At 44.5% G+C, this 117,559-nt stretch overlaps 1 long non-coding RNA gene across 2 annotated transcripts; it reads right to left on the bottom strand.

Annotated features, from left to right (window-relative positions):
* Positions 1 to 5,013: 5,013 nt before the first annotated feature.
* LOC146863587 (uncharacterized) lies at positions 5,014 to 51,234 on the bottom strand. Of its 2 annotated transcripts, none has more exons than XR_014969016.1 (3): positions 51,201 to 51,234; positions 6,026 to 6,463; positions 5,014 to 5,209 (listed from the first exon to the last, which is right to left on the bottom strand). It is a non-coding gene; the product is annotated as an uncharacterized LOC146863587 (long non-coding RNA). The 2 variants fall into 2 exon arrangements; XR_014969015.1 differs by lacking the exon at positions 51,201 to 51,234 and adding an exon at positions 27,811 to 28,200.
* Positions 51,235 to 117,559: the final 66,325 nt, after the last annotated feature.

The following is a 117,559-nucleotide window of genomic DNA, read 5'->3' as shown; positions in this document are numbered from 1 at the left end:
GGAGGTTTTGTGACCACCTTCTTTTGGTCACCCCCAGTGGTTGTCTTGGTCACCCTAGTCTTGACCCAGTGGTCTGCCTTCTTTCCCAATTCTTGGGGAGAAATTAGACCTAGGTCTACCAAATGCTGATGCAACTTTTCATTTGTGCAGTTACTCAAAATATGTTCCTTCATGAATAAATTGTACAATCCAGTAAAATCCTGCACACCATGTCCAGCTAACCAACCATCCAGTGTCTTCACTGAGAAATCTACAAAATCAATCCAGGACTGGGTCTGGGTTTTGTGAGCCCCCCTGAATCTAATTCTATACTCCTCAGTGGTGAATCCAAATCCCTCAATCAGAGCTTTCTTCATGAGGTCATAGGATCCTGCTTCTGGCCCAGAGAGAGTCAGAAGCCTGTCCCTGCAGTTACCAGAGAACAGTTCCCACAGGAGTGCCCCCCAGAGAGGTTTCTTTACTTTCCTGATATCACAAGCCCTCTCAAAGGCTGTGAACCATTTGGTGATATCATCACCTTCCTCAAATTTAGGGACAATCCCTTTGGGGATTTTAAGGTCAGAAGTTTCCTCCCTATCCTTGTTTTTATTATTGCTGCCACCATTGATGGGTGCTAAACCCATCTCTCTCCTTTCCTTTTCTAGAGCCAGGAGCCTGGACTCTAGATCTATTCTTTTGGCCAGCCTCACAAGGCTGTCCTCTTCACTGGGGGGTCCCCCAGTGTTGTCTCTGGGACCAGAGCCACCTGTGTGGTCTCTAGGTGCCCAGATGCTATGTCTTGAGTTGGAGGGTATGGGTGCCATCTCCTCCCTAGGGAATAGTATGGGGAGGTTGCTGTCCTCCTCCCCTGTTTCCCTTTCCTCATCTGACTGGCCATCACCATGTTCAGATGGGTGGTCTTTAGCATACTCAGCCAGGAGCTCCTGGAGCCCTTGTTTGGTTGGATGCTGACCCATTTGCAAATTTTTGAGTTTACATAAGGACCTCAATTCCTTGAAAGACAAGTGTAAGTAAGGTGTGAGGTCGAGCTCCTCCACCAGGTCCATGTTATTATTATCACTAATAGCTGGGTTTGTTTGAGACATTCTAACCTGACAGTTCTAACCCTCTACCCTGACTATAGTGACTTTTATTTTTCTAAAATTCTAATGGGACTTAAGCAAGGCCCTAGCAAGACTTTTAGTAATTTTGGAAAAACCAATCAGAATTCTAAAGGCAATTTTTAAGAGTTCTGTCGTGTGATCAGATGGTAACCAAGTAGTCCAACAAATGCAAGTTTGTATCCCACCGCTGATCCACCAATGTGAGAAAGTGGCTCTGTATATACTGTTCCCTAATAGGTACAGGGTGTACAGAGTCCACAGTCCCCCAGAGGCTGATAGAGGTCAAAGTTAGGTATGACCTTACTCTCAAAAGTGGTAGCTTGGTCGAGCAGTAAGGCAGTACCAGAGGACAGTGTAAAGCATTTATTGTACACACTCAGTCAGCAAATGGTTTCACACACTCAATAACTGAACTCTAGGCCAATGATTTGTATATATAAAATATATGCTTGTTTTATTTTTAGAACCACAAAGGGGGTAAAAATATACTTTCTCAGAATGAGAGGTTGAATATAAATACTTTTGTTTTAAGCAATAAATTTGTGTAAACAGTCACAGTTGGTTGCAATAAACAATCCTATTTCCTAAACATAACAATGCATTGAGCTCAATGGTAAATTCAGGTTATTTGTAATAAATTACTTTTCAGATTACTTTTGGAATTCCAGGTCTGGCTCCTAGAACCAGCCTGGGGTCAGTATTCAGAATCAAGTGATGAAAGTCGACTTAATAACTGTAATGATTTTTAAATAATATTTAGCTATTTCAAAAGTTAGCACTTCGAAAATATTTCACAGAAAACATTCAATGGATCTCTATGGCAAGAAATTCAAATTGCAGGTAGAGTACTTTATCGTTACTTTAGTAATCCAGGACTGGGTGCCTAGACCCAGGAATGGGGTCCTTATCAGGTAAGTAATTTCGTTTGCAGAAATGGTACGATTTTAAAAGAATATTTCAAATTTGCAAAAGTAGACACTTAGAAGAAATTTCACAGAAAAGCAGACAATGGTTTCCTATGGGAGAAAAATGAGTTAGAGGTAAGTATAGTTGTGAACACTTTTCAGAGTCAGGGCTGGGCACCAAGATCCAGCACTGGGAGCTCACCTAGGAGCAGGTGAGTAAATTCGTTTTTGTCACTTGGCTGATTTTTGGTGAATTTTTGCAGTTTTGAAAAGTTCACACTTAGAAGATTTTTGAAGAAAAAGCCAGTCAATGTTACCCTATGAGGAAAATGAAGTTAGCGGTTTAAGGGTAAGTACTCGACTGGTAGTGTTGAAATTCCGGGCATGGACTCAGGGGTCCCCCAGTGTCAGGTAGGTACAGTTGGTTCACCCTCAGCGGTTTCAGGACGGCCGGGTGCAGAGAGAGTTGGGCCCAATGTTATCCGATGAGAGATAGGGGGGCCTTGATTGGTGGCTGCTGTCTGGCAAGCAACGCGGCTGTGGGAGCTGGGCTCCTGGTCACTTACTCAGGGCAAGTGGGGAAGTAGGTTAGTGTAGAGAGGGCACTGCCAGGGCCACTCGGGCGGCTGGGTGCAGGGTGCTTTTGAGCCTTAGGGCGCTCAATGGAAATCAATGGGAATGTTCCGGTTTGGAAAGAGGCTGCAGGCTCGGGGACGAGGATGTTTCAGGTGCCACCACCACTTCGAGAGGTAAGTTGGGTAGTTGTAGGTTAGGTGGGTACCCCGGGATTGGGCACAGGGGGTCGCAGGGCGCCGGGTGCAGGGGTGCCTTTTGACGTCGGGAATCTTACCCTCTGGTTGATCGCGGCTGGGGTAGCACTTGGTTCTGAGGCTGCAGGCTTCTTCCGGGATGTCGAGGGGGGTCCTTGGGTGCCGGACTCTGGGTCACAGTCGCCGTGGGGTCGTCCTCTGGGTCTTTGTCCACTCCGGCACTGGCCAGGCTTGGCTGGTGCAGAGTGTGTTGGGTCCGCGGTCCCGGGCTGGTGCCAGGGATAGCAAGTAGGTTTCTTGAGTAGAGCCTCTACTCGTGGGAGTCCCAGGGGCTTAGAGCTAAAAGGTAGCCAGGTCCTCCGGGGTTGGTGAGGTTGCTGGCCACGAGGGATGGCGCGCTGGTGCAGGTTCGAGAGTCGACAGGCCGGTAGGGCTGGGGCCAAAGCAGTTGGTGTCTTCTTCTCTTTTTAGCAGCTGCAGGGCAGGTCTTTGTTCTTCTTGCTCTTCTTGTCGTTTTCTATCTGGAATCTCCGGAAGGAAGGTTCAGGGTGCCCCTAAATACTAGATTTAGGGGCGTTACAGGTAGGTGAAGGCCAGGGACCAATGGGTCCTTGTCCTGGGGTGGGTACACCCCCTATCCTGCCTCTCTCCTGTGGGAGGGGGGCAGTAGCCTAATCCTGATAGGGTAGGGCCTCCCATCTTCAAGATGGCGAGAGCCCGGAGATGTGCTTCACCTCGCCTCCCCCACCTGAGGGGTGGGGTGGGCAGGCTGGCACATCCCCTGTCCTTGTATGGGGTTTCCGGCCAAGCTTCCCGCCAGAGTGGGGGGTTGCAGTGGCCTGGGGAAACTCCAAATGGCGGCATGCCTTTGAAGCTTCCCTTTGCTCATCCTGGGGGAGGAGATTTCTCACCTCACCCAGGATGTGCATTGTTGCAGGCCCGGGAGAGCAGGGGCTCTCCCACCCAGGGGTCCAGCAACGTGTCTGCTGTGTGGCAGCCTGGGCAGCCTCAGAGCAGACGTGGATTGTAAGTTAGCTGTAAGGGGGCATCTTCTAAGATGCCCTCTGGGGTGCTTAGTACATTAAATCCTACACTGGCATCAGTGTGGGTTCAATGTGCTGAGAAGTTTGATACCAAACTTCCCAGGCTTCAGTGTTGCCAATATGGTGCTGTGGAGCTCGTGTTTGACAAGCTCTCAGCACCATGTATTCTTAAATGACAGCACTGCACTTACAGTGCCCAGGAACGGACCCGGGTACTGTAGGGGCACAGGGCTCCTGCTCCTGTGCCCACACCATAGGCGTAATGCACCCAGCTAGAGGGGTGGCTGACATATGCCTTGGCAGTGTAGGTGATGGGCATGGTACACAGTGATGTGTGCCATGTCGACTCTTTGTTTTGTCCTGCACCCAGACACTCAGCCTGCAAGGGCAGTGTGTGTGTAAGGGTACAGGGCCTCTGAGGGTGGCACAATGAGTGCTGCAGCCCTTAGAGGCCTTCCCTGTTCACAAGGCCCTGGGTACCTAGGGTACCATTTACTAGGGGCTGACATGTGGCTAGGGTTTGCCAATTTGGAGTTTGTGTGGTTTAAGGAAGGAACATAGGCCCTGGGCACCTGATTGGCAGGAACCCAGGGTACACTCAATCGAAGTACATTCAGCAATTTAGCAAAAAGTGGGGGCATACCATGCAAGAAAGATGGCACTTTCTCACAGTAGTATAGATGTTAAGTGATATAGAACGTGTTAGATATAAAGAGAGAGAGTGAGGTAGTGAGATTGATAGTGAGGTTTTTTTTTGAGGGAGATTGTGAAGTTGTGAGGAATTGAGATAGAGAGTGAGTTAGTAATAGAGTGATGTAGTGATGTTTTGAGAGAGAAATGTTATAAGATAGTGAGGTAGTGAGTTAGAGTGCATTATTGAGCTAATGCTATATATTGAGTGAGAGAGTGAGTTAGAGAGTGAGCGCTATATTTTTTGAGTGAGGAATTGAAAGTGAGAGTGTGAAGGAGCGAGATCGAAAGAAATACCGCGAGGTAGTGATATAGAGTGATCCTGAAGTTATGATGTAGTGACATGGATGCATCCATATATACATAGAGAGTTATCCATACATATATACAGACACCTAAAAACATACACAGACGGGCATACACTGAGCTACACACATATCGAGCCACACAGGTATACATTTTATAAACAAGTTTGCACTTACTTCTATATGTGTATTGTGAGTAGTATTTAACATTTTTTCATTATTGAATTCGTGGACGGTCAAGTGTGTCATTTTGACATAATTCCCAAGTCTGATTGGGAATTGCGTTGCATTTCTCCACAATGTTATTTTAACAGAGTCTGTTGTGTCAATAACTGTAATGGATTTTAATTTTGTTTCTTGTCCTGCGATAAAAATGTTTTTAGTTTCTTCTTCCTGTGAAATAAAGCAAAATATTACTATTAGTTTTTGTATATATAGTTTGAGTATAACAATCAGAGCGCGGTGCAGACAGAGCGCGGTGCAGACAGAGCGCGGTGCAGACAGAGCGCGGTGCAGACAGAGCGCGGTGCAGACAGAGCGCGGTGTAAAGAGTGTGGGGGAGAGACAATGTGTTGAAGCCAGTGTGGTGTATAGAGAGTGTGGGGAATAGAGATTTGTGCCGAAAGAGGGTGTTGCAGATAGTGTTTGAAGAGAGTGTGTTTAAGAGAGTTTTGTGATGGGCGTGTGGTTTATAGAGTCTGTTTGTAAGATTTGTTTTGAGAGCGGGTGTGGGGAAGAGAGCGGGTGTGGGGAAGAGAGCGGGTGTGGGGAAGAGAGCGGGTGTGGGGAAGAGAGCGGGTGTGGTGAGCAGAGCGGGTGTGGTGAGCAGAGCGGGTGTGGGGAAGAGAGCGGGTGTGGGGAAGAGAGCGGGTGTGGTGAGCAGAGCGGGTGTGGGGAAGAGAACGGGTGTGGGGAAGAGAACGGGTGTGGGGAAGAGAACGGGTGTGGGGAAGAGAGCGGGTGTGGGGAAGAGAGCAGGTTTGGGGAAGAGAGCAGGTTTGGGGAAGAGAGCAGGTTTGTGGAAGAGAGCAGGTTTGGGGAAGAGAGCGGGTGTGGGGTATAGTTTAGAAAGAGAGTGTTGTGCATAGAGAGTGTTGCCCCTTTTTTTTTTTTTTGCTAAGTGTGTGTTCCGAAGACTGTGCGAGTATAGAATATTTTAAGCAACATGTTTAATATTGCTTTTACTTAATATTGTACTTATAAACTTACCTCTGATATTGTCCCCGATATGGTCATTAATGTTCGTAACTTTGCTTCTCTGATTGTTTTAATCGGTGATATTGGTGGAGCTGGTGGCTCTAGTATGTTTTGCGCTTCTTGTAGGATTTCACTTGGAAGCGTTAAAGGTAGCATCCTCGAAATTTTGGTATGTTTCGTTAATAGAATAACATTGTTTTTGGCCAGGAAATTCCTTATAATAATTCCATTTCCTTGTTTTTTTTTATTGTAAAAATCGTCGTTATAGCATGTGGCTTTAATAGAACCACTTTCATCTGCTAGTGCTAGGTGGTACAAGATTTTGTTTTCTTGCTTTGCATTGCGGTAGTGTGTTTTTTGCGAACATGTTACAATATTTGCTCTTATAGCCTTCTGAAAAGGTTTGCTCTCCTGTTGTTTTCCCATCTTAATTTCTTGTATAGAAATCATCTGAAATGAGAATAAATTGTGAGTATACATTTCCGATTTAACTGTTGAAATTTTTACTGTATCACAAACTAATCTATTAAATTATAAAACATGCTTTTTAAATAGAGAGAGTTATTTAATAAGAGAGAGTGAAGTAGATACGAGAGTGAGGTAGTGAGAGAAATAGAGATTGAGGTATTGAAAGACTGATGTAGTGAGGGTGAGTAATGTTGTGAGGTCGTGAGATAGAAACAGAGAGTGATGTGAGGTAGTAAGAGAGTGAGTTATTAAAAGTGAGATTGTCATTTTTTTACTGCAATAGCGAGATTGAGATAGTGAGGTAGTGAGATATAGAGAGAGTGATGTAGTGTGTTAGAGAGAGTGGAGTTGTAAGGTTGCGAGATAGATAGTGTGTTAGAGAGTGAGTGATGTAGTTTACGTTTTAGAGAGTGACTTGTGATATAGTGAGGTAGTGAGAGTGCGGTAGTGAGATATAAATAGCTAGAGTGATGTTGTGAGATAGTGAGGTATTGAGTGAGAAAGTGAAGTTGTGAGATATTATATTAGAGAGTGCTGTAGTGAGAGAGTGAGGTATTTTAAGATATTGTGGTATTGAGTGATATAGTTAGTGATGTAGAGTTATTGTGATGCTGTGCTATATAGAGAGTTGAGCAATGAGGTAGAGAGTGAGGTAGAGATAGTGATTGAGCTAGTGAGAGAGAGTGAAGTAGTGTGAGAGAGAGAGTGAGGTAGTGAGAGAGTCAGGTAGTGAGAGAGATTTTTGGCGAGAGAGAGTGAGGTAGTGATAGAGAGAGAGCCAACTACACACGCATACAGACCCACACAGACAGAGCCACACAGATACACATAAAGTGTATCACTCAGACACACATACAGAGCAGCCCATAATGACACAGCCATACACACAGAGAGCTACCAACACACATACAGAGCTACAGACATACACATACAGAGCCACAGACTTACATACATACAGACTCACCTAACATACATAGTAAGGCAGCCACATCAAGATACTGAGCCGACAAGACGCACATATATACACAACATGCATTTTAAATTGCTACCCATAAGGCTTTGTGATCACTATAATATGACTCTAATATGCCATAGTTTGTTATGTGTACATTAGTGTAGATATGATCTAATGTAGATTTGTAGTCTGTTGTATATTGTGTTATTTTTTGTTGACATTGAAATTCGTTTAGCATATATTGTAATAGTAGTGCTGTGTTATGAGTTTCTTGTGTTAAATCTATGTTGAAGTCACCCATTATTATGTAGTTATAATCAGGGTAAAAGTTTAATATGCTACTTAAAACCGGGAAAAGTGTTTGTATATGTACATGTGGAGGCTTGTATAGCATTACAAATAAGTAGTTGCAATTGTTAAGATGTAGAGTAAAATGTAGAATATCAATTTCATGTTGTGTTTCATATATTGGCAGTAAGTTATTATTTTTTCGGTAGTAAATTGCTATTCCATGCTTAGTTTGGTGATGGTGGAATTTATCAAATATTAAAAGATGGTACTGTTCTATCAAGAAAGTATTGCTATCTGATGTTCTAGTTGTGTTTATTTCAGTGAAGCATAGAATATCAGCATTCATTATATTGGTGTCTGATTTCAGTGCTGTGTAATTTTTTTGCAGTGATCGTATATTATGTACAATGATATTACACATTTTGTTATAGGTACATAATTGAGGAACAGATATTTGCAATTGCATATCTGTTCTTAATCTGCACATTTCTTCATGTACTTTTGAATGTACAACAATTTTCTCATGCTGAAAGTTTTTAATATAGATGTTACCTAATGATCTGGCTCTGCTTAAAGCTACATAATGCATATGATGTATTTTGCTATTGTTAAAATGTATGTAAAGTGGTTCAATTGTTTCTCCTTGTGTTCTGTGTATAGTACGTGCAGATGATTGGCGTAGGGGAAATTGTTTGCGTATAATAGTGATAAATTTTTGTGTAAATTGAAAGTGCCGTGTTATAGCATGTATTGGTGTCCAATGAGGCAAAATGTTAGTTGTATACATGTGTTTATTTTCTAGCCTTGTACTTTTACCAACATTTTCTTTATCAAAATTAATCCAGACTACAGTAGGGCTGTTATTTATTGTTTCTACAAATTCAACTATACCTGTAGCACCATTTGTTAAACCATCATTTACATTAATATTGGAAGTTATATCATATCGTAATTTTAAGGCAATGTGTACTATAAATGGCAGTCCCATGGTTTTAATTGCATTTGTAGGTAACTGAGCTAGTATTTTCTTTTTCACTATTTCACTCAAGTCAGCTGCTACTGTATCTATGGCTGTTGCTGTGTAGACTGGATAGTTTATTATGTGTTGTAATAAAACTTTACTATTAATGTTATCAACCTCTTTGTTTGTTGGCATAATATAAGGTATAGTTTTGCTAATGGTTATTGGTGGTTCTAATTCTCGTGTTTGTATTTGTATTATATCTGCATCATTTTGTTTCCCTTCTCTTAATCTGTTTAGTAGTTCAGCAAATGGCAAGTCATTTAGCTGTCTCATAATTTTTGTTAACTCAAATAACTTAAAATTTTCTTGCCAGGGGAGGAGCCTAGCGCTTGACCAAGATGGCCGCGTGAGCTCAGAGCTCCGAGACCCTCGCGCCCTCCGTCGACTATCCTGTCTTTAATCCTGTCGGTATGCATGGCATCGTGTGGATGACCTGTCAGGGAGGCGATTGATGCTACCCGCGGTCGGCTCGCCCACCGGGAACCGGACTTATGCCTGGCGGAAGATTGCGGCCTATCTCCGGGGGATGCCAGGGGCTAGAGTTGGCAGGATGCCCGACTCCTAGTTGAACAACAACGGCCAGGCGAGGTGTGAACTGTCGGACGGAGGTCCCCGTCCTTTCACTTTCGCTTTCTCTCCCTTTGTCAGCCCTGCCCCTGGAGAGCTCTTGGTGGCTTTATTACCCTATGGACGCTCTGCAGGCTACTCTGGCGGCCCACTGCAGAACTGATCACTCCTGATTCCTTTCGTTGAGAGGGACCCGTCTTATCTGAACCGACCTGCCTGGAGTCAACCATGTCGGGCAAAGCAGAGGTGGATCGGCTGAAGGCTAAGTCTACCAGGCGGGGAGCCTATACCCAAGTCAATAGCATGGACCTCTATGCTCTGCAGAAGGGATCACCGAGTGGGTCGAGCCAGTCGCTGGATACCCAGAAGGCGGCCTCGCCTTTGGCCCCGGAGCTCTCACTACAGGATGTCATGGGCGCGCTCGAAGGGATGCAGACTTCGATTGGGAGACGGTTTGATGCCCTGGCGCATAAGGTGGACGCCATCTTGGTGGATGTCAACCTGATCCGTGCGGACTTGGGCAAAACGAATGAACGGGTTAAGAACCTGGACCTCAAGACCACGGGCCTCACCGATGATGTCACGGAACTGCAGACCGAGGTTCGTAAGCTGAGGACCGAGAGTGATCTTGCCGCCCGCCGGCTGGAGGACTTTGAGAGCCGGGCCAGGCGCAACAACGTGCGCGTCATCGGGGTCCCGGAGTCCTCGGATGAGGCTTCGGTTGACCTGCTTGTCGAGGACTTGGTGCTTAATCATCTGCAGCCTAAGGGTCTTGGAAAGTTATTTGCGGTTGAAAGGGCCCATAGAGTGCCGGGTGGGAGGCCTAAGGCGGGTGCCCCGCCGAGGCCGATCGTCGCCCGGCTCTTTCATTTTCGAGATCGGGACGCTATCCTGCAAGCATCGAGGGTGACGGGCCCGGTCCCCTTCCAGAACGCGTCGGTGAATTTCTATCCGGACTTCACCCAGCAGGTGCAGAGGCAGAGACAGGGCTTTCTGGGGGTGAAGAGGCGGCTCCGGGAGAGGGATCTGAAGTATGCCATGCTCTTCCCTGCCAGATTACGTGTGGTGCACGAAGATCGGACATTCTTCTTTGACTCTCCTGTTATGGCCGATGAATGGCTGGACGCTTTGCCCCGACGACGGACGGGGGCGGACACTGCCGAGGATGGAGACAGTGGCCGGGATGGGCAGGGCTGATTTTTCGGAGCCGGTCTGACTCGATTTGGCTATATTTGAAGACTTGAATAGAGTGCAGTAAATGCGGAGGGTTGCGGGAGGACGAGGGGTGCTCTTTTCCTCCCTTAGGGTACTTTTTGTAGATTTTGGGTTTTTGTAGGGCGACAGGCACACTGCAAGTTGGGGGGGCTTTGTAAGCTGCAGCAGGGGTGCAGGGTGGGGGGGGTTTCTGGGATTTTGGGTTTGTTGTTGGGGGGTTTATTTCTGCAAGGCATGGTGATTATTTCCAGGACTGTTCCATGGTGGCTCTTCGGGTGTGGGGTGGGCCTCTTTACGTTTGAGGATGGGGGGTAGGGGTTTAAGTGTTATAAGCTGGAATGTTAATGGTTTGGGGGATCACATTAAGCGTGGGATTGTTTTGCAATTCTTGAAACGGTCAATGCCGGATGTTGCCCTGCTGCAGGAGACGCATCTTATAGGTAATACGTGCTATGCTCTGAATAGGAAGGGTTATAAATTCATAGCACATTCGGGATTCTCTTCCGGGTCCAGGGGTGTGGGTATCCTAGTCAGAGCCTCGCTGCCATTTGAGGTGGACTCCACCATTGTTGATGATAGGGGGAGGTTTGTGGCGGTGGCGGGGCGGTGGGAAGGAAGAACTTTGGTTTTGGTTTCGGTTTATGTCCCGCCGGCCCTGCAGGCCTCCACGTTCACAGATCTGGGTAGGGCCTTGCTGGATCTCCCGGGGGGTATGCTTGTGGTGGGAGGTGATTTCAACGCTGTTGGCTCCGGTCTGCTGGATAGACACCCGCCCAGAGACACAGGGGGGGCTCAGAAGTGGCTTCCAGACTTCCTAGACACGCTTGGCCTGATAGACTGCTGGAGGCTCCGGCACCCCACACAGAGCCAATACACGTTCCACTCCGGGGCACATGGTAGCCTTTCCAGGATTGATTACCTACTCACTCTGGCTGCGCATGCCTCATTGGTCTCCGAGGCGAGGCACATGGCGCGTGGTATATCGGACCATTCGCCAGTATGGATTCGGCTGGATCTAGGTCGGGAGGGAGGAGGAAGGGTGGCCCCTATCAACCCGTGGTATTTCCGAGACCCCAAGATGCGCAGCGCGCTGGTAAAGAAAGTAGATAATTTCTTCAATGACAATCAGGGATCCGTGGACTCGGCAGTGTCGCTGTGGGAAGCATTTAAGACCGTGCTCCGAGGGGAAGCCCTCTCCCTTGTAGTAGCTGCCAAGCGGCGGAGAGATGGCGAGGTTCTGCAGGTTGAGGAGGAGATCGCGGCTCTGGAGGGAGCGCTAGAGGAGGAGGTTACAGAGGCCTCACTGCATGAGCTTTGCTTGAAGCAAACTGAGTATAAGGACCTGGTGACGAACGCCGCTAAGACCCTCAGTAGGGAACAGCAGGGCCGTTTGTATGATGTAGGTGACAAGGCAGGGAAGCTCCTGGCTTGGCTGGACAGAAAAGAACGGGTCAATAGAGTTGTGCCAGAGTTGACGGGAGAGAGGGGAGAGGCGATTGTGGAACCTGAGAGGATTGTAAAGTGTTTCTCGGACTATTTCTGTAGGGTTTATGCTTCAGTGTCGGACAGGCCGCCCGAGGACTCGTGTGACCTCCTCCGTGATATCGAGTTGCCCTGCCTCTCCGATATAGATAGGGACGATCTAGATGGTGACATAACGGTTGACGAGGTGGCGGGGGCCATCCGCGCGTTAAACTCGGGCAAGGCCTCGGGACCGAACGGCTTGCCGGTCGATCTGTACAAGCTGTTTCCGGATAGGGTCGCCCCTCACCTGCGCGCCATGTTTGTGGAGGCACGGGGGAGTGGGACCCTCCCGTTGGACCAGCGACTGGCGACGATTGTGGTTATACACAAAGAGGGCAAACCCCGAGATAAGTGCGCCTCATATAGGCCTATCTCACTCCTTAACGCAGAGCCGAAAATTCTGGCCAAAATCCTGGCGACCCGATTGATTAGGGTACTCGGTGACTTGGTCCACCCGGATCAATCCGGCTTCATCCCGCACCGAAACACAGCGTTAAATCTTCGGCGCCTCCATGGCGTAATCGCCAGGGCGGGCACGCTGCGTGAACCAGCTATTGTGGCGTCTCTCGACGCCACGATGGCCTTTGACACGGTGGAATGGGCATATTTGTGGGCCGTGCTGACCAAGTTCGGCTTTGGCCACGGTTTTGTGAGCTGGGTGAGGTTGCTGTATGAGGGGCCTCTTGCGAGTGTGGTGGTGAATGGTCGGGCGTCGACTCCGTTTCAGCTTGGGAGGGGTACTCGGCAGGGTTGTCCCTTGTCGCCTTTGTTGTTCGCCCTCGCCCTTGAGCCGCTGGCTGCGTGGATACGTTGGCACCCGGATATACGGGGCCTTAGATGGTCGCCTGAACACGAGGACCGTATTTCGCTCTATGCTGATGATATCCTGCTGTATCTTGCCTCACCCAAGAAATCACTTATAGTGGTCTGTGACGTACTCACATCATTTGGTAGGAACTCGGGTCTCGTTATCAACTGGAGTAAATCGTATTTGTATGTTTTTAGTGGCGAGGTACCACCGATCCCTAGAACATGCTCGATACAGGTCGCTCAGCAGGGCTTCGTGTACTTGGGGATCTTTATCTCCATGGACCCTGCTGTGCGATATGAGAAGAACCTGCTCCCCCCCCTGGCACGCCTGAGGCGGGATGTTGAAGGCTGGCGGAGGCTGCCGCTCTCCCTCGTTGGGCGTGCGGCCCTGTTCAAAATGATGTCTCTTCCCCGCTTCCTCTACGCACTGCAGAATACTTTGGACTGGGTACCGGCCAAATACTTTCGGGAGGTCGAAGGCCTCCAACGAACGTTGCTGTGGGATGGGCGGCCGCGAATAGCTATTGCAAAGTTGACGCTTCCATGGTACGACGGGGGCATTGCGCTCCCAGACATCCGACGGTACTATTGGGCCACCCAGCTGAGCGCGATTAATCATGGGTTGTATGGCCCTGCCCTCAGCCCTGGGTATGCCATGGACAGGTGGCTGCTGCGTGGTGGTAACTACTACAGGGCGTTGTACTCGCGGTCCCTAGACTCGTCCCTCACGGGGCCCACTGGTGTGGCAGTGCGTGTGTGGAAGATGGCAACTGACTCGCTGGGCTGGAAGGATAGGCTCACCCTCGCTACCCCGCTGTTTGAATCGGAGATGCTGGGAAGGCTTTGGCACACAAAAGGTTTTGATAAATGGGACCTGATCGGCATCTCCAGGGTGGGAGATGTGCTGAATAAGGGGAAGGTAAAGTCCTTTGAAGAGTTGCAGATGGAGTATGAGCTGGGGCCTTCCGAGTGTTTCCGATATATTCAGGTGCGTCACGCCCTCCGATCAGTCCTCGTAGAGGGTGAGAAGGTGCCTGAGTCCTCTCCTTTGGAGGACCGGGTCCTTGATGGCCATATGCCCGAAAGCACGATCTCGCTCATCTATAAGAAACTGATCAACGTCCGGGCGGACATGCTTCTGGGCCTGAGGGACCAGTGGACTAGGGATGGCCTCGAGTTGGATGATGAGGATTGGCAGTCTGCTGTTTCCTCTCCTAAGGAGGATGCGATCCCGTCGCGTCTGAGGCTGGTGCAGCTTCAAATACTGCATCGAGTGTATGTGACGGGGCCAAGGCTGGTTCACATGAGATTCTCGGAGGACGGCCTATGTAGGAGGGGATGTGGTATGGTGGGTACTTTCCTGCATATCATTTGGGAATGTGGTGTCATTACGGAATTCTGGAGGAGAGTCCATGCAGTGATGGGGGAGGTGACGGGCATTGCTATGCAGCCGGAAGCGCGGTGTTGCCTCCTGAATGTCTGGGGGCCCACTGACCACGATGCGGCACAGACCCAATGGGTGACTCTGGGCAACATGGTCGCTAAGAGAGATATCGCGCGGCTGTGGGGCTCCGCGGGGCCCCCCACATTGACCGCGTGGAAAGAAAATATGGACTGGAGTATGCTAAGGGAGAAGACGGTATATTGCGCTAGAGGCCGCCCCCGGAAGTGGCACGCCATCTGAGGGCGGTGGAATCAATACAGGGGGGGAATATGTGTTGCCCCGGATCTGGATCCTCCCGAGGAACAGCTTTCCTCCTGACCTTCTTTCCAGCTCAGTATGGTTAATGGACCCTTTTTTGGCCTCTGCTCTCCCCCCTTCTTCCTCTTTACACTGTACTGTAACTGGTAGATGAGTGGGGTCCGGCCTCCCCTGGGGGGCTTTCACCATGGGCTTTCAGTGCTCTTGCCTTGCTGGGGTTTGTTGTGTGTTTTGTGTTTACTTAAAATTGAACCTTTGCACTTCTCCTGTCACGCTACTGGGGACGCATCTCTGTTTCTATATATCGATGCTGCCGAACCTCCGGGTTGTCGGCTGAATAGCTGTGTCCTCACTTTTGAAAATAAAGGTTTTTAAAAAAAAAAAAAAAAAAATTCTTGCCATAGATTAGTACTTACTGGTCTGTATGAATGCCTGGGGTTTTCAAATACGTGTCAAAAACTGGTTTCAATTGATAAAAATCTCCAATTGCTAATATAGATATTCCACCAAAAGGGAGATTGGACATTTTTATTTCTTGCAATCTATTATGTATGAAATTAAATAAATTAGCCCCTACCATTGATATCTCATCAATTATTAGCAATTTAAGATGCATTAACTCGTTTTGTAGTGTACTCCTGCTCTCATGAGTTAGTGGTTTATGAGTTAGTGTTTGTGAAACTGGTATTTTAAACGTACTATGTAGTGTTTTACCATGAATATTATGTGCTGCTTTGCCTGTAGGAGCTGTAAGCAGTACATATATGTTGTCTGGATTTTCCCCTGCTCTAGTATTGTAGTATCGTAGTAATGTTTGGTAAAGCGCTGTAATAAGGAAACTTTTACCTACTCCTGCACCACCTGTACAAAATGTGTAGCAGGGTTCTTCTTTTGTTTTTATCCAATTTAAGTGATGATATATAAAGTTAAGTTGCTCATTTGTCAGATTTTGCATTATGTTGTCATACTGTTCATTTGGCATTAAATTATTGGTTAGTGCTTCTTCAATACTTGTACTTCTAATGCCTAAATCGAATGATAAGTCATATAGTAATTGTTCATTAACTGGAATTTGAGGATATATGTTGTCATCTGTATTTATATCTGTTTGGGGTAGAATCAATGGTTCAACTGTAATCTTTTCTGTCTCAATGTTTTTTAGTGTTTTATTATATCTATTATGGTGAAAGTCAACAGTGCTTTTAATTTCTAAATACCGTTCATAATATGTTTTTTTGTGGCCAATTATTAGATGTTCTACTCTCCATGGATAATAAAGCATTATCAATTCGTGATAGTAATTTTCAGAGTCATTTTCTTTGTTAAATCTACAATAGCGAATTATTTTAGGGTTTTTTCGTTTTATATAGTTATTTTCTATTATTTCTTCTTGTATATTAATTGTAAGTTCTTCCTCATCTGAGCTATAAAAGTTATTTTCTGCGAGAAAATTGTCATGGTCTGTTTCTTCTTTCCCCTTCTTTTTTTTTTTCTCATCATACCTAGATGCATAGTCAGCTAATGTACAGGTTTCTAAATTTTCTGGGCGTTTGCTGTACTTTACCATAATATTTTCAAATTGTATTTTATGAGAAGTATCGGGCAATAAATTAATAGTCTCTATATCTTTTAATAAGTATGTATGCTTTTCTGGTGGGCTTGTATTAATGAATACAAAAGAGCGAGAACTTTTCCGTAATGGAATTTGAAGTATAAGATAAGCTGCCTCTTGTGCACTTATTTCAGTACAGTTTAAGAATTTGTTACCTATATGCTTAAGTTGATCTTTTATGCTAGGATTGTGATATACTTCTTTTGCAGCTTGTGCAATTATTCTGCTCATCCCACGTTGAGATTTACTAATATATGAAACTATATATACAGCACATGCATATGCATCTAAGATGTATTGGATATCTATATTTGCTTGCCATGCTTGTAAAATTGTAGTATTGTAGTTATTTATAAAGCATTCAGCTGGTGTTCTTTTGAGAAAAATTGTTTTTTTCCCTATCATTGACTGTATACACAAAATATACTGTTTTAAATCTATTTGCATTGTAGTTAAGAACTCATCAAACGTATAACTTTGGAAGTCTTGTGTGTTCATAGTTAGATGTATTAGTTCAATTTGTTGAAGGAGTTCTTGATTAGTTTTGTCTAGTTCTAATTGTTCTAATATATAAGTTTCAGGCATGGGATATTTTGGGTATTGATATTTGCATGTTCTTTTATGCTTGATCCTGCAATTTTTTGTATGCCCATGCCTTTGGAGGGGTATGAAAGGCTCTATGTTTGGATCTTGTGTCTTTGCACATGTTATATACTTATTTATAAAAGTAATAACTTCACTGAGCTCAGAATTTTCATATTGTGGTGCATTCTCTATCCATATTATAGCATGTATATGTGGTGATCCCCGTTGTTGGAATTCTACTCTATAAAAGAAATCTAAAATTTTGCCAATTGGGTTACTTTCATGTAATAAAATACAATTAAATAGCTTTCTAACTTGAAAATCAAAATGCCTTGCACATGTAATTGGATTTTGTTGGATTAATGTGCATTTGGTTTCCCATGACATACTTGCAAATTCTTCTTTTGTACATTCTTTTTTTTTCTCAGTACGTAATAAAATATTGATTAAATGATACCATTTTGTTTCTGCAGCTGATAAAGTAAAAAAAAAAGTTGGTATTCCCAATTGTCTTATCATAGCAAATAGGTCTTTTTTGCATTGCTCCCAATATGGTGGTGAACTACGTATAGTTTTTAGTATTTTGTACCCCTCATTATATTGGAGAATACTGTTTAATTTTTCTTTTATGTCTTTTGCAGTTATAATCTTCCCATTATTAAAGTATTTTCGAAGTGAGATGTATATTTTGCTATGTATTTGTTTTATACGTAATTTAGCCAATTTAAAGAAAACATTTGTTATAGACTTTGCTACTCTTTGATCATGACTTCTTAATTCCCATTGACATATTGTGCTATAATGTATTGGTACATGCCTTTCTTTATTAGTTGGTCTTCGCTTTCCGCAAAATATTGTAGGGAAAGCTAAATATTCTGAATCTATATCTTCATATAGACCTCTTGGTGTGTTATGCTCTGCAGGTGCTAAATTTAGAATATTTATGTTTTCTGTAGTTATTGTTTCATTAGTTAGCATAGTATCTAAATTTCCTGTGCCAATGTTGTCTTCAGAATCTGATGTATTATTTGTATCTGAAGTGTCATTACAAGGTGGTATATTTGGCGCTGTATATTCCCAATCAGGATTAATGGTAACTCCATATTCTTTGAACATACTGCTATTAGTTGCTAGATATAGAGCTGCATGTTTTACTTTATTTGGGTGAACATTTTCAAAATGGGTATAAGATTTATAACTTAATTTTCTTTTCAATTTAATGGGAATGGTCATGTAATCGTTGATTTGCCTTGGTAAAACAGTAACAGTTCTCATAACATCAGCAGGTACATTAACTACTGCACCTGAGAGACATTTTTGGAATCCACGTGGTAGTGTTCTAATTTGTACAAAAGGGATTCTTGGTGCTACTAATCTTTCTTCTAAATTATGCAAGTGTAAGGCTGCAGGGATATCTGGAAATGACATTTTATTATAAATAGAACAAGGTGGTATTTTTGTTTTTTGTAATATAGCTATAACATGTTTTACATATGTCATCTGTTTGTAGTTCACTAATGTTACATGTTATGAAATTTTCGTTACATCTAATATTGTTTGTTTTTTGCAAATTTTGCTTATGCCACAATTGATTGCAAATAGTGCACGCATACTCTGGACCATAGGTTATTTGGTCCTGAAAGTCATTAATTATGCTGTTTGTTATTTGTAACCTTTGATTAATATCTGTGCTGTGTATTATTTGTTTTTGGTGTACGCTTTCTTTTTCTTGTATTTAGCTGAACTTCTATTGTACTACTTTTTACAGCATCATTATGTGTAAATGTGTCTGTTCCCACATTGGTATTGCTATTTTGTACAGTAGAATGTAAAGTTGTTTTTTTGTGGATGGTAACTGTGTCCAAACTTGCATCTTCTACTTCTATTGTACTACTTTGTACAGCATCATTATGTGTAAATGTGTCTGTTCCCACATTGGTATTGCTATTTTATACAGTAGAATGTAAAGTTGTTTTTTTGTGGATGGTAACTGTGTCCAAACTTGCATCTTCTACTTGTATGTTTGTTGTTGGCATATGGGTTAATGCAGTAGAAGCTATCTTTGTTTTATGAACATATAATTTTTTTTGAAACTTCATTCTACCTTTGCTGTGGTTTTTTTGCGTTGACTTAAGTGAAGCTGGCATAATTGTGTTTATTTTCACTGGTGTTAATTGTAAAGTAACAGTTTGTGAATGTGTTAGTATTTCTTTATCAACTACCTTTCTAATGTAATCTATCAGTCCATCAATAGTTTCAATCCGTATAGCAAAACATGTTCCATTTGGATGAGGTTTTGCATTTTTTTCTTGGCTATGCGAATGAAATGTAAAATATGCCTCAAGAGTTTTAAATACAGAAATTGCATAGTTTCCTATACCTATTAACCCACCAGTGTCATCATTAATAGTTGAAGCTATTGTTGTTAAAAATATGTCATTTGTAAGTAGTTCCTTTTCAGTTATTTTGCTTTGAAATCCTTTTTTAAGCTTTATAGAATATATTATGCTATTGTGACATATGTAATTTGGTAAATTATGTTGATCACAATCATCTGTATTTAGCGCGTGCATTTCTGTATTTAAAGCATCTGCAAGATCCATAATGGTACGCAAATCTAAAGTATTCCAAGTAGATGCTGGTTTACAGTAGTTATGGATAATAGCAAATACAGTATTTGTTAGAGTTTGTGGATTTGGTGATATGTTATTAATATTGATCTCTTCCGGCTGTTTTTGTGTTATATTGAAAGTATGTGTTTGTTGTGTCGCTTGTGTTAAAATATCAGCATTGATGTTGATATTGCCAGTGTTTGTTACTGTTTTTGGCAATATGCTATCGGGCATACTTTCTGGGACTAATAATGTATTACTTTCAGTAATACGGATATCTGTATGATGGCTATTATCTGTATATGTGTTTGTCTGTAAATTAGTTTTTGATGTATGTTGTTTGGAATGTATGTTTATACATGTGAGTGTTTTCTTAACGATATCTGCATATGTGTTTGCAGTAGTACTCTTCTGTGGTATACTATTACATTGTGGTATACTCATGTTACTGCTATTAGTTGTAGACAGTGTTTTAGGTGTTGTAGTAAGAGTAAAAAGTGTACCTGGATATGTTGTAGTACTAATCGTATTTAATGATGTTGATGGCTGTTCTAAATTTGGCAAAAGGCTGTTATGTATTGTAATGTTGTTTTTGGCTGTTTGTATACGTGTTTGAAATGCGTGTGTAAAAAAATTGCTACATGCCTCAGTTGAATGCACATAAATTTTTTTAAGCAGGGCTGTAGTCATATTTTTTTCATTAGTGAGTATGTGTTTTTGTAGCGATTCTTTTTTAATTGTACTTATATGTATAGGAGTTAATTCATATGCTACACAATTACGTTTGGGGGACTTAAGACTTTGTGCAAGTTTTGTAATGTAGTCTATAATTTCATAAAATGCCATTTGTATAGTAATACATGTGCCATTCGGGTGAGGCATTCCTGTGTTGTCGCGGCTATGTGAATCAAATACATAATATGTATTGTTATTATTTACAATGGATATAACATAAATATCCATGCAAAGTAAAACACCAGAATGCAAATCTAGTGCAGCTTTTAATACTGTTTGCATGTTTGGTGAAGATGGCTCAAAATGTGTCAATATGTCTCCATAAGAAGGTTCTTTAAGTTTAAGTGCATATATTAATGTATTGTGTTGTATAAAATTAGGCAAATCGTCAGGGTGCATAAGCTGGTGTTTATTAATCGAATGCATATCTTTATATAACGCATCACCTAAGTCCATAATGTAATGTAAATCTTCTACGGTCCATGTATTTGCAACTTTGCAATAGTTGTGTATAATTGCAAATGTGCTATTTGGCAAACATTGTCTGCCTCTTGAATTACCAGAAAATCGAACATTACCCTGATGATAATCAGCCTGCAGTACCCTTTTCATATTTATAATTACAGTAAGTTTGCTATAAAATTGTTGGACAAATACTGTAGTGTGCAGGTTAGAATTGCACACTATGTATTCCCTCGGTGTGTAGAAAAAGCAAATATTAATTAAATGGTTTTAATATGGTACCTTGATTAGGAATTATCAATCTATGCTGTAATGCTAAAATATGGGCCTGTGTTACGCTACAGTTTTTAAATGAGAATAAATGTACATTACATCTATGTATTTTGTCTTTGTTTATCTCTACTTCTATATTATATATCTTTCTCTATATATATAGATAGATATATCTACCTATCTGTATATATATATACACTGTTGTTACAAGTACTTAGCTAAACATAATAGTTATGTACTTTTACCTCGATGTTGTTAGGTCAAGGAGTTAGCAGCGTGCGATTTTGAGGGCAAGAATTGAAAATCTAGGAAAAAGGATAACAAACATTAATAAGTGTAAAATAATGCCATAAATTAAACTTTAGTCTTATTCAAAAAATTAAAAGTAGTAAATTAAAGTGTTTAATAGAGAAGGTGTATTGTTCAGCAAGTAGTAATATTGTCATACAGTATTAATATAGAATGTAAATAAGCATGTATTAAAGATTGTGTATTAGGGAGTATTAAAGTGTTGTGTGCATTAATGTGTAAAGACACTTTTTGTGAATACAGTGTAGTGTGTGTGTAAATAGTGTGTGTAGACGTTGTGTCTAAGCAGACTATGTGTGTTAAACAGTATGTGAATGTGTGTGTGTGTAACAAAATATGTTTAGCAATATGTACAAAGTAATTGTTTGTTAAGACTATTATAGTATTACTAGTAGAGTTATGCTGGATGTTAATATTCTGCTAATACAGAAATAGTAAGTTGTGAAAGTTATCTGAAATGGGGGGAATGTTCTTGGAGAATAATACTGTAGGAGTTCCATATTTGCTGTTAGTTGCATGCTTAATTTCCAATCACCAGGAAAGTTGCATTTTTTCGATAAAAGTTTTGTGGAATTGTAGAAGGTAAATAATAAAGTGAACGATAGTGAAGAAGATATAGTTTATATAGATATGTGATACAGAAAATGTGTAAGTGTATGTTAGAGTGCGTGTGTACTAGAATGTGTTTGTGTGTGTTCAAAAGTATATTAAGACTATGTGTTATATAAAGTAGGTGCTAAATAGTGTTCAGTAGTTAAAATGTTAGAGGCAGTAGTAATGTGTGTGTGTTGGAGAGTGAGTAGTAATGCGTGTAATAGGTAGTGTGTTTTTTAGAGAGCATGTATTAGAGAGTGTTTCTTATAGAGTATTTTTTAGACAGCATGTGTTAGAGAGCATGTTGCAGAGAGTGTATGTATAGAGTGCGTGTGTTGTAAAAGTGATTGGTAAAAAAGGATGACTGTCCAAACTGTCTCTAAAGTGTGTATGTAATGAATCTATCGTCAAAGTATGTATTAGGGAGTATATTTTGAATTATAAGGATGTATAATTAATGAGGTTATCGTTGTTACAGAAAATAAAAAATAGTAAAGAAATCTGCAATCTAAATTAAGAAATAGTGAAAAAGTTGCCAATGCCTCACCGAAGTGACCCAATAGGAGTTTGCAGATTGGTTCTCACCTGCACTCACTTTATCATCATTAGCTCTTGTCAACTAATAGTGCACCACGGTCTTTGCAGCATGCTCTCTGTACTATGCTTTTAGTATCACAATCTTTATGCCATGCTCTTTGCACCATGCTCTTTGCACCATACTCTCTGCACCATGCTCTCTGCACCATGCTCTCTGCACCATGCTCTCTGCACCATGCTCTCTGCACCATGCTCTCTGCAGTACGCTATCTGCACTACGCTCTGTGCACCATGCTCATAAGTGTGGTATAGAGAGAGTGTGATACAGAGAGTGTGATACAGAGAGTGTGATACAGATAGCGTCATACAGAGAGCGTCATACAGAGAGCGTAATACAGAGAGCGTAATACAGAGAGCGTAATACAGAGAGCGTAATACAGAGAGCGTAATACAGAGAGCGTAATACAGAGAGCGTACTACAGAGAACGTAATCCGTAGAGAGAAATAGAGATAGAGTCATATAGAGAGCATAATCCAGCGGGCTTCGTAGAGTAATACAGAAAGAGTAATATAGAGAGGGCAATACAGAGAGGGCAATACAGAGAGGGCAATACAGAGAGGACTAGGCGGAGAGGGCTAGGCGGAGAGGGCTAGGCGGAGAGGGCTAGGCGGAGAGGGCTAGGCGGAGAGGGCTAGGCGGAGAGGGCTAGGTGGAGAGGGCTACGTGGAGAGGGCTAGGCGGAGAGGGCTACGCAGAGAGGGCTACGCGGAGAGGGCTACGTGGAGAGGGCTACGTGGAGAGGGCTTCGTGGAGAGGGCTACGTGGAGAGGGCTACGTGGAGAGGGCTACGTGGAGAGGGCTACGTGGAGAGGGCCACGTGGAGAGGGTTAGGTGTAGATGGCTATCAAACATAGTTAAGTATGAACGTAGTGTGTTATATTAACAAAGTATAAAGATGTATAGTCCATGGTGTGGTTGTAGCAAATGGTGGTAATTCTTGTCCCTGTGTGTAAGCTAATTGTACTGTTATTAAAAGAGTAACAAAAAGCAATGGGAATGTACTAAAATGTAAAAAGGACTTCCCCTTGCTATGCACTAGCGTAAATCTTCTAAAAATGCCTTGCATATTTGTAAGCGAAATCAGGAACTGCCCAGCCTAGGCTGCCATTAATCTGCATTATGTATCAGTTATTATGTGAAAATTGCAAACGGACATATTATTGCAGTGGGTTGAGGGGGAAGGTGTGCTGTGCAATGAAATGGCACTAACATTAATGGCTAATGCACAATTGATCACTAAAATCTACGTAAGTTGCTAAAGTTTTAATGCAGCACATTTTAATTTTAAATTCTTCGTACTGTTCATGTTTTGTCTGTACGTATAACAATCTAGAAATATGTGTACGTAAAAAGCATTGCTCAAATCAAATGAATGTGTGAGAGGTGCACGCAAATAAACAACATTTTACAAATACAGCCTAGCCTGCCATTATTCTGCATTATGGCAGTGGGTGGAGAGGGGAGGTGCGGTGTACAATGACATGGCACTAACATTATTGGTGGGAAGTAATGTGTTAAGAGAGTTTGTGTGAAGACAGAGTGTAGTGTGTGTGCGTAGATAGTGTGTGTGTAGACGTTGTGTCTAATCAGACTATGTATGTTAAACAGTATGGGAAAGTGTGTGTAACCCAATAGGTTTAGCAATGTGTACAAATTAATTATTTGTTAAGACTATTATAGTATTACTAGTAGAGTTATGCTGGAAGTGACTATTTTGCTACTACAGCAATTGTAGTTTATAAAAGTGATCAGAAATGTTGGGAATGCTGAACTGAAACTATGAGTTTATAGAGTGTGTAGCCAGCATGTGTACAGAGAACATGTATTGAGCTTTTGCATGTGTAAAGAGTATGTATAGAGTGCATGTGTTGTAAAAGTGAATGTTAAAAGTGGATGACTGTCCAAACTGCATCTAAAGTGTGTATGTAAAGATTATGTAGTTCAAGTATGTATTATGGAGTATTATTAGAGTTATAAGGTTGTATAATTAATGAGTTAAGCCTTGGTAGAGCAAGTAAAAAGTAGTGTAGAAATTGGCAATGCAAAGTAAAAAGTAGTGCAGAAGTTGACAATGCCTCACGTAAGTGACCCAATAGGAGTTTGCAGATTGGTTCTCACCTGCACTCACTTTATCATGATTAGCTCTTGTCAACTAATAGTGCACCACGTTCTCTGCACCATGCTCTCTGTACTGTGGTCTTAGTATCACGATCTTTATGCCATGCTCTTTGCACTATGCTTTCAGCATCATGCTTTCTGCACCATGCTCTCTGCACCATGCTCTCTGCACCATGCTCTCTGCACCATGCTTTCTGAAGTACGGTATCTGCATTATGCTCTATGCAGTATGCTCACAAGTGTGGTACATAGTGTGGTACAGAGAGCGTCATACAGAGATCGTAATACAGAGCGTAATACAGGGAGCATAATACAGGGAGCGTAATATAGGGAGCGTAATACAGAGAGCGTAATACAGAGAGCGTAATACAGAGCGTAATACAGAGAGCGTAATACAGAGAGCGTACTACAGAGAGCGTACTACAGAGAGCATACTACAGAGAGCGTACTACAGAGAGCGTACTACAGAGAGCGTACTACAGAGAGCGTACTACAGAGAACGTACTACAGAGAACGTAATCCGTAGAGAGTAAGAGAGATAGAGGAATATAGAGAGCATAATCCAGCGAGCTTATTAGAGTAATACAGAAAGAGTAATACAGAAAGAGTAATATAGAGAGGGTAATACAGAGAGGGTAATACAGAGAGGGCAATACAGAGAGGGCTAGGCGGAGAGGGCTAGGCGGAGAGGGCTAGGCGGAGGGGGCTACGTGGAGAGGGCTACGTGGAGAGGGCTAGGCGGAGAGGGCTAGGCGGAGAGGGCTAGGCGGAGAGGGCTAGGCGGAGAGGGCTAGGCGGAGGGGGCTAGGCGGAGGGGGCTAGGCGGAGGAGGCTACGTGGAGAGGGCTACGTGGAGAGGGCTATCAAACATAGTTAAGTATGAACGTAGTGTGTCATATTAACAAACTGTAAAGATGTACTGAATGATTTGTAAATTAAACTTCTATAAAAAAGGTGTAAAATGAAGCGTTGTGAACGCACCAAAAAGTGCAAAAGTACACTGATATTGCTCTATTTACGCCTGAAACAATAGGCATACATGCTTTTCATTCCATTAGACTGTTATTCCTGTGAATCACGTTATACCGTATTTTCGCGGTAATGGCAACGGATCCAATACCACTGAAAACTTCAAGGCGGCATGCCTTTGAATCGATAATTGTTACATGCAGCATAATTAAAGTTATGTCAACGTACTGGCCCTGTTTAATAGTTACGTTTAAATGCGTCGAAAGCCGTGAACATAAGAAGTGCTGCGGCCCCCCCAAAAAAAACCTGATTTATCCGCTAAAGTTCCTATGCAGCGCAATCACAATTCAAACTCTTTGTACTGTTAACTATGTGTGTAAAGCGTACGGAAACAACATATTAAAATGACAGGCTAGGCTGCCATTACTCCGCATTATGGCAGTGGGTGGAGGGGCGAGGTGTGCTCTGCAATGAATTGGTGCTAACATTATTGGCGGCAGCACAATTAAAATATAAAGTCAACATAAGGCGCTGTAAATGTTAAGCAGCAAACAGTACATGTGAAAGTCTCCGTACTGTTTCTATTTGGTCTGTGCGTATAGTAACCTATAAGTCTGTGCACGTTAAAAGAGCTTCTCAAATAAAACTTTGCGAATAGTGCACAGTAATCAACATTTTACAAATCCCGCCTAGCCTGCCATTACTCTGCATTATGGAAGTGGGTGAAGGAGGGAAGTGTGCTGCACAAAGACATGTCACTAAGATTAATGGCAGCAAGTAAGTAGAAAATTAAGACTCTAAATTTTCGAGGCACTTTACAAAAAATGTTCACTGTATGGAAGCAAAAAAACACTAAGAAGGCATATTAGAGCTTGCCAAAACGTACATGCAACACTATATATAAAATCTTTTATCAAACTGTTAGATATGTGCATATTAAAAAGATGAAAAAAGTGCCCGTAAAAAAGTGAAAAAAAGCAATTTCTGAAGGTCTGATTATGAATTTTCGGATACAACGTCTAGGTACTGTCCGTTGTTAAAACTAACACATTTTCTATGAGTAGTGCACGCCAATAAACCACATATGTACTGAATGCTTTGTAAATTAAACTTCTAGAAAAAAGGTGTGTAATGAAGCGTTGTGAACACACCAAAAATTGCAAAAGTACACTGATATTGCTCTATTTACGCCTGAAACAATAGGCATACATGCTTTTCATTCCATTAGACTGCTATTCCTGTGAATCACGTTAGAACGTATTTTCGCGGTAATGGCAACGGACACAATCCCCCTGAAAACTTCAAGGCAGCATGCCTTAGAATCGATAATTGTTACATGCAGCACAATAAAAGTGATGTCAACGTACTGGCCCTGTGTAATAGTTACGTTTAAAAGCCTCGAAATCCGTGAACATAAGAAGTGCTGCGGCCCCCCCAAAAAACCTGATTTATCCGCTAAAGTTCCTATGCAGCGCAATTACAATTCAAACTCTTTGTACTGTTAACTATGTGTGTAAAGCGTACGGAAACAACATATTAAAATGACAGGCTAGGCTGCCATTACTCCGCATTATGGCAGTGTGTGGAGGGGCGAGGTGTGCTCTGCAATGAATTGGTGCTAACATTATTGGCGGCAGCACAATTAAAATATAAAGTCAACATAAGGCGCTCTAAATGTTAAGCAGCAAACAGTACACGTGAAAGTCTCCGTACTGTTTCTATTTGGTCTGTGCGTATAGTAACCTATAAGTCTGTGCACGTGAAAAGAGCTTCTCAAATAAAACTTTGCGAATAGTGCACAGTAATCAACATTTTACAAATTCCGCCTAGCCTGCCATTACTCTGCATTATGGAAGTGGGTGAAGGAGGGAAGTGTGCTGCACAAAGACATGTCACTAAGATTAATGGCGGCAAGTAAGTAGAAAATTAAGACTCTAAATTGTCGAGGCACTTTACAAAAAATGTTCACTGTATGGAAGCAAAAAAACACTAAGAAGGCATATTTGAACTTGCCAAAACGTACATGCGACACTATATATAAAATCTTTTATCAAACTGTTAGATATGTGCATATTAAAAAGATGAAAAAAGTGTCAGTAAAAAAGTGCTCCTAAGAATAACTTATTCTGTGTTGAAAATGAAAATAAAAGTACAACATATATACGCAATGGACTGCAAGTGAAACATGAGCGATAAATGTGTAGAAGGAAGGATTGTAAATGCGCAAAGTTTCCCAATACAGTTTTTTATTGCAAAATAATTATCTAAGTTTAAGAAAACAATGTAAGTACAGAAAGCACATAAAAAGCACAAAGTACTGAAAGCACGATAATGCAAGAGGCTCTTTAATTTTGCTCGGGATGAAGTCACTTACTTGTTTTCCAACGATCGTATCGGTCCGCTCTCTCGAAGTATACCTGCTGGTTTTTCTTCAAGAAATGTTTCTAACAGTTGCTTGGCTCCTTTAAATACTGTAAAAGAAAAAAAAACGCTGGTTACTTAATTAAATCACAGAAGAGAGACCACTTTGTAGTTTAAAAGAGCATGTAGGTGAGATGTTGTTAAGGATGTTGCTGTCTGGCAGTATGTAAATTGTAGATAGGAGTCTGTCCCGAACAATGAAAGGATAGTGGAGGTTGTGAATCGTTAGTGCTGATGTGCGAGTTGGGCCTATTTAGAATAACAAAGCATGGTGTTCGTCGTCTGCGAGCGAGATGGCTCCAAGTGGTCTGGCTCTAAAACAAAAAAAAAAAAAAAAGGTTAGTTAAAGAGAATCTTAAAAAAGTAAAAAAAACACACAATTTTACTTACCTTGAACCTTTTGCAGCACAAACATGACACGATATGGCCTATTTATACACATTAGATAAAAAGTATTTACAGCATGAAAATACACAAGATGTTTTACCTGACTTTAACAAACAACATCCGTTGAACCCAGGAAACACAAGATGGGCACGAGGCTGTAAGAGGTGACTAACGCCACACTATCTTAACACGAGCATGAGAAGTGCGGCCAAAGCAATGTAAAATGTTCACTAAGACGCGACCCCTAATCAAATGGCGAATACCAATAAAAAATGAAATAGGGCTACCTGTAACCGCAAACCCGTCCATCGACGACGGCCAAAGCTGCCCATCGAGGAACGAAGACGCCAAAGCACGGGGCACACCTTGAAAGTAAAGAAAAATACATATTAGTACAAAAATTGCAAATAAGTTACCTACAAACGCAAACCTGGCGATTCACGGCTGGCAAAGCACTCCATGCAGGAAGGAAGACGCCAAGACACGGGCCACAAGACGGTACCAACAAATACATGGCGGACACAAATGAAAGGCCAAATGGGTTACCTGGAAACGCAGAGCTGTCCATTGACGCCTGGCAAAGGTGTCCATGCCGGAACGAAAACGTCAAAATACGGCCCACAGCTACAAAGTTAAAAGAAATACAATTTAGTAAAACAATTCAAAACGCATAGAAAATAAAATAAGCAAATGCAGCACTTACTTCTATAGCTTCTGTGAGGATATCCCCAACGTCCGTGTACTTTCATTTAAATACGTGCCACACCCTGACGTATAAAAGGTAGCGAAAAGCACATTCGACAAAATTATAAAGAAATTGTTCAAATGTTACGGATATTTGTTTTGCAACCTCAAAATCAATTGTATGAGCCTTAAAAAAAATAATAAACGCAATGACACCACAAACATGAAAAGAATATTAATATAAAATCGCTGTCGCATAAGAGCCAGACAATCCGTACAATAATATGTGGCACTGCTATGTTTTCTGTAACTGCGAAATACTTCCTAAAAGCATGAAAATTAGAGCAACTTATAACAAACCACAAACTATATCTATTAGTATTTCTTCGAAAAAAACGAACTTACCTTGCAGCCAGGAAACACGAGATGATCACGAGGCTGTAAGAGATGACTAACGCAACACTATCTTAACACGGGCATGAGAAGTGCGGCCAAAGCAAGAGAATGTTCACAATAAGACGCAACCTTAAATCAAATAGCCCACACCAATAAATAAAAAATGAAATAGGGCTACCTGTAACCGCAAACCCGTCCATCGATGACGGCCAAAGCTGCCCATTGAGGAACGAAAACGCCAAAGCACGGGGCACACCTTGAAAGTAAAGCAAAGTCCAGATTAGTACAAAAATAGCAAATGAGTTACCTACAAACGCAAACCTGGCGATTCACGGCTGGCAAAGCACTCCATGCAGGAAGGAAGACGCCAAGACACGGGCCACAAGACGGTACCAACAAATACATGGCGGACACAAATGAAAGGCCAAATGGGTTACCTGGAAACGCAGAGCTGTCCATTGACGCCTGGCAAAGGTGTCCATGCCGGAACGAAAACGTCAAAATACGGCCCACAGCTACAAAGTTAAAAGAAATACAATTTAGTACAACAATTCAAAACGCATAGAAAATAAAATAAGCAAATGCAGCACTTACTTCTATAGCTTCTGTGAAGATATCCCCAACGTCCGTGTACTTTAATTTAAATACGTGCCACACCCTGACATATAAAAGGTAGCGAAAAGCACATTCGACAAAATTATAAAGAAATTGTTCAAATGTTACGGATATTTGTTTTGCAACCTCAAAATCAATTGTATGAGCCTTTAAAAAAATAATAAACGCAATTTCACCACCAACATGAAAACAATATTAATATAAAATCGCTTTCGCATAAGAGCCAGACAATCCGTACAATAATATGTGGCACTGCTATGTTTTCTGTTACTGCGAAATACTTCCTAAAAGCATGGAAATTATAGCAACTTATAACAAACCACAAACTATATCTATTAGTATTTCTTCGAAAAAAACGAACTTACCTTGCAGCCAGGAAACACGAGATGATCACGAGGCTGTAAGAGATGACTAACGCAACACTATCTTAACACGGGCATGAGAAGTGCGGCCAAAGCAAGACAATGTTCACAATAAGACGCGACCTTAAATCAAATAGCCCACACCAATAAATAAAAAATGAAATAGGGCTACCTGTAACCGCAAACCCGTCCATCGATGACGGCCAAAGCTGCCCATTGAGGAACGAAAACGCCAAAGCACGGGGCACACCTTGAAAGTAAAGCAAAGTCCAGATTAGTACAAAAATAGCAAATGAGTTACCTACAAACGCAAACCTGGCGATTCGCGGCTGGTAAAGCACTCCATGCAGGAAGGAAGACGCCAAGACACGGGCCACAAGACGGTACCAACAAATACATGGCGGACACAAATGAAAGGCCAAATGGGTTACCTGGAAACGCAGAGCTGTCCATTGACGCCTCGCAAAGGTGTCCATGCCGGAACGAAAACGTCAAAATACGGCCCACAGCTACAAAGTTAAAAGAAATACAATTTAGTAAAACAATTCAAAACGCATAGAAAATAAAATAAGCAAATCCAGCACTTACTTCTATAGCTTCTGTGAAGATATCCCCAACGTCCGTGTACTTTAATTTAAATACGTGCCACACCCTGACGTATAAAAGGTAGCGAAAAGCACATTCGACAAAATTATAAAGAAATTGTTCAAATGTTACGGATATTTGTTTTGCAACCTCAAAATCAATTGTATGAGCCTTTAAAAAAATAATAAACGCAATTTCACCACCAACATGAAAAGAATATTAATATAAAATCGCTTTCGCATAAGAGCCAGACAATCCGTACAATAATATGTGGCACTGCTATGTTTTCTGTTACTGCGAAATACTTCCTAAAAGCATGGAAATTATAGCAACTTATAACAAACCACAAACTATATCTATTAGTATTTCTTCGAAAAAAACGAACTTACCTTGCAGCCAGGAAACACGAGATGATCACGAGGCTGTAAGAGATGACTAACGCAACACTATCTTAACACGGGCATGAGAAGTGCGGCCAAAGCAAGACAATGTTCACAATAAGACGCGACCTTAAATCAAATAGCCCACACCAATAAATAAAAAATGAAATAGGGCTACCTGTAACCGCAAACCCGTCCATCGATGACGGCCAAAGCTGCCCATTGAGGAACGAAAACGCCAAAGCACGAGGCACACCTTGAAAGTAAAGCAAAGTCCAGATTAGTACAAAAATAGCAAATGAGTTACCTACAAACGCAAACCTGGCGATTCGCGGCTGGTAAAGCACTCCATGCAGGAAGGAAGACGCCAAGACACGGGCCACAAGACGGTACCAACAAATACATGGCGGACACAAATGAAAGGCCAAATGGGTTACCTGGAAACGCAGAGCTGTCCATTGACGCCTGGCAAAGGTGTCCATGCCGGAACGAAAACGTCAAAATACGGCCCACAGCTACAAAGTTAAAAGAAATACAATTTAGTAAAACAATTCAAAACGCATAGAAAATAAAATAAGCAAATGCAGCACTTACTTCTATAGCTTCTGTGAAGATATCCCCAACGTCCGTGTACTTTAATTTAAATACGTGCCACACCCTGACGTATAAAAGGTAGCGAAAAGCACATTCGACCAAATTATAAAGAAATTGTTCAAATGTTACGGATATTTGTTTTGCAACCTCAAAATCAATTGTATGAGCCTTTAAAAAAATAATAAACGCAATTTCACCACCAACATGAAAAGAATATTAATATAAAATCGCTTTCGCATAAGAGCCAGACAATCCGTACAATAATATGTGGCACTGCTATGTTTTCTGTTACTGCGAAATACTTCCTAAAAGCATGGAAATTATAGCAACTTATAACAAACCACAAACTATATCTATTAGTATTTCTTCGAAAAAAACGAACTTACCTTGCAGCCAGGAAACACGAGATGATCACGAGGCTGTAAGAGATGACTAACGCAACACTATCTTAACACGGGCATGAGAAGTGCGGCCAAAGCAAGACAATGTTCACAATAAGACGCGACCTTAAATCAAATAGCCCACACCAATAAATAAAAAATGAAATAGGGCTACCTGTAACCGCAAACCCGTCCATCGATGACGGCCAAAGCTGCCCATTGAGGAACGAAAACGCCAAAGCACGGGGCACACCTTGAAAGTAAAGAAAAGTCCAGATTAGTACAAAAATAGCAAATGAGTTACCTACAAACGCAAACCTGGCGATTCACGGCTGGCAAAGCACTCCATGCAGGAAGGAAGACGCCAAGACACGGGCCACAAGACGGTACCAACAAATACATGGCGGACACAAATGAAAGGCCAAATGGGTTACCTGGAAACGCAGAGCTGTCCATTGACGCCTGGCAAAGGTGTCCATGCCGGAACGAAAACGTCAAAATACGGCCCACAGCTACAAAGATAAAAGAAATACAATTTAGTAAAACAATTCAAAACGCATAGAAAATAAAATAAGCAAATGCAGCACTTACTTCTATAGCTTCTGTGAAGATATCCCCAACGTCCGTGTACTTTAATTTAAATACGTGCCACACCCTGACGTATAAAAGGTAGCGAAAAGCACATTCGACCAAATTATAAAGAAATTGTTCAAATGTTACGGATATTTGTTTTGCAACCTCAAAATCAATTGTATGAGCCTTAAAAAAAAAAATAAACGCAATGACACCACCAACATGAAAAGAATATTAATATAAAATCGCTTTCGCATAAGAGCCAGACAATCCGTACAATAATATGTGGCACTGCTATGTTTTCTGTTACTGCGAAATACTTCCTAAAAGCATGGAAATTATAGCAACTTATAACAAACCACAAACTATATCTATTAGTATTTCTTCGAAAAAAACGAACTTACCTTGCAGCCAGGAAACACGAGATGATCACGAGGCTGTAAGAGATGACTAACGCAACACTATCTTAAGACGGGCATGAGAAGTGCGGCCAAAGCAAGACAATGTTCACAATAAGACGCGACCTTAAATCAAATAGCCCACACCAATAAATAAAAAATGAAATAGGGCTACCTGTAACCGCAAACCTGTCCATCGATGACGGCCAAAGCTGCCCATTGAGGAACGAAAACGCCAAAGCACGGGGCACACCTTGAAAGTAAAGAAAAGTCCAGATTAGTACAAAAATAGCAAATGAGTTACCTACAAACGCAAACCTGGCGATTCACGGCTGGCAAAGCACTCCATGCAGGAAGGAAGACGCCAAGACACGGGCCACAAGACGGTACCAACAAATGCATGGCGGACACAAATGAAAGGCCAAATGGGTTACCTGGAAACGCAGAGCTGTCCATTGACGCCTGGCAAAGGTGTCCATGCCAGAACGAAAACGTCAAAATACGGCCCACAGCTACAAAGATAAAAGAAATACAATTTAGTAAAACAATTCAAAACGCATAGAAAATAAAATAAGCAAATGCAGCACTTACTTCTATAGCTTCTGTGAAGATATCCCCAACGTCCGTGTACTTTAATTTAAATACGTGCCACACCCTGACGTATAAAAGGTAGCGAAAAGCACATTCGACCAAATTATAAAGAAATTGTTCAAATGTTACGGATATTTGTTTTGCAACCTCAAAATCAATTGTATGAGCCTTTAAAAAAATAATAAACGCAATTTCACCACCAACATGAAAAGAATATTAATATAAAATCGCTTTCGCATAAGAGCCAGACAATCCGTACAATAATATGTGGCACTGCTATGTTTTCTGTTACTGCGAAATACTTCCTAAAAGCATGGAAATTATAGCAACTTATAACAAACCACAAACTATATCTATTAGTATTTCTTCGAAAAAAACGAACTTACCTTGCAGCCAGGAAACACGAGATGATCACGAGGCTGTAAGAGATGACTAACGCAACACTATCTTAACACGGGCATGAGAAGTGCGGCCAAAGCAAGACAATGTTCACAATAAGACGCGACCTTAAATCAAATAGCCCACACCAATAAATAAAAAATGAAATAGGGCTACCTGTAACCGCAAACCCGTCCATCGATGACGGCCAAAGCTGCCCATTGAGGAACGAAAACGCCAAAGCACGGGGCACACCTTCAAAGTAAAGAAAAGTCCAGATTAGTACAAAAATTGCAAATAAGTTACCTACAAACGCAAACCTGGCGATTCACGGCTGGCAAAGCACTCCATGCAGGAAGGAAGACGCCAAGACACGGGCCACAAGACGGTACCAACAAATACATGGCGGACACAAATGAAAGGCCAAATGGGTTACCTGGAAACGCAGAGCTGTCCATTGACGCCTGGCAAAGGTGTCCATGCCGGAACGAAAACGTCAAAATACGGCCAACAGCTACAAAGATAAAAGAAATACAATTTAGTAAAACAATTCAAAACGCATAGAAAATAAAATAAGCAAATGCAGCACTTACTTCTATAGCTTCTGTGAGGATATCCCCAACGTCCGTGTACTTTAATTTAAATACGTGCCACACCCTGACGTATAAAAGGTAGCGAAAAGCACATTCGACAAAATTATAAACAAATTGTTCAAATGTTACGGATATTTTTTTTGCAACCTCAAAATCAATTGTATGAGCCTTAAAAAAAAATATAAACGCAATGACACCACAAACATGAAAAGAATAATAATATAAAATCGCTTTCGCATAAGAGCCAGACAATCCGTACAATAATATGTGGCACTGCTATGTTTTCTGTAACTGCGAAATACTTCCTAAAAGCATGGAAATTATAGCAACTTATAACAAACCACAAACTATATCTATTAGTATTTTTTCGTAAAAAACAAACTTACCTTGCAGCCAGTAAACACGAGATGATCACGAGGCTGTAAGAGATGACTAACGCAACACTATCTTAACACGGGCATGAGAAGTGCGGCCAAAGCAAGACAATGTTCACAATAAGACGCGACCTTAAATCAAATAGCCCACACCAATAAATAAAAAATGAAATAGGGCTACCTGTAACCGCAAACCCGTCCATCGATGACGGCCAAAGCTGCCCATTGAGGAACGAAAACGCCAAAGCACGGGGCACACCTTGAAAGTAAAGCAAAGTCCAGATTAGTACAAAAATAGCAAATGAGTTACCTACAAACGCAAACCTGGCGATTCGCGGCTGGTAAAGCACTCCATGCAGGAAGGAAGACGCCAAGACACGGGCCACAAGACGGTACCAACAAATACATGGCGGACACAAATGAAAGGCCAAATGGGTTACCTGGAAACGCAGAGCTGTCCATTGACGCCTGGCAAAGGTGTCCATGCCGGAACGAAAACGTCAAAATACGGCCCACAGCTACAAAGATAAAAGAAATACAATTTAGTAAAACAATTCAAAACGCATAGAAAATAAAATAAGCAAATGCAGCACTTACTTCTATAGCTTCTGTGAAGATATCCCCAACGTCCGTGTACTTTAATTTAAATACGTGCCACACCCTGACGTATAAAAGGTAGCGAAAAGCACATTCGACCAAATTATAAAGAAATTGTTCAAATGTTACGGATATTTGTTTTGCAACCTCAAAATCAATTGTATGAGCCTTTAAAAAAATAATAAACGCAATTTCACCACCAACATGAAAAGAATATTAATATAAAATCGCTTTCGCATAAGAGCCAGACAATCCGTACAATAATATGTGGCACTGCTATGTTTTCTGTTACTGCGAAATACTTCCTAAAAGCATGGAAATTATAGCAACTTATAACAAACCACAAACTATATCTATTAGTATTTCTTCGAAAAAAACGAACTTACCTTGCAGCCAGGAAACACGAGATGATCACGAGGCTGTAAGAGATGACTAACGCAACACTATCTTAACACGGGCATGAGAAGTGCGGCCAAAGCAAGACAATGTTCACAATAAGACGCGACCTTAAATCAAATAGCCCACACCAATAAATAAAAAATGAAATAGGGCTACCTGTAACCGCAAACCCGTCCATCGATGACGGCCAAAGCTGCCCATTGAGGAACGAAAACGCCAAAGCACGGGGCACACCTTGAAAGTAAAGAAAAGTCCAGATTAGTACAAAAATAGCAAATGAGTTACCTACAAACGCAAACCTGGCGATTCACGGCTGGCAAAGCACTCCATGCAGGAAGGAAGACGCCAAGACACGGGCCACAAGACGGTACCAACAAATACATGGCGGACACAAATGAAAGGCCAAATGGGTTACCTGGAAACGCAGAGCTGTCCATTGACGCCTGGCAAAGGTGTCCATGCCGGAACGAAAACGTCAAAATACGGCCCACAGCTACAAAGATAAAAGAAATACAATTTAGTAAAACAATTCAAAACGCATAGAAAATAAAATAAGCAAATGCAGCACTTACTTCTATAGCTTCTGTGAAGATATCCCCAACGTCCGTGTACTTTAATTTAAATACGTGCCACACCCTGACGTATAAAAGGTAGCGAAAAGCACATTCGACCAAATTATAAAGAAATTGTTCAAATGTTACGGATATTTGTTTTGCAACCTCAAAATCAATTGTATGAGCCTTTAAAAAAATAATAAACGCAATTTCACCACCAACATGAAAAGAATATTAATATAAAATCGCTTTCGCATAAGAGCCAGACAATCCGTACAATAATATGTGGCACTGCTATGTTTTCTGTTACTGCGAAATACTTCCTAAAAGCATGGAAATTATAGCAACTTATAACAAACCACAAACTATATCTATTAGTATTTCTTCGAAAAAAACGAACTTACCTTGCAGCCAGGAAACACGAGATGATCACGAGGCTGTAAGAGATGACTAACGCAACACTATCTTAACACGGGCATGAGAAGTGCGGCCAAAGCAAGACAATGTTCACAATAAGACGCGACCTTAAATCAAATAGCCCACACCAATAAATAAAAAATGAAATAGGGCTACCTGTAACCGCAAACCCGTCCATCGATGACGGACAAAGCTGCCCATTGAGGAACGAAAACGCCAAAGCACGGGGCACACCTTGATCGTAAAGAAAAGTCCAGATTAGTACAAAAATAGCAAATGAGTTACCTACAAACGCAAACCTGGCGATTCACGGCTGGCAAAGCACTCCATGCAGGAAGGAAGACGCCAAGACACGGGCCACAAGACGGTACCAACAAATACATGGCGGACACAAATGAAAGGCCAAATGGGTTACCTGGAAACGCAGAGCTGTCCATTGACGCCTGGCAAAGGTGTCTATGCCGGAACGAAAACGTCAAAATACGGCCCACAGCTACAAAGATAAAAGAAATACAATTTAGTAAAACAATTCAAAACGCATAGAAAATAAAATAAGCAAATGCAGCACTTACTTCTATAGCTTCTGTGAAGATATCCCCAACGTCCGTGTACTTTAATTTAAATACGTGCCACACCCTGACGTATAAAAGGTAGCGAAAAGCACATTCGACCAAATTATAAAGAAATTGTTCAAATGTTACGGATATTTGTTTTGCAACCTCAAAATCAATTGTATGAGCCTTTAAAAAAATAATAAACGCAATTTCACCACCAACATGAAAAGAATATTAATATAAAATCGCTTTCGCATAAGAGCCAGACAATCCGTACAATAATATGTGGCACTGCTATGTTTTCTGTTACTGCGAAATACTTCCTAAAAGCATGGAAATTATAGCAACTTATAACAAACCACAAACTATATCTATTAGTATTTTTTCGTAAAAAACAAACTTACCTTGCAGCCAGTAAACACGAGATGATCACGAGGCTGTAAGAGATGACTAACGCAACACTATCTTAACACGGGCATGAGAAGTGCGGCCAAAGCAAGACAATGTTCACAATAAGACGCGACCTTAAATCAAATAGCCCACACCAATAAATAAAAAATGAAATAGGGCTACCTGTAACCGCAAACCCGTCCATCGATGACGGCCAAAGCTGCCCATTGAGGAACGAAAACGCCAAAGCACGGGGCACACCTTGAAAGTAAAGCAAAGTCCAGATTAGTACAAAAATAGCAAATGAGTTACCTACAAACGCAAACCTGGCGATTCGCGGCTGGTAAAGCACTCCATGCAGGAAGGAAGACGCCAAGACACGGGCCACAAGACGGTACCAACAAATACATGGCGGACACAAATGAAAGGCCAAATGGGTTACCTGGAAACGCAGAGCTGTCCATTGACGCCTGGCAAAGGTGTCCATGCCGGAACGAAAACGTCAAAATACGGCCCACAGCTACAAAGATAAAAGAAATACAATTTAGTAAAACAATTCAAAACGCATAGAAAATAAAATAAGCAAATGCAGCACTTACTTCTATAGCTTCTGTGAAGATATCCCCAACGTCCGTGTACTTTAATTTAAATACGTGCCACGCCCTGACGTATAAAAGGTAGCGAAAAGCACATTCGACCAAATTATAAAGAAATTGTTCAAATGTTACGGATATTTGTTTTGCAACCTCAAAATCAATTGTATGAGCCTTTAAAAAAATAATAAACGCAATTTCACCACCAACATGAAAAGAATATTAATATAAAATCGCTTTCGCATAAGAGCCAGACAATCCGTACAATAATATGTGGCACTGCTATGTTTTCTGTTACTGCGAAATACTTCCTAAAAGCATGGAAATTATAGCAACTTATAACAAACCACAAACTATATCTATTAGTATTTCTTCGAAAAAAACGAACTTACCTTGCAGCCAGGAAACACGAGATGATCACGAGGCTGTAAGAGATGACTAACGCAACACTATCTTAACACGGGCATGAGAAGTGCGGCCAAAGCAAGACAATGTTCACAATAAGACGCGACCTTAAATCAAATAGCCCACACCAATAAATAAAAAATGAAATAGGGCTACCTCTAACCGCAAACCCGTCCATCGATGACGGCCAAAGCTGCCCATTGAGGAACGAAAACGCCAAAGCACGGGGCACACCTTGAAAGTAAAGAAAAGTCCAGATTAGTACAAAAATAGCAAATGAGTTACCTACAAACGCAAACCTGGCGATTCACGGCTGGCAAAGCACTCCATGCAGGAAGGAAGACGCCAAGACACGGGCCACAAGACGGTACCAACAAATACATGGCGGACACAAATGAAAGGCCAAATGGGTTACCTGGAAACGCAGAGCTGTCCATTGACGCCTGGCAAAGGTGTCCATGCCGGAACGAAAACGTCAAAATACGGCCCACAGCTACAAAGATAAAAGAAATACAATTTAGTAAAACAATTCAAAACGCATAGAAAATAAAATAAGCAAATGCAGCACTTACTTCTATAGCTTCTGTGAAGATATCCCCAACGTCCGTGTACTTTAATTTAAATACGTGCCACACCCTGACGTATAAAAGGTAGCGAAAAGCACATTCGACCAAATTATAAAGAAATTGTTCAAATGTTACGGATATTTGTTTTGCAACCTCAAAATCAATTGTATGAGCCTTTAAAAAAATAATAAACGCAATTTCACCACCAACATGAAAAGAATATTAATATAAAATCGCTTTCGCATAAGAGCCAGACAATCCGTACAATAATATGTGGCACTGCTATGTTTTCTGTTACTGCGAAATACTTCCTAAAAGCATGGAAATTATAGCAACTTATAACAAACCACAAACTATATCTATTAGTATTTCTTCGAAAAAAACGAACTTACCTTGCAGCCAGGAAACACGAGATGATCACGAGGCTGTAAGAGATGACTAACGCAACACTATCTTAACACGGGCATGAGAAGTGCGGCCAAAGCAAGACAATGTTCACAATAAGACGCGACCTTAAATCAAATAGCCCACACCAATAAATAAAAAATGAAATAGGGCTACCTGTAACCGCAAACCCGTCCATCGATGACGGACAAAGCTGCCCATTGAGGAACGAAAACGCCAAAGCACGGGGCACACCTTGATCGTAAAGAAAAGTCCAGATTAGTACAAAAATAGCAAATGAGTTACCTACAAACGCAAACCTGGCGATTCACGGCTGGCAAAGCACTCCATGCAGGAAGGAAGACGCCAAGACACGGGCCACAAGACGGTACCAACAAATACATGGCGGACACAAATGAAAGGCCAAATGGGTTACCTGGAAACGCAGAGCTGTCCATTGACGCCTGGCAAAGGTGTCTATGCCGGAACGAAAACGTCAAAATACGGCCCACAGCTACAAAGATAAAAGAAATACAATTTAGTAAAACAATTCAAAACGCATAGAAAATAAAATAAGCAAATGCAGCACTTACTTCTATAGCTTCTGTGAAGATATCCCCAACGTCCGTGTACTTTAATTTAAATACGTGCCACACCCTGACGTATAAAAGGTAGCAAAAAGCACATTCGACCAAATTATAAAGAAATTGTTCAAATGTTACGGATATTTGTTTTGCAACCTCAAAATCAATTGTATGAGCCTTAAAAAAAAAAATAAACGCAATGACACCACCAACATGAAAAGAATATTAATATAAAATCGCTTTCGCATAAGAGCCAGACAATCCGTACAATAATATGTGGCACTGCTATGTTTTCTGTTACTGCGAAATACTTCCTAAAAGCATGGAAATTATAGCAACTTATAACAAACCACAAACTATATCTATTAGTATTTCTTCGAAAAAAACGAACTTACCTTGCAGCCAGGAAACACGAGATGATCACGAGGCTGTAAGAGATGACTAACGCAACACTATCTTAACACGGGCATGAGAAGTGCGGCCAAAGCAAGACAATGTTCACAATAAGACGCGACCTTAAATCAAATAGCCCACACCAATAAATAAAAAATGAAATAGGGCTACCTGTAACCGCAAACCCGTCCATCGATGACGGCCAAAGCTGCCCATTGAGGAACGAAAACGCCAAAGCACGGGGCACACCTTGAAAGTAAAGAAAAGTCCAGATTAGTACAAAAATAGCAAATGAGTTACCTACAAACGCAAACCTGGCGATTCACGGCTGGCAAAGCACTCCATGCAGGAAGGAAGACGCCAAGACACGGGCCACAAGACGGTACCAACAAATACATGGCGGACACAAATGAAAGGCCAAATGTGTTACCTGGAAACGCAGAGCTGTCCATTGACGCCTGGCAAAGGTGTCCATGCCGGAACGAAAACGTCAAAATACGGCCCACAGCTACAAAGATAAAAGAAATACAATTTAGTAAAACAATTCAAAACGCATAGAAAATAAAATAAGCAAATGCAGCACTTACTTCTATAGCTTCTGTGAAGATATCCCCAACGTCCGTGTACTTTAATTTAAATACGTGCCACACCCTGACGTATAAAAGGTAGCGAAAAGCACATTCGACCAAATTATAAAGAAATTGTTCAAATGTTACGGATATTTGTTTTGCAACCTCAAAATCAATTGTATGAGCCTTTAAAAAAATAATAAACGCAATTTCACCACCAACATGAAAAGAATATTAATATAAAATCGCTTTCGCATAAGAGCCAGACAATCCGTACAATAATATGTGGCACTGCTATGTTTTCTGTTACTGCAAAATACTTCCTAAAAGCATGGAAATTATAGCAACTTATAACAAACCACAAACTATATCTATTAGTATTTCTTCGAAAAAAACGAACTTACCTTGCAGCCAGGAAACACGAGATGATCACGAGGCTGTAAGAGATGACTAACGCAACACTATCTTAACACGGGCATGAGAAGTGCGGCCAAAGCAAGACAATGTTCACAATAAGACGCGACCTTAAATCAAATAGCCCACACCAATAAATAAAAAATGAAATAGGGCTACCTGTAACCGCAAACCCGTCCATCGATGACGGCCAAAGCTGCCCATTGAGGAACGAAAACGCCAAAGCACGGGGCACACCTTCAAAGTAAAGAAAAGTCCAGATTAGTACAAAAATTGCAAATAAGTTACCTACAAACGCAAACCTGGCGATTCACGGCTGGCAAAGCACTCCATGCAGGAAGGAAGACGCCAAGACACGGGCCACAAGACGGTACCAACAAATACATGGCGGACACAAATGAAAGGCCAAATGGGTTACCTGGAAACGCAGAGCTGTCCATTGACGCCTGGCAAAGGTGTCCATGCCGGAACGAAAACGTCAAAATACGGCCCACAGCTACAAAGATAAAAGAAATACAATTTAGTAAAACAATTCAAAACGCATAGAAAATAAAATAAGCAAATGCAGCACTTACTTCTATAGCTTCTGTGAGGATATCCCCAACGTCCGTGTACTTTAATTTAAATACGTGCCACACCCTGACGTATAAAAGGTAGCGAAAAGCACATTCGACAAAATTATAAAGAAATTGTTCAAATGTTACGGATATTTTTTTTGCAACCTCAAAATCAATTGTATGAGCCTTCAAAAAAAATATAAACGCAATGACACCACAAACATGAAAAGAATAATAATATAAAATCGCTTTCGCATAAGAGCCAGACAATCCGTACAATAATATGTGGCACTGCTATGTTTTCTGTAACTGCGAAATACTTCCTAAAAGCATGGAAATTATAGCAACTTATAACAAACCACAAACTATATCTATTAGTATTTTTTCGTAAAAAACGAACTTACCTTGCAGCCAGTAAACACGAGATGATCACGAGGCTGTAAGAGATGACTAACGCAACACTATCTTAACACGGGCATGAGAAGTGCGGCCAAAGCAAGACAATGTTCACAATAAGACGCGACCTTAAATCAAATAGCCCACACCAATAAATAAAAAATGAAATAGGGCTACCTGTAACCGCAAACCCGTCCATCGATGACGGCCAAAGCTGCCCATTGAGGAACGAAAACGCCAAAGCACGGGGCACACCTTGAAAGTAAAGAAAAGTCCAGATTAGTACAAAAATAGCAAATGAGTTACCTACAAACGCAAACCTGGCGATTCACGGCTGGCAAAGCACTCCATGCAGGAAGGAAGACGCCAAGACACGGGCCACAAGACGGTACCAACAAATACATGGCGGACACAAATGAAAGGCCAAATGGGTTACCTGGAAACGCAGAGCTGTCCATTGACGCCTGGCAAAGGTGTCCATGCCGGAACGAAAACGTCAAAATACGGCCCACAGCTACAAAGTTAAAAGAAATACAATTTAGTAAAACAATTCAAAACGCATAGAAAATAAAATAAGCAAATGCAGCACTTACTTCTATCGCTTCTGTGAAGATATCCCCAACGTCCGTGTACTTTAATTTAAATACGTGCCACACCCTGACGTATAAAAGGCAGCGAAAAGCACATTCGACAAAATTATAAAGAAATTGTTCAAATGTTACGGATATTTGTTTTGCAACCTCTAAATCAATTGTATGAGCCTAAAAAAAATAATAAACGCAATGACACCATGTGGCGGGGACGAGAGCGCCGCCTCGACAGACTGGAACTGGTGGGATTCACCGCCCTCTCTTCCCCTACAGCAGCCGCTGGACCGTTCAGCAGAGGACGCGTGGTATCCCTACCCATCCCAGGACTGGACATCGGAGTCGGGACCGGGCTCCTTTAAAACGACCTACTTCACGGACGAAACCACGCCCCCTGATGACGTATTGGCAGAGGGCGGGATAAAAACAGAGGAAACCCGGAAGACGACGAACGGCGATTCCCCGGAGGCGGACGGAGTGTTGCAGTGGAGAAAGACGAGGAGCTGGGAAGAGGAGCGACGTGGAGAAGAGACCGAAGACCAGAGAGCCGAGCGGAGTGGAGACGACCGCGACAAGCCAGGAGGCCAACGATCCTACGAGGCGCCCCGCCACGTTCCCACGGGAGGAGCGTGGCTTGAGCAGGTACGGGGGAAAGTAGCGGGCTGGGTGGGAAGGAAGACGCAGCCACCGCCTTGAAAGTAATTACCACCGTACTAGTGAGCTCTACACCCCCCCCTCCCCTCACTGAGCACGAACTCACCTAGTTGCGGTACCACGAGCACTAGAGCACTTGGTTTCCCTCACTCCCGGCCCCGATTGATAACAGAACGGCTCGGTGTCCTAATACCTGGTCTCTTCTTGTCTTGCATTGCTTCATTGGGCCGAACACCCCGGAGCTTCCCCAGAAGACGGAAGCAAGTCCCGAAGCTACGAAGGGAGGACTACACAGGAGACACTCAATCTGGAGCCTCATCGCAGAAGCCTTCCCCTGGCGTCGAATACGAGACGACGAATAACACGTCAAAGGACACTGTTGACTAAAATAAAACCCTCGTTACAACGCACTGGTTTGGTTGTAGAGTCTGTTCCCACCACCCCGCCACAACTGGTGTCAGAAGTGGGATTACCATCACAGTCTGTCTGTAGTACCGAGATGGACGCTCTCATCCAACACCTCATCAAGGGGCAAGAAAAGCTGGAATGGGCTGTGCAGAGGCAGATGACATCGGCCCAAGCAGATAGAGAACAATTCCAAAACACCATAACGGCACAGATCGAGAGTCTCCAGAAGGTGGGCCCTGTGGCTACGGTTTCACATCCTGTGGAGGTCCGAACCCCGACCCTTCCAAACCCATCAGGGATGGCATTACAAAAATATGTGTCCGGAGAGGATCCAGACGTCTTCCTCATGAACTTTGAAAGGGCCGCCAGGGCCTTGGGTTGGCCTGAGGATAAATGGCCTTTCTTCCTGGCCCCCCTCTTATCAGGGGAGGCGCAGTTCGCGTATCAGGTCGCCAACCCCACAGGGAGCTCCCCATACACGACCATTAAGGAGGTCATCCTAGATCACCTGGGGCTAGATGGGGAAGCCTATCGACTTCGATTCAGGAGAGAACGGGGTTCCCCTGGGGAAAATCCAAAGACATTGTTCTTCAGGTTAAAAATGGCGGCCGACAAGTGGTTACGTCCGGCCTCCAGCACGAAGGAGGAAATAATGAACCGAATATACATGGAGCAGTTCATGGACTCGTTGCCCTATGCAACTCAACGGTGGCTAAAGCAGCACACAGGACTTACTCTAGATCAAGCCATAGAAATGGCCGCTAACTATGCTCGGGCCCAGCCAAAGACTTTAGGGTGGGACACCGAGAAAAATGCAAAAGGTCCATCAACGATAAAAGCGGAGAGGAAGGCGAAGCCAGCACCGGAGCCTCCCCGACTCCGGCCTATGAGAATGGAGGGACCACCGACCCGGGGACCCCAGTGCTTTGATTGCGGTGAATGGGGTCACATAGCAAGACTCTGCCCACGAAGAAAACCCACAGAAGAACCAATGGAGGTCGGATACCTCCCCCGGACCGTTCTGTATTCTGCCGAATTTGGTTCTTCCTTCTACGTGAGTGTAAGGATGAACGGTTTGAAGGTTCAGGCCCTGTTAGACTCAGGCTGTAGACAGTCCGTGGTTCGCTAGAGGTTGGTACTTCCCTCACAGTATGTTCCGGGTGCCCAAGTGTACATACGTTGTGTTCACGGGGATGTTAGGCCCTACCCCCTTGCCCAAGTGACCCTGACTCATGCAGAAATGGAACCATATAAGGTAAGGGTGGGGGTGGTGGATTCCCTTCCAGAAGACATGATACTGGGAGTCGATAATCCAGGATTCTTGTCCTTATTCCAAAGGTCCCTGTCTCTTCCCCCCTCCTCCGGGCCCCATTCTGTACCTGCACTACTCTCCCCGGACCCGTGGGTATTAGACCGCAGCTTTCGGTTCGCGCAGGCCAGTGATCCCACGCTGGTCAACGCGTGGGAGAGCGCGCATGCCACCCACGATCAGGATCCGAGAAGGTATCCCCGGTTTAGGATCACAAAGGACCTCCTGTATAGGGAAGGGGAGGAGGGAGGGGATGCCCAGTTGCTGGTACCGATGTCCTTTAGGGAACAAGTATTGTTCTTTGCACATACCCACCTGACGGCCGGACACAGCGGGAAAGAGAAGACCACCGACAACATCCTTAGACATTTTTATTGGCCTGGAATCTACAAGGACGTGCAGGAATACTGTCAGCGCTGTGAGATATGCCAGAAACAGAATGTACAGAGACCACCCGCTGCACCCCTGCGACCTATGCCCACCATAGGCCGACCGTTTGAAAGAATCGGCATGGATCTGATAGGTCCCTTACCCAAGTCTACCAGGGGTCACGTATATGTGCTAGTACTTGTGGACTACGCCACCCGGTACATAGAAGCCTTTCCCCTGCGGACTCCCACAACGGAACATATAGCGGAGAAGTTCATTGAGTTATGCTCCCGAGTCGAGTTCCCGAAAGAGGTCCTCACGGACCAGGGCACCCCGTTCACATCAAGGCTAATGAGGGAAGTCTGCAAAACGTTAAATATACATCACCTGCGCACATCAGTGTACCACCCCCAAACAGATGGGCTGGTCGAGCGCTATAATCAAACGTTGAAAACGACCCTGAAGAAGATGCTCGCTACAGAAGGTTCGGACTGGGATAGGCTATTGCCGTTGGCGCTCTATGTCATACGAGCCCAGAAACAGAGTAGCCTCGGTTACTCCGCCTTCGAACTTTTATATGGGCGACAACCGAGGTCCTTACTAGAAATTACGAAGGATGCCTGGGAGAGGGAGGAAGAGCAAGAACAACGGTCCTTATTAGACTATACACAGCACCTCAAGTCCAAGTTAGGCAAACTGCGAAACCTGGCGTACTCCAACTTGGAGAAACAGAAGGAAAAACAAAGAAAAACCTATGACCGCGGGACCAAGCTGCGCTCCTTAAAGAAAGGGGATTGGGCCTTGCTCCTACTTCCTCCTATCGCAGGAAAAGGGAAACACGAATGGAAGGGGCCTTACGAAGTGGTTGATACCATAGGCGACACGACCTACCGCCTGAAGGTGACGGCAAACAAGGTACAATCGTATCACATAAACTTATTAAAGAAATGGATTGGGCCCCCTCCAAAAGCTTTGAACCTTCTTATTCCCACCCGCAACAAGCAAAGCACCTTGAACGAGTTGATCATCAATGAGGAAATGACACAACAGCAGAAGAAAGACCTAGAAGAGACGCTGTTACCCTACCAGGATATATTCTCGGACATCCCTGGGAAAACGACATTGGTGGAACACAGCATCGAAACACAACCCAGAAAACGAGTTAAGTTAAGGCCGTATCGTATCCCTGCGGCCCGAAGACAAGCTATAAAAGCAGAAGTAGACGACATGCTACGGCTTGGGGTTATCCGCCCCTCAAAGAGTGATTGGGCCTCCCCCATTGTGATGGTCCCGAAACCGGATGGGTCGAGGCGATTTTGCATGGACTTTAGAGCGCTGAATGCCATATCCTCGTTCGATGCCTACCCTATTCCACGAGTGGACGAGCTAATCGAAAAACTTGGCGAAGCAAAGTATATCACCACGTTGGACCTCACAAAGGGGTACTGGCAGGTGCCTCTCAGAGAATCAGACAGGAAGAAGACGGCCTTTATCACGGACGAAGGCCTCTTCGAGTTCACGGTTCTACCCTTTGGCCTCCATGGGGCGCCTGCCACGTTCCAGCGTTTGATGAATACCATACTCCGGCCATATCACACATTTAGCTCAGCCTATCTAGATGACATCGTCATTTATAGTACCACCTGGGCCGAACATCTACGACATCTGCAGACCATACTCAAAGCTCTACAACAGGCGGGTCTGCATGTCAACGCAAAAAAATCCCGAGCGGCTTTTCACAGCGTGAACTATTTGGGTTTCGTGTTGGGAGAAGGCACCATCACACCCCAAATGAACAAGGTTCGAGCCATCGAGGGGACCCCCTTCCCTGGGAACAAGAAAGAAATACGGGCGTTCCTGGGTTTAATAGGCTACTATCGCCGCTTCATACCCAACTTTGCGGACCTAGCAGCCCCCCTCACGGATCTCCTACGAAAAGATGTAAAGCCCCGAGAGCTTCTAAATCCCAGTGAGGAGGCACTGAACGCATTCAGCAGTCTCAAAACGGCTGTCACCACCCACCCCATCTTAGTAACACCTGACTTCTCCAAACCCTTTATTCTGGCCACAGATGCGTCTGACCTAGGCATAGGGGCGGTGTTGTCCCAGGAGGGGGGTGATGGGTTGGAACACCCAATACTGTATATCAGTCGTAAGCTATTCCCTAGAGAAACCAGGTACCCAACAATAGAACGGGAGTGTCTAGCAATCAAGTGGGCCATAGACAAATTACAATATTATCTAGAGGGCAAACCGTTCATTCTTTATACTGACCACGCACCCCTCCGGTGGATGTGTCAAAACAAGAGTCAAAACACCCGAATACTTCGCTGGTTCCTCTCCCTCCAGCCTTATGCTTTCACTGTTCAACACAGGAAGGGGAAGGAGAACGGGAATGCGGATTACCTGTCCCGAGTATTTCCTCTCCCCGATCGGGAGAATCCAGGGGGGGAGGTGTGTGGCGGGGACGAGAGCGCCGCCTCGACAGACTGGAACTGGTGGGATTCACCGCCCTCTCTTCCCCTACAGCAGCCGCTGGACCGTTCAGCAGAGGACGCGTGGTATCCCTACCCATCCCAGGACTGGACATCGGAGTCGGGACCGGGCTCCTTTAAAACGACCTACTTCACGGACGAAACCACGCCCCCTGATGACGTCTTGGCAGAGGGCGGGATAAAAACAGAGGAAACCCGGAAGACGACGAACGGCGATTCCCCGGAGGCGGACGGAGTGTTGCAGTGGAGAAAGACGAGGAGCTGGGAAGAGGAGCGACGTGGAGAAGAGACCGAAGACCAGAGAGCCGAGCGGAGTGGAGACGACCGCGACAAGCCAGGAGGCCAACGATCCTACGAGGCGCCCCGCCACGTTCCCACGGGAGGAGCGTGGCTTGAGCAGGTACGGGGGAAAGTAGCGGGCTGGGTGGGAAGGAAGACGCAGCCACCGCCTTGAAAGTAATTACCACCGTACTAGTGAGCTCTACACCCCCCCCTCCCCTCACTGAGCACGAACTCACCTAGTTGCGGTACCACGAGCACTAGAGCACTTGGTTTCCCTCACTCCCGGCCCCGATTGATAACAGAACGGCTCGGTGTCCTAATACCTGGTCTCTTCTTGTCTTGCATTGCTTCATTGGGCCGAACACCCCGGAGCTTCCCCAGAAGACGGAAGCAAGTCCCGAAGCTACGAAGGGAGGACTACACAGGAGACACTCAATCTGGAGCCTCATCGCAGAAGCCTTCCCCTGGCGTCGAATACGAGACGACGAATAACACGTCAAAGGACACTGTTGACTAAAATAAAACCCTCGTTACAACGCACTGGTTTGGTTGTAGAGTCTGTTCCCACCACCCCGCCACACACCACAAACATGACAAGAATATTAATATAAAATCGCTTTCGCCTAAGAGCCAGACAATCCGTACCATAATATGTGGCACTGCTATGTTTTCTGTAAATGCGAAATATTTCCAAAGAGCACAAAAATCATAGAAACGTATAACAAACCACAAACTATATAGATTAGTATTTTTTCGAAAAAAACGAACTTACCTTGAAGCCAGGAAACACGAGATGATCACGAGGCTGTAAGAGATGACTAACGCAACACTAGCTTAACACGGGCATGAGAAGTGCGGCCATGCCGTGCAACGCGATCCCAAAACAAATGGCGGACACCAATAAAAGTTCAAAAGGGCTAAGTGTAATCACAAAAGCCAACCATCCAAGACGCCCAAAGCTGGCCATGCAGGAAGGAAGACGCCAAGACACGGGCCACAAGACGGAACCAACAAATAAATGGCGGACACACAAAAACAGGGGGCACAATACGTGAGACACAAACAAATTGCGGACACAATTTAAAGTGAAAATAGTTTACCTAGAAAGGAGACGAGTCAATAGTCCAAAAATCCACGCATACACATAGAACGTAGAAGGTCATGGCAAACAACAACACAAGGAAAGCTAAAACAAACACGTCAATACACGGGTCCCAGCAAGACGATTATCAGTGTATCAGTGACAAGTCAGACCAGGGTGCAGTAGTACGATTTTCAAAATATCGCATTAGGAGAAATGCTATTGGGCCACCGCTGTGATTTAAAGAGACGCTTAAGCTTAACACGGGCATGAGAAGTGCGGCCATGCCGTGCAACGCGATCCCAAAACAAATGGCGGACACCAATAAAAGGTCAAAAGGGCTAAGTGTAATCACAAAAGCCAACCATCCAAGACGCCCAAAGCTGGCCATGCAGGAAGGAAGACGCCAAGACACGGGCCAAAAGACGGAACCAACAAATAAATTGCGGACACACAAAAACAGGGGGCACAATACGCGAGACACAAACAAATTGCGGACACAATTTAAAGTGAAAATAGTTTACCTAGAAAGGAGACGAGTCAATAGTCCAAAAATCCACGCATACACATAGAACGTAGAAGGTCATGGCAAACAACAACACAAGGAAAGCTAAAACAAACACGTCATTACACGGGTCACAGCAAGACGATTATCAGTGTATCAGTGACAACTCAGACCAGGGTGCAGTAGTACGATTTTCAAAATATCGCATTAGGAGAAATGCTATTGGGCCACCGCGGTGATTTAAAGAGACGCTTAAGACTGTAAGTTACGGGCTAGTACGTCCATGACGAAATATGTACTGAACAAGCGCGGTACTGCAAAGGCACCCCCATGATTATTTTCGCATCGAAAGTAAACACACGGCTGACTTTGACACGGCTGACTTTGCTAAAGGCGACTGGAACAAAAAAAAAAAGAGCAAGGACGAACAAACAGGCAAAATGCCTTAACTAAACGCACAACAGCACGAAGATCCTCACGGGCCGAAAGTAAACACACGGCTGACTTTGACACGGCTGACTTTGCTAAAGGCGACTGGAAAAAAAAAGAGCAAGGAGGAACAAACAGGCGAAATGCCTTAACTATACTCACAACAGCACGAAGATCCTCACGGCCAGAGGACAGCAATAAAATGGCGGATGGAAGAATCGTAACTTTTTCGGATTCGGGGGCGTGTTCCAGCTGTTCTAAAAGGGCGTGGCTAAAAAGTGGAAAGAACAGCAAGGAACACGCCCCCGAATCTGAAAAAGACGGAGCCTATTTGGAGGGACGGCTCTCTCCTCCAATAGCTGGCCTCCGTTTAGGAAGCCAGCCAATGGAGGAGAAGCTAAAAGAGAGGCGGGTTAAATAGCCACTCTAGAAAACATTAAATCTTCCGACTTCCGGTTCTGCCTTCGGCAGACCGTTAGTCCTCGACCTAAAAAGGGAGAGGAGAGGGGGGAAGAGAGACAGAGAAATATAAAGGTGCTATATCAGCTGCTTATCGCTCTCGGGGGGGGGCACAGCTGTTCCCTATGGCACTACCAGTTGGCCGCCTTATATAGTTCACACCGGTAGTGTTCTTATTTGCAATATACGGCAGACACATTGAGAGGTACGCCGTCCCCTGCATCGGTGGTGGGTAGAAAATGTTCCGCACTACGCTCGCAGATAGCCCCCAAGAGATAAGCCAAGTTCCTCCGCAGTCTGTGGGGTGAGGACCAGGCCCCCCCGACAGTGCTGCATGCTGCGGACCCATTGCTGCGTCTGAGTTGGATTCTGATCTTTGGGGGGATGTGGGGCCGCCGATGTGTTCCGCCTATTTTAAAGCTTGTGCACACTCTTGAGTCAGCTGGGCCTTTGCGGGCGCTGCACCTTACCCCTGCCACGACCCCCGCGTGCACGCACCAGTTTCCATGACTGGTGAGGTTCTGCCACAGCAGCAGGTGGAGTGTGAGCGAGTCCATGCTGGTTTATCCAAGCCCAGGCCTCTGGAGTGGTGCAGAAGACGGTGCTGTCCTTGTAGCGAATACGCAACTTGGCTGCATATTGCAGTGAATATTGTATTTCATGGTCCCGAAGGTAGATGTGCACCTTTGCATTCTCTACTTGCCATGGGCCGCGGGCTCTAGTTACCGGCAGAATGTGATCCCTGTCCTGGTAGTTGAATAGTCTCACCACCACAGACCTGGGGGCATTGCCTGGGCATGGGGGGCCCTCGGCACCCTGTGTGCTCGTTCAACCGAGAAGAACTTCGAGCTCTTGCCCTGGAGGATATCTGTGGAGAACCAGGACTCCAAGTAGAGCTCCATGCTGTGGCTTTCCGCCCGTTCCGGCAGATCCACTATGCGTACATTATTTCTACGAGATCGTCCTTTCTGGTCATGCCCCAAGTCGTGTGAACCTCCTCCACAGCGGGTACTCTCGTGTCATAGGGCTCCCCGGAATCTGCACACCGGTCGGGTGCGCTCCCAAGTAGGGCTCATAGCCCAGCCTAACTTTGGCAGCGGAGTGTGGACCACCGGAGCCCTGGGCAGGGTGCAGAGTAGAAATATCGCCGCAAAAATATCGTGTATAAGAAAGATCGAGAACAAAAATATGATTGACAAGAATATCGACTGACAGATAAGTAATATCGATTACATGAATATCTTTGTAATAAATATTGTTTACAAAAATATAGTTCACAAAAATATCAATTTATTAATAATTTTATGTATTTTAGTGTTTTTAATGAGAATTGTTTTTTATTTCATTATATGTTTTAGAGTTTTACTAGTTATTAATTTATTTTAAGTTTAATTCTGCGTTTTTAGCTCTGCAGCGGGTTGTGGGTTTATAGGGGAATAGGGTGGGAAGTAATTTAATTTTATAAAAATGTATTGAATAATTAATGTGTTAATTGATTAATTAATAATAGTTTAATAATTAGTTGTTAATTAATTTCAATTAGTCAATTAATAAATAATTAGGTTAATTTCTTAACTCATTTTAGGTGTGTGTTGCGGTGTTTATGTGTGTAAATTGTGTGAAGGGTGGTAATTAATAAAAACATTTTATTGATTAAGTATTAAATACTTTTAAGTTAATTAGCATCAATTAATTATTAATTATTAATTGTAATTGTGTAATTAATTTTAGGTGTGTGTTTTGGTGATAATATGTGTAAGTGGTGTGAAAGGTGGTAAGTAATTAATTTTTTATTGATTAATTAATAAATAATACATTAATTTTCATTAATTAATGAGTAATTATTACATTTAATTGTGTAATTAATTGTAGGCGTGTGTTGTGGATTTTATATTGTTAAATAATGGGTAATTATTTTCTTTTATTAATAATAATGTATTTAAATGTATATATTACTTATGTTAATATTGGAAATTAAATGTAATAAAAATGTTGATGGTTTTATTTTTTATTGTTTTGGGATCCAACGCTTTCCCTACTGTTGCACTCTTAGGAGTGGGAATAGTAATTTTTACTCCTACGCTATCCAACGTTTTCCCTACTGTTGCACTCATTGGAGTGAGAATAGTATTTTTACCCCTACGCTATCCAACACTTTCCCTACTGTTGCACTCTCTGGAGTGGGAATAGTATTTTTTACCCCTACGCTATCCAACACTTTCCCTACTGTTGCACTCACTGGAGTGAGAATAGTAATTTTTACCCCTCTGCTATCCAGCTCTTACCCTACTGTTGCACTCATTGGAGTGAGAATAGTAATTTTTACCCCTACGCTATCCAACGCTTTCCCTAATGTTTCACTCGCTGGAGTGAGAATAGTAATTGTTACCCCTACGCTATCCAGCGCTTTCCCTACTGTTGCACTCATTGGAGTGAGAATAGCAATTTTTACCCCTACGCTATCCAGCGCTTTTTCTACTATTGCACTCACTAGAGTGGGAATAGTAATTTTTACCCCTTCGCTATCCAACATTTTAACTACTAATGTTTTTATTTTGTTATTAAATGTATGTATTATTTTTTTTAAAATAGTTTAATGTGTTAATTAAATATAGAATATTTTATTTTAAATTATTTATATGTGTTTGTTTTATTTTTATATAATTAAAAAAGTGTATAAATTAAATAAAGATAATAGTTAATAAAATGTATTTAAGTAAATATATGTATATGTAAATTTTTTGTGTGTTTATATTTAATAAATTAAGTTTATTTGTTATGATTAGTTTAAATATATATTAAATTGTATTTATTTTGTTAATAATATTAATATTTTTTAATTAATTTATTTTAATTTAGGTTATTTGTTTAAGTCGATATTTTTTACATCTATATTTTTTACATCGATATTTTTGAGTCGATATTATTGTACTTACCTGTTTAAGTATAGGAATTCAATATTTTTGTAATCGATATTTTTACATCGATATTTTTTTCAACTATATTTTTGCAATCGATATTTTAACATGGAACCCTGGGCAGATCCAAAGTAGGTTGGCGGCGTCCCCAGCTCTATATGCTCCCCTCTTTGCACGCCCCTGGAAGAGGGCAGAGCACCCGACGTAAGCCGATCAGCTGTGCTGTTGGGCGGGTTGCCGACACTTGAGGTCCGCGGCTTCGAGCGAGGCGATGTCGGGCACTGACAGTGGCCCCTTTTGCATCTGGTTTTTGGTTGTAAGGGAGGGCTTGGCAGGCAGAATTTCACAGCTGTGTGGCACGCTTCATTTGCCCGGCCAGGTCAGTAGTTATGAAGGATTTTATGGCGGGCCCAGAGAAGAGCTCAGCTCTGCACGTCCGTGCTCGCCGACATCTCAGTCACGCCCCATGTTCCACATACTCCTTCAAGGCGCAGAATTTATTCTCCCAGCACAACAGGATCGTCTCAATCTCTCACTTAACACAGTACTAGTCCCTCTCACATGGAAACACGCTGCAGTTAAACCACTATTAAAGAAAAGCCTTCTTGATTCCTCATGCCCTGGGAACTATAGGCCTGTTTACCTGTTACAGGGAAGATTTTAGATCAACACATTTACCAAAGTCTTTCTCTATTTGTAGAAGAAAATTCTCTCCTGCACACCACACAGGCGGGCTTCCACCTACTACTTAGCACAAAAACCGCCCTCTCAGCAGTCACAGAGGAGCTAAAGTTGCTCATGGACCAGGGAGGATCCGCTGACATCATCCTCCTCGACTTGAGCACACCGTTTGATACGGTTGACCATGAGATACTTACACAAAGAATGAGTAAAGCTGGAATAAAAGACAATGCTCTAAATTTACTCACTTGCCTCCTCAAAGGCAGAACATTTCAAGTCTGCAATATCTCGTTGTGGGAGGGACGGGTGGAAAAAGAATCGAGGAGGCTTAATGTGCTTCTCAATCTTGGTGATTTATTATGAGGGTGGGTGGACAAACTGAGCAATGTCCTTGGTTTCTTGTTTCCTGAAAATAACTTCTTCTCTTCTTCTGGTGGACGCCACTGTTGTGTCCTACTTTAGTGTCGTGTGTCTTGTGGTTTGGATGTACCTTTAAGGTGAGTGTGCGCGTGCATGGAATGTCACGAGGTGAGTGACATTCGGGTTCTGGGCAGTTGCAGTTAGTCTGGGATATGAGGTGGAGGTGTATCCTGGCGCTCACCTGTTTTCGTATATTTATCTTGAATAAAGAACTTGTGAATTACTACAAGGCGCTCCGAGCATCACTACAATTGGTGACTAGGATGGGATTTGGAGCGGCAGCATGCAAAGAACTTAAAAAAAAAAAAAACAGATTTTTCCGTTGGACTTGCGGGCAACTACAACCGGAGAAATCCATTCCGATGTCTCCACCTCTTCAATAACCCCCTTACTCAACAAACTCTGTATTTCACTTTTCACCTCATCCCTAATTAATATCGGAATGGGTCTTGCTTTGTAAACTTTAGGTTGTGCATCCTTTCTCAGTACTATCTTGTGCTCAAACCCTCTAAGTTCCCCTAAGTCTTTCCCGAACACCTTACGAAATTTCTGCTCAACATTTCACCCACTTTACTGCACTCATCCATTATCAGCACTTTTTCCACACTATTAGGGTCTAGAATTATATGCAGATCCTTTTGATGGAACCATCCCAAAACTGACGGTCCCCTCTTAGCTATATACAATTTTCCTCTTGTGGATCTCCCTTTAAATAGGAATGTCAACCACCTGAATCCTAACATGTCAATTTTTTCTCCTGTATAACTCACGGGATTCACATCTGATTTGTTTAAATGGTTCCCGATCTTCCCTACAAATTTTTCTTTCCAAATTTCTTCATTTATAATTGTGTACGGTGATCCTGAATCCGCATACACCATTACCTTAACTCCACCTAAGGATAACTCACAAATAGGTTTCCCATCCATAGAATTATCCACTATGTTCAACATGAAGTTTCCCCTCACACTCTTCACACATTCTTCCTCACAATCACCATCCTCCTCATCATCGTCCCATATGTACTTTACGTTGCTGCGCCTACGACACATTTTGCTAAAATGCCCTAACAACCCACAAATACAACACTTTTTCTTCAAAGCCGGGCACATTTTGCTAAAGGCTAAATGTTCTTTGCTGTCGCAACGATAGCATCTTCTCTCCTCAGTCTTAAAATCTCTCCCTTGGTTCCTCGTGGGTTGGTTTGTCCATCTCCCTTGCGTACGTTGAAGATTGGGTTTAGCTTTACTTTGTATTTTAAATACTCCCTCTGTCGCCTTTTCCGGATCCTTCTCTGCTGCCTTGACCACCGTCGCACATCTCCCAGACATTTCTGACTTCCTCATTATGGCCAGCACGTCCTCCAGTGGTGCATCACCATTAACCCATAAATGGTCTTGTAGAGGCGAATTGTTATTGTGCATGACCAAATGATCTCTAATTAAGTCATCGTGTAGATCACCAAACTTGCAATCTATCGCCAATTTCTTCAAGTCATCTAACCAATCATCCACAGTCTCATTTTTAGCTTGCTTCCTTTGAAAGAATCTGTGCCTATTCTTAAAATGTCTCCCTTGGTCTCCTAGTGATGTACGAGGAAGATTGGAAGAAGTACATTCAAGGGCAAAGGTTTATTATGATAGGGTCCATGGTGCTAAGGAGGCGAATATTGAGGTTGGTGATTGGGTACGGGTCAAGAAACCGTTCAAAGTTGTTAAAGGAGAGAGCAAATTTGAGGCACCCAAGCAAGTAATGGAAGTTTTGAGGAATTCTGTTAGATTAAATGATGGGAAGGTGTGGAATTTGAAAGACATAGCTGTGATTGGTAGTCAAGATGGAGGTAATCATGTGAAGGATCAAAGGGAAGATTTTGACTGGGTGGAGGATTATTTTGAGAATAGTAATCTACAGTCGCAGCTAGCTGCGGAAGGTGTACGGGACTGTGAGGTGGTTCAGGAGGATGAGTTACATCATGGGGGTGCCAAGGATACTTCTTCTGTTACAGAGGGGGAAGGGTCTATGTTGCGTCAGCCAGCCACGGTACCTCCACAGGGAAGTGTCACAATACCTCCACAGGGGAATGTCATTTCTGGTGATGGTTGCATGGGGCTAGGCAAAAGAAAAAGGATTTTGCCTAGTTGGCTCAAGGAGTATATTGTGTAGTACGGTTGTTTTGTGTTTTGTGTTCCCATTATGTATGTGGGGGAAAGCTGTTGTTTGGTTTTGTTTGTTTTGCATTTTGGTTTAGTTGGTTGTCTGTTTTGTTTGTTATTAAGGGGGGGATGTGTTGTGTCCTACTTTAGTGTCGTGTGTCTTGTGGTTTAGATTTACCTTTAAGGTGAGTGTGTGCGTGCATGGAATGTCACTAGGTGAGTGACATTCGGGTTCTGGGCAGTTGCAGTCAGTCTGGGATATGAGGTGGAGGTGTATCCTGGCGCTCACCTGTTTTCGTATATTTATCTTGAATAAAGAACTTGTGAATTACTACAAGGCGCTCCGAGCATCACTACAGCCACTCTTCACTACAGTCCTCTGGAGCCTCAGCATCGTCGTTTTCTTCTGCTCGACTCCTCCCGTTGTCGTGTCCTCTTGGTTTTTCCAGCTTATCCTGGTTCCTAGGTCCTCGGTGTCTTCTGGGTTCCTCCAACTTCAGTCTTCTTCCTCCGCTCCCTCTCACGAAAAAATGATGTCCCTTTCACCTCTGCCTGGTACCCAGGACTGGTGGGTCTGTCACCTTCCTGTGTCGGAGAGTCTGCGTCAGCAGGATTAACCCTTTGTTCTTTTCTGTTCCAGGAAGGGTGTCATTGGCGTTCCCCATCGTGGAGGAAGTACTGGGATAAGAAAGGTAAGTCAAGGGGCTCTCTATGGGTTTCCTTCTATCCCACTTCCCTAACTTTCTTGCTAGCAAGAAATGGCTCCAAAGGATACCTTGACAGGTAATCAGTATTGTTTTGATCTTTCCTATGGTGTGTTGTGAATTGGAAGGATTGTAATGCTAAAAACAAGCGTAGAATTCTATCATAATGCCCTTCGTTGTGAGAGAGCCACTCGAGTGAGGCATGATCCATATTCAGGTTGAATTCTCTGCCTTCAAGGTAATACGGCAGGGATTCAATGGCACATTTAATGACTAAGGCGTCTTTCTCCACTACTGCATATTTCTTTTCCACTAGGATGTACATAACAGGCCTTTCCTGTCCATGGGAATCTATTTGGAATAAGACAGCCCCTAAGCCGTACTCTGAGGCATTGTGTGGTAAATTTTAATTACCTAGACTTAATTTATGCGGTAAAATTCAATAAGAATAACTCAGTAAAAATAAGAGGCAGAATCCGTGGTATTTGAGGTTTTAAAAGGGGATTTATTCCTTACAAAGGAATTGGTTCGAACCAGGCAATCGGATTCCGTCACCACGAAGGTTCGGGAAGGGATAGAGCAATACTTTATTGACAGGTTATCATATATATATAGTCAATGCATTACAGTAAAGACATATGCAGAAGGCGTGACAGCTGAGAAGAGAGATAAGAATACACATACGTAATGAAGAAAGGCGTTACAATAGGCGTGCATAGGGGCGTGTACTAGAAACGTTGTTCTGAGGATGACACAGGTGGGTGGATCCATAAGAGAATCCTGCAAAGTCAGCAGAAATACATGGCAGAGATGCGCGCACAGTAGCATGACGTGTGATTGACATGTAACTGGAGGGTTAAGGGGACTTGACATTTAGCCCTACATGAGGAGACAGAAGTCTGGGATGTCAGAACAACCTAATCCCAAATCGTATCTAACATCTTGTGTTTAAGGAACTGTATTATCTGGAAGGAAAGGTCTCTCAGGCAGAGGCTATCCTATACTGACTACTAGTGCGTGTATAAGCGTCTACGTGTCTACATGAGATGCGAGGGGGCATGGGCATACCATGGTAACAGGAGCCATGAATTACTTGCACGGAGACAGTAAGGCCGGGCCCTTTGCTCTGTAGCTGGAAGGATGTTTACCTAAACTACTAGACAGGAATGCATTTCTCGAGGAGCGGAGCAGATAACTTGAAGGCTGAATACAGTCTTGGCAGGCAACAGGCCGGGCCAGGCACCGTTAGCCGCGCAGGAAGTAAGACAAAGGTCATGGATACAGATGCAGGTCCAGGCTGGAGCATTCAGAGGCAGAAGGCAGGAAAAGCTCGATGGCAGAATTCAGGGCCTAATTGCCAGAGCTGAAAAACGTGAAAAGTACACCATATAAAGACGGTGGCAAGGCATACTTAGGAACGGAATATTCGACCCATTCATGGTGGATCTGAAAGAGGACATGTTAACGTTGGACACAATTGTATTTGCGTCTTCATAGCTTGAAGTGGAGGGAACATACATGTACTTGTAGCATGTACATGGAGCCGTTGGGGTCTAAGATAGGGGACACAATTGATCATAAAAATTCATATTTCCTCATTCCCTCCTTGTCCCCTACGGACCCTTCATGAGATATCGATCCTCAGGAATCCATCAATCTGTTCATGTAACATCATTTGCTCTTCTTTCTTCTTCCGGGATTTTGAATGAGAACTTGAACGTGGAATACATGATGTGGCACACAGGCCGCAAATCGCTGGTCCACATTGTAGACACAGGCAGCAACTGAATACTATGAGAAGGCCAATACCTAGGAAGGATAGGACTTTCCATCCCCAGGCTGACAACACGCTCCAGAACCAACCGGACCACGTCCAGGTGCCTGGATTCTGGTGTATCTGGCTTGCAATCTTATGAAGACGCGTTATGGCTTTATATACTGATGGCGCGTTTTCTGGAATGAAAACACAGCAACTTGATCCGATGACTCTACAGGCTCCGCCCCTATCGGCCAGGATGATGTCAAGGACAAGACGATTCTGGAGAACAACAATCCGCATCGCAGACTGCTCCTCTGTTAAGTTGCTTAGGGCAGAGGTAGTTTCATTCACTACTGCTTCAAGGGTTCTGGTTAATCTGCGTATCAGTTTACTATTAGAGACAACACCTATGTAGGGAAAGAGACCTTTATTGAAGTCTGTGTATTGTTCCCATGCTGTTTCAGTGTAGTCGACAATCGGGAGATCTCTTCGGGGTCTATTGTGTACTAGATGGGTATTTCTATGATAATCAGGAGGGGCTAGGAAAACAGGTGGCAGAAGGAATGCAATGTAACAGGTACCATCCCAATCTAGAGGTAAACGTATATATGCGGTATGACCACAAATGAAGTAGGAATGACGGGAAGCTCTAAATGTAGACTTGCCTTGGTCACTGAATTCGATCACAGTGGTACATTTACTATGACCCAGGTGTACTGAACCATTCTTTCTTACACATAATTCACCTTTGACTGGTAATACGGACATAGCAGGCAAGACTAGTGCAGCTTCGGATTCAACATTCAGAATCATGAGGTTAAGTGTAAAGTTACCTTACCCATATACTTCATTTTCTAGATCAGTTCCTGTCCTTTTGGGAAGTCCCTCCTTGTTAGGGTAGCAGGCTTTAAGCAAAACTAAGTTCAGGTTTCCCCATACCCAGTTGCTCTGGTAAACTACGGTATTTAAATCTAAAGAATTAATCAAACTAAACCATGCGCCACAGGAACCATTGTGTGTGACTGGATACGGAAAGAGGGGCAGAACTCCCTTGTATTTCTGGTAAGGAGGGAGTCGGCCACATATCCAACAATTTGTAGCGTTGTTGGCCTGATGGGAGTGATGTAACATACTAATGAATGTGTTGTTGCGCAGCGCAAGTCTGTAGGGCAACTCATGTGGAGGTAATTCGCTAAAAGAGTGTTCGGCAGTAACATTGTAAGCAGAGTGTGCACGCTTGAAAATAGGATAGTATATGTGCAATAGTATACTTGCAGCAATAATCAGAAGATTTAGAAAAAACATAATCAACAATGTCACGATACAGTGACTATGAAGTGATTTACAATATGCACGTTTCTTGAGCTGTTTCTGTCTATCTCTCTCTCGATTTCGGTCTAGAGGATACATGTCAGAGACTAATTTAACCGATTCACCTAGGAGAGGACTTAAACAATCAAATTGTCTGACTTGCTAGACCTTAGTTTCAGTTTATATTCTTGGGAAGCAGTTTTCTCGACCAGGGGGAGTTTTGAGTCAGTCTGTGGAGGAGGGTAGGGCTGAGAGTTCAAATCAGAAGGCAGTCCATGAAATTTCTTGATATGGCTCGAGTGTAGCCAACCCTTGCGACCCTCGATCTTCACTGCTGTCCTCGTGGTCAGAAGTACTAATTTCGGCGTTTGTCAGCGAGGCTCCAGCGGGCTCCTCCTGTCGAAATTTCTTATAAAAACAAAATCTCCGGGAACCACTTCATGGGGCTTCACCTCGGTGTTGTCGGGAAAGGCTGCAGCTACCTGTGAACGGCAAGATTGTAGTGCAGACATCAAGGAAGCAAGGTAATCTGTCAGCATATTACAATCAACATCAGTGATTTTACGAGGTATAGGCGTCCCCCACATATTTGGTGGCCTACCGAAGACCACCTCGTACGGGGATAGCCCTGTTCGAGAATGTGCTATCATTCTCATGTAAAAGAGTGCAACTGGTAAAGCTACTATCCAGTCGACGCCTTTCTCTCTACAGATTTTAGAAAGTCGAATTTTCAGAGTCTGGTTATGACGTTCCACGAGACCTGCTGCCTCGGGATGCCGGACACAGTGGAATTTCCATTGATAGCCTAACAGGAGTGAAATGTGTTTCATTAGCTCGGATGAGAACGGTTGACCGTTATCTGAGTACACGATACGGGGCAAACCATACCGTGGGAAAAATTCACGAACCAGCTGCTTGGCAGTGGTCGGGGCAGTGTAATCTGAGACTGGATATGCTTCTGTCCAACGAGAAAGTGCGCATACAACTACGAGAACATATTTGAATCCTCGACAACGTTCCATCTGGATATAATCCATCTGGAGGACTTCAAAAGGGTGATCGGGAGGTTGAAATCCACCTTGCTCTACAGGAACGCCTTTACCTGGGTTGAACTGACAACAAATCATGCAAGTACGCACTTTCTGTTTGGCTGCAGCTCGTAGGTGTTTATTAAACCAAATGTTTTGAATACTGTCTAACATAGCTTTCTCTCCTAGATGCGCTGGACTATGTATTGTGTTAATGATAACTTGAACCATGGAGTCGGGGAGAAACCATGTAGATTTTCCCATCCATCCCTGATCTGTTTGGATCCCTCCTAGTTCAGTCCATTTCTTGATTTCCTCTGGTGTAGCATGTGTCTGTATGTCAATTACATCAAGGGCGGGATCCCTAACTGTCATGCAGTGTGTGGATGTCGGAACTATTGTCTTTGTCAAGTCAGTTGTATGAGTTCGATTCTGTGCTGTTTGCTTAGCTGTTCGGTCTGCTACGTCGTTACCCTGGGAAATGATATCGGTGACTTTTGTATGGGCCTTGCACTTCATGATAGATATCGCAGTAGGCAGATGTATTGCATCTAACAGGGCTTGAATGAGGGGACCGTGTTGAATGTTGGCACCGTGAGAAGTTAAATAACCTCTCTCTCGCCAAAGGACTCCGAAGTCGTGTACAACTCTGAATGCATAACGTGAATCTGTGTATATGTTGACTCTTTTATTTTTGGCTTGAATACAGGCTTGTGTCAGAGCGATGAGCTCTGCTGCTTGAGCTGATAATGTGTCAATACAATTCGTTTCAATAACTTCGGTGTCTGTCGTGACTGCGTAAGCGGCCACTAACTCTCCTGTACTTGTTCTCTTGCATGAACCATCCACATAAAGTGTCAGGTCTGGATCTGGTAATGGAATGTCTGTCAAGTCTTGTCTGGGTTTCGTCGTAATAGTAATGACTTCAATACAATCATGTGCCAATGGGTCTGTTCCACTTAATGGCAAAAGTGTGGCAGGATTTAATGTACTACAGCGTCTGATTTCTATGTGTGGTTGAAACAATGTTAATTCGTAACCTGTCAGTCGTGCTATAGTCAAGTGCTGAGTCTGAGTTCGGTTTAAAAGAACTTCCACGGAGTGTGGAACTTGCACTGTCAATTGATGTCCTAATACTATGGAATCGCTTTGTCTGATCGCTAAAGCTGTCGCTGCGACTGATTTCAGGCACGTAGGCAGAGCCTGGGCTACTGGATCTAATGTGCTAGAAAAGTAAGCACACGGTTTGTGTGAACCTGCTTGTTCCTGAGTGAGTACTGACAAGGCAGTACCTTCGCGTTCTGTAACAAAAAGTGTAAAAGGCTTACTGTAACATGGTGTCGCTAAAACAGGTGCTTGACATAAGGCTTTCTTTAAGTCTTCAAAAGCTTGTGTATGTGCCTGAGTCCAAGGGAGGACAGTCGAAGTCGCTGCCTCCTGGGTTGTCAACTGAATGAGTGGCTTTACTAGAAATGCATATTGGGGAATCCATTGTCTACAGTACGAAGTGAGACCTATGAAGGCCCGCACCTCCTTTTGTGTCTTGGGTGGTGGCATGTTTACAATTAACTGGATGCGGTCAGGTGTGAGCTGTCTCCCCCCTTTGGACAGCAAGTGCCCAAGGTACACAACTTGCTGAACACAGAATTGCAGCTTCGAAGGGGACACCTTGTGCCCCTTGTCGGCCAGAAAATGTAAAACCGTCAGTGATGCTTTTTCACATTCGGGTTCGCTTCGGGCGGTGATCAGCAGATCATCGACATACTGGAGCAGGGCAGTGTTAACAGGCATGTGGATACTGTCAAGTTGTCTTTTCAGTGCTTGGCTATAGATGCTGGGGCTTTCTGTGAATCCTTGAGGTGCGCGTGCAAATTTGAAGCTTCGTCCATTTAAACAAAATCCGAACAAATATTGGCTTTCCGGATCGATTGGGACGCTAAAGAAGGCGTTCTTGAGGTCAATTACAGTAAAGAACGTTGCTTCTGAATCAATAGCTGTCAATAATGAAGAGATATCTGGAACCACGGGATACTGTGGTACAATGCATTTATTCAATTCGCGCAGATCAATAATTAATCGATAAACTGGGGGTGCATTTGGATCAGTTCGTTTAAGAATTGGAATAATAGGAGAATTACATACATTGGAGTCGGTTTCCACAACCACTCCTTGTGCAATGAGCTCGTCAATGATTTGCAGCAAAGCCACTACAGCATCTGGAGGTAACTTGTATTGTCGAATTCGTGGTAATACCACTCCTGCTTTGAGTGTGACTCGATATGGTGTAATGTGCATACAGCCTACATCAGTGGGGCCTTGTGCCCATAAATGTGCAGGGACATTCTGTAACCGGTGATCCATGTCTCTAAATACATAGTGACCTTTAAAGTCACGCAAAAATAGTCGTACCCCCTCCGGGGAACAACATATTACAGCTCCTAGAGCTTTCAGTGTCTTTATACCTAACAAGTTTTCTGGGCATGATTTTGTAAGCAATAAATCTGTAGTCCGTGTCAATGGACCAACTGCAAGAGGAAGAGGTTGCGATACTTCATTTACAATAGGCTTTCCTGAAAATCCAAGGGAAACATTCTGTGAGCCTGAGAGGGGTGCCCCTGGAACCTCGTCGTGACTTATAGTTGTTCTGCTTGCCCCTGTATCAATTAAAAACTTTCTGTCTTTCCCTAATACTTGACTATGTACATAAGGACCCTCTTGATCTACAGGAACCTCAATAAGGGGTAAGCCAACTTCCCTCTCTAGGCTGTTTCATGTGTATCGCTGATAATCGGGATAGTCATTTTGTGCATACTGGTACATCTGTTGTGTCGTGTTTTGTGTTGCCGCAATAGGCTGTGGCTGTGGGGCCGCTACGGTCTGTTGTGCAGCTTGCATAGGCTGTACATTCTGAGGTACTTGTTGTTGGATCTGATCCTGTCTAGGTGGACGCGGTCTCTCCTTGGTTTTACCCGTAGAGATATTATGTTTCAGAACTGCACAATCGTTTATATAATGACCTGGCTGTTTACAATAGTTGCATGTCCCTTTAACAGGAACCGCTGAATTACTGGACTGTGTCGCACCCTTTTTATGACTGTCGGCTGGAACTGACTGGGCGACGAGCATTTTCATTTTCGTGTCTTTCATACGTCTTTGTTCGTGTTCTTGTTCTTCTCTAATTCTATTCTGGTGGTACTGTAACATTTGTAACATTTGTGACGGGGTATTAGCTTGCCAAGAGCTCTCTACTTTCAATACTCTGTTCTTAACCTGGGGCAAGGAATTCTCAACTAATTTTGTTACAAAAAGATGTGGATATGAATCGCTACTTGCTTTCAGGCCGCTATTAATACCGAAACATTTTTCAAATCGGGAATAAAAATCACTAGTGTCTTCATCGGGTTTCTGTTTGCAAGCTGAGATTGCTCCCCAGTCCTCCTTTTTTGTAGTTAATAAACGTGGCAATACTTGCACTAATAATCCTGGTAATGCTTTAGTTTTGTCCCCAAGCCCTAGGCCTGCAGTTCGGGCATTTTCTTCGTTTTCTAATGCTGTCCAATCAATCTTTTGTTCTCCCACCTCCCACTCTTTTTCTTTGAGTTTCTCGTAAATACCGGCAGGCAATAATACTTTCAATATTTTCATAATGTCAGGATAGGTATAATCACCCATGAGTAACATGTCTTTTATTTCACGGTGGAAACCTGCTGGATCTCTGTCATGGCTGGGCACTAATTTTTTCATTTCCAATAGCTCTATTTTAGTTATAGGCGTGTATACAAACACGCGTCTAAAAGTATTATCATCATTTCTAACTGGGTGTACTTCGCGTAAGGGATTCTGTCTGTCTATGTAATACGACTTTCTTTCCATGGAGGGAGCTGGATCAAGCTCTGGACACAAAAAGGCACTATATCTGTGCCGATATTCTAGAATTACTTTTATTAGATCAGTACCTAGACCTCTCCATTTATTCATGAGTAGTTCTATCAGTATATCAGGTAGGGGACCAGGATCGGAGTGTTGGCCTTTATACAATATAAGGAGGTGTTGTATCATGTATATACCAGCTAAACGCTGTTCGTCTGGTGAAAGATTCAAAAACGTATGCACTAGCGCGTCATCACTATATTTATCAGAACTGTCAGCCCATTGTACTGCTGACCTGGCTAATTCTTGTTCATCCATAGAATCGAGTACATGGTACCCCATTCGTTCTTGAAGTATTTTATCAGTAGCCTGAAATAAGTGTTCAGGGGTCTTTGGATTTGACATAGCTGCTTGAAAAATTCTCTTACTTTCTGGACGCATCGGACGCATTGAATTATTAAAGGATCTTCCCTTACCTACGTAAGCTATCATTTCTCTAGCTGGTAATTGTAATTGTCCTGTTGTCATTTCTAGTTGTTCCTCCTCCCCTGAGGATTCGGTCTTATCTGCATCTATTTCTCTTTCAGGCTGTTCTCTTTCACATATTTGTTCTACTGTTTTTCGGATCCTTCGGTACATACTTTCTATACTATTCTGTTTATCATGTTTTCCGTCCGCTATATTCTGGCCCCATTTGTTAAGTGCTTTCATTTCTTCCGGGTCTACACCTGGCCTATCTCTGTGTCTTATCAGGCAGTTTATGAAGAAGCGTAACAACAGTTTTTGCGTGTCCACTTTCTGGTATGCCATGGCCTCGCCAATACTTTCAGGACCTTGCCCTGTTTGGACAAAGTGGTATATTTTGTCTAGATGATCAATCATTCCTGGTAGTATCATTAAATAGTTCGCAACTCGTCGTAGACGTACTGATGATAGCATCATTCTGTCGTCTTTACCGGGTACTGGATCATATCTACAGTCTGTAAGAGGCTCTTTATATATGTCATAATTCGCTGTTTGAGGGGTACGTTGGTGTGCTAAATCCCTATAAGTCAATCGACGCACTGATGGCGGCGTATGGAAACTTCCTGTCGCACCTCCTGAGGTGCCAGGTCCAAAAGGATTCGTTGGGTGTAAGGTAGGAAGAATTGGTGCAGGAAGGAGTGAAGGAACGGGCGGAAGGTTTGGAACGGAAGGAGGAGTATGTTGCTGCGGAAGTGGGGGCAGATTATCTCGGGGTCGAGCGCCATTAGCAGGTGGTGTGAGTGGCGCCGGAGCATTAACATATTCGGGAGCTACATCGTCTAAATAGGAAGAAAGGAAAATGTCCTTTGGGGTGCAATTTAGTCGGAAGCAATGGAGGTGGCAGATCTTTTGGTACTTCCAGGGTGGCCTTAGGTAAACACTCGGCCAGAAGAGGATACATACCATTCATAAGAGTGTTTCGTTGCCTGTCTACTTGTTCTGCTTTTACTCGGATACCTTCCTCAACTAATACGTTTTCTCGGGCTTTGTCTGAATCCTCCCTACTTTTCTCTTCTTTTCTGAGCGCTTTCTCTATGCGTCTGTGCGATTCTTTACGCCATAATTCAATGGCATCTTTCTGTGACTGTCTGGCTTTCTTTTTCCATAATGCTTCTTCTACTCTCATGATGCAATCTGCATCCCATGTCCCAGTAGTGGGCCATCTCTGATTCTCTGCTAAATCCTTGGTATAGTCCACCCATAAATCGAGATATAATACGGCATCTAGGCCATGTTTATGGTACATAAAGTACCCTGGAGTGTCCCTAGGTGGAACGGGAACGGCTTCCTCGAGTATCCCTTTTCTAGTTTTTATCTGTCTTAATTTTGAGAATAACGGCATCTTAAACCTTGCTACTTGGTTCTTACTCGGACTTGAACACAATTAATACAATAAACACAATAATGAAGATCGAACAATCACTCATACCACGACATTTAAAACATATTAAAACACTTTAAAACGAACAATGATAATTAGAATAAAACTAGCTAACTGCATAATACTAGATGTACTGCTAAACAGCACAGATACACTGCTGAAACAGTGCAGACCGGATCTGTGTACCCAAACCCGTCTTGACCGGCACAAACCAATGCGCACGTCTAGATGCGTCCCCAGCAACGGTACTCACCGGGAAGCACGGAACGGAACAGAAGGCCTCGGAAAGTCTGGACTGGACTAGACCAGACTGGACTCGACTCGACTCGTGACGTAGGTACTTCGGAACTTCGGAATCTGGTGGGCCTCTGTATACCTCGGATCTTGCTCTCTCAGCTAGGCTCTGGTCGGGATCCTCCGCACTCCTCACCGCCTCGTCTGGGTGTTGATCGCTGCCTCAGTCACCTCCGTTGGCCTGAGGGAGGTACAGGAAATCCTGCGGGTACGCGTAGTTGTCCGTCCGGCTGTGGCAGGAGACCGGGTCTGCAACGCACCTCCGGCGCGTGGGGTGGGGGAGGTGTCCCTATTCGGGCGCCAATTATGTGGTAAATTTTAATTACCTAGACTTAATTTATGCGGTAAAATTCAATAAGAATAACTCAGTAAAAATAAGAGGCAGAATCCGTGGTATTTGAGGTTTTAAAAGGGGATTTATTCCTTACAAAGGAATTGGTTCGAACCAGGCAATCGGATTCCGTCACCACGAAGGTTCGGGAAGGGATAGAGCAATACTTTATTGACAGGTTATCATATATATATAGTCAATGCATTACAGTAAAGACATATGCAGAAGGCGTGACAGCTGAGAAGAGAGATAAGAATACACATACGTAATGAAGAAAGGCGTTACAATAGGCGTGCATGGGGGCGTGTACTAGAAACGTCGTTCTGAGGATGACACAGGTGGGTGGATCCATAAGAGAATCCTGCAAAGTCAGCAGAAATACATGGCAGAGATGCGCGCACAGTAGCATGACGTGTGATTGACGTGTAACTGGAGGGTGAAGGGGACTTGACATTTAGCCCTACATGAGGAGACAGAAGTCTGGGATGTCAGAACAACCTAATCCCAAATCGTATCTAACATCTTGTGTTTAAGGAACTGTATTATCTGGAAGGAAAGGTCTCTCAGGCAGAGGCTATCCTATACTGACTACTAGTGCGTGTATAAGCGTCTACGTGTCTACATGAGATGCGAGGGGGCATGGGCCTACCATGGTAACAGGAGCCATGAATTACTTGCACGGAGACAGTAAGGCCGGGCCCTTTGCTCTGTAGCTGGAAGGATGTTTACCTAAACTACTAGACAGGAATGCATTTCTCGAGGAGCGGAGCAGATAACTTGAAGGCTGAATACAGTCTTGGCAGGCAACAGGCCGGGCCAGGCACCGTTAGCCGCGCAGGAAGTAAGACAAAGGTCATGGATATAGATGCAGGTCCAGGCTGGAGCATTCAGAGGCAGAAGGCAGGAAAAGCTCGATGGCAGAATTCAGGGCCTAACTTGCCAGAGCTGAAAAACGTGAAAAGTACACCATATAAAGACGGTGGCAAGGCATACTTAGGAACGGAATATTCGACCCATTCATGGTGGATCTGAAAGAGGACATGTTAACGTTGGACACAATTGTATTTGCGTCTTCATAGCTTGAAGTGGAGGGAACATACATGTACTTGTAGCATGTACATGGAGCCGTTGGGGTCTAAGATAGGGGACACAATTGATCATAAAAATTCATATTTCCTCAATTGGTTTGTAAAATAAATGGTTTGGAGTAATCAGGGCTGAGGAGGACAGGTTTGGAAATAAGGGTGTGTCTCAACTGGTGGAAGGCCTGTAAGGAAAGGGGCGAAGGTTGTTTGAGCTCGTGTTCTGTGTTGACTTCTGTTTTTTTATAAGTCTGTTAAGGGGACAGCTATCTGGGAGAACTCAGGTATGAATCTTCTGTAATACCCTAAAATGCCTAAAAAGGCTCTTAGGCCCTTGCTGGTTGTTGGAAAGGGTAAATTTGATATGGCCGCGACTTTCTCCCGTTGAGGCTTGATACATCCTTCATCCAAGAGATATCCTAGGTACTTTACCAATCTGGTGGCTAGACAGCTTTTGGCCGGATTGATGGGCAGACGCCCTCCTTTAGGGCTTAAATCACCATCGTTGGATGGCTCAGGTGTTGTTCCTAAGAGGTGCTATGGATGATTATATCATCTATATAGATTGCAGGGTTTAAGTATAGAATTCATAAGTGTGAGAAGTTGGCTTGGCATATGCTGGTCACTAGTTAAAGTGGCCACCTTGCACCAGTCCAATTCGACTCTTGTGGTAGATAGGTTTAAGACAACCTTTTAAAGAAAGCTATCCTAGTGGTAGCTGTGGAGAGCAGCCTTCAGGCTAAGTCTCTGAGGAATGTAAAGCAGCTTGTTTTACCTTATAATCTCTTGAATTACCAAATGAAAAGACACCACACAGGTATATATATCAAATATATATATGTATTTATTTCTAAATATACTCTACTAATCTCTTTATGAGATTAGAGCCAGGTAAACATTCAAAAGATCAACAGTTCTCAATAAATTAAGCACAAATATGGCTGTAGCCCTAGGGGCGTACCAGACCATATACTAAAATAATGGGTTAACAAACTCGACTTGCAAAATGAAGAGGCCTAGGGCCTTGGGAATCGCTGGGGCTCCACTTCTGCAGTGTTAGCAGGTAAGTAATCAACCCACAGGAGACGCGTGCAGTGTCTAAACACACACGCGGGTTTTCAATGCGTTTCAATGGCAAATGTCGCGGTTTGTATTTTACAGTTCTAGGGCACTTCGCAAAGGTCAACAGGCAAGCAACTTACAGGGTAAGTATTTCGAGAGCCAACACACACTTGGGCACCGGAGTGCACGAGTTACCTCACCCAGGGAAGCTGGGTGCATAGGTGTCCTTTGGTGTTGGGTCGCGATGCTGTTTCCAATGGAGATCACTGGATACTTGCTGCTTGCGACGACTGCAGAGGTGTCCGTTCGAATCCGACGATGGATTGGAGTTGCAGAAGACCTAGAAATTGAGGGGACAGAGTTCAGAGTCACTTGCCAGTGACCGGTGGCCAGCAAGATGGATGACCACAGCTGTTGCGTCTCTTCAGGTCGGTGATGGTGTTTTGTCTCTTCGCTCACAAGGTCCAGGAAGGCTCGATGATGACCAGCAGCTGGATTCGGGAGGTCCCACAACGTCTGCAGCTGTCAACAGTGTCGGCACCCGGATTGGAGCCAACAAGCCTTGGCAGCCGCAAGTCTTGTGTGGAGTGAAGATTGGCAATGGTGCAGACCAGCAAGGTCTGATGGACTTACCCAGCAAGGGTAAGTGAGGGCAGGCCCAGAGCAACCAGGCAAGCCCTTGGAATTGATCTGGAAGTCTTCAGGTGAGTTACTAGCCAATGGGCAAACAACCGCAAAGATGCCTTTGCAGGAAAAGTTTAACAACAGCCCACGGTCACTCGGGATGGGGTAGGCTGCTGAAATTCGGTACTAGACCTGCTAGGGACTTGGACAATAAGTGGTCCAAAGCACAACTTCGTTGGACATAGTTTAGGGCTTGCACTTGAAATCAGTGCACGGTTCCCTGGTATTGCTGTTCCTCGTCACTCGTGGGGTCCAGATGCCACAGCTTCGCTGGGGACTCAAAATGGCCATCGAGAGGTCAGGAAATCCACTTCAGGGGACGCAGGGTCTGTGGGCTCCGGCGGGAGCGGTAAAGTTTGCAACTGTTGTAGAGAGTTTTGGTGCCTGCCAAGCAGGGGAGTCACTCCTTGACTCCAAGGGAGATTCTTCAGTCTTCAAGAGATAGTGGAACGTCGAAGGGCCAGGATTCTTCTTAGTTGAGCATCGTCCAGGTGTAATCTAAATTGCATTGGCAATGTGTGGTATCTTATAGTGAAAAGATGGGAGGGACTAGCTCTATGACCACTCCTCTAGGAGGGTCAGGGTAGTGGGTGGTTACACCCACTTCCCTTTGTCCAGTTTCGCGCCAGAGCAGGGGCAGGTAGCCCCTGAGCCGGTTTGAGCTGGCATATGCACAGAGGAGCCTACTGCTCCCCCAGTGCAGGACTTCAAAGGCACTCTAAGAGTGCACCCACCCAGCTCCAATACACTAAATCCTGTCTGGGAGGTGGTGACACCTCCCTGTAACAGGAAACCCTTTGTTGGTATCCCTCCACTGCGAGTTTCGGTCAGCAGCAGGAGGGCAGCCCGGTGTCTGTGCTGGTGGCATCCATTTTGTGATGCCAGGGCTCTGAAAGATTTCTACCGTGTAGTACAGTGGGTACATGTCATCCCCTCTAGAAGGGTGGGATCCTACTCCCACACCAGTTACTGGTGTGGGGGTAGGATTCCAAGTTGTTTGACACCAAACACGACATGTTTTGATGCAGTCATTCCAAAGTTAGCATTTACCGCGAGGTTATAATGCACTTAAGAGTATATGGTTTAACCGCATCCACAAACAGCAGCAGAGAATAGACTCTGCCAGCTGCAGAGGGGTCCTGCTCAGGTAGAAGCACCCCCTCACATAGTAAACCAAGCACCCTGCCCTTGGGATTGATAGGGCCTGCTAGAGGGGTGACTGATAGGTTTATATGTGTGTGTATGGTGAGATATAGGAACCTATACCTCAGTGAGGAGTGCTAATGCTGGAGCAGAGTTTTCAGTTTGAAAATTCAGTGGCTTTTGAAGCTCTGGCATGTCTATTCGTTGTACTAATTTATTAATAATTAATTATTAATTATTTGTCTTGTGCAAGTGTGTTTATATTAATCAATCCGTTTGTCCTAACAAGAGAGAGTTACACGTGGGTGTGCATAAATGTGCTGTTTAAAAATAACGTGCGTGTTTTCATGTTTAAACGTTGCTATGTGCTGTTTATTTTTGAGCACAAAATGCTTTCCGAATTAATGCTTTTCTATGTTGCAAGTGCTAGATAAATGCATACACATAAGGGTATTAGTGGGGTTAACACCGTTTAATCACTATGCTGTGGTAACGTTGTTTCTGTTTCTTTTAATTAAGATGGTCTATTGAGGCCTATGATGGCCTAGAAAAGATGGCCGATTTGTGAGCCTGGCTGTGATTTATAATATGAAAACTGTGACGAGGGAGACCCCTGCTGGAAATGGTCCTGAAGCTAACTGACCATGGTCCTTGCTTGCTTGTTTGAAAAACTTTCCATGAGGACAGCAGCAGTTTTGGGAGATCTCCAAGTGAAATGAAAATGTCCTTGGCAGCCTTGGGAAACAAAGGAGCCTTAGAGAAAAGCTCTGAACTGTGGCTCGAATGCCGAGGAGAAGTAGAACTAATATGATACATGTTTTATTTTCTTGGTTCCTGTTCCGTAATCTTCATTATGTGAACTTTTCCTGAGCGGAGATTTTCAAATGTAGCGATGTTACATCCTTTCCTTCTCGCTCTGCTCAGCAGGTCCGGCGGACATTACAGTTTTTTCTATGTTTCCAATGTATCTTTCCATTGTTTAGAAACTATAAGAAATGTTAGCCTAGAGAGGGTTTTTGCCACTTGCCATTTTGCCTTTGCCGCGTACCGAATCTGCGTTGCTGAGGATTGATGCTGAAGGGACTTCGTCTTGAGAGACTTTTACCGAGAGACTTGTCCTGACCCGTTCTGACATTTAGCTAGAATAGGTAACTATGAGAAATGATTTACTCTAATTGATTTTCTTTGACTAATTTTAGATAAAGCAATATAATTTTAAACATGGTAATGGATATTCTTTCTTGTCAATTATTGGGTTTACATTTTTGATTATTGCTGTATATGTTGTATAGATTATGTTTAAGGACAGTCACAAAAACCAGGTCTTATCGACCTCGATATAGATGCAGGGTGATTAGGAGTTTTTCTTTCCACAGGTTTATTGCTGGTAGAGTATTTGAACGTATGTTAGTGTAGTGAAATGGGCCCTAGCGTATAATGTATGCATGTGCGTGTAACTGTGAGATTACTCTATCCGTGGTAGTGGGAATATTATACACACCCTGATCTCTATCAATTTCCTGGTAGCAGAGTTTGATGGTTTTTGATGATTGTCTTGATCTGATAAGATTGCTTTTATTGATTATTGAATATTGGTTCATGTTGGTATATGTACTAATACTATATGTTGGAGTCGTAATGTTGAGTTATATGTAGTGCTTCTGGAACTTGGAAGCTGTAGCAGTTCCGTAGTAGGGCAGAGGGAAGTATATGCTGCTCTCGGGAAAGACGGAATTGTAAGGAATAACGTGTGACAATTGAAGTTGCGCGTCACATTGTCTGGGTTCGGAATCAGTGACATCGTCGTATGTTACTATTAGAATATATTTCTGGTATATAAGGAGTGTGTATGATAGTGAAGGTTATCTGTGAAACTCTGGTCTTAAGTCCCAGGGATCCGTAAGGATTTCCATTAAAGCTTATCGCGGGAGGAGTAATAGGTATTCTCTGAGCTTGTTTGAAGAACTGGGCTTAGTTGGTGTATGTTATAATTCTGTAGTGGAGCAGATTGTCTGTTCTCGGGAAGCAGGATTCTGTGCGTATGTACTATATTTCCTTGTATGAATGTGCGTGAATGTTTGTACATTTAGTTGATTGTAAGACTCCTTGGACAAGTCCTAGAGGAAACAGTTAATGAATGTATGTTAGTAGGGCAGAGTAGAGGAAGTGCTACTGTGTCAATGAAAGGTCTCTTATGAAATAGACTCTCTTTTACTATTCTGTGGTTAGCGAAGCAGACAATGGAGATGTTTTTATGTTGTAACTAATAGATTTTGTAGAAATTTTGACACGAAGTCTACTGAAAAGATTTTGTAAAGGAGGGGTAGACGAGTGACAGAAGACAGGAGACAAGCGACTGCAGCGACTGTTGACGTCAGAAAGACCGCGCTCTGATTGGATGGTAGATCAGAATAGTGCTCGCGCTAGGATTGGTGCGTTAGTGTGAGCCGCGCAAGGATTGGAAGGGCTATTTAGTGACGTAGACGTTGCAGGATTGGTGCGTTAGTGTGAGTCGCGCTGCAATTGGTTGAAAATTCGTATTGTATATTTATAATACGGGAAAGAGTAGAGAGTTCTTTGTAAACGCTAAAATGTATTACCAAGAAGAGAAAAAGAAGAAGACATTTTTTGGTAAAATTAAAAAGTGGTTTAGCAAGGATAAAGATGTTAAAACAAGAGAGGGTGAGTTGTTACCTCCACCGAAAACACCTGCATCCTTCATGGCTGCAAGACATGGGTTTCATACCTGTATATGGTTGGAGAATTGGGTTAGGTATACTAAAGAAGATGGTGTTCTAGCATTTCCAGAACATGGTTCATTTAATCTGGCCGTGTTGAGAAATTTACGGGAAAAGATGCTATGTCTTGACCCGAAACCGAGACCTACACAGTTCGAGGCTTTAGTGGAATGGGAAGAGGAAGTACATGAGAGAGAAAAACAGAGATCTGGAGGGTATTATAGGTATATGTTTGGGAGGAGACATGATCGTGAGACTCATCATGATCGAATGAAAAGGTGGCGAGATGTTAGTATGTCAGAGGGATTATATCTGATGAGAACAGTTGAAGGAGGAGCAGAAAGGGTTCCTGAGTCAGAAATGAGAAAATATGGAGTTAATGAGTATGAGGATGAGGTCTTGAATGACATGATTTACAAGAGACCACCTCCATATAGACCAGAACCGGATAAAAGTACACCAGTTGTTTCTCCGATAAGAGATACAGTTTGTGTTAGTGAGACGGAAAATGAGACACCTGAGGTAAGAAGTGATCATTACCTTGATGAGAATGCCAGACAATTAGCCAGAACTACAACAGAGTTGACAGAGAAAATTAGGGAGTTAACGAAGAATCTAGAAGCTGTTACGGTGCCTGTAACAATAGGTCCGGTTATGCCTGTGTTTGACAAACAGAGGACAGGTGAGAATGGACTGGTGATTCCATATGTTGGGAATAATCTGACAAATTCAGTTGGTCCTTCAGGAGATTCAGGCAAAAGAGCAGAAAGGAGTGACCTGAGACAATCAAGACATGACACATGTAGTGAAATATTGGATGCTAGTGAAGCTAGTTGTTCAGGGATGCCAATTTTAGAACCGCAAAAGAGAGTGGTTCCAGTGAGAAAAACTGCTGAAATAACAGTTGATGATTTGAATGATTGGATGAAGGTTCTACAGAAAAAGGATAAAGATTCACAAGTAATTGATGTAGCTAGGTTACGTGTAGAAATAGAAGAGCTTGTTACAGGAACAGTTCCAACAGAGATTCTGAAGAGTCATCATGATGGTGAACTAATGTTTATGTGTAAGAGTGTTACCTGGAGAGCAAGGAATACACATGACAGGCTAAGAGCAATAGCAAATGAACAGGGAGTTGACATTGATAAAGTGAAAGATTTACAAAGAACTTACAGGATGGATTTTACAGAGAAGGATATTGAAAATTTGAATGCTACTGGTAGAACAGGACAGATTAAGGAAATGGTAGCATTATTGTGAAGATGGGGTGATGTAGAAAAGTGGAAGGATAGGTGGTACAAGAAAAGAGATGAGGCTGAAGATAGAACAACTTATTCAGCATTTCCAGTGAGAGAAAAGGAGAAACCAGTGGATAATTATCCTATGAGAGAAATACCTGGAGGAGGATATGTACATGTTCCATGGACCAGACAGGATATTTTATCATTCACGAATGATTTCCCTCGATTGAGAGAAAAGCCCGTCGAGTGGTATAGGCAGGTAGATAGGTTTGTGAAATTGTCAAAAGTACTGTGGGTTGACCTGAATAGTCTGTTTGATATAATTGTTCCAGCAGACTTGTGGACTGAGTGTAAAATAGTTGTGAGTTGGCCTACTGAGGAATATCCAAGAGACCCAAGAACAGGGGCACCAGATCCAGAGGTAATGAGAAAGTATGATCAGGTGATGGTATACCTGAAGAGTAAAGTACCTGCAAAAGAGACAGACTGGGTAAAGATAGATCGAACACAACAGGAAGCGAAAGAATCAGTTCATGCTTTTTACGAGAGGCTGATACTGGCATTTAAACAATTTAGTGGAGATGAACACCTGGGTGACAAAGATTTGAGTCATTTTGTATACAGATTTGTATATGGCCTTAGACCTGAAATTGGTGAGAGAATTCGTGAGCACACAGTGGATTGGCAGAGTAAGAAAGTAGATGAGATCCTGAGGCATGCAAAATACTTCAGTGATGAAATTGAGGCAAAACAAAGAAAGCTGAAAGAGAAAGCAATGTGGGCACAAGTGAAAGTTGCGGAAAGACAGGAAGCACAGTTAGTGGAACAGGCGAATAATCCAGGAAATAATGCAGGGAATAGACCTAGATATGCAGGGAAAAGAAAAGGAAGTCTTGAGGAAGCGAAGAAAAAGTTTCCTTGTCACAACTGTGGCCAATTGGGGCATTGGAGATCGGAGTGTCCTAATCCACCATTAGTGAGTAATGAGAATAAATCCTTAAATCAACAGGTGCAGAACGAAGGAAATAATCAACAGCAGCAACAACAGAAAGTTGTGAGACAGCAGAGTCAAGAGCCAAAACCGCCCTTGCCGCAGAATAGAGGGTTACAAAAGTATAATCAGGATTCAGGATTCTACAATGATGAGCAGGTAAACAAACCAAGACGTTCTAACAAAGTACAACAGTACTTGTTAAAGAGTGAAGGGAGTGAGTCTGAGGGTGATTATTGACAGTGCCGAGGAGAGGAAGAAGAGTGCATACTTGGTGCAACTCTAGAAATAGACCAGGCAGGACCATTTGTGGATGGGAAAATAAATGAGGAGAGTGTTACTTTTTTGGTAGACACAGGTGCGACAAGATCAACTGTCAGGTCAACAGATGTTAGAAATCTTCCTCTCTCGGATGAAGCAATCCAAGTAGTTGGTGTGGCCAATACGCAAATCAGAACACGTCTTACTGAACCTGTAAGAGTACAGATAGGGAAATTTTCAGATATGCATAGATTCATTGTCTGTGACACGAGTCCAGTGAACCTATTGGGTAGGGACTTGTTGTGCAAAATGAACTGCACAATTTTTTGTACACCGGATGGAATAGCCTTTGAGACACCAGATGAAGATGTTTTGTACCGAGTGACTCTAGAGAATAGAGAAAGTGAGTTAATTGGTGCATTTGCTGTGTTTAATCCGGAGGATTTGCCTCGAGAGCTGAGAGACACAGTGAAAAGGACAGTTTGGGATTTTACTGGAGAGGATGTGGGATTGATGAATAATGTAGATCCAGTGAAAATTGCAGTAAAAGAGGGAATTACATATCCTAACATTCCTCAATACAAAATGACACCAGAAATAATTGAAGGGATAACTCCTATAATTGAGAAAATGATTCAGCAAGGAGTCCTGAGAGAACTACTGAGTAGTCCGTGTAATTCACCGATAATGGGACTAAAAAAGCCCAATGGGAAATTTAGAATCGTACAGGATTTGAGAAAAGTTAATCAAATTGTGGTGGCATGTTGTCCTATTGTGCCAAATCCATCAGTGATCCTGTATCAAATTCCACATGATGCTGAGTGGTATACAGTGATTGATTTGTGTCATGCGTTCTTTTCAATTCCATTGCATCATGATAGCCAGCCGATTTTTGCATTTAGGTTTGGCCAGCGTATCTTAGCATGGTGTCGAATCCCACAGGGGTATACGGAGAGTCCTTCGATATTCAATCAGTTATTGAAGAAATCGTTGGAAAGTTTGATCATGCCCGAGAGTTCAGTGCTAGTGCAGTATATTGATGACCTACTGGTGGCATCAAAGACACGTGAAGCTTGTGAAGTAGATACCATAGCTTTACTGAATCATCTGGCAGATGGAGGGTTAAAGGTATCTCCAGCCAAATTGCAATTTTGCAAGAAAGAGGTGCATTATCTTGGACACAATATTGAAAAGGGTCTGAGAAAAGTGACTAATGACAGGATCAGAATAATCAGAGAAATGAAAGCTCCAAAAACTCAGAGAGAAGTGAGAATGTTCCTGGGTATGGTGGGTTATTGTCGTCAGTGGATAATTAATTTTTCCTTGATAGCAAAGCCACTGATTAAACTGACAAAAAGTGAAATGACGGATCCATTGGATCTAGATGCAGAACAAATGGCAGCATTTGAAGAGCTCAAAAGTAAAATGTGTGAGGCTCCAGCTTTGGGTATGCCTGACTATGAAAAAGAATTTGAGCTGTACTGCAGTGAGAGAAATGGATGTGCACTTTCAGTGTTAATTCAGAAACATGGATTACTGAGAAGGCCTATTGCGTACTTCTCATCGACACTTGACCCTGTAGCTGTGGGTTTACCAGGTTGTCTGAAATCTGTGGCTGCAACATGCAGGAGTCTGGAACAAAGTGAGGGAATCATAATGGGATATCCTGTAAGGGTATTCGTACCTCACAATGTGGCAATTCTTTTGACAAGAAGCAGAACTCAGTACATGTCACATAGTCGGTTGACTAAATATGAAAAAGTGATTCTGGGAGCATCAAATGTGACTCTCGAGAGATGTGTAAATGTGAATCCAGCGACACTTTTGCCAGATATTGAAAATGTGGGTGTGAAAATGGAAGATGATCATGATTGTTTGGATGTGCTTGAGTACTGTACAAAACCGAGACCAGACATAAGGGATCTACCCTTGAATGAGAGTGATCATGTGTTGTTTGTGGATGGATCATGCCTGAGAAATGATGATGGTGTGCTATGTGCAGCATATGCGGTATGCAAAGTTTCAGAGGTCATGGAAGCATCACCATTGAAAGGAGTGAAATCTGCGCAAGTTGCTGAATTGGTGGCATTGACAAAAGCTTGCGAAATTGGGAAAGATTTGAGGACAACTGTAATGACTGATAGTCAGTATGGATTTGGAGTGGTGCATGATTTTGGCCAACTTTGGCTACAAAGAGGTTTCTTGACATCGAGTGGAATTCCGATAAAGAATGCTGAAATGATTGGTAAATTGCTTGAGGCGATACAGCTGCCTAAGGAGTTAGCAGTTGTAAAATGTGCTGCCCATGGACTAGGGGAGGATTTTATAACGGTCGGAAACCGTTATGCCAACGATGTTGCGCAATACTGTGCCAAAACAAATCAGTACATTAATCGGGACAGAGAGGGGGAAATGTCTTTTCTCTCTGTGATGTTTACTAATGTCTTAGAAACCTGGGATGAAGTGAAACAGTTGCAAGATGAGGCAGGAGAGGAAGAGAAAAAAGATTGGATTAAGGCAGGATGTGCTCCAAGAGAAACAGACCATGTTTGGGTCTACAGAGATGGCAGACCAGTAATGCCCAACTCCATCTTGTCGTCAATGGCAAGGATGTATCATGGCCAGGGACATTTGGGGAGGGACGCGATGGTTAGGTCGTTCAAGCAAACCTGGTACAATGCAAAGTTCAGGACAATTGCAGAAAGCATCTGTCAGAGGTGTTTAGTTTGTCAGCAATTTAACACTGGGAAAAAGACAGTGGTGAGTCTGGGGACAATAGGCAGAGAAGGAGGTCCTTTTACAAGAATGCAGATTGATTTCATTGAAATGCCCCAAGTAAACAGACTGAGGTATGTTCTAGTGGTAGTCTGTTTGTTTTCAAGGTGGGTGGAAGCTTACCCGACTAGAAGAAATGATGGATTAACAGTGGCAAAGTTACTGTTAAGGGAATTGATTCCTAGGTACGGGTTTCCAGTAACAGTTGAGTCTGATAGAGGTGGACACTTTCAAAATGAGCTTATGGGTTTGATTTGTGAAGCATTGAAAATACAGCAGAAGCTACATTGTGCATACCGACCAGAGGCTTCTGGTGTGGTTGAGCAGATTAATGGCACAATCAAGAATAGGATTGGAAAAATGTGCTTAGCCACTGGCATGAAATGGCCAGATGTTTTACCTCTAGTTCTGATGACTATGAGATCTACTCCAGATAGAACTACTGGTTTGAGTCCGCACGAAATAATAATGGGACGTGCAATGCGCCATGCATTCGTGCCTGTCAATAAGTTGGTGACAATAACTGATGACATGATTTTGGATTACTGTAAAGGCCTGGCTGACGCAGTTCATTCTGTGTTTCACCAGGTTGGAGAAGAAGCTACCACACTTGAGAAAAAGCAAGCCCATGATCTGAGTCCAGGAGACTGGGTGAGGATAAAAGTTCACAGAAGAAGAAATTGCTTGATTCCAAGGTGGGGAAGGCCGAGACAAGTTATTCTGACTACGACGACTGCAGTAAAGTGTGCTGGAGTGAAGCACTGGGTACATGCAAGTCATACTCTGAGAGTTCCAAACCCAAAAGAAGGGACTGGTAAAGAGTATTTTGAAGAGTCAGATTCCAGTGATGATGAAGATACAGAATCAGTGGGGAAAGAAGTAGGAAAAGCTTCGAATGAACCACTGCGAGTATCAGAGAAGAGATCAAATTCTGTAAGAGAGCCTGAAGTTTCAAACAGCAGTGAAGGAAAAAGAAAAGAAAAGAGAAATCACACAGAGACTACTCCTGAATCAGAAGAGGAGGAGATTGAAGAACCACTTGAGATTATACTTGAAGTAGTAGGGTCAGAAGAAGATAGAGAGGGACAGATTGCGGAAGACCCCCGAGGAGGTGTAGGGAACATTCTTGATGAGCCAGGTGAAGGGACAAGTAGACAGCAAGAAGATTGCGTGTCAGAGACCCGAGGAGGGACAGGAGTAGGGAAGTCTCAAACAGTGGTGAAAAAATCTGTGGAAAAGAAGAAAGCTGCTGGAAAACGGAAACAAGAGGCACTTGAAACAGATGATGAGGATGAACAAACAGAGGGTCGAGTTCTGAGAAAGAGAACTTGGATTGGAGAAAGAAGTAATAAAGAAATAAAGCCGAAAAAGGTGTTAAGAGGAGATCGTTGGCCTAACAACAGAGTTAAGAGGCTAAGATACAAAATAATAAGAGCAAATACATCGAAAGCTGAACAAGTGAATGAAGTTTCGAGTCAAAGTTCAAAAGCTGAAGGAGAAGAATCAAAGGAGTCAAACGAACCAGTAGAAATAAAAAGAGTAAGAAGACCCAACCAAAAGTACAGATCACCGGAATGGTCTTATGTGGCACTGTCTGAAGGAGGAAAAGAAGAAACAGTGACTCGAGATAATCCGGAAGAGATCTTGAGAGAAGTGGTTGAGGAAGATACTGGTGAAATTCTGAAAGTACTCTTGACTGACATTGGAGAAGAGTCGAGTACTGAGGATTTTGATGTTGGAGATCTAATACAATTTGATGTTGAAGAAATTGAAGTGAAGAATGACAAGTATCCAAACTGAATAAAGGAAGGATTCACTTGGATTAAGTGAACGAAAAGATCATTTGGATAAACTGAAAGCTGAAGAATTGCTGAAGAATTGAAGAAGTTCCAACAGTAGTGTAGTAGTAGAGGTTAAACTAAAGTAGTAAAATGGCTAACATAGAGGATAATAGAAATAGATGTGCCTTCTTAAAAAGGTGGTGTAGGATGTGCTGCTGCTGTACTGGATTATTAATGCTTCTATGGGGTGTTTTAGTTTTATTGGTTACTTTTAAAGTAGAGTTTGAAATGCATACAGAGAATGTGACAAATGTTGAGAAGAATTCGCAAAAAGTAGTTCCAATTAGAATTAGTAATACTTACATACACAAAGATAGGTCAATTAATAACTTTTCTAGTAATGTTTTTTCAAAACTGTTATATGAATATGTGAAAACAATGGAAGTAAGGGATTGCTACGTCTGTATGCAATTACCTGCATCCGTTTCAGAGGGTGTTACTTATCATCATTTACCAGCTACATATGGTATTTCCTGTAGTATTTTAAGTAGTGTTTTTTATTTGTTAGGGAAAGTAGATTATAAGATGTCTAACAGAGATAGTATTTTTGGGCATTTGCCAATGAACAAAGAGCTGAATCCAGCTAAAGAAGCTAACACTTTTGGTGAGATTTTTATTGAAGAAAAAGGATTAACATTAGATTACATTTTTAAGAATAATTTAACTTGCAGTTTGAAAGGAGAGGAGAAAGCTTTCCTGGATATGGTAGAAGAAAGGAGATTGAACATGCATGAGAAAGCAGGAAAATATAAAGTGAGTGAGACAATTTGGGACATTGAGATGGGAAAAGAGTTGAAGAATGGGGCTAGTCCAACTTTAGCTCTAGATGCACCACAGAAGGGTAAACTTTGTATTACAAGAAGGAAATCCCAATATGATACATATTTTGTCGGGACTAGTGAGTGCCATGATACATACTTCATTGCAACAGGTTGGGGTTTCAGAGGTGGAGAAGATACAATTTTTCCAGGAGTATATTATGTTTGTGGGAATAAGGCTTATTACAAGTTGCCTGACCATTGGTATGGCACGTGTTATGTGGGTCTGGTTTTTCCAAAGATTTTTCATATAGATAAAATAACAGATGTAGAACATATTAATTTACTAATGCGTTTTAAGAGAGAAACTTGATCTGAAATAGTGGGTGATATTTTTGGGGTTTTGATTCCAGCAGTGGGAATTTCTTTGAATGCTTATGGAATTCGGAAACTGTCCACAGTGGTTGATCGCTTATCGACAAATACCGCTGGAGGGTTTCTTTTGGTGAATACGGAATTAAGTGCCGTACGTGCCATGTCTATGCAAAATCGACTTGCCCTTGATATTCTATTGGCCAAGGAGGGTGGAGTCTGTCGAATGCTGAAAGTTCAACATTGTTGCACTTACATTCCAGACGAAAGCAAAGACCTGAAGGTCTATATCAAAAATATTACTGATTTGCATGAAGAATTAGTACCACTTGAAGCTGAGAATTTATGGACTAAAATAGCTAATAAAATGATAGCTGTTAAGGATTTTATTGCAAAAATAGGTAGTACTATTATAGGTAGAATATTGTTTCCCTTAACTTGTATAATTGTTGCTTTATTGATAATAAGATTGGTGTGTGTGTGTTGTAAAAACAGGGGAGGGAGGAAGAAATTGAATAAAGAAAAGAAAAACAAGAGGTTGAAAAGAGAACCCCAAGAAATTGAACTAGAAGAATTGAGGGAGAGTGTTTACTTAGAGACAAAAAGGGATGATGAAAGAGTGACTGGAGTCTAATGTTGTGTAAAAGGGAAAAGACATTTCCGATTTCTCCTAAAATGGGACTAAATTTTCACTAATTTTTTTTTTTTGGGTTTATTTGGTGATAAAATCACCAAAGGGGGGATTGCTGGAGCAGAGTTTTCAGTTTGAAAATTCAGTGGCTTTTGAAGCTCTGGCATGTCTATTCGTTGTACTAATTTATTAATAATTAATAATTAAATATTTGTCTTGTGCAAGTGTGTTTATATTAATCAATCCGTTTGTCCTAACAAGAGAGAGTTACACGTGGGTGTGCATAAATGTGCTGTTTAAAAATAACGTGCGTGTTTTTATGTTTAAACGTTGCTATGTGCTGTTTATTTTTGAGCACAAAATGCTTTCCGAATTAATGCTTTTCTATGTTGCAAGTGCTAGATAAATGCATACACATAAGGGTATTAGTGGGGTTAACACTGTTTAATCACTATGCTGTGGTAACGTTGTTTCTGTTTCTTTTAATTAAGATGGTCTATTGAGGCCTATGATGGCCTAGAAAAGATGGCCGATTTGTGAGCCTGGCTGTGATTTATAATATGAAAACTGTGACGAGGGAGACCCCTGCTGGAAATGGTCCTGAAGCTAACTGACCATGGTCCTTGCTTGCTTGTTTGAAAAACTTTCCATGAGGACAGCAGCAGTTTTGGGAGATCTCCAAGTGAAATGAAAATGTCCTTGGCAGCCTTGGGAAACAAAGGAGCCTTAGAGAAAAGCTCTGAACTGTGGCTCGAATGCCGAGGAGAAGTAGAACTAATATGATACATGTTTTATTTTCTTGGTTCCTGTTCCGTAATCTTCATTATGTGAACTTTTCCTGAGCGGAGATTTTCAAATGTAGCGATGTTACATCCTTTCCTTCTCGCTCTGCTCAGCAGGTCCGGCGGACATTACAGTTTTTTCTATGTTTCCAATGTATCTTTCCATTGTTTAGAAACTATAAGAAATGTTAGCCTAGAGAGGGTTTTTGCCACTTGCCATTTTGCCTTTGCCGCGTACCGAATCTGCGTTGCTGAGGATTGATGCTGAAGGGACTTCGTCTTGAGAGACTTTTACCGAGAGACTTGTCCTGACCCGTTCTGACATTTAGCTAGAATAGGTAACTATGAGAAATGATTTACTCTAATTGATTTTCTTTGACTAATTTTAGATAAAGCAATATAATTTTAAACATGGTGTTGGATATTCTTTCTTGTCAATTATTGGGTTTACATTTTTGATTATTGCTGTATATGTTGTATAGATTATGTTTAAGGACAGTCACAAAAACCAGGTCTTATCGACCTCGATATAGATGCAGGGTGATTAGGAGTTTTTCTTTCCACAGGTTTATTGCTGGTAGAGTATTTGAGCGTATGTTAGTGTAGTGAAATGGGCCCTAGCGTATGATGTATGCATGTGCGTGTAACTGTGAGATTACTCTATCCGTGGTAGTGGGAATATTATACACACCCTGATCTCTATCACTAACACTACCTTACACAGGCTGCAGTAGCAGGCCTGTGGTGTCAGATTGTGAATGCTTCCCAGGGGTGGCATAATACATGCTGCAGCCCCTGGTAGGCCTGTGAAGTACCAATGCCCTAGGTACCTAAGGTACCATATACTAGGGGCTCATAAGGCACCACAGTATCCAATCACTAGTGCATCTAATGTGCACACCAATCATTTAAGGGAGTAAGCAGATAGGCTAGGGTCCTGGATAGCAGGATCCCAGCCAGACTAGTCAAAAACCATTCAAACACCAGGAAAAAAGTGGGGGCAACCATATAGTCAGATTCCACCTTCCTACAATAAGTATTTGGAAGGTAGTGGGGGCTCCATGTAACCCAAAGGGAAGCATGGTAAAATGTTACAACCCTCCAGGGGGGGGGGAATGCTGTCTTTCCTTGTCTTGCTTCCTGAATGGCACCTGCCAAGCCTTTGCACAAATCTAGCATCCTAATGTACTGTGCTTCTCCTAGTCTCTCAATCATTTCATCAACTTATGGAAGCGGGTATGAATCAAACTGGGATAGTTTATTGACCTCTTGTCAGGATCCGTATCGAGAGCGCCTGCCGAGACTACGGTTCCCAGAATCCCGCGTGTAGAGGGGGAGGAGCCACGGGCATAAAAGGCCCGGGACGCACGAAAGCCGTTGTGCGTAATTAAAGTTTCCTGATGTAACGGGCGGCGACCCGTACAACACTTTCCCGCGAGATTGGTGCGTGGGGGTGAGCTTCACCTAAAGGCCGAGAGCATCGGCATTTTCTGACGTCGTTGATCCCTGAGCCCGTCTCCGTGTCTGGAGTCCCGACGGAGCGGCTGGGGAATTTCTGCACCAGATTTGCCGGGCGAGTCGGCATTCTCCATTTTTACGTCTACCCGGAGCCCTGCCTCAAAGTCCTAGGTTCCCGGTAGAGCGAAGAGGAGCTTCTTGGCCATCTCCAGGGCAGCGGCGCTTACTGCAACTATCGCCGGAGGGTTACTGGAGAACCGCTACACCGACGGAGTTTCCTTTAGACCGGCAAACAGCAAGTATCTGAAGTGTGGGTGTGTCGTTGACATACCGGAACAACAATTGTACCACTGAAAAGGGTGCAGGGCCGGCTGGCCGTTGGCAGGTGTTTATTGGTCATATAACTTTTGGTCTGGAGTAAGACCTATTTTCGTACTGTGTTTGCAACATAGTGATTGTCATAGAAGAAGCTTAGAGGATTAGCTGATTCTTAGAGAGTTGGGGTAATATTACTCAACTTCATTTCAGAGCTATTGCTGGAGAGAACATCCAGCAGACTTAAGGTTATAACACTTCAGAGACAAAAGAGATACCCATATCAAAGTATAACCTATCGAGATATCGTTTTTTGAAGTACTGCATTCTGTGTATTTGTACCGACATAGTGTCCTGTTAACTTTCCGGAGAGCTCTTAGTTAAGGGTGTACACAGCCTCTCTCAAACCCTGTGAGTTTTCTATTTCTTTGTTGTTGGACGAGAGTGGTGTATGGGTAATACCAGAGTGATGGTATGAGTGTTTCTAAGGACATAAGGAGGCTCTTCCTCATACAACTACACACCAGCGAGAAGTACTGAGAGTAGTCTTTTGTTGGCTTGCATTTGGTTATGTTTTGTTTTGTATGTTAACTTTCTTTACAGGTTCTACTCCCCGCTGTTCCCATCCTTCCCTTCCCTCGCTCGATTGCTCCAGTCTTCCGTGCCGTTAGTGCAGGAAGTTGGTGACGTCGAGAGGTGGACCCATATAGCGTCGCCCGAATCCTGAGGAGTGTTTGGACCTGGGACTGATTCTTGACAGAATTACGCACCCACGTATTGAAACTCCTACCGGTTCGGGGGCTGGTTAGCGACGCGTTATGGAAGAAATTTTAGTTGCGCTTACCGCTGTACAGCGAGAGTTGGCAGCATCTAGGGCCGAAGCGGCGGATTTAAGGGACAAGGTGGATAGGTTGGCTAGGAATCCTTTTGATGTAGGCTCAGGGATGCATCCGATACAGGTCACGGTACCCCCCCTATTCCGTTAGCCAATCCCGAGAGGTATGCAGGAGATCCCCATAAGATACAAGTATTCCTTACTCAGATCCTGATGCACTTCTCTTGTAGGCCTTCCTCGTTTCCTACCAATCATTCTAGAGTGGCGTTTGCTATCTCCTACTTGGCTGGTGATGCAGCCAATTGGGCGGTGCCCTTGGTACGCCATAATGATCCTGTTTTATCGGATTGGGATGATTTCAGAACCGCTTTGGAGGGTGTTTTTGACAGAAGAACTACCTCCTTTAGCGCTGTTAAGGAGCTTCTGGAATTAAAACAAGGTAGGACGGAGCTGGTAACCTATTTGACCACGTTTAATCGTTTGGTAGCAGAAGCGGCATGGCCGGAAGAGAAAAGAATGTCCCTGTTCTATCAGGGCCTCTGTAGTGAATTGAAGGATGTCATTGCTCGAATAGATCCCCAGCCCAAAACGTGTGAGGCTCTAATAAGTCTAGCCTTACGTTTGGACAGTCGGATCACGGACCGGGGGGCGATAGATTCCGGGGAGACAAATTGAGTAAGGAAGCAGGGGGTAGTGGGGTGACGTCGGAGCCTATGGACATAGGAGCAATACGTGCCCCTTTGTCGAAAACTGAAAGGGAGAGCAGACGAACACAAGGCCTATGTATGTACTGCGGTAAGAAGGGCCACTACGTCCGCGAGTGCCCTGCCCGTCCCAAAAGACCAGGGGGGAGTTATAGGAATAAAAAGGCAATAGCAACAGTGGCCGGAGGAAACGTTTCCCCAAAGGGTGGAGAAGACTCCGAAGAGGCAGTGGTGCACAAGTGGACAATTCCGTCCTTGGCAACCACTCAACAGGGTGACGTCGAAAGACATTTCGAACTAATCATGTGGCTGGATACCAGCAGACAAACCTTTCAGATCAAGGCCATGTTGGATTCAGGGGCAACCGGTAATTTCATTCATAGCGGACTGGTGGACAGGTTAGCGATAGGAAGGATCGCTAGGAAAATACCGGAAGAAGTATTGGCGGTGGATGGCAAACCTCTCACCTTAGGTTTACTCATAGAACAGACAGAACAATTAAGACTAACTTGTAACGCAGGTGAGAGGTGTCACATCGACATCTTGGCTTTTAATATTATAGACGCTCCACAGTACGAGATAATACTGGGGATGCCCTGGTTCAGCCTTCACAATCCCACAGTCGATTGGAGAGGTCGAACTGTTCAGTTCTTGTCGGAGGAATGTCAAGAGCATATGTTGGTAGGAGGGAGTTCAGGGGCCACCGCTGTGGCACACAAGTGGGTAGCAGCCACGGCAGCCGAAAAGAACGTTAGTCTACCCGAAGAATACCGGAGATATGCAGACGTATTTAGCAAAGAACAGGCCGAGTCCCTTCCTCCACATAGGCCGTATGACTGCCAGATTGATTTGGTTGAAGGAGCAGTGATCCCTACGTGTAGGGTCTATGCGCTATCAGAACCGGAGACTAGACATCTACGAGAATATCTCGATCATTTTTTGGAAATAGGTTTCATTCGCCCGTCCCGCTCGCCAGCAGCCTCTCCTTTGTTCTTTATTGCGAAGGCAAACGGGGATTTGAGAGCCTGCTGCGACTATCGCATGCTCAACAAAAATACCGTTCGTAACCGGTATCCGCTACCCCTTATTCCGGTCCTATTGGATCAAGTAAGGGAGGCAAGGATCTACACGCGGTTGGATCTGCGCGGGGCGTACCATTTGGTACGCATTCGTAGCGGGGACGAGTGGAAGACCGCGTTTAAAACCCGCTATGGTCTGTTTGAATACCTGGTAATGCCGTTCGGGTTGTGTAACGCCCCGGCGGCATTCCAGTTCTTCTTGAATGACGTCCTTAAAGACTTCGTCGATAGAACAGTCGTCGTCTATATTGACGACATATTGATTTATTCTGAGTCGGTCACTAAGCACCAGGAACATGTGTCACAGGTACTACAAGAGTTAAGAAAGCACAGGCTATTTTGCAAACTGAGCAAGTGCGAGTTTGGGGTGACGGAAGTGGAATTTTTGGGAGTGATACTCCGTCCGGATGGTATGAGTATGTCAGAGCGAAAGGTTCAGGCGGTCCAGGAGTGGCCGGTTCCCCAGAATGTGAGGGATGTACAGTGCTTCCTGGGGTTTTCTAATTACTATCGGAGATTTATACAAGGGTTCTCACAACGGGCTATTCCTATTACACGGCTTCTCAGAAAAGGCGTGACATTCGCCTGGACCACCGAAGCCAACCAGGCCTTTGAATACCTGAAGGAGGCGTTTACCTCTGCACCGGTATTGCGACACCCTCAATTGGAGGTGCCTTTCATAGTTGAGGCGGATGCGTCTAATGAAGCGATTGGGGCCATCCTTTCACAAAGAGACAAACACACAGGGCAGCTTCACCCTGTGGCCTATCTGTCACAGAAACTGTTACCGGCCGAGAGGAATTATAACATTGCGGAAAAGGAACTCCTCTCTATTAAAAAGGCGTTCCAGGAATGGCGCCCGTATCTATGGGGGGCCAGGTTCCCGGTAACGGTATATTCCGATCATAGGAATTTACAGTATTTAAGAACCGCCAGGCGTCTGTCACCCAGACAGATGAGGTGGATGCTCTTCTTTGAGGAGTATAATTTCATCATTACCTTCCGCCCGGGGGTAGACAACTGAAAGGCCGATTCTCTATCTCGAGTAATGGCCGCGGAAGGCAAAGAGGAAGAACACAAAGAGGCTATCATACCGCCGTCCAAAGTGATTTGCGCATTGCGGGCAGAAGAGTATTTGGAAAGCATACGAACAAACAGGAGTCCGGAGGCGTGGAACAGTTGGGCAGACAAATGCCCGGCGCGCATGATCCAGGGAGGGCTACAGTTTCAGAACAAGACCTTGTTCCTACCCACAAACGCCCTTAGACGAAGAGCTTTTGCATGGTGCCACGACTCTCCTTTGGCCGGGCACGCGGGCATACTAAAGACCACGCATTTGGTGCAAAGATATTTTTATTGGGAATCTCTAGTTCAGGACGTGAAAAATTGGGTGTCGAGGTGCGAGGATTGCGCGAGGGGGAAGACAGACACAACCACCCGCAGAGGCAAACTGGTTCCCTTACCAACGCCCCAGGCCCCTTGGCAAAATATCAGCCTGGATTTCATTACCGGCCTCCCGGAGGATCAAGGGCATTCGGCCATTCTGGTGGTCATAGACAGCCTAACCAAGATGGGCCACTTTATTCCGTGCAAGACACTGCCTACAGCGGGACAAACAGCTCAACTGTTGTTACAAAACATCGTAAAAACGCATGGAATTCCACAGGTCATTGTGTCCGACAGAGGCCCTCAGTTTGTGGCACGGTTCTGGCAAGGGTGGTGTAAAGCCCTGCAGATCGACTCGGCGTTGTCCTCCAGTTTCCACCCTCAGACGGATGGACAAACCGAAATGTTAAACCAAACAGTGAAGAAATATCTGAGGTGTTATGCTGAAAGCGCTCACGAATCCTGGGTGGCCCTGTTATGGATGGCGGAATTGGCATATAACAACGCCCATCACAGCTCCATCGGTGTCTCGCCATTTAGGGCCAACTTCGGGTATGACGCTAGAATACTGCCATTGGTCATGCCTGGCAGGGTCCTGAATCAACCGTCCCTACAAGAACACATGAGAAAGGTGCGTCAAGGACACTCCCGAGTGCAGACATACTTGGTGGCGGCCAAACTGCGGTATAAAAACTGGGCGGATAAACACCGGGCGGAGGGCCCACAGTATAAGAAGGGGGACAGGGTGTGGTTGTCCACGAAGAATTTCCATTTTAAGTTGCGGAGTGTTTTTCACCCACGTTACGTCGGCCCATATCGGGTGCTCAAGCAAGTGAATCCAGTGGCTTATAAACTTCAGCTTCCTGGATCATTGCGTATTCACCCAGTGTTCCACTGTAGCCTTCTGAAACCGGCCAAAGGAGGAGTGCGCAGGCCCCCCCCTGCGGTTTCCACGGACGTCGGTCTGGAATACGAGGTTCAGCGCGTAGTAGATTCCAAGTTCAGGGGTGGGAAATTGTGGTATCTGATCTCCTGGAAGGGGTACTCGGCTGAGGAGGATTCGTGGGTGCCTGGTAACCACGTACATGCTCCAGCAAAACTCAAGGCATTCTATGTGAAACACCCGGATAAACCGGGTTCTAGGAGGCGCCTGGCAGGGGACCTACTGTCAGGATCCGTATCGAGAGCGCCTGCCGAGACTACGGTTCCCAGAATCCCGCGTGTAGAGGGGGAGGAGCCACGGGCATAAAAGGCCCGGGACGCACGAAAGCCGTTGTGCGTAATTAAAGTTTCCTGATGTAACGGGCGGCGACCCGTACAACACTTTCCCGCGAGATTGGTGCGTGGGGGTGAGCTTCACCTAAAGGCCGAGAGCATCGGCATTTTCCGACGTCGTTGATCCCTGAGCCCGTCTCCGTGTCTGGAGTCCCGACGGAGCGGCTGGGGAATTTCTGCACCAGATTTGCTGAGCGAGTCGGCATTCTCCATTTTTACGTCTACCCGGAGCCCTGCCTCAAAGTCCTAGGTTCCCGGTAGAGCGAAGAGGAGCTTCTTGGCCATCTCCAGGGCAGCGGCGCTTACTGCAACTATCGCCGGAGGGTTACTGGAGAACCGCTACACCGACGGAGTTTCCTTTAGACCGGCAAACAGCAAGTATCTGAAGTGTGGGTGTGTCGTTGACATACCGCAACAACAATTGTACCACTGAAAAGGGTGCAGGGCCGACTGGCCGTTGGCAGGTGTTTATTGGTCATATAACTCCCGTATTTGGTCTGGAGTAAGACCTATTTTCGTACTGTGTTTGCAACATAGTGATTGTCATAGAAGAAGCTTAGAGGATTAGCTGATTCTTAGAGAGGTGGGGTAATATTACTCGACTTCATTTCAGAGCTATTGCTGGAGAGAACATCCAGCAGACTTAAGGTTATAACACTTCAGAGACAAAAGAGATACCCATATCAAAGTATAACCTATCGAGATATCGTTTTTTGAAGTACTGCATTCTGTGTATTTGTACCGACATAGTGTCCTGTTAGTTTTCCGGAGAGCTCTTAGTTAAGGGTGTACACAGCCTCTCTCAAACCCTGTGAGTTTTCTATTTCTTTGTTGTTGGACGAGAGTTGTGTATGGGTAATACCAAAGTGATGGTATGAGTGTTTCTAAGGACATAAGGAGGCTCTTCCTCATACAACTACACACCAGCGAGAAGTACTGAGAGTAGTCTTTTGTTGGCTTGCATTTGGTTATGTTTTGTTTTGTATGTTAACTTTCTTTACAGGTTCTACTCCATCCTTCCCTTCCCTCGCTCGATTGCTCCAGTCTTCCGTGCCGTTAGTGCAGGAAGTTGATGACGTCGAGAGGTGGACCCATATAGCGTCGCCCGAATCCTGAGGAGTGTTTGGACCTGGGACTGATTCTTGACACCTCTCTAAAGTCAATACAAAACCTGACAGACCCATCAGGTTTGGGGACCATTTCGATAGGTGAGTTCCACTCACTATTAGATGGTTCTATAATTCCCATTTTAAGCATCTGCTCTATTTCGTTTTCAATGGCCCCCCGGCGAGACTCAGGTATCCATTAAGTACGCAGACGAACTGTTTTTCCTGGTATGTTATGTATTGGGTGTTCTATTGCTAAAGTATTCCCAGGGGTTAAGGAAAACACATTCTGGAAAGGCTGTAGGTATGAGTCTGATTCCTGCTTTTGTTGAACAGATAGCTCGGGTCTATGCTTTCTTGGTGCAATGGGGAGAGGATTTCTACCTTGCCTAATAATGTGGGTCTGACACCTGCTCATTTTTTAATAGATTGATATGAAATATCTGAGGGGTTCGATTACAATTTCGTTTGGAAGGGCTCCAAATGGGATTCGGAAGAACCAAATCCGATTCTGGGCGTATGTTTCTGATCGAATCGTCCCCCGTTCTGAACGACCAAGTACGATGCGAGGAAGCTGTCTGTGCCGTTCGAATCAGTTCCGACCCGAATCAGTCAGTCCGACTTGTTCGGAGACGATTCGTTCAGCTCAATGGGGCCGGCTTCCGAATGAGCAAGTACGATGCCTGATTCGGATAGTCGTACCGACTCGGTTTTGCCGGGACGAAACTGCTGTAGGAATCGGACTTCGGGAGAGCCGTAGCAGGCCCGCTTTCACTCGGGGCCCTCTGAATCAGTCGCAGGGGGATAAATATGAGTCCCCCCTTTCCATGCATGCACAGTGTGGACGGCATCATGGGGTGCCCGCCACAGGGTGCATGCTTTTCCCCACCCACCCCTTTTTTGCAATGGGAGCCTGTCTACGCATTTGGTACACAGGCTTCCATTGAGTTCAATGGGAGTCCGACCATAGCGAGCCCATCACTATACGGACACATCGCAATCAGTCGTTTGGATTCACGGAGCGCGATTTGTTTGGAAAGCTCTCCAGGACCAATTCGCTCGGAGGGCTTTCCTAAAGAGATCGTAATCGGGCCCGACTGTTGTTTTTCTTCTTAGGGTCCATTTCGAGATGGTAAGTAACCGGGGTCACTCGTTCTATGACCCAAATAGGACCTTACCATTGTCCTCATAACTTATGGCCAGAGGTGGTCATCATTAATAAGGCAAAATCTCCTGTCTTTAGAGTCTGTTCTTTAGCCTTTTTGTCTTATGGGTCTTTTAGGAGATCTGGGCTTGTTCCAGATGGGTCTTTACAATACTCTGGATCTGGTGCAAGCAGGCTTTCAGGTTGAGGACATATTCAGGAAGATATTTACACTTTTAGCTAAATAATTTCTCACAAGAAATTATAAATACATAATTGCATTGAAGATCATTATCTGACAAATCACAATTCATAAATATAACTTGTTGCTGATCATCTGAAAAAATTCCAACCTTCCGGTTCCTCTTCCCATTCTTCCTTATTCATGTCCAATAAGGTGCAGGGCTGTCTACAATACAGCAATTCAAATATTCTGTACACTTTTGTTGTCTACACCTGATGGCAAACAGGGCTAACGATAGCATTTCCTCCTATTTGCGAGACTCCAGTTCTAATAGTTTCTTTAGTGTTATTTTAAGGGTGGCGTTATACCGGTCTACTAATCTATCTGTTTGTGGATGGTAAACAGAAGTGCATATCTGTTTGATTTTGAGTTGTTGACATACATGTATCATCAATTTGGAAATGAAGGGCGTTCCCTGGTCTGTTATGAATTCTCAAGGAAACCCATGTTGATCATAGCTTTGGCAATCTGGATGGCATTGGGTTGTCCCATACCAACTGCCTCTGGAAAGCGGGTTGCGTAGCCTACTAAAATGAATACGTAATGGTGCCCTCTACAAGAGGGAAGAAGGGGCCCAATTACATCCATTCCCACTCTCAAGAAGGGTTTTTCGATTATAGGTAGAGGTCTCAGCGGGACTATCAAGGGCAGGTTTCTATTATTCTTTCGGCAAATAGGGCATTCCTTACAATACCTAATGACTTGATGATAGATTCCGGGCCAATGAAAGTTTTCAAGTATAGTTTTTTCTGTCTTCTCCCCTCCGAAATATCCCCCTAGTAAATGACCGTGCACCAGAAACAGTATCTTCTCCCTATACTGCTGGGGAACAAACCATTGTGGGACGAGGATCTTCCTCCCTTTTCTGTATAGTAATCCCTTTTGTACAAAAAACTGGGGACATACTTGATTGGGATCTTCGGTGGAAGAAGCCATGTTCCAAGCCTCCCGTAGAGTAGGATCCTCCCTTCGAGCAGTGAGAAAGCCCCCATCATTTTCCCAAATGCCCTCTTCCTTAGGTTTGGTTAAAGCAACTCGGGTCCTGTCTCTTTTCTTCTCTTCTCTGCCTTTTACTTTTTCAGGGTTTCACTTGGGGCCATTCATAGTCAGACACTTGGGAGAAAGGAGCCGTTCCTCGCCATTCTTCGCCTTTCTTTCATTTTCCTTGGAGTAAATTGTTCATGTACGAATAGTTGTTTCCCAATACCAGAGGTTTGGGTGATTTGGGAATTAACCCTACTCATCGGGCAATGCGACTTGCAGAAGGCTCCTGTTGTACACGTACTTCAGTAGTAGGATGCTGTTTATTGTCGTCATGAACGCATTGGATGTTAACGATAAGCGTGTTGTACTCCCCCTGGAACAGCCTGGGGTTGCATAACATTCTGTAGGCATCCCATGTCCACTAAAGTCCTTCTAGGTTCCCCATTTCCAGTGATATGGCTATAGTTAGCTCTATTGGGCTATCCCTTTGCTGTGCAATGTCAGAAACAATCCGCAAGAATATATCAATTCATTTATTTATTTATTTTTTTCTCTTATCTGTTATTTCTGTCATCTTTTTTAAAATATGTAAATTAAATTTTTTTGCAAATGGGAAAAACACCATAGTTTTCTCTGAGTCCATATAAACGATGCAGATCGTAAATAATGCAATAATTATACAGTTCTATTAAATGTGCAAATTTGGCATAATTGTGCAAAGAAAAAAGTTACATCAAAATAACAATATTGAATATGTCCCCATACCATAATCACATTTATACTAACCTCACATCCCGTCACTACATACCAAACATTCTCATACACACATCACATCACATTCATCATTTTCCAGCTTAAAAATGGCTAGCAACAGAAAAACTCATGTTGAGAATTCTTCCTGAGTATCCATGGTGATGCCGCCAGCGGGAAAAGGATCAGGCCGACGCACGTTTCAGTGGATACCTATCATTCAATCCACCTTCTTCAGGACCGCTTGCTTTCTTTTAAATTAATGCAGCGGAGGTGAATGTGGAATCAAAAAGTCTGTATCTGACTGTTTTCCTTTACTCAATGGCAGGCCCATATAGCTAGCCAATATGTTTCAATGAGTGTCCATCTTTTGTTTGCGCTCCAACTTGTATGTTCCCTCATGTTTTCTTTTATTTCCTTCATTTTATTGGGCTTCACAATAGTCAAATGGATATTATGTGCAGGTACACAGGGTCCGTTTTCTCATTTGGTTGTTATTAATTGTACTTTACAACGTGACGTTTATTGTCCTCCGGTTTTCCGACCACCGCAGGCCCGCTTTCCAGGATCGTGTCAATCCCTCCTCCATGGGTTCTTCCTTCTGGGGGCACACATGTGCAATGTGTCCGAATAAGCCACAATGAAACACTGGGGTCATGGATTGGGCGAAAGGCTGAGTTGGCATGGGCAAGGGTCCAGGTATTAATGTAACCGTCTCTGTCTACCTTGGGGTGGGACCTTTTGGGTTTTTGGCATAACCCATCCCGGGTGTTTCCATTGGTTTTCCTCCCTACCTTTCTGTATTTCCTGACCCCGGTTGAAAGCACTGCTATCTCCTTGGCCCGGTCTAAAGTAAGCGGAGTATAATGGTGAACCCATTGTTGTATGGGGGTTGTAATGAGGAGAGGTATTCTTCCAAATAGACTTTCTTCAATATCTCTTCTTTAGAGGATGTTAAGGGCTTTAACCATCTGTTTGCCAGATCTCACTCACTCTTGGGCTCACTTGTGGTCGTTATCTTACTTGTCGAAGTCGGATCCTATATGTTTCTCATCCACCCCTATTCTTTCCAAAATGCTTTTCGTGACATCCTCGTATGGGGTAGTTCAAAGAGGGTTGTCTGCTTGGTAGGCGGCCAGGAGATCACCTGAGAGAAGCAGACCAAGACACTGTCCCCATTTATCAATAGGCCATGCTTCTGCTCTTGCCATTCTTTTGAAGTTTGAGAAAAAAAAAACAGGTTGTATGGCTTCTCTGTTAGCTAGGTGTTTCTGCCAACTCACCTACAACAGCCTCTTGAGTCTGGCTTTGTTCAGCTAAGGTTTTGTGCAGCTTCTCTCTATCTTCTTCAGCCACCACTAGAAATTTCTCCATGATTTCCCCGAGTTTAACCTGGCTTTCCGACATTTTATGCACAACAGCCTCCATTTCCTCCGATTCCACTTCTGACACCACCCGTGGGAGGGACAGGCGGAAAAAAGAATCAAGGAGGCTTAATGTGCTTCTCAATCTTGGTGTATTTATTACGAGGGGGGGCTTGGTTTCTTGTTTCCTGAGAATAACTCCTTTTCTCCTTTGTTTCCTTTAGGGTGGTCGTCTTCCTGGAGTGCATCCCCAGGAGTCTCAGAAGAAGGTGGAGGTGAGTATATTGGTACGATTATAATCAGATTCAGGATAGACTCCTTCCCCACACCCCAGGAGTGATGGACAGCAACAGAAACAAACGCCATGCAAATGTGGCTGTTGTGCGGCCCTCTTGCCATGGCCCCCTCCCTTCCCTACTCCGATCTTCTTCGGTCTCCCTTTTACCCTGAGTCTTCCCCGAGCCTCCGTCCCCCGTCCAAGTCACGAACAGCAAATGCTGCAACCTTGCGGATTATAGGCACTTCCCGGGGGCATCCACCACTCCTCACTCCCGTCCTCTGGAGCCTCAGCGTTGTCGTCACCGTCTGCTTTCTTGCATGGTCTGTGGGTGTGGGTGTTGGTCCTAGCTCTGACGTCCAACAGATGGAGTCCCATGGGGAGGTCTTATTGTCGAAGACCAGTACTTCTTTCTTGCCGGAGTTGAGCTGCAGGCAGTGGGTTCACGTTCGGTCGCTCCCACGGTCATACAGTGGGTGATGTTGGTTCTGGAGGTGGTTGTTTTGCCTATCAGAGAGAGGATGAGTTGGGTGTCAACGGCATAGGAGATAATCGTGATATCTTGTGATTGGATGATGCTGGTGAGCGGTGTCACGTTATATTGAAAAGGGTGGGGCTGAGGGATGATCCCTGTGGGACTCCGCATATTAAATGATTGGTCTCTGATGTGAAGGGTGGCAGCCTGACCCTCTGGGTTCCTTTTGTGAGGAAGATCCATTTGACAGCGAATCCTTTTATGCCAGTCGCGGGGAGTCTGGGAATTTGGACAAAATATCAAGTAGCAAAAATTGAGTCGCAGAAATATCGGAAGAAAATATCGGTAACTAAACTAGAGTGATGCAGGACTATGGCTGTCAAGAATATCGATTTTTCAGGTAAGTAATATCGCTGCCAAGAATATCAATTTTTCAGGTAAGTAATATCGCTGTCAAGAATATCGTTGTTGTTAATATCGTTTTCAACATTATAGTTAAACACAATATCGTTTTTCACTGTCCTAATGTGTTTTAATTCATATATATATATTTTATGTGTTATTATTGTGTGTTAATAATATTTTTAAATATAGTTTGTAATTTTGCGTGATTTATAGTGTTGTATTGGGTTGCGAGGTTTGTTGCAGGGAAGGGTGGGAAGTTAATTAGGTACAATTAATTATTAATTTATTATTAATTATTTAATTGATTATTATGTTAATTGTGTAATAACTAAATTTTTATTTAAAGTTATCTATCAGGTGTGGGCTGCTGAGTTTGTAGGGGTAAAGTGTGGGGAGTCAATAAAACAATAATTGTTAAACAATTAATTATTAATTAATTATGAATAATTGTAATGGATTATTAAACATGTAAACTGTGTATTTACATTTTCAACGTTCTATAGTAGGTGTGGGCTGGTGGGTTTGTAAGGGTATATGGCGCGACGGTAAGTAATAACTAATTCATTAACAATTATTTATTCATTGATGAATCATTTTTGGATTATTAATTATGTAAATTGTGTAGTAATTATATTTTTATTTATATATTTGATATTTTAAGTGTGGCCTCCTAGGTTTGTGGGGTTACGGAGTGGAGTGGTAAGTTAAGTAATAAATAATGACAATTTTCATAATTGCTAGCTATTAAATGTTTAATAATCATGTTAATTGTTTAATTGTGTTTTATCTTTAAAAATATAATTTCATTTTTTGGTTAATTGAGAGAGGTCATATGTTGCGCGCTGTGATGTCACTTGCATACTGCCTAACTGGGTTATTCTCCCCTTTTCTTTTTTAGGACTTGGGCCCTGGATAGAAGTCGAATATCAAGGCGCGCACAAGCAGTGAGTTCAAAGTCGAGGTCCAAGGACTGGCCTGAAGAACTGGTGAGAACATCAGGTTCACCTCTTCTAGCCGCCTGGTCCCGCCCACTGCAGGCTGCAGCCCCTCTGTGGGGTTCAGTTCTATCAGAGGTCATGCAGGGGTCACTGTGGCATGGAGGCACGGGCTGCAGCCCCTCTGTGGGGTTCAGAGTACCTGAAGGGGGGGGGGGTTGTATCAGAGGTCATGCAGGGGTCACCGTGGCATGGAGGCACGGGCTGCAGCCCCTCTGTGGGGTCAGGGTACCTGAAGAGGGGGGGGGGGGTTCTATCATAGGCCATGCAGGGGTCACCGTGGCATGGAGGCACGGGCTGCAGCCCCTCTGTGGGGTTCAGTTCTATCAGAGGTCATGCAGGGGTCATTGTGGCATGGAGGCATGGGCTGCAGCCCCTCTGTGGGGTTCAGTTCTATCAGAGGTCATGCAGGGGTCACTGCGGCATGGAGGCACGGGCTGCAGCCCCTCTGTGGGGTTCAGAGTACCTGAAGGGGGGGGGTTGTATCAGAGGTCATGCAGGGGTCACCGTGGCATGGAGGCACGGGCTGCAACCCCTCTGTGGGGCCAGGGTACCTGAAGAGGGGGGGGGGGTTCTATCATAGGCCATGCAGGGGTCACCGTGGCATGGAGGCACGGGCTGCAGCCCCTCTGTGGGGTTCAGTTCTATCAGAGGTCATGCAGGGGTCATTGTGGCATGGAGGCACGGGCTGCAGCCCCTCTGTGGGGTTCAGTTCTATCAGAGGTCATGCAGGGGTCACTGTGGCATGGAGGCACGGGCTGCAGCCCCTCTGTGGGGTTCAGTTCTATCAGAGGTCATGCAGGGGTCACTGCGGTATGGAGGCAGGGGCTGCAGCCCCTCTGTGGGGTTCAGTTCTATCAGAGGTCATGCAGGGGTCACTGTGGCATGGAGGCACGGGCTGCAGCCCCTCTGTGGGGTTCAGTTCTATCAGAGGTCATGCAGGGGTCACTGTGGCATGGAGGCACGGGCTGCAGCCCCTCTGTGGGGTTCAGTTCTATCAGAGGTCATGCAGGGGTCACTGTGGCATGGAGGCACGGGCTGCAGCCCCTCTGTGGGGTTCAGTTCTATCAGAAGTCATGCAGGGGTCACTGTGGCATGGAGGCACGGGCTGCAGCCCCTCTGTGGGGTTCAGTTCTATCAGAGGTCATGCAGGGGTCACTGTGGCATGGAGGCACGGGCTGCAGCCCCTCTGTGGGGTTCAGTTCTATCAGAGGTCATGCAGGGGTCACTGTGGCATGGAGGCACGGGCTGCAGCCCCTCTGTGGAGTTCAGAGTACCTGAAGAGGGGGGGGGGGGGTTCTATCAGAGGCCATGCAGGGGTCACCGTGGCATGGAGGCACGGGCTGCAGCCCCTCTGTGAGGTTCAGTTCTATCAGAGGTCATGCAGGGGTCACTGTGGCATGGAGGCACGGGCTGCAGCCCCTCTGTGGGGTTCAGTTCTATCAGAGGTCATGCAGGGGTCACTGTGGCATGGAGGCACGGGCTGCAGCCCCTCTGTGGAGTTCAGAGTACCTGAAGAGGGGGGGGGGGGTTCTATCAGAGGCCATGCAGGGGTCACCGTGGCATGGAGGCACGGGCTGCAGCCCCTCTGTGAGGTCCAGTTCTATCAGAGGTCATGCAGGGGTCACTGTGGCATGGAGGCACGGGCTTCAGGTTACTGGGGCTTACATCAGCACAAAGCGCTGCTCGCCCGGTTCTTGAGAGCCAGCAGCATTCCTGCCCACACGGATCCGCCTGCCTAACAAACTAGGCACATGCCCATGCAATGCATCGCCTAGCTGTCTCGTGCCCTCTCCCTCCGCAGGAATGGCTGCCCCTTTGAATCCACCCCCTGGAATCAATCCTTGCACCGATAGAAGACCTCCGCCAGTGCAGGGACATGGAGCCCTTCCAGTCCGGCCTTGAGGACCAACGAGCAGGGCCTGCCTGGCCCACTGTCATGGACCCGTGGACACTTCCTTTGGGAAGACAGCGGGGCACACCGTGAAAGCCACAAGGACATGCAAGCGCCTGGGAACACACCACACACATCGAAACAACAGCCTCACATTCCAAGAATCAGGGCCTGGACTGGACCCTAGTCCCGCCCCACTGGCCAGGAGACCGATGGCTCATGTCTCATGCCATCAGAAGAATTGACCACATCACATCGAGGCATCCCCAGCTGTAGGGCCAACCAGAGACCTGGGCCCAGCCAAGGCGGCAGCGCAGGCCGCAATGCCACATACTCGGACACAGGGCCTGATGACCACTGCCTCGCGTCACCCCATGTGAGATACAATAGCAGTACGGATCCTGGTAACAAGCCAAGTCTTTCACTTTGGTGAGGTACAAAGGATTCTTGGGATAAACAAATCTAACTGAGTCTAATGAATTGATGCAACAGCCATGGCCACAGCTGGTTAGCACATAGTGTAGGCGACCCACGTTTGGGGGCAAATGGGGTTAAATTGCTCTGCGGATGTGTGACACAAGACGCAACAGTGGGCATGACTTGCTGAACGTGCAGTATTGTTAGGACCTTCATGGCCGATTAGTCAGACACCAGTAGCAGGGAGAGTGGCTTGCCCTCAGTGCAGTTGTCAGGAGAATTACATACCATTTACAGGTTACACTGGGCTTGCTACCAGCCGGTCACTTGTGTGAGCAGGTTAATTGCCATGGTAAAAAAACGCATAAACGGAGAATGGCTTAACACACAAGATTACTAGGAACTAAATCAGGGACCTGCAACCCATACACATGGATTTTAGTGGAGGGAAATCAGTTCCGGGGTAAAGCAAGTGAACCAGGTCTAGTGCTTTAAGCATCATGAGTCTGGTGTATCTGGGAACGGACTAGGCACGCTCAACAGGGAAGAATGCGATAGAGATGCACATTGCCACAATTCGGCGTGTGACGGAAGCAATATCTATCCCAGCCACAGCAAATCAAGGTATTTACTGTCAGATGCACAACATACAAACGTTCACTCCCGCCTCACTGATCAAGTTTTGACACGAACAAGTGTTCGACATAGTTCATGACTGGGTGAAGGTCTGGTCTCCTAGCAGAGATTGCGAGACTGTTGACCAGCGCGGGTTAGTGGGGCTTCAGTTAAGCTATTTTCTCTCACATTATCACCCTTGCAGCCAGACGGGTGGCGTAAGTTTGTTACTTACATGTATGTGGTTCCAAAGCTGGGAAACACTGGTTTAGAGCACATAGGGACACATCTATCTAAACACATTGAGCATTTCTGTGAGAAGGTGGCCTGATATATGCTGTCCACTAGTTCTAGTGGGTACCTTGTATCAGTCCAAACAACCCCTTATGGTGAATGGTTAAAGACAACCTTTATTGAAAGCTATCCTAGTGGTAGCTATGGAGAGCAGCCTTCAGGCTAAGTCTTGAAGGAATGTAAAGCAGCTTGTTTTACCAGTCTATAATCTTTTGAATGATCAAATGAAAGGACAACCACACCAGGTATATATTCAAAATATATGTATTTAAGATAAATCACACCCCTCTAGGGGCATATCAACAAGCAGGCGATAAAAAATTATCGCCGCTTTTGCGCCCGTTTTCGTCCGAAAAGCGGCGATAATTTTATCGCCTAATCAGCAAGGTCACGCTAACGCGTGAAACCTTGCTTTAGCGTCAGGATTCCTAACGCCCAGCTTTGCATCTCTAATGAGATGCAAAGTGGGCGTTCCTGACCTGGCATGACAGGAGAAATGTCGCTAAGCGACATTTCTCCTATCAGCAAGCCTAACGCTATGAAGCATAGCATCAGGAAAAGTAGCGATAACCCCTGTTATCGCTACTTTCCTTACGCCTGCTTCAGGACTGACTTAGCCATGATATCCTATGGAAGGTGGACATCATGGCTACGTTTGTGAGTCCCTATCAACTAGCTAACGTAAGATTATCGCTGGGTTTCCAGCGATAATCACACATTAGCCAGTTAGCGCTAGGATTTTTATCGCTGATTAGATGAGCGTTGCTAATAGCACGCTATCTCAGCGATACAAATCGGCGCTAGACGGCGATAATTATCCTATTTCTAGGGCTAGCACCCATGAGTGTACCGGAGTACTCAAGTTACCTCACCCAGGGAAGCCGGGCGCATAGGTGTCTTTAGGTGTCGGGTCGCGTCGTCGATTCCAATGGAAGCCTGCAAAGAACTGCTGCTGCCGTGAAGAGGAGAAGTGTCCGGAGAGATCCAAGCCTGGATCTAGGATGTAAGGAACCTGAAAGCAGAGGGGACAGAGTCTGGGTCACTTGCCAGTGACCTAGGGCAGGATGGACCAATACCCACAGATGTCGGGTGCTTCAGGTGAGTTGATGGGTGTCTTGACTCTTCAGCCACGAGGTCCAGGAGGCGTTGACGAAGTCCATGAACCAGATTGGAGCTGCACGACAAACTCTGTCGAGTGCTGCGGGGTCGGCGACCAGAAAGGACCCAACAAGCCTTGGCAACGGCAAGTCACAGGAAATCAGAGAAAGGACTGCAGTGCAGACCAGCAAGGTCTGATGGACTCACCCAGCAAGGGTAAGTAAGGGCAAGTCTGGAGCAGCCAGAAAACGCCCAGCAGAAGTTTAGTTGCCTTTGTGTGGACCTGCTAGCCAATGGGCTAGTGATCGCGAAGGAGCCTGGAGCAGTCGAACCTGAAGCTGGCCCTCGGGTCACTCGTGGAGTGGAGGCCAACAATCTTCAGTGCAGGAGGTGCTCAAAGCTGAGGCTACTCGGAGCCCAAACCACAACTTCGAGGATGATCAGGAAGGTGTTGTTGCTGCAAAAGTTCACGGTGTCCAGGGGTCACAGTTCCACGTCACCCATGATAGCCACGGGCTGCAGCTTTGCTGTGGACTCAGGGTAGCCTCAGTGAAGTCTGGAAATCCACCTCTGGGATGCAGAGACTTCGGCGTCCGGCGGGAGCTTCAGAATTGCAGACCGGTCAGTTGCTTCTTTGGTGCCTGCCAAGCAGGGGAGTCACTCCTTGACCCCAAGGAAGATTTCTTACATCCTCTAGTCATGATAGAAAGTCGAAGGTCCAGGAAATATGTTGCAGAGGTTCGTCCAGGGTAATCTAAAGTCCTAGGGACTGGATTCCTATACTTATACTAAGTTTAGGGGAACGGACTAACTTTAAGGCCCCACCTATGGGTGGGCCTGGGGTGTTGGTGGTTACACCCCTTCCCCTTTGTCCAGTTTCACGCCAGAGCAGGGGCTGAGTGCCCCTGCAACCGGTTTGAAGTGGGCTATGCACAGGGACATCTTGTGTGCCCCAGGCAGTGTCTCAAAAGCATTCTCTGAATGCACCCACCCTGCCCCACATCTGCCAGTCTGGGGAGGTGGTTACACCTCCCTGTGACAGGAAACCTATTGTCCAGGCCTCCCCTGCCGGAGTTTGCCCCAGCAGCAGGAGGCCAGACCCGTGTCTGTGGCAGTGGCATCCATTTTGTGATGCCAGGGCTTTGGAAAGATTTAACCGGGTTTAGCCAGTGTGAACATGTCTCTCCCTCTAGAAGGGTGGAATGCTACCCCCTCCGCCAGGACTGGCGGGGGGTAGTATTCCAAAGCGTTTCACACCAAACACGACATGTTTTGATGCAGCCATTCCAAAGTTAGCATTTACCGCAAGGTTATAATGCACTTAAGAGTATATGGTATGGCTGTATCACAGAACAGCCATAAGGAAGTATTTCCGAATGCTGCAGAGGAGCTCAGCTCATGCTTGGGCACCCTCTCACATAAAACCAAGCACTCTGCCTTCAGGATTGTCAAGGCCTGCCATAGGAGTGGCTTATAGGTTTATATGTGTCTGTATAAGGTAGTGAAATAGGTAGCCTATACCACAGTAAGGGGTGCAAGCACACCCTTTCCCAGGTTGCAATAGCAGACCTGTGGTGTCATTTTCGAGTGCTTCCCAGGGGTGGTATAATACATGCTGCAGCCCCTGGTAGGCCTCTGAGGTACTTATGCCCTAGGTACATAGTATACCATATACTAGGGGCTTATAAGGCACTCCAGAATCTAATTAGATATGTACATAATGTACATGGAAACCATTTTAGAGAGGAAGCACCTAGGCTGTGGTCCTGATTAGCAGGGCCGCAGCCAGACTAATGTCGAAAAACAGTGAAACACCAGCAAAAAGTGGGGGTACCCATGTGAAGCAGATCGTACTCTCCTACACAACCCCCGCCGCCAAACGCAGGGACATTAAACTAACCTTGACCAGTTGAGTCTTCATGTTCTAAGGGGAATTACCTAGAGAGTCCATCTGCATTGGCATGATTACTCCCAGGTCTATGTTCCACTGTAAAGTCTATCCCCTGTAGGGAAATGGACCACCTAAGCAGTTTGAGACTTTCACCCTTCATTTGTTTTAGCCATAAGAGGGGCTTATGGTCTGTCTGAACAAGGAAGTTAGTACCAAACAAGTATGGCCTCAACGTCTTCAGAGCCTAAACCACAGCAAAGGCTTCCCTCTCAATGGCTGACCAACGTTTCTCTCTAGGGGTCAGCCTTCTGCTTATGAAAGCTACTGGCTGATCCTGACCTTCTTCATTCAGTTGTGACAGTACAGCCCCAACCCCCAATTCAGATGCATCAGTTTGAACAATGAACTTTTTGGAGTAGTCAGGAGTCTGCAGAATGGGAGCAGTACACATGGCCTGCTTCAGGCCATCAAATACCTTTTGACAGCTAGCTGTCCACTGAACCTTTTTGGGCATTTTCCTGGAAGTTAAGTCATTCAAGGGTGTCACTATTGATCCATACTCTTTGACAAATCTCCTATAGTACCCAGTCAGGCCTAAGAAGGCTTTCACCTGAGTCTGGGTAGTTGGAACAGTCCATTCCATTATGGTCTGGATATTGCTCTGCAATGGTTGAACCTGGCCTCCACCTACAAGGTGGCCCAGATACACAACCTGACTCTGCCCTATCTGGCACTTAGTAGCCTTGATAGTTAGGCCTGCTTTTTGCAGGGCCTCCAAAACATTCCTTAGGTGGACCAGGTGATCCTCCCAGGTGGAGCTAAAGACAGCAATATCATCTAGATATGCTGCACTAAAGGCTTCCAGGCCTTTGAGAACTGTATTCACCAACCTTTGGAAAGTGGCAGGTGCATTCTTCAAACCAAAGGGCATTACCACAAATTGATAGTGCCCACTAGGGGTAGAAACTGCTGTTTTTGGCTTTGCATCATCAGCTAGTCTGATCTGCCAGTAGGCAGCTGTCAAGTCAAATGTGCTAAGGTACTTGGCTGAGGCCAAAGTATCTATACGCTCATCTGCCCTTGGTATTGGATGGGCATCAGTCCTAGTGACTGCATTAAAACCCCTGTAGTCCACACAAAACCTTATCTCTCTTTTTCCACCACTGGTGTGAGGTTTTGGCACAAGGACCACTGGACTAGCCCAAGGGCTATCTGAGGGTTCAATCACAGCCAAATCCACCATTTTCTGGACTTCTGTCCTGATACAGTCCCTGACATGGTCAGGTTGCCTATAAATCTTATTTTTAATAGGCAGACTGTCCCCAGTGTCCACTTCATGAGTGCACCAGGTAGTCTGACTTGGAGTCAGTGAAAACATGTGTCTGAACTGATTGAGAACCTGTCTGCAATCAGTTTGCTGCTGGGCAGTGAGGCTGCCTGCCAAGGCTACACCATCAATGACCCATCATCAGGGTTCTGTGAGAGGAGGTCAGGGAGTGGGTCACTCTCTTCCTCCTGCCCCTCATCAGTTGCCATGAGCAAGCCCATGTCAGCCCTGTCCACATATGGCTTCAGCCTGTTGACATGGAGAACGCTATACGGACTCCTAGGGGTTCCAAGGTCTACCAAGTAGGTAACCTCCCCTTTTTGTTCAACAATAGTGTGGGGTCCACTCCACTTGTCCCGGAGAGCTGCTGGGGCCACAGGCTCCAACACCCACACTTTCTGTCCTGGCTGATAAACAGTCAGTACAGCCTTTTGGTCATGCCAGACTTTTTGCAGTTCCTGGCTAGCCTCAAGGATTTTGTTTGCCTTTTTCATGTACTCAGCCATCCGGGAGCGGAGACCAAGTACACAGTCCACTATGTCTTGCTTTGAGGGCTTGAGAGGTAACTCCCATCCTTCCTTCACCAAACACAATGGACCCCTGACAGGGTGACCAAACAGAAGTTCAAAAGGGCTGTAGCCAACCCCCTTCTGAGGCACCTCCCTGTATGCAAATAAAAGGCAGGGCAAGAGAAGGTCCCATTTTCGCCTAAGCTTCTCTGGGAGTCCTTTGATCATGCCATTTAAGGTTTTGTTGAACCTTTCAACTAAACCATTGCATTGTGGGTGATAGGGTGTGGTGAATTTGTAATTCACTCCACACTCCTTCCACATTGCAGTTAAGTAAGTTGACATAAAGTTTGTACCTCTGTCAGATACTACCTCCTTTGGAAAACCTACTCTTGAGAACACACTCAAGAGAGCTCTTGCCACTACAGGTGCTGTAGTGGTCCTTAGGGGTATAGCGTCTGGACACCTGGTGGCATGATCCACTACCACCAGTATAAACCTGTGCCCAGATGCTGTTTGAGGATCCATGGGCCCAACAATGTCAATCCCAACCCTCTCAAAGGGAACCCCCACCACAGGTAGTGGTATCAGAGGGGCCTTTGTAGTTCCACCTGCTTTGCCACTGGCTTGTCTGGTTACACAGGAGCGACAAAACTCCTTTGTGTCTTCAGACATGTGTGGTCAGTGAAAGTGAGGAACAATCCTGTCCCAAGTCTTGTTCTGGCCTAAGTGTCCCGCTAGGGGAATATCATGAGCTAGTGTCAATAGGAAACCCCTAAACGTCAGAGGTATAACCAACCTCCTGGATGCACCAGGCTTGGGGTCTCTACTCCCTGAGTATAGGAGTCCATCATCCCAATAAACTTTATGGGTGCCACTAGCATTCCCAGCAGCCTCATCAGCAGCTTTCTGTCTGAGGGTTTCAAGAGAGGGGCAGGTTTTCTGCTCCAGGCTCAGATCAGACCTGGAAGGGCCCCCTGTCCCCAAGAACTCAACCTGGTCAGAATCAAGCTCCTCTGGGACAGTTCCTTCTGCAGGCTCAAGATCATCTCCCTGAGGGGACTGATCAGCATCCTGAGACAGGTGGGAAGGCTCTGCCTTAACCCTACTGCTCCTCCTCTTGTGAGGCACCTGGTCCATTATTCCAGAATCCAGGGCCTGTCCAGCTTTTGACGTTTTAACCTGTGACCTAGTCACAGCAAAGAAATGTGCAGGGATCCCTAACATTTCACATATGTCCTGAGCTCCACTTCAGCCCAAGCTGAGGTTTCTAGATCATTGCCAAGCAAGCATTGTACTGGTAGGTCCGCACTTACCACAACCTTCTTAAGGCCAGTTACCCCTCCCCAGGAGAAGTTAACAACTGCCAGAGAATGGTCTGTTCTGACGTTGCTAGCATTGGTCACTTGGTACATTTCACCAAGTATAATCTGCCCAGGATCCACAAGATCTTTTGTCACCATTGTGACACTTGCTCCTATGCCCCTGAATGCCCAAGCTTCTACTCCATCAATTAAAGGCTGCTGTCTGTATTTGTCCAGGTTACTGGAGCTCACAAAGGGGGACATATCCATGCCCCCATCACTGACAAGCACAGCCTGTGTTGGTACCCCTGACTAGGCCAGAGTCCATCTCAGAAACCAGGATCAATCCTACAATACCCTTAATCTGTGTATTTCCACCACCAATTTGTAGGAGAGTAGGATTGCTTCACATGGGTACCCCCACTTTTTGCTGGTGTTTCACTGTTTTTCGACTTTAGTCTGGCTGTGGTCCTGCTAATCAGGACCACAGCCTAGCTGCTTCCTCTCTAAAATGGTTTCCATGTACATTAGGTACATACCTAATTGGATTCTGGAGTGCCTTATAAGCCCCTCATATATGGTGTACTATGTACCTAGAGCATAGGTACCTCAGAGGCGTACCAGGGGCTGCAGCATGTATTATGCCACCCCTGGGAAACACTCCAAAATGAAACCACAGGTCTGCTACTGCAACCTGGGTAAGGGTGTGCTTGCATCCCTTACTGTGGTATAGGCTACCTATATCACTACCTTGTACAGACACATATAAACCTATAAGCCACTGCTATGGCAGGCCTTGACAAGCCTGAAGGCAGAGTGCTTGGTTTTATGTGAGAGGGTTCCCAAGCATGAGCTGAGCCCCTCTGCAACATTCGGAAATACTTCCTTATGCTTGTTCTGTGATACAGCCATACCATATACTCTTAAGTGCATTATAACCTTGCGGTAAATGCTAACTTTGGAATGGCTGCATCAAAACATGTCGTGTTTGGTGTCAAACCCTTGGAATACTACCCCCGCCAATTCTGGCGGCGGGGGTAGCATTCCACCCTTCTAGAGGGAGAGACATGTCCACACTGGCTAAACCCGGTTAAATCCTTTCAAAGCCCTGGAATCACAAAATGGATGCCACTGCCACAGACACGGGTCTGGCCTCCTGCTGCTCGGGGAAACTCCAGCAGGGGAGGCCTGGACAATAGGTTTCTGATGTGTATTGGGGCAGGGTGGGTGCATTCACAGAATGCTTTTGAGACACTGCCTGGGGCACACAAGGTGTCCCTGTGCATAGCCCAGTTCAAACCGGTTGCAGGGGCACTCAGCCCCTGCTCTGGTGTAAAACTGGACAAAGGGGAAGGGGTGTAACCACCCCCACCCCAGGCCCACCCATAGGTGGGGCCTTGGAGTTAGTCCATCCCCTACACTTAGTATAAGTATAGGAATCCAGTCCCTAGGACTTTAGATTATCCTGGACGAACCTCTGAAACATATATCCTGGACCTTCAACTTTCTATCTCGACTAGAAGACAGAAGAAATCTCCCTTGGGGTCAAGGAGTGACTCCCCTGCTTGGCAGGCACCAAAGAAGCAACTGACCAGTCTGCATTGCTGAAGCTCCAGCCGGACGCCGAAGTCTCTGCATCACCAGAGGTAGATTTCCTGACTTCCCCGAGGCTTCCCTGAGTCCCCAGCAAAGCTGAGGCCCGTGGCTATGGTGGGTAACGTGGAACATGACACCTGGACACCTGGACACCGTGAACTTTTGCAGAAACAACACCTTCCTGGACATCCTCGAAGTTGTGCTTTGGGCTCCGAGTAGCCCCAGCCTTGAGCACCTCCTGCACTGAAGATTGTTGTCCTCAACTCCACGAGTGACCCGTGGGCCAGCTCCAAGTGCGACCGCTTGAGGCTCCTTTGCGATCACTAGCCCGTTGGCTAGCAGGTCCCCACGAAGGCAACTCCACTTCTACTTGTGCTTTTCTGGTTGCTCCAGACTTGCTCTTACTTACCCTGGCTGGGTTAGTCCATCAGACCTTGCTGGTCTGCACCGCAGTTCGTTCTCTGATTTCCTGAGACTTGTCGTTGTCAAGGCTTGTTGGGTCCTTCCTGGTCGCCGACACTGCAGCACTCGACAGTCTTCATGGGACAGCTCGAATCCAGCTTATGAACTTCGTCAATGTCTCCTGGACCTCGTGGCTGAAGAGTCAAGACACTCGACAACTCACCTGAAGCACCAACATCTGTGAGCTTTGGTCCATCCTGCCCTAGGTCACTGGCAAGTGACCCAGACTCTGTCCCCACTGCTTTCAGGTTCCTTGCATCCTAGATCCAGGCTTGGATCTCTCCGGACACTTCTCCTCTTCTCGGCAGCAGCAGTTCTTTGCAGGCTTCCATTGGAATAGACAACGCGACCCGACACCAAAAGACACCTATGCACCCGGCTTCCCTGGGTGAGGTAACTCAAGTACTCCGGTATTCTCGTGGGTGCTAGCCCTAGAACTGTCTAAGTCCAAAAGGGTTTGGTCCTAGTTCGATTTGAAGTGTCCCTAATCTTTAAAATTCCAACCGCGACATCCCCTATAGAAAGTAATAGGAACCCGCGGTTGTGTTTCCACACTGCATACGGCTCCCGTGGGTCCCCGATGTCCCTACCTTGGGTGGTTCCTTGGGGTACCAGCGATTCTAGAGGCAATAGGCACACTGCCTATTACAGTCGTGGTTCTTATTCCACTTTTTTAGTATATGGTTTGGTACGCCCCTAGGGCCCAAACGTGTATTTGTGCTTTTACTGATGCTTAAACACTTGTAACTAAAGTACTTCGAACTCCAGTCTCATAAAGAGACTAGAATGGTGTGATTTATCTTAAATACATATATTTTGAATATATACCTGGTGTGGTTGTCTTTTCATTTGATCATTTAAGAGATTATAGCCTGGTAAAACAAGCTGCTTCACATTCCTTCAAGACTTATTTTGGTGTGCAGCGTGTGAGATTCCAGCTTGCTATTGTTTTACCAGATAATCTCAATTGAATTGATCAACTGAAAACCACTAAAGGTACCTGAGGTACATATAATATCAAGTTTAGCTACAGTAAGTTTTACTGAACTTAGAGTTGTGTGTTAAGGGATAGCACTGTAATGATCGCAAATGTTCTGCAGGAGCGCCCGGAACCTTGGAGAAAGTCCACAGTCGTCCCCCACGTTCCTCCGACTCTATCAAACACTAGAGTACGAAGGACACGCTGGGCAAAACAGGGAAACAAAACAAGGATAGGTGGGGGAACACAGGCAGGTCTTGAAGGATGATTCTGGCAGCCGAGACAGCAGGAAGGTGATGGTTCTTTAGAGGAAGGAATAAACGAGCCTCTCCGCTGTAACACAAAGGCAGGTAAATGAATATAACTACAGCACTACCTTGGAGCTTTCTTCACTTCATTCCCATCCACACACCTACCAGAATTAATGTCAGCCTCCTGGATTATGGCCTGCAGGAATAAGTAGGTATACCTCTGCACGACCCCCTTCTGATCGGTTCCCAGAGGAGGACTCAGATACACAATGTGTAAGCCACTTTACAGGCTGAGAACAACAAAGATAGGTTTCATAAAAGAGGTAAGGGTGTGATTCCTCATATGCTTATACAAAGTGTAGGAAGGTCACGTACCGTGACTTTTAAGTAGGTAGATGGAAAACCTAATCCACTGCTCAATGGTCCTCGCAATAAATCACCCTAGAATGCCTGATGCGGGTCTAAGAGAACATAGGGTAGGGACAAGTAGTGGATGCGCCAAGGAGGCTCTTGATGCTAGAACTGGGGTGAGAGCACCAAGTCTGACTCCAACTAATGCACAAGACGTGGAGTCGCTCCAACAGGAGGCGTAAACACAATACAAGCCTGAGTCTGGAAATAGCAGGCTGACAAACAACACAATACAACACAAGCCTGATAAGCAGGGGTAGGGTTTAACAGGCTTACATACAACATAACACAACTCTAGCCAGAGGGGTACATTCTGGAGAGGGATATCAGCAAAGGAGTAGTGCCGGCTATGGGAATAACAAACCGACAGCCAACCTCAAACTCCGAGGTAAGGAGAGATGAGTGACGGGCGAACCCCGCACTGCTAATTAACAATTAGACCTTACTTGGCAAGGTGCAACACGCTTGGACGCTCAGGTGGAAGGTGCGCCAACACGCTTGGCCGCTCGAATGGAAGGAGCGCCTCTAAGTTACACCAGCGGGAACGGCTGTAGTAATCCCGGAGCCGGGACGCGTCTGAATCGACTCGTCCGCGGCTTCGCGCTGGCAAACAGGAAGTACGAGTAACCGGAAGTCAGGCAACAATGATCAAGACGGAACTGGGGCTCAGAGCTAGAACGCGAAGCGGCGTCTGCACGCCCTTCGTCGTTTAAATACACACTGCACCCAGGGGCCGGACCGCGGGGCATGACAGCACACTCCCCCCACAACGCCCTCCCCCTGGTTTGGGTTTATGAGGGTACCTAAGGTGAAACAGCCGCACCAACCGGGGAGCATGCACGTCAGAAGCTGATACCCAAGAGCGTTCCTCCACCCCATATCCTTTCCAATGCACCAGATACTGGAGGGTCCTGCCCGATAAGCGAGAATCAATGACCTCCTCAACCTCATACTCGTCAGTATCTTGAACGGAGAGAGGAGCGGGCCTCTTGGGGACACGTGTACCAGGTTCAACAGGTTTGAGTAATGACACGTGAAATACAGGATGGATCTTAAGGGACGCAGGTAGTTCTATCTTCACTGCCACCGGATTGACCAGCTTTACCACCTTGTAGGGTCCTATGTATTTGGGATTGAATTTGCGAGGACCACTGAGTTTAATGTGTTTCGTGGAAAGCCACACCTTATCCCCTGGAGCGTATATAGGTTCCAACCTCCTGTGCAAATCAGCCCCCTCTTTGTATCTCACTTTGGCCAACTCTAGATCTGTCAATGACCGCTCATGTATGTCGTGTAACTTTTGTACCAAGTCAGTGGCAGCGGGAGTCGGGCTGTCAACAGGAATCCCTAGAGGTAAGAACCTGGGATGAAACCCTTGAGAGCAGAAAAAAGGGGTCCGTTGGGTGGAAGAATGAGGGCTGTTGTTATACGACATTTCTGCCATCCACACCCACTCATCCCACTCAGCTGCAGATTGTAAAGCTTGAATCCTCACATATTGTTCGAAGCACTGATTGACCCTCTCTGTTTGGCCATCCGACTGGGGATGATGACTGGAAGAGAGTCTGACATCGATCCGTAACATCCCACAGAGACTCCTCCAAAACCGAGACACAAATTGAGCCCCCTTATCAGAAATTAAGACCGAGGGAAGACCATGGAGACGGACAATATGTTGCAAGAAGACCGAGGCCAAGACCGCTGCTGTGGGTAACCCCGTCAAAGGGATAAAATGAGCGGTCTTTGTGAAATGATCCACCAGCAAGGTGTTATTAAGCTGTTTGGTCAGCGGTAGTTCCACGATGAAGTCAAGGGAAACTGTGTGCCACGGGCCGGGAGGAGAGGCGAGAGGGAGCAGCAGACCCACTGGTTGTAGATGAGAAACCTTGGATTGTGCACAGACATGACATGACTTCACATACTGTTCTATGTCCCTCACCATATTGGGCCACCAAAAACGCTCACGTATAAACTTGGTAGTTTTCTTAATGCCTGGATGTCCCGACAAAGGGTGTGAGTGATACCACTCCAATACCTGAGTTTGCAAGTCAGAAGAGGGCAACACCACCCCTCCCTGAACACACACCAAACCATCTGTCTGAACCCACTCCTCCGCCCCCACAAAATCACCCATATTCACAGAGAGTTGACATTCACGAAGCCTATCCCGAAAGACATTCTCCGTGAGCACCCCCCCTACGAAGCACCTCACAGGGATGACCAGGGGTACGGCAGTGGGCACTTCGGGAAGCTGAAAACCCAACCGGGACAGGGCATCGGCCTTACCATTGCTTCTCCCAGGGCGGAATCTGATGGTGAAGTCGTACTCACAAAAGAACTGAGTCCATCGGAGTTGCCTCATGGACAGGGCTCTAGTTGACTTCAGATATTGGAGGTTGCGATGGTCCGTGTACACTACAACTGGGAAACGAGCACCTAATAGGTACTGCCGCCACTCATCAAAGGCTTTCTTGATTGCCAGGAGTTCCTTGTCTCCCACCGCATAGTTATATTCTGCAGGAGTGAACTTATGAGAAATATAGGCTACGGGATGACATGCCCCCGTCTCCGGATCGATTTGACTCAGGACCCCTCCCACTGCCACTTGGGAAGCGTCAACCTCAACTACATAAGGCAAGGCTGGATCCGGATGACGTAAGATTGGAGCGCGCGTGAAGGCCTCCTTCAAACTCCGAAAGGACGAGTCAGCAGCAGCCGACCAGACATAAGGAACCCCCTTCCGCAACAAGGTAGTAAGAGGATGTGCCAACTCTGAGTACCCTTGAATAAAACGCCGATAAAAATTGGCGAAACCCAAGAATTTCTGCAGGTCTTTAACGGTACCCGGGGCCGGCCAGGAAAGGACAGCCTCAACCTTAACTGGATCCATGCGAAGTCCCTGTGGGGAGACAATAAAACCCAAAAAAGGCACTTCACGTGTATGGAAGGTACATTTCTCTAGCTTGCAATATAAGTTATGTGCCTGCAACCGTTCCAGTACTTGTCGGACGTGGTCAACATGTTCGTCCATAGACGCTGAGAAGATCAATAAATCATCTATATAGGCGATGACATGGCGATCCAGCATATCCCAGAGTACTTCATTTATGAAGAACTGGAACGCAGCAGGAGCGTTACAAAGCCCAAAGGGCATTACTAAATACTCAAACAATCCGTATTTAGTACAGAAGGCAGTCTTCCATTCATCTCCCTCCTTGACACGCACTAGATGGTAGGCGCCTCGCAAATCCAGTTTGGTGAAATATTTGGCATTGCGTACTCTGTCAAGGAGGGAGGCAATCAGAGGCAAAGGGTATCTGTTCTTAATAGTGACCTCGTTCAATCTCCTATAATCAATGCAACACCGAAGACCCCCCTCACGCTTAGGAATAAAAAACAGTGAAGAGGATGCTGGAGATCTGGAAGGCCTGATAAACCCTTTCTCCAACATCATATCTAAATATTCTCGGAGATATACATTTTCTTTCTCAGTGAGGGCGTACACTCTACTGCTCGGGATACGTGCTCCTGCCTCCAGATCTATCCGGCAGTCATATACCCTATGCGGTGGAAGAACGTCCGCCTCCTTGGCATCAAAGACGGCGCTCAAATCACTGTAGCAGAGAGGCAACTCAGTTATGGGTTCAATCTGATCTTCCACTACGGTCGGGTGTGCAGGAGCTGCTGCAATCCGAGACTCAGGAAGTGCAAGTCGCCGAAACGTGAGAGTGGCAGACTGCCAATCAATGATGGGGTTATGTGTCTGCAACCAGGGGATGCCTAAGAGCACTGGTATTTGAGGGGAATGGATCAAGTCGAATTCGAGAGTTTCCTGATGGTCGGGATCTATGTGCATGTGGAGACAGACCGTCCTGTGGGTAACCGGGCCAGAAACAAGAGAACGCCCATCTATCGTAAAGACCGTATTGGGCACCTCTTTCTTGATGCATGGAACTAAATTGTCCCTTGCCCATCTTTCATCCATAAAATTACCCGAGGCCCCAGAATCGATCATGATGGCTACATGTAACCCTAGCTGTGCTACCGAGAGATAGGCTGACACATATAAATGATTAACAGGTCTGGGTTCAAGTTCGGAGGTGGAGACTGTCAATTCAGATTCGCCCAAGATTCCTGTCTCCATGCATCCCAGGCTTTCTAGTTTCCCGAACTCTTGGTAGACGTTGGTTTAACAGGGCAGGACCGCAAAAAGTGGCCGGCCTTCCCGCAGTAGAGACAAAGTCTGTTGGTTCGTCTTCTTTGTCTTTCCTCTGCTGTTAATGGCCCTCTCACTATCCCTATTTGCATAGGTTCACTCTCATCCAGCCCTTTAACCGCCTCTACTACCTTGGTCTTGGTGGGAACATAGCGTGACTCTCCCTTCCCCTTTTCTTGCTTCCGCTCCTGAATACGATGTTCTATTTTTACCACAAGGTCTATCAACTCAGGACAGGCAGTGGGGAGGTCCACTATTTGCGAAAG

This window comes from Triturus cristatus, chromosome 2_1 (assembly GCF_964204655.1).
Source record: "Triturus cristatus chromosome 2_1, aTriCri1.1, whole genome shotgun sequence".
NCBI lineage: Eukaryota > Metazoa > Chordata > Amphibia > Caudata > Salamandridae > Triturus > Triturus cristatus.
The sequence above is the reverse complement of the archived record's forward strand: the minus strand, read 5'-3'. Positions and strand labels throughout refer to the sequence as shown.